Source organism: Arvicola amphibius, chromosome 4 (genome assembly GCF_903992535.2).
Source record: "Arvicola amphibius chromosome 4, mArvAmp1.2, whole genome shotgun sequence".
In the NCBI taxonomy this organism is placed as follows: Eukaryota; Metazoa; Chordata; class Mammalia; order Rodentia; family Cricetidae; genus Arvicola; species Arvicola amphibius.
The window spans coordinates 41215236-41329162 of NC_052050.1; the positions used below are offsets into that span (position 1 = coordinate 41215236).

The 113927-nt window shown below is 40.9% G+C and overlaps 2 protein-coding genes across 2 annotated transcripts; one reads left to right on the forward strand and one right to left on the reverse strand.

The window, feature by feature from the left end:
• Positions 1 to 6282: 6282 nt before the first annotated feature.
• Crlf3 (cytokine receptor like factor 3) lies at positions 6283 to 47185 on the forward strand. The gene is made up of 8 exons (XM_038326772.1): positions 6283 to 6473; positions 25568 to 25775; positions 28979 to 29066; positions 30058 to 30235; positions 31398 to 31620; positions 32629 to 32761; positions 44552 to 44664; positions 45481 to 47185. The coding sequence occupies exons 1-8, from the start codon at positions 6345 to 6347 to the stop codon at positions 45735 to 45737; spliced, it is 1329 nt and encodes a 442-aa protein (XP_038182700.1). The 5' UTR covers positions 6283 to 6344; the 3' UTR covers positions 45738 to 47185.
• An 8983-nt stretch (positions 47186 to 56168) lies between these two features.
• Suz12 (SUZ12 polycomb repressive complex 2 subunit) lies at positions 56169 to 98181 on the reverse strand. The gene is made up of 16 exons (XM_038327960.1): positions 97683 to 98181; positions 95687 to 95733; positions 95541 to 95605; positions 90971 to 91039; positions 80383 to 80432; positions 77527 to 77612; positions 74679 to 74910; positions 73064 to 73157; positions 69332 to 69437; positions 67250 to 67427; positions 65298 to 65389; positions 65006 to 65149; positions 64018 to 64175; positions 61456 to 61654; positions 60931 to 61010; positions 56169 to 58411 (listed from the first exon to the last, which is right to left on the reverse strand). The coding sequence occupies exons 1-16, from the start codon at positions 97960 to 97962 to the stop codon at positions 58066 to 58068; spliced, it is 2226 nt and encodes a 741-aa protein (XP_038183888.1). The 5' UTR covers positions 97963 to 98181; the 3' UTR covers positions 56169 to 58065.
• Between the last annotated feature and the right edge of the window lie 15746 nt (positions 98182 to 113927).

The window sequence follows — 113927 nt, forward strand, 5'->3', positions numbered from 1 at the left end:
CTGCTCTTAAACACTTTTGGGTACGAGTGTGTGCTTCTGCATGGCCAGCCATACGATAGAGCCTTTACAAGTATGCGCTTTCACATTTTCCCTTCCTGGTGGTCAACTTAAAGAGAAACTAGCTGGAAGGCAGAGGCAGATGGAGCTCTGTGAGTTCAAGCCAAGACTGGTCTATAGAGCGGTTCTAGGACAGCCAGGGCTGCACAGAGAGACCTTGTCTCAAAAACCAAACAAAAGAAAACAAACAAAGCAAAAAGAAACTGTAGCTTATTGATGTTTCCTTTTGGTGGTGAGTTGTTTGTTTGTTGTTGTTTTTGAGACAGGGTCTGTGTAGTCCTGGCTGCCCTGGAACTCCACGGATACACCAGGTTGTCCTTGAACTCACAGAGATCCACCTGCCTTTGACTCCTGAGTGCTGTAATTAAAGATGTGTGTCACCATAACCAACTTTTTAAAAGTTTATTGTTACTAGTCTTAAGTATGTGTAGCATGTGTGTCTGTGTGTGGAATGCTAATCTGAGTGAAAGTCTGAGAGGGCCAGAGGCTTCAGATTCCCCTGGAGAAACAAGGGGATCGGGAGGCACCATCTGGGCACTGGGAGCCAAACTCTGCTCCTCTGCCGGAGCAGTACGCACTTTTAACTGCTGAGCCACCTCTGAAGTTCCTCTCTTCGTTGTTTTTCTGCAGTGCTGGGCCTTGCACATCCTAGGCTTGTGCTGTCCTCACGGAACTGTGCCCAGTGCTTAGCCATATTTAAACTTCCAGCCCTCACCTTTTCTCTCAAGTCCCTTTTTAATTCAAAATCCCTTTCTCTTGTTATTTGGTGCCAATATATACCCTGCTTATCCCATTTACTTGGGAAGGCTAATTCCATCGATACCTCTGAATCCTCATAATGTAAGCCCTGCCCCATGGCCAGCTGATGTCTGTACTTACTGCCTCCGGATTCTCTTCCTTTCTTACTTCTAGGAATAAGACAATTCACTCTTTAGGTAACTCTGTAAGGTTAAAAAGAATAGGACTTCGGGCAGTGGTGGCACATGCCTTTAATCCCAGCACTCAAAGCAGAGGCAGGCAGATCTCTGAGTTCGTGGTCAGTCTGGTCTACAAAGCGAGTTCCAGGACAGACACAAGAGAGGCCCTGTCTCGAAAAACCAAAACCAAACCAAATAAACAGTGGGATCTGCCAGATGTGGTGGCACAGGCCCTACAGAAACAGGCCCATCTTTGTGAGTCTGTGACCAGCCTGGTCTACATAGTTCCAGGACAGTCAAGGTTATGAAGAGACAGACACAGAGACAGACACAGAGAACTTGTCTCAAAAACAAACAACAAAAGCAAGGTCCATGAGTGTTTAAAGGTACTTCCTACCGAGACTGATAACCTGTTTTTGATTCCCTGAACCCACATGGTAGAAAGTGAAAAACTGACTTCTGCAAGCTTTCCTGTGATTTCCACACATGGCATACATAGAATAAATAAAAAACTAGATAGATAAACAGATAAATAGGTAAAAATTTAAAAAAGAAAGAAATCCTAAACACAAATGTTTAAATATTCCTGGACTTTACTGAGGTTTTTTTTTTGTTTTGTTTTGTTTTTTTGTTTTTTTTTGCCAAAGTCCTATTCTTTTTATTTTTTTTAAATATTTATTTATTTATTTATTATGTATACAATATTCTGTCAGTGTGTGTGCCCACAGGCCAGAAGAGGGCACCAGACTTCATTACAGATGGTTGTGAGCCACCATATGGTTGCCGGGAATTGAACTCAGGACCTTTGGAAGAGCAGGCAGTGCTCTTAACCACTGAGCCATTTCTCCAGCCCCGCCAAAGTCCTATTCTCTTGATCCTTTTGACTACCTTTCCCCTTCTTTTTACTGTCAAACCTAATGGTCACTATCCTAATTCAAGCCTATCTCATAATTATCATAACTGTATTAATGCCATGTGTTTTTTTCTGATTGATCCTGCTCTTCACCATCTATTGTATATATTTATTTCACTGAATAAACATTTTTGAGGATTTAGTGTATGCCAGGCTCTTCATTGTTGTAAGCCAGATAAGATGGATCCATGCCCCACTTACCATTTATTTTCCAAAAATATTGATTTATAAATGGAAGTGCACGAGCCTCACTCACTGCCTTTGCTGTGTTTGTTTCTGCTAGTGCTAGATATTGACCCTAGAGCCTTGGAGAGGCTAGGTGTGCTGGTTTGAATGAGAACAGCCCCCATAGGCTCATGTATTTCAGTGTTTGGCCTCTAGTTACTGGAACTGTTTGGGAAGGATTAGGAGGTGTGGCCTTGTTAGAGGAAGTATGTCACTGGAGATAGGCTTTGAGATGTCAAAAGTCCCCTCCAGACTCTGTAATTTATGGATCAGATATGAGCTCTCAAATACTGCTCCAGCACCATATCTGCCTGTCTGCCTGCTGCCACATTTCTCTGACAGGACGATCATGAAATAACCCCCCCCCCCCCCCCGAAACAGTAAGCAAGCCCTCAATTAAATGCAGTAAGAATTGCCTTAGTCATGATGTCTTTCACAGCAATAGAACAGCAATTAAGATACTAGGCAAGCCTTCTATCACTGGGCTACATTACTAGCATAACTCTTGGCTGTTTGAAACAGGCTCTTACTGGGTAGTTCAGACTGGCCTGGCCTTCAGCTCTGCAGTCCAGGCTGGCCTCAGCTGCTCCTTCTACTTTGGCATTCTGAATGCTGGAATTACAGGCATGTCAGCATGCCTGGCTAAGGCAATATTCCTTATCCTGAACTTGTAGGCCTTTGGATTTTTTTTTCTTCTTCCCATTTGGACTTTATTTTATTTATTTATTTATTTATCTATTTATTTTTGGTTTTTTCCAGGTATTAAAGACAGGGTTTCACTATGTAGCTTTGGAGCCTGTCCTGGCACTAGCACTGTAGACCAGGCTGGCCCCAAACTCACAGAGATCCGCCTGCCTCTGCCTCAAGTGCTGGGATTAAAGGCATGCACACCACCGCCTGGTTCATTCAGACTTTTTGAGACAGAGTTTCTTTGTGTGGTCCTGGTGGTTGTAGACCTTCCTTGATCTATAGAGACCAGGCTGGTCTATAACTCTAAGACCTACCTGCCTCTGCCTCACAAGTGCTAGGAATAAAGGTGTGCACCACTACTGCCCAGTGGGTCCTTGCTCTTTTTTTTTTCTTTTTGGTTTTTCAAGACAGGGTTTCTCTGTGTAACAGCCCTAACTGTCCTGGAACTGTCTAGCTCTTGTAGACTACGTTAACCTTGAACTCACAGAGATCTGCCTGCCTCTGCCTTCCAAGTATTGGGTTTAAAGGCATGTGCCACCACTGCCTGGCCCTTGCTTTTTTAAAAAAGGTATTTTTATTTTATTTTATGTGAATGAGTGTTTTGCTTGCATGTATATCTGTGTAGTATGTGACCACAGAAGCCAGAAAAGACCATCGGATCTCCAGGACTGGAGTTATACACAGTTGTGAGCTACCTTGTAGGTGCTGAGAATTAAACCTGGGTCCTCTGGAAGATCAGCCAGTGTTCTTAACCACTGAGCCAACTCTCTAGTCTTTCTTGCTCTTTAACATATTTCTTTCTTTTTTTTTTTTTTGATTTTTCGAGACAGGGTTTCTCTGTGGCTTTGGAGCCTGTCCTGGAACTAGCTCTTGTAGACCAGGCTGGCCTCGAACTCACAGAGATCCGCCTGCCTCTGCCTCCCAAGTGCTGGGATTAAAGGCGTGCGCCACCACCGCCCGGCTCTCTTTAACATATTTTTAAAAAACATTTACCATTTATTTTTATTTTATGTGTGTTAAGTAAAAATCATAAGAAAAGGGCAGCTCCGCCGGCACAAGAAATCCAATTAGGTCAAATCAAACCAAATCAAAATGCCCTTCACTTTATTAAGAATGATGCTCTCAGGTGGCTGAGCGCATGGCATGGAGACAGGAAAGCAGGGAGCCCATGCAGACCCAAAAACCATGAGTTTCTCCTCTGGGCGCACACTTAAATACCCTGTGGGAGTGGGCCTGGGGGGTGGTGTCAGGACTTGGAATGCTGGGATTTGGAGTCCAGAGTAATGCAACTCCCAGGCCAGGTGGGAAGGCTGGGATGGATGACAGGGGCTGGGGGCTACGCTCCCAACTTAACAATGTGTATGAATGTTTTGTCTGCCGAGGCAAGAAGATCCTCTGTATCTGGAGTTACAGATGGTTGTGAGGGTTGTGAGCTTCCATGTGTGTTCTGGGAGTCAAATCCCTGTCTCAGGTAGCCTGCAGTCCTGTCTTCCCAGTAACACTCATCTATTTGTTGTTAAAGAGTCTCCATTGTTTCTATCTCTAAGTTGGTTCTTTCCCACTTTGTCCTAGCTGAGATAGCACTGTTCTTTCCTACTTTGGCCTGCTGCTTTCTGCTTTCTTAGTTAATGCTTCAATTCATTAAACAGATAAGAAGTATCTACTAAGAACCAGGCTACTTTATCTTTAGGATAAAACCAGTTCCCTTGGCTGCTTTCCTTGTTTTTCTTTCAAAAGGGTCTCTCTTTTATTTTCTTTACTTTCTTATTTATTTATTTTTTGAAGCAGGATTTCTCTGTGTAGCTCTGTTGTGAAACTTGTGTTTTTGTTTTTTTTTTCTTTTTGAGACAGGGTTCTTCTGTGTATCTCTAACTGTCTTGAAACTTACTCTGTAGACCAGGCTGGCCTTGAACTCACAGAGATTCGCCTGCCTCTGCCTCTCTGGGATTAAAGGCCTGTGCCATCACCACCACGCATGAAACTTGGTTTGTAGACCAGGCTGGCCTCGAACTCAGGGATTTGCCTGCCTCTGCCGCCTTCCAAGTGCTGGGGTTAAATGCCTGCGCCACCATCGACCAGCTACTTTCCTTACTTTCAAGTGTTCTTTTATTTCCTCTTTTCTTCACCTTACCTCCTTTCAAAAGGGTCTCATAGAACTCACCCAGGCTGTCCACAGACTCACTATGTCTGCATCCAGCAAATTATTTTGAGCTCCTGATCCCCCAGGCGCCAGGACTACAGGTGTATGTCCCTGAGTCCAGAACACATGTAGGAAGAGTAGAGGTCTGGCCCAGAACATCTGAGATCTGGCCTCTAATAAGGATTCATTGCATAATTCTGAGACAATCCCAGACAGTAATTAGTCCTGGTAAAGACAATTTACACAGCTGACACCTTGGGTTATGGACTCAACTCCAACCAGTTTTTTTTTTAGATCTATTTATTTATTATTATGTATACAACATTCTGCCTCGATGTATGCCCGCACGCCAGAGGAGGGCACCAGATCTCAGTACAGATGGTTGTGAGCCACCATGTGGTTGCTGGGAATTGAATTTAGGACCTCTGGAAGAGCATCCAGTGCTCTTAACCTCTGAGCCATCTCTCCAGCCCTCCAACCAGTTTTTGTATGGGTTTTCCGACAGATCACTTTTGCCTTTTTAAATAGTTAGAAAGAAAAATATAAAGACCATGTCGTGACACGTGAAAATTACTTCATATCTAAATGTCAGTATTCAAAGGTTTATTTTTACAGCCTTCTTGTCTAGTCTGGCCTCTAGCTCCACATTCCAAGCAATCCTCATTCTCCAGCCTCTCCAGTAGCTGGGACTACAGGAACGTGACGCTCCTCAGGGACAGGTTTTACTGCACATGGTCACACCCACTTATTTAACACATCAGAAGCACACAATTTAGCACAGGCCAAGTGGGTTGTGTATTAGTGGACCTTGAGGAGAATGCGTGTCAACACCCGCCTGGGAGTTCTGCCAAGATCCCTGTACAGCTAGCTGGTTCATTACTTGGGCCTCCCTCTTACCTCCCTCCTTAAAGTATCTAGGTGGTGGCGCCTGGGTCATAGAATCCTCCCAAAAGCCTGACTCGGCTGGCATTTACTAGGGAGGTAGCAGAGCGACGATTGCAGGGCCAGAACTGTAGTTTCGGCTCTGGGAGGGAGAGTAGATTTCCCCGTGTCCCTCCACTTCCTCCTCTGTGCAGGATAGATAACGCAGCGCCTGAGATTAGCAGGGGGAAGCGCTTAGCGACGTATTCACGTGTTTCTACTAATGCCTCCACTTGTTGTTTCCTGAGGAAGCGTCCAAGCCGGCACAGCACAGAGGCCGGGTAGGCGGCGCCACAGGTCCCACTCGCTCTGACCAGGACGCCATTAGAGCGTGTACCCCCCGCCCCCTGTCAATCAAGCGGTGGGGGGGCGGGGCGTGATGGGCAGGGCAGGGCGGGGCGGCGCTTCCGCTGCGCGAGGCCGCGCGGGGCCGCTCGCGGGAGCCCGGCACAGTCGGGAACCCGGCGGGTTACGCTGCCGGATGAGGGAGGCGATGGAGCCGGAGCCAGAGGTGCTGCTGCAAGAAGCCCGCGAGAACGTGGAGGCGGCGCAAAGCTACCGGCGGGAGCTGGGCCAGCGGCTGCAGGGGCTGCGGGAGGCGCAGAGGCAGGTCGGAGGGCCGCTGCGGGCCTTGGAGGGCGCGGGCCATAGGGTGGGCGCGCGCTGCGGGAACGCCCCGAGGCTCTGAGGGGGAAGGCAGTCGCCGACCTGTTGGAGACCGGTCCTGGTGAGGTGGGCGCTGCAGAGTTCTTGAAGGGGAGACAAGTTTGGGGGAGCGCCCCTAAGCCGCCGTGTGGGGCACTTAGTGGAAGTAGGGGTGGCGTCGGAGGTTGAGCCACCGGAGCAAAATCCGAGGGATCCCAGAGAAATGACCGAAAAGAGTCGGGAGGAAGGGAAGGGGGCATAGTGAGGGGAAGCCTGTGGTAGATACTCAGTTTAGAAAACCTCGGGGCATGACCTGGGGGCAGTCAAGGTGGAGACGAAGTAGACACGGAGAGGGAAGGAGTAAGGAGAAACGGAGAGGTTGAGCAGCAATAACAGTAATGCCGAATGAATGGGGTTAATACTTGAATATCTCACATGATCGCAAATGCCTTGAAAAATTATTGAGCGACGGGCTAGAAGTTTAGGTCAAGGATGTTGAAGTGCAGAAGGAGGAACACAAGATGTTTCAGGGAGGGTATACAAAGGTGAAGGGAAGCGGAAAAGCAAATTTAAAGAAAGGACTGACTCCTAAAAGGAGAAGCTAAATATACTAAATATACTTTCAAGTGGTGCGGTTATCTCTCCACCAGTAAAGGGCCAGCAAGATATGGGAAGGCCACATGGCTTCTCTCCACTCTCAAAGGTGTACAGGATTGGATAGAACCCCCTGCCAATGGTGGATAAGACCGATAATCCTCAGGGTACTATTAAGTGCTTAGTTAATGCTTTTTGAGTAAATGGCATTTCATCAAAATCTCTCTAGGCCTGACTTGCTACGAATGCACATCATTACTTTGGTAACCTACATGCTGCCGTGTTGAACCATGGTGACAGTGCTGCTGTGTTAACAGTGCCTTTGAATGTCGTCATCACCAAGAATTCTCCATAAACTTTGGGTTTTATGTATTTTGAATCTGTGTAGAACTGGTGTAGGCCAGGCATTATTTTGGGAGAAAAGTGGGATCAGAATCTGGCTATGACTCGAGATTAAACGTGATTTAGTGGATACTTTCAAGGTCTTCCAGTGCACACATCTGGATTTCCTTTTGAAAGATCTGTGTTATTCCTTCTATTATTTTGAAATGTTCAAAAGTATGACTTTAAAAGTAAGTGTAGCCGGGCGGTGGTGGCGCACGCCTTTAATCCCAGCACTCCGGAGGCAGAGGCAGGCGGATCTCTGTGAGTTCGAGGCCAGCCTGGTCTACAAGAGCTAGTTCCAGGACAGGCTCCAAAGCTACAGAGAAACCCTGTCTCAAAAAACCAAAAAAAAAAAAAAAAAAAGTAAGAGTAAAATACCTCTTTGTACATACTATCGTCTAGTGTGAGGATCTTATCCTGTGTACTTTTATCATACCCACCTCCCACTATACTCCCTTTAGCTTTAATTAATTAATTTTTGGTTTTTTGAGACATGGTTTCTTTGTGTGACCCTGGCTGCCCTGGAACTTGCTCTGTAGATCAGACTGGCCATGAATTCAGAGATTCCCCCCTGCCACTGCCTCCTGTGTGTTAGGATTAAAGGCAAAAACCACTACCCACCTGCTTATTTTATCTTATTTTTTTAAATACAGCTCTTACTAAGTAGCCAAGACTGTCCTGGAACTCATTATGGGATAACAGGAATGTTCCACCACACTTGGCTAAAGAACCCCTTAATAAATGACTTAATGCTGCCTGGTGGTGGTGGTGCACACCTTTGATCCCAGCACTCAGGAGGCAGAGAAAGGCAGATCTTTATGAGTTTGAGAACAGCCTGGTCTACAGAGTGAGTACCAGGGTGGACTCCAAAACCTAAACCCTGTCTCAAAAACCAAAAAAAAAAAAAAGTAAATGACTAATGTTTCGGCCAGTTCAAATATCTTATACATGAGCATGACCGTAGTTTATCTGCCCCAGCAATTAGGCATTAGTGTTGGCACTAGAAGAATGAAGTAAGCACCTGGGCGTAGCACTTATTAATTTTTGTGTGTATATTGAATGTAATTTTAGTGTGATTCCCCACCCTAGATAGTTAAAATGTTCAGTTTCTAAACCTAGGTGTGTGGGTGTGATAGAACACTTGCCTAATAGATTCACGGCACTGAAAAAAAAAATCTAACCCTATGTTCTTTCATTTTATATTTACTTATTATTTATTTATTTTTTGTTGTGTTGGGCATAGGACCCAGGACTTTAGGCATGCTGGAAAACTGCTCTGCCTCTTGAGCAATTGAGTTTTGAATCCAATAATTTAAATACAGAACATACTCCTATAATTAGTGTGGTTTAGTATGGTTTTCGTTTTGTTTTTCTTTTTTTGAAAGGCATTGTCTCATGCTTGACACAGAAAACAATAAGAACACATCCATCACAGTTTGGATTTCTGATGACATTACATTCTGACTACACCAAGTCATAGTGTCAATCTCCTTTGTCAGCTGGGATGTGTTTTGTTCTAGTTGTGAGTTATCCCAGCTATTTCTAACTGTACTTGTTCAGATTTGTAGAATAAAGCTCCTGTCAAGTCTATTTTCTTTCCTTTTTCTTCTTTCTTTCTTTCTTTCTTTCTTTCTTTCTTTCTTTCTTTCTTTCTTTCTTTTTTTCTGGGAGCGGGGGTTGAGACAAGGTTGCTCTGTAGCTTTGGAGCCTGTCCTGGAGCTAGCTCTTGTAGACCAGGCTGGCCTCGAGCTCACAGAGATCCACCTGCCTCTGCCTCCCGAGTGCTGGGATTAAAGCATGTGCCACCACCGCCTGGCTTAAATTTTAAGAAAGTTCTATGTTACAAAATATTATCAAAATGAACAGGTGCCTTTGTTTGTTGGTTAGGATATTTTTAGAGTTCCAGTCATTTTCAGATTGATTACATCAAGTATATGTGTTTTGAGTAAAAATGTTTTGAGAATGATGAGAAGAACTGAGAAGAAGGGATGCTGCACTGGCGATATCTTTACTTGGTTTTGACTTTTTGTTTTGCCTTTTGAGACAGGGTTTCTCTGTGTAGCCCTGGCTGTCCTGGAACTCACTCTGTAGACTAGGCTGGCCTGGAAGGGATGGAGCTGGATGGTAGCAAATGCCTTTTGTCCCAGAACTCTACAGAGCAAGATTCAAGGTAGTCACCAAAGCTACACAGAGAAACTCTATCTCAAAAGGGGGTGGGGGTGGGGAGGATGGAATCCAAGGCTACACCCCAAGCCCAGTGTTTTTTCTTTTTTCTTTGTAATAAAATTCACATCATGTAATTCATTCGGTGGTTTTTAGTGTACTCACAAAGTTATTTAGCTGTAGGAACTGGAGAGATGGCTCAGAGGTTAAGATGGCTGCTCTAGAGGACCTGGGTTCAATTCCCAGCACCCACATGGTAAATAAATACAGTTCTATGCACTCTCCTGGCCTCCCAAATCACCACACACACTCACACATGCATGCATGTGTGGGAAATACCCAAACACATTTAAAAAATAGTTTAAAAGTTAATTAAAAATTGTTTAAATCATGATGTGTTTATTCCAGAATGTTTTCATTATGCTCCAGAAATACTGTGTATTTATCAATTGTCACTTTGAGTAACCTAATAACAACCTAAGCTATTGTCTATTTTTATGGATTTACCTTTTCTGGACCTTTCCTCCTTCCTCCTCAGCTTCCTTCCTTCCAACAAGGTCCCAAGTAGTCTCCACTGGCCTTGAACTCTCTGTGTAGCCAAATATGACCTGGAACTTCTATCCTCCTGTCTGTACCTCCCAAAAACTTAGATTAGAGGTATATACCATCACGCCTAGTTTAAGTGGTAATCCAGAACCTCGTGCATGCTAGCTAGCTACATCCTTAGACCCTATGCTAAGCATGTTGTATAAGCAGAATCATGCAATATGAAGTCCTTCATGACTGCCTTTCTTGGCTTAGAATGTACTTTCAGCCTGACATTGGTGGCATACACCATTATTCCCACCATTTGGGAGGCAGAGGCAGGTGGATCTCTGAGTCTGGTCTACAGAGTTAGTTCCAGAACAGCCAGCGCTACACAGAAAAACTCATATATTGAAAAACCCAAATAAATAAGTAAATAAAAATTTAAAAAATGTATTTTCAGGATTCATTTATGTGGTAGCGTTTTTTAGTACTTAAGTCCTTTCATGGCTGAATAATGTTTGTGATATGAATACATCTTGTGTTATTTATCCATTCACCAGTTGTTAGACAATGGGGTTTATTCTGTGTTTTAATAATTATGAATTGCAAATATCTCTGTACAGTTTTTTATGTGGGCGTGTTTTCATTTTTTTTAAGAACATACCTACCAATTACTAGATCACGTGGTAACTTTTATTTATGATTTAACTGTTTCACAGATTCTTGGCATACATTTTATCTTTCCTTTGGTTTCTTACCATTTAAATTTTTCTCATAACTTTTGTCGATTGTTAAGAAGTGGTGTATATGAAAGTCTGGGGGAAGAAGGATAAAAATCTTTTAAATTATTCTGTCAAAAACATGTAGCAGTTTCTCCTCTGTGGTTAAGTTTAGGCCCTGCCCTCTGTTTTTAGAGAAAAGGAAGTTCTGTGTAGGAATGCAAGGGCTGTCTCTGACTTACTGTTTTGGTTTTTTGTTTTCTTTTTTGAGACACGTTTTCATGTTCCTTGGCTAGCTTTGAACTGAAGATAATCTTTTTTTTTTCTTTTTTTTGGTTTTTCGAGACAGGGTTTCCTTGTAGTTTCTAGAGCCTGTCCTGGAGCTAGCTCTTGTAGACCAGGCTGGTCTCGAACTCACAGAGATCCGCCTGCCTCTGCCTCCTGAGTGCTGGGATTAAAGGTGTGCGCCACCACCGCCCGGCTTTTAGCTGAAGATGATCTTAACTCCTGCCTCCACCTCTGAAGTGCCAGCAATACAGACCTGTCACCCAGCCCATCTTACTGCTTAAGTAAGTTAAAGGCTAGAGATATGTTTGGTTGACAGGAAGGCAGATAATGCTCACAGTAGCCTATTCTGATGCGGAAATCATTAAGAATGGTTTTCTCTACCTCCTGGAATCCTTGGTACTAAGGATTGAACACCAAAGAATTAAATAAATCCCACTCTCTGAAAGTACACCTTTGTTCATTCACCCAGTACATGTTCGTTGTGTACCAGAGGTAACTTCTAAGTCCTGAATACTGAGGTCACCTTCATGAATTTACTTGTCTTTGGTGCTTGATAAGTAGGGTATCACCCCTAAAAATAAACAAGACAAGCCTGAGTTGTTTTGTATTCGTTTTAAGATTTTACATCCACTGTATTTTTCAGCATTTGTGCTATTTCTAGATCAATGTCGTTTCTGCCTCCAAGCAGAGATTGAAGGAAAGGATGCCAGCTATCCACTCAAGCCTAGCAGCAGTAATACCTTGAGGACATTGCTACAGTCTTTGGCCTGACACTTGAATTTTACAGATCCAGAAACTCCATCTGTCAATCACTGATGGGGAGGGGCAGTTACAGCTCACCCTCTAAAATGACTATCTTGCCTTTCCTGTGTCTTTAGTAGGGTGAATTCTGTAGCCTCCAGGAACTAACCAACACAAGTCTTGGCTCCCTCAGAGTATGTGCTGCCTTCCTAATTGAAGTGCTGTTTGGTGGAGGCTCTACCCAGCTCTGACCAGTGGTGACGCCTGAATACTTGCTACTGTAACTGTGGTCCAAGACTCTCAGCAGTGACTTCATCTTGAAAAGAATGCAGAATCTTATCAGACCAGACTCATTGAATCTACTTTAGCAAGATTCCTAGGTGTGATAAGAAAACATTAAAGGGCTAGAGAGATGGTTCAGTGGTTTAGAGTGTATACTGCTCTTGCAGAGGACCTAGGTTCTGTTTCCAGCATCCATGTCAAGTTGCTGAAAACCACTTGTAACTCTAGCGTCAGGGATGCAATGCCCTTGACCTCCACAGTGCCTGCACTCACTCCATAGTCCAGCACTCATATACACATACCTCCTACACATAGCTAATGAAATAAAGAAAATACACTAAAGACTGAGGTGCATGTGCTCAGAGCACCTTACCATTTCAGTAGACCTTCATTGATTTCTAGGGTTTAAACTAAGTGGATTTTCATAAGTTGCCTTGCTTTTTTCCTACAATATAAAAATGTTGTTTGGGCGCTGGGCGGTGGTGGCGCACGCCTTTAATCCCAGCACTCGGGAGGCAGAGGCAGGCGGATCTCTGAGTTCAAGGCCAGCCTGGTCTACAAGAGCTAGTTCTAGGACAGGCTCTAGAAACTACAGGGAAACCCTGTCTCAAAAAACAAAAAAAAAATGTTGTTTGGGGCATGGTGGTGCATTTTGGAAGTCCTAACACTTAGGCTAGAGGAGGATGGAAAGTTCTACCCTAGCCTGAGGGACCTAGTAAGACCCTGTCTCAAAATAGTGTTGAAATATTATACATTTGAATGTTAGATAATTGTACAAAAAATGTAAGGGAATAACTGATGATCTTATTTTATTTTTATTTTTTATTTATTTATTTTTTTTTTTTTGAGACAGGGTGTCTCTCTCTCTCTGGCTCTGGCTGCCCTGGAATTAATTAATGATGTAGGCAAGGCTAGGTTGGCCTAGAGATCCTCACAGAGATCCTCCTGACTCTGCAGCCCCTTCTGGGACTCAGGGCTTGCATCAACATGCCTGGATGAATAATTGATGATCATTTTTGTTTGTTTGTTTCAAGACAGGGTTATCTGTGTAGCTTTGGAGTCTGTCCTAGCATTCTCTTTGTAGACCAGGCTGGCCTCAAACTCCTAGAGATCCACCTGCCTCTGCTGGGATTCAAGGCCTGTGCCACCAGTACCCAGCATATAATTGATAAAGTTGATAATTTTAAGCCAATGACTATCTAGCATGTCTTTTTGTGACAGTATAGCTCTCAGAGTAGCTGAAGTCTTGCTGTCCGTTCTACATCTGCCTTCTGAATAGTTTGTGTTATTGATCATGCCACCACTTGGCTAGCAACTTTTACTATCTATAATGTAGCCAGTGAATAAGTTTATATATACTGTGTTTTTATTTATAATTTATCTGTGTGTATGTTTCTTTTCTTTGAAGTATGGTCCCATTGTATCTCTGATGGCCTAGAATCCACTGGGTAGTCCAGGCTGTCCTCAGACCTTGTTATTCTTCTGCTTCAATCTCAAGAGTGCCGGTATGATAGACAGTGCCACAGGCACCATGCTTGAGTTGCATTCCTGCTGGAAGATCCTCTCAGTAACTGTGTCACAGTATTAGACTAGCTTAGTTTTTGTTTTTTAGATAATTGATTTTAGACTACTTCTTGAAGATTTAATTAGTATCCTTGTTTTGTTTTTTCTTCTTTGTAAGACCAGGTTTTTTTTTTTTTTTATAGATTTTTATTCCCATAGGAGTTGAAAACACAGAACAGACTAAAGATTCATGAAGAAAAACAGGTTATTTCAGAAAACCAAGACAGGAAGTCTTAGCTCCGTGAAGAAAAGAAAGCTATTATTGCTGCTTTTATCTCTCACTTCCCCTTCTGTTGCCATTTTGAAAACAGTAAGGAATCTGTTTAGATGTAATTTGGTGCAGCAGTAACACTGTTATAATACCCTAAGAAAACATTAAATATAGATCTAGGGAAAACTAAGAACAGATAAAGTCATCTAAAAATAACCCATAATTACAATTGTAGACAGCTTTAGTTAGCATTTTGGTATATCTGTCAATGCATATTCTACAGAGGAGAGAAACTGCTCTATACCTAACTATGTGTCTATTATTTTTCTTTTGGTTAGCAGTATAAGCATTTATTAAAAATATTTTCTCAAAAAATAAAAAAAGTTGCCAGGTGTTATGGTGCACCCCTTTAATCCCAGCACTTTAGAGGCAGTCGGATCTCTATGTGTTCTTGGACAGCCAGAGCTGTTATACAGAGAAACACTGCTTCAGAAAACAAAAAAACAACATTTTTTTCCAGGTTTGGGATGTAGCTCTGGAGCAGAGTACTTAACCATCATGTACAAAGTACTTTTACATGCAGAGGTAAAGAGATGACTGATAAATAAATACTTCAGAAGTTTTTGTTGGTAGTAGGATGAAATGTATTGACAAATATGGCAAAATATAAGTAGAAATCTGTAGGCAAAACTAAATAGTTGGAATAATGAGTGGGTGAGCCCATATAACTCACTCTGTAGACCGGGCTGGCATTGAACTCAGAGGTCCAAATGCCTGTCTCTCGAGTGCTGGAATTAAAGGTATGTGCCACTACTGCCCAGCCGATATATACACACACTTCTAAATAAATTTATTTATTTATTTTTGAGGAGTGTGTGTGTCCAGATGACTGAACCATATTCATACAGTATTCTCCAAGGCCAGAAAAGGATGTTGAAGTTATCGGAACTGGAGTTACAAGTAATTGTGAACTGCCTAAAATGGGTGCTAGGAACTGAATCCAGTCCCTTCAGAAGACCAGCGAGTGCTTGTAATATGTTTTTTTTTTGTTTTGTTTTATATATATATATATATATATATATATATATATATATATATGAGTGTTTGCCTGCGTATCTGCATTGTGTGCATGCAGTTCCTGTAGAGGCCAGTAAAAGGCCTCTAATCCTCTAGAACTGGAGTTACCAAGCTTTTATCCACCATGTAGGTGCTAAGAGCAGCATATGTTCTTAACCACTGAACCTCTCTGCAGCCCCCATCATACATATAATTTTGATAGAGAAAAACACTTTTTTTTTTTAAAGACAGGGTTTCTCTGTATCTTTGGAGCCTCTCCTGGAACTAGATCTTGTAGACCAGGCTGATCTCGAACTCATAGAACAGAGATCCATCCGCCTCTGCCTCCCGGGTGCTGGGATTAAAGGCCAGGGCTACAACCACCCAGCAAATTGCACTTATTTTTAAACTGGTAAGATAAGCTAATTTGCTTTCTAGAAAGTCTGTCAAGTATAGGAATAATCTTTCATTATTGAAGGCTGTCAATGATACACTTATTGCAGTTATTTTACTTACTCTTTTTATTCAGGGAATCTACTCAAATTTGACTTTCCTGATCATCTATTTCCTTATCTGTAAACGAAGATAAAAATATATTGCTTATGCTGGGTGGTAGTGGTGCATGCTTTTAATCCCAGCACTTGGGAGGCAGAGGCAGGTGGACCTCTGAGTGTGAGGCCAGTCTGGTCCACAGAGAGTTCCAGGACAACCAGGACTATGTAGAGAGGCCCTGTCTCAAAAAACGAAAAAGAAAAGAAAAGAAAAAAAAGTAAATAAGAAGTACTGTGTCCAGTGAAATAGCTCAGCAAGTAAAGTGCTTGCTGCATATGGCTGAGGACATGAATTTGAATCTGGAACATGTGCAAAGGTGGAAGGAGAGAACCAAATCCAGTTATCCTCTGACCTTCTCATGTATACGACGGTGCATGACACATCCCATCACACATACACAGAATAACAATAAACACAAATTTTAAAGGGGGTATTTAAAATGTTTAGCACAATGCCCAGGACATAGGAAATTCTCAGCTAATTAGTATAATTAGTATTAGCCACAATGATAAAAGCTACTAAATATTATTCAAAATGACGTCATTGCTTCTACTGACAACTTTCTGTATTCTTTCCCAAAATGAAAATTCTTTTTGCTTTGTGAAGTAGGCTGGCTTGAAACTTGTGGTATTTTTGCCTTAGGCTCTGGGATTCTGTAATTGTAAGCGTGTGCCACCATGCCCAGTAGAATGAGGTTGTTTTTTTTGGTTTTTTTTGAGGTCAAGATCATGCCTTATTCATTTTTACAACCCCAGTTCCTGGCACATAATAGACCTCAATAAACATGTGAATGAAAGCCTTTATAAATGTGGGTGTAATTTTGCAGAGCTCCTTCTTAGATTGTGATCTTATTATATTCATTCTCTTCATTAATGCAGTTAATCAAGAGTTAAACATCTGTCTCATCATATGGTTTGGTTATCTCCTGCTGCATAATAAACTGTTAAAAGTTCAGCAGTTTGGAAGCAAAGGTTTTAGTTCTTTGATGTGGCACATTCATAATCCTAGCACAAAGGCTACACGAGGAGGATTTCTAGGAATATGAGGTTGGCCTGGGCTACATAGTAAGACACTTCCAAAAATTTTTTTGCCAGGCAATGGTGGCACATGCCTTTAATCCCAGCACTCGGGAGGCAGAGGCAGGCTTGTCAGCTTGACGTCTAGGTGGGGAGGACAACACTGGGCCTAGAGCTCAATTTCCTGGTGTACTAATTTAGCAAACTACCAAATCATCCCATATACTTTTTATTTTTAAAACTTTTCAAAAAAGACAGTCATGATGGCACATGTCTTTATCCCAGCATTCAGGAGACAGAGGCAGGTGGATCTCTGTGAGTTGGAGGCCAACTCTATATAGAGACTTTCAGGATAACCAGGGCTACGTAGAAAGAGTCTCTGTCTTGAAAAAAATACTTATTTACTACTACTACTACTACTGCTACTACTATTATCTCTGTAACCCTGTCTGCTCTGGAACTCACTCTGGAGATGAGTTCCTCTGTCTCCTGAGTACTGAAATTAAAGGCATGCACTAATGCTGGGCTTCAAAAATAATTTTTTAAAAGAAAGTTTCTTTTTAAAAAGCTTGCATGTTCCCTTCCCCCAACAACATTAGTGAGCAACAAATAGCGGCATAGTGACCCATCCCTACAGGAATGCTACTTTAAAGACCAGTTGGTCTACATAGATCCAGATTAGCCTTGCCAGGGCTACATCTCAGACTCAATCTTTTTTTTTTTTTTTGGTTTTTCAAGACAGGGTTTCTCTGTGGCTTTGGAGCCTGTCCTGGAACTAGCTCTTGTAGACCAGGCTGGTCTCGAACTCACAGAGATCCGCCTGCCTCTGCCTCCCGAGTGCCGGGCAGACTCAATCTTAAAAACAAAGCTGAAGCTCAGTGGTAGAGCAGTTTCCTATTCCTAGCTGTTTGTGGTCATGGTTGTTTGTGTGTGTGTGTGTGTGTGTGTGTGCGTGCATGAGTACATGTACACAAATGCATGTGGAGCCTGGAGTTTAATGTCAGTGTCTTCTTGACTGCTTTCTGCCCTAGTTTATGAGACAGGAGTCTCTCACTGAATCTGGAACTCACTAATCCTGCTAGACTGTCTGCCAGTAAAACCCAGTAATTCTCTCTCCACACTCCCATCCCTACCCAGTGCTGGGATTACAGATGGACACCTCTGTGCCTAACTTTTTCCATCAGTGCTGGGATCCAAACTCATGTCCTCACACTTGTGGCATAACATACTTTATTGATGGAATTATCAGCCAGTAGCCCCTGTATATTCTTTTTAGTTTTTTGTTTGTTTGTTTGTTTGTTTATATTTAACATGATTTCTTTATTGAATCTTTGGGAATTTCACATCATGCATCCCAATTCTGCTCACCTCCCAGTCCCTCCATATCCTCTCTTTTCCCTGTAGTGTCCCAACAACAACAACAACAAAACAAAACCAAAAAAACCAAAACCAAAAACAAAACCAAAAAAAGCAAGCAAACAAAAACAAAACAAAAAAAGAATCAAAACAACAACACAGCAAAACAAAACACCAACAAAAGGTGACTTCCCTCCTGCGTCTTTCCCACCTTTCCAACACCTCTTCACTCCTCCTGGTGGGCTTGGGAGCTGTGACGTGTCACACAGTACACCCTTTTCTCCAATCGTCTTTACTTGCATGTTCATTGCCATGAGTCACTGTTTCTGATTTCTGGTACACCATCATCACTGGGTCTTCACTAAAACTCCTCTTGGATATTCTGAGGTCTCTCCAAATCATGCAGTTATTGTTCCATGGACCAGTCCCTTCATGAGCTCCAACAGGTCCTAGATAGGGTAGATGTTAGGCTTGGCCAGCCTCACGCCCACCTGTGGGTGGTAGTTGAGGTGGTCAATACAAGCCACCAGGACACCCCCCCTCAGGTGAGAGGTGGGGTCATCTCTCCCGAGTGCTTGGGTGGAGGGACAACAGCTCGCCAATGAGGGTAGGGGCCAACTTGGCTCTTTGATTCCATCATGAATGGTTCCCATGGCCCACTGAGGTGACATGGGCCACAGACATCAACATAGACCCCAGCTAGAGCTGGACCATGATCCTAAATATGGCCCTCAGCAGCAACTTGAGCCTGTATGATATCCTGGTTCCAGGTGGAAGCACAGGCCATTCAGATCAGGGTGGCTCTGGTGGTGATATGGCCCCTGAGCACCAAGGCCATAGGCTGGGACCACAGACCCAGATGTGGTCCTTGTCAGGTCTGGATGTCACTGTTGCCCCCGGTGGCAGTGCTGGCCACTCAGATTGGCACAGCCCCACCAGCAGCATGACCCTCAGACATTAACATGGATCTTGGGCATCCATGTAGCCTTTGAGGGTAACAGGAACCTCAAACATCAACACAGGCCTTGGCTGAGTAGGGCCATGGACCCAGACATGGCCCTGAGCTGCAGCTCTGGTCCGGACATCATCATGGCGTTAGTAGTGCAGGCCACTCAGAGGTGATGGCCCCCACTGCAGTATGTCCCTTGACCGCCAATATGGACTCAGGTGGCTGGCCTGACCTTGAGCATTCACACAGCCCTCGGTGGCAACATGGGACACAGACTTCAACATAGACTCTATGTCAGACATGGTCCTCAGTTAGCTAATGGTTTTTAAAGGTAGTTTGATTTTAATTTGACAGAACAATTAAGAAAATTCTTAGATTAAAGCTGGAGGATAAAAGTTTTTCTATAAGTAATAAAAATAGGTGTTTTAGAGATGATAGTTTAGATTCCAGTTACTTTGCTTACATCATATTTTACTTTGTTAACATATCAAATATATGTTGCACCTTTTTATTTTATTTTCTTCAATCTTTTATGACTAGGTCTCTTGTAGCCCAAGATGGCCTAAACTCTTTATCCTCCTATGACAACCTAAGTGCTTGATTATAAATATGCATAGTCAAGTCTGGCTAGGGATGTCTTTTTGTTTGCTTTGTTTTTTAAGACAGGGTTTCTTCTGCCTCTGCCTCCCATGTGCTGGGATTAAAGGTATGCACCACCTCTGCCTGGCCTGCTAGCGATATTTTAATTAAGGTTTTACATACATTTTATGACTTTATTTTTATTTTATGTGCATTGGTGTTTTACTTGTATGTATGTCTGTGTGAGGTGTCGGGTCTCTTAGAACTAGAGTTATAGACAGCTGTGAGCTGCTATGTGGGTGCTGGAAATTGTACCAGAGTCTTCTGAAGGAGCAGCCAGTGCTCTTAACCATTGAGCCATCTTTCTAGCCCCATTTTTTTTTTTTTTTTTTTTTTTTTTTTGGTTTTTCAAGACAGAGTTTCTCTGTGTAACAGCCCTCAAACTGATAGGGATCCACCTGCCTCTGCCTCCTAAGTGCTGGGATTAAAAGCACGTGCCACCAATGCCCGGCTCCAGCCTCACCCCCACCCTTTTTTTTGGGCTTTTTCGTGACAAGGTTTCTCTGTAGCTTTGGTGCCTGTCCTGGAACTAGCTCTTGTAGACCATACTGGCCTCGAACTCACAGAGATCCACCTGTCTCTGCCTCCCAGGTGCAGGGATTAAAGGCGTGCGCCACCACCGCCCGGCATCACCCAGCTTTTATGACCTTTTTATAACTAAACTCGGGAAGAAAGTATGTAATTTGTGTTGTTTGGTATCAGTGGGTAGTGTTTTGTGAGCTCATCATCTTGTTAACTTTCAAAAGTTTCTGTAAGAGGGGAAAAAGTTAACTATAAATTTAACTCAACTTGCCGGGCGGTGGTGGCGCACGCCTTTAATCCCAGCACTCGGGAGGCAGAGGCAGGCGGATCTCTGTGAGTTCGAGGCCAGCCTGGTCTACAAGAGCTAGTTCCAGGACAGGCTCTAGAAACTACAGGGAAACCCTGTCTCGAAAAACCAAAAAAAAAAAAACAAAAAAAAAAAAAAATTTAACTCAACTTTAGTGATACTTTGTCAGTTTTAATGATCTTTTTTTTTAAAATATTTATTTATTATGTATACAATATTGCCTGCATGTATGCCTGCAGGCCAGAAGAGGGTACCAGACCCCATTACAGATGGTTGTGAGCCACCATGTGGTTGCTGGGAATTGAACTCAGGACCTTTGGAAGAGCAGGCAATGCTCTTAACTGCTGAGCCATCTCTCCAGCCCCAGTTTTAATGATCTTACAACCCAGGGGTGGTGATGACAGCACACCTTTAATCTCAACATTGGGGAGGCAGAGGCAGTCAGATCTCTGAGTTCCAGGACAGCCTTGTCTACAGAGCTAGTTCTAGAACAGCCAGGGCTAAATAGAGAGGGCCTGTCTCAAGAAGAAAGAAAGAAAGAAAGAAGGAAGGAAGGAAGGAAGGAAGGAAGGAAGGAAGGAAGAAAAAGTTTTAATGATTTATCACACTCGAGAGGTTTCAGTAGGAATTCGGAATGTGACAGTGAATATAAACTATACATTATGGCTTCCTCCTGAAGACCTTGACTTGCCTGCCATTTATATGTTTTTTTCTTTCTTGACTGGTCTAGAACTTGCCTTGTAGACTAAACTGGCCTTGAATCCACAGAGCTTCTCCTGCTTCTGCCTTCTGAATTCCAAGATAAAGGCATGGCTGGCTATTTATATTCTTCTTTGTTATTGCAAACAGAGATATTGTTGTCCTAGGTCAGTGATTCTCAACCTTCCTAATTCTGTGACCCTTTAATACAGTTCCTCATGTTGTGGTGACCTCCCTCCCAACCATTTTTGTTGCTGCTGTTATGAATTGTAATATAAATATCTGTGTTTTCTGATGGTCTTAGGTGAACCCCTGTGAAAGGGTCAGTCATTTGACCCACAGGTTGAAAATCACCTTCCTAGGTGGCTAGGTAGCTTTTGAAGCTGATGGTTATTAGCTACTGTATGGTTTATGCAGGCACAAGGGATGTGTGGTGTAGGAGCTAAGGGTAGAGTGCTTACTAGCATTCATGAAGCCCTGGGTTGGGCCCACAGCACCACATAATGCCTGATGTATAATCCTAGCACGTGGATGGAGGCAGGAGGATCAGTTCAAGGTCATCCTTGAGTCAACTATATAACAAGTTCAAGGCCATTGTGGGATACATCTAGAATAAAAAAATAGAAAGTGTCTTCAGGCAGTACTAAATTTACTGGTTTTCCTGGAAATCATTTATTTATCAACATTGTTTCACAGTATAGCACTGGCTAGTGTGGAACTCACTTCATAAACCTCTGGTTACAGAAGTGTGCCATCATGCTTGGACCTTCTGTAAGTACAAACCACCTCAGTAGAGAGAACATGGCTCCAGGAGTGAGGTGTGGGAAGTGCAAAGGCTTGCTAAATTGTGTTTTAGAGCTGGCTTTCCCTCTGTGTGAACATACTGGGCCACTGGATACACCTCAAATACAAGGAGATTCTCTTAATCAGCAAAGCCTCTATTTTAAAACTTTTCACAAAGTGAAGTAAATGTACTTGATCACTTACATGGTTAGATTAGTGTAGACTGAGCTTTAAATTGCAAAATATTTTTTGAAGAAGAAAATGATCTATGGTAAAAACTGGTTTGAAATGGCAGGGGTTGATATTCTGTGAACAAAGAACAAATTTATGATGCGTACACAGGTTTAGAGATGGGTTTTCCCTTCCACAGTCCTCACTGCTAATGGTTGCATACTTCCTTTTTTCCCCTAAGGTTCTGAAACAAAAACAAACATAACATGGGCTTGCAATCTCTCAGGGAGCTTTTGAATTCTTTCTAAAGAGGAAATTGACTTTACCTAACCAGTGCACTTCCTGCACATGCTGTATCTGTTAAAGACCCAGGCAGGGCCTTGCTGGCCCAGTGCTCAAATGCAGAGTTTCCTCTTAGAAGGAGGTCTGAAATGTAGCACAGTGCTCTGACGTGATGACTTTATTCTATCTGTATTGCATTTATACATCAACTCTGGTCTTTGAAAAGGTAGGTTCTGGGCCTGGGATATAGCTTAGTTGGGAGAGTACTAGCCAAGAATGCATGAAGCTAGGCATTGGGGCATTGGTGTTGGAGAAGTGGGGGGGGGGGGATCAAGTTCAAGGTCATCTTGAACTTCGTAAGAGTTTTGAGCCAGGAGATCTTGTTCAACAAAAAAAAGAAGTTAGAGTGCAGTATGTAGAGCCTGATACTGTACAGTACTAACAACGCAAAAATAGTAAGGCAGCCAGGCGTGTGACACATGCTTTTGATCTGTGAGTTGAAGCCAGCCTGATCTACAGAGTGAATTCTAGGACAGCCAGGGCTACACAGAGAAACCTTGTCTCAAAAAAAAAACCAAAGGGAAAAAAATTCATAAGACATTCTTTCTGGTTTTTTTGTTTTTTCCATTTGGTTATTTGTTTCTTTTTTTTTTTTTTTTTTTTTGAGATAGGGTTTCTGTATGTAGCTCTTGCTATCCTGGAACTCACTCTTTCACTCTTTAGAACAGGCTACCCTGTAACTCAGAGAGATTTGACAGCCTCTTCCTCAATGCTGTGATTAAAGCTTCTTGAAACTTTTTTGTGGGGAGAAGAGATATATTTATTCTTGGTAGAGAGAGAGAGAAAGTACTTATAGTTAGCATTTAAGTGAAAGAGGGTATGTGAGATAAAGATCTTCTGTCATAACTCCTAGAACAAAGACTTAATCACAGAACCAATACTTGTTTCAATTATTAGCTAGCCAGTCTAGCCAATCATTGAGTTCCATGATCAGTGAGAGATCCTGTTCCCCAAAATAAGATGAACAGTGTTCTGGGAAGACATCTGTGCACGCCCTCATGCACATGTGTGCACAGGAATACACACAGACATAAAAGTAAAGTAAAGCAGGTTTGTACAAATACAGATGACAGCTACAGCAACAACAAAGCTGAGTATGGTGACACATGCTTATCATCAAGAGGCCAAGTGAAACCATTGAATCCAGAAGGAAAGTATTATATGATCTTACTTATGTGGAATCTAGAAAACGTCCAGTTCATAGAAATGTGGAGTAGAATAGTGACTAGCAGGAATAAGGCGGAAGAGTGAGATGGTGGCTCCAAGGCACAGTGCTTTAGTTGTGTTTGATGAACTTATTCTGGAGCCTGAATGTACAGGATAGGAACTGATGTCTGTACTGTAGTGTATTTTGCAAATTACTAATTGAGATCTTCAGTGTTCTTACCACATATAAAAAAAAGTAATCATTGGGCTGGTAAGATGCCTTGTTGGATAAAGGTGCTTGCCCCAGTTGTGACAACCTGAGTTCAGTCCCTGAGGCTGAACTTCCACATGGTGGAAGGAGAGAAATAACTCCCAAAAGTCATCTTCTGACCTCTACTTACAAGTGAAGGCCCAGGTTCTGTGGCCCAGGAACACCTACCCCCCTGCCCACCCCCAGCACACGCACTAAATACATGTATTTGTTTGCTTGCTTTTTGTTTTTTGGTTGCTTATTTATTTATTTTGGGGGCAAGTTTCTCTTTACAGCTCTGTATATTCAGGAACTCACTCTGTAGACCAGGCTGGCCTCAAGCTCACAGAGAGCTGCCTGCCTGCACCATCTGAATGCTAGGATTAAAGGGATGAATCACTACACGGGGCTTCATCTTGCATTTTTCACTATAGATTACATTCTTGTTGGGTAATACTGGAGAATAAAGGCAGTGCAGGTGGCCAACCTAGACAAGGATTTTGAGTTTATGTCATTGCTCAGTTGTTTTCCCCCAATATCTGATGTCTGATTCTCTGTAATGGGAGCGACATTTTTTTAAACCAGGTTAAACTTGTTTCGGTTTTGTTGTTTTGGCTTTCTGAGACAGGGTTCTCTTTGTAGCCCTGACTGTCCAGGAACTCAATCTGTAGACCAGGCTGGCCTCAAACTCACAAAGATCCGACTGCCTCTGCTTCCCAAGTGCTAGGATTATAAGTGTGTGCCACCATGCCCAGTTAAAAATGTGTAATTTAGCCGGGCGGTGGTGGCGCACGCCTTTAATCCCAGCACTCGGGAGGCAGAGGCAGGCGGATCTCTGTGAGTTCGAGACCAGCCTGGTCTACAAGAGCTAGTTCCAGGACAGGCTCCAAAGCCACAGAGAAACCCTGTCTCGAAAAACCAAAAAAAAAAAAAAAAGAAAAAAAAAATGTGTAATTTATTTTTAAAACTTTTCTTTAGCTACATTAAGCTGGTTGTGGTGGCTCACACCTTTAATCCTAGCACTTGGGAGGCAAAAGCAGGTCGATCTGAGTTTGAGATCAGCCTGGTCTGAAGAGTGAGTTCCAGGACAGCCAGAACAACATAGAGTTTTTTGTTGTCCCCTCCCGGCCAAGAAAAAAAAGAAAAGAATAGATAACTATGTCAAGAGATGCATACATTGATACATAACTGAAGTATCAACTGACTGTATATTTATATCAAAACACACTGCGTACCTTAAGTATATAATTTAATTAACAAAAAAATTCTTTGTAAGACAGGGTTTTGCTGTATAATCTGAATAGTCTTCAAATTTATGAGGCTTTAGCCTCAGCCTCCAGAGTGCCGGTTTTACAGGCATGTTCTATCATGCTTGACTACATTAAAATTTTCTACTAAGCTGAGGCTAGAGGATTGTAGGATCATAGCAGGCTCCATGCCTGAAGACCCTATCTTTTCCGACCCCCCCCCCTTTTTTTTAATAAGTGTGATCTGGGCTGATGATGTGTCCTGTAATCCTAACACTTGGGAGATAGGAAAATTTATTTGGGGCCAACCTAGGATTACATAGTAAGGCCGTGTCTTAATTAACTAAAGGGGAGGGAGCACGGTGTTAATTCAGCAGTAGAATGCTTGTCTAGCATGTGTGAGACCCTAGGTTCAGTCCCGACATAGCATACCATCTTTTTTTAATGAGCGGAAGATGGTAGTTGTTTGGTACAATTAGGTAATTATGAATGATGCCTATACTTTAACTTTTTCTAAAGATTCTAAATTTGAGTTTTTGTGTTCTTTTTAGATAAAAGAGAGTGCTTCACAGACAAGAGATGTCCTCAAACATCATTTTAGTGATTTAAAAGGAACTCTTGGAAAGCTGTTGGATGAGCGATTGGTGACCCTTTTGCAAGAGGTGGACACCATTGAACAGGAGACCATCAAACCATTAGATGACTGCCAGAAGCTCATAGAGCATGGAGTTAACACCGCAGATGACCTGGTCCGAGAAGGTGGGAGTCAGGGAACCTGTTAAATCCTTGCAGACCGATTTCTTAGGATACTAGCAGGCTTCTTGCCATCTGAAGGGTACCTGGAATGTTTCTGCCTTGAGACATTTTGTAATACAGGACATAGATATGCTGTGAGGGACCCTAGTCTAAGCATAATCAAAGTATTGATTGGGATCATTTATTAAAAAAAAAGAGTACTTCAGAAGGTTCTATGATTATGGTATTTAAATCCCAATTTTTCGAAGGGGTTATGCATTACATTTTAAAAATTACATTCTTCCTCTCTGTGTGGGGGAGTAGAGGCTCACACATGCCACAACATATGCATAGAGATCAGAGGACCACCAACAAAGTTGGTTCTCAGCTTCTACTATATGTATCCCAGGGATAGAGCTCATATCAGCAGGCTCGGGGGCAGGTACTTTCACCCACTGAGCAGTCCTACTAGCTCATCCATTACATTTTCAATCACTTACTCCGCATGTAATTTCAAATTTATTTTCACAACTTTTTATAAACTTTTGTTTATTTACTGTTTTGTTTTGTATTTTTGAGACAGGGTCTCATATCATTGTCTAGAATGCCATGAATTAATTCTCAGCAGTGCCCCTGACAAAGCAGCATGGGTACTGGGCTTGCTGGGTTAAACCATCATACCTAACTTCATTTTTAGTTGTTTTTGAGGGGGGAGGTGAGGGCAAGTGAGACAGGGTTTCACTGTGTAGCCCTGGCTGTCTTTGAACTTGCTTTGTAGACCAGGTTGGTCTCCAAGTCCCAGAGATCCATCTGCTTCTGCCCCCCAAGTGCTGGGATTAAAAGAGGGCACCACCACCAGTTTCAGTTCTTACACTCCAGGTTTTAGGCAGGTTTCGTTGTTGTTAAGTCACCTGTAAGTCTCAGATCGTTCGTCTCTGTCTTCCTTCTGTGATAGGACTTTCTTCTTCCAGTACAGACATTTTGTTAGGTGTATTAAATAAAACGATCACAGTTCTGTTCTTTGGGTTTTGTATGTAATTCAGTAGGAGTCATGCTGAGTAAGATCTAAATTTTTACTGAAGAACAAAGGAGTCTGTCTGGGGAAGTATAGGACAGCCCTCTGTGGGAGTTCCGCAGAGACTGAAGAAATTCATCAAGCAAAGGATTCTGAGCAGAAGTAACATCAGGAGTGGAGTGAATGTCAAGGATCTGTGTCAAGCTGGACTTACATAATTGGTTTGGCCCAGGCCTCACAATTGCGTAGCTAATTGTAATCCTCAGTGAGACATGTTTATTTTTTACTGGCATAATAGTGCCTTTGAGAAAATTCTTTTTAGCAGAACCACAGAATGTCTTCCCCTTGAGGCTTTGAATTTGGACACAGACCCAGAAGTAGGTCAGCACAGGGCTGGCGTGTGCACACCAATAACAGTGAGGGCTGTGATTTCATTTCTGAAGATAAATCCTTTGAGGCATGTACTTGTTTGTCATAGCACTTAATGCTTGAAGTTTTTTATACTTTTGAAACATTTTTCATTTCAAACTCTTTCCCCCTTCTCCCTACAGAGAAGATAAAAGCTTCTCTCTGTGTAATTTATTAAGTTTAAGCATTTTATTTTTATAAGTATTTGCCTTCATGTATGTGTATGTACACCACATGCATGGTGGTGCCTGTGGAGGTCAGATTCCCTGAAAGTGGAGTTACAGATTGTTGTGAACTGTCATGTGGTGCTGGGGAAAAAAAACCTAGGCTCTCTGTAAGACCAAGTGCTCTTAATCCCCGAGCCATCTCTTCAGTGGTGCCTCATAACCCAGTCTGACTTTGAACTTCCTATCACCCTGCCTCTATCTCCCTAGTGCTAGAGACTTAAGGCAGCATTCAATATGTCCATGTTTTCTTTTAGTAAAGAAGGTCATATTCTCCCAGAAAAGTTGAGTTCATACTGGCAAGATGGCTTGCGGGGTAAAGGTACCTGTGGCCAAGCCTGATGGATGACCTGAGTTTGATCTTGGGACCATGTGGTGGAGGAAGAGAACTAACTCCTGCAGGTTGTCCTTTGACTTCCACAAGTGTGCCATAGTATCGTGGTATACACACACACACACACACACACACACACACGAACAAATAAATAAATAAATAAATAAATAAATGTAGTCATAGTTTAGTTAACAAAAAAAAAGCAACAAAAACCTTGAGTAGTTCCATTTGGATGATGTAACACTATCCTTCATCATTTTAGAGGATGTAGATGTTGGTCATTTTCATGCCCTGTATAAAGCATTTCCTTATTCTGTTGAGTCATTTCTTTTGTTGTTGTTGTTGTTGTTTTGGTTTGGTTTTTTTTGGTTTTTTCAAGACAGGGTTTCCCTATGTAGTCCTGACTATCCAGGAACTCACTCTGGAGACCAGGCTGCCTCTGCCCGGCCTGATTGGTGCTTTAATGTATAGAGTGCTTTCAGGGAGATCTGACTGCATCATTCTACTTTCATTTTGAGACAGGGTCTCGTTATATAGCACAGGCTTGTCTCAGACCTCAGCCTCACACGTGCTAAGATAGTAGTCATGTACCACCTCAGCTGGCATCATTTGACTGTTTAAGATCCTATGTCCTTTTGCTGCTCTTTGGCTAATATTTTGTTCCTGTTAGAACTGATCAAGAGGAGCCAGGAGTGTGAAGGCTCACCCCTGGAATCCCAGCACTCAAGAGTTAGAGGCAGAAATAGCTTGTTATTTTGAGGCCAGCCTGGTCTATATAGCAAGTTTCAAGTCAGCCAAGATCTTATCTTGAAGAAGTCAGAAAAAAAGGGCCGGCTAGGTGTCTCAGTGGGCAAAGGAGCTTGGTACCAAACCTGACAGCCTGAAGTAAGTCCCTGAAACTCGTGTGATGGGAAAAAATAACTGCATCTACATGTGTGCATATCTCCCCAGTAAATTACTGTAAATAACAGAACAGGATGGGGAACCTCACGAATTGATAAGGAGGAATGAGGAGATGTCGCTGGCCTTGTGTTCTGTGTAATTGGTTGTTGAGCTACATCTGCAGTTAGAGAGCAGTCGTACGTCTTTGTTCTCTCTCACCTGCAAAGTCGTTTTGAGAATTTGATTGTGTGTCACTTGGGAATTAACTTGCAGCAAAACAAGAAATCCACAGGAGACATGAGTTGTATTGGTTAAAAATGTGCCTGTTTTTTTACTTACAAAATTTTTTTACCCTCTGCTGTAGGTGAGATCGCCATTCATGGAGGTATAGAAGAACATAATGATAAATTGTGGAATTTTACCAAAAAGGCCTCCCACATTCAGTTGGACAGGTAAAAGAGACAGTCACTTTTGGACTTATTTTTAAGCATTTAAGTATTTTGCCTTCCTCCCAATCTTGACCCTCCCACCCACTTGGTCCCCATTAAAAATTCTGATCACAGGAAATAGAGAATCTGTTTTTTGGGCAGGAGAGATGTCTCAGCCGCTAAAGGCCAGGCTCACAACCTAAACTATAAGAGAATCTGTTTTTCAAGGTTTTACTACTCACTGGCATTACTAGTAGTGTCAAATGACTCTGGTTGAAATCTTTGACATAGTATTATTATAGATCTTTTTCAATTCCAGTAGTTAATGGAATTGTTAAATTCTAAAAAGTCTGGTGCCTGCTTTGAAAGCAGCACTAATAGTGAAATTAGAGAGATATGGAGACGGTTGTCGTGGCCTCTACACAGAAAAAAAATCCATCCTACTTCAGTAAAGGAGATTTTTTTTTTTTTTTTGGTTTTTCGAGACAGGGTTTCCCTGTAGTTTCTAGAGCCTGTCCTGGAGCTAGCTCTTGTAGACCAGGCTGGCCTCGAACTCAGAGATCCGCCTGCCTCTGCCTCCCGAGTGCTGGGATTAAAGGCGTGCGCCACCACCGCCCGGCTAAAGGAGATATTTTGATATAAACTCCACAGTTGTGATTTTATCAATTTGTCTTTTTCGCTGTTATTTTTTGGTTTTTGGTTTGTTTAAGGTGGGGTATCTCTGTGTATGTAGGTCCGGCTGACCTCTGATTTGTGATTCCCCTATCTCAGTCTCCTGAGTGATGGGATTATAGGCACATGCTACTACACAGTTTATGGTTTTTTGTCATTATTATAACAATTGGGGAAGAGACTCTTCATATACTATAAAGATGAAAGCCCTCATGAAGACTCCAGCTTCTTAAGAATTATTTGCTGAGGCCTTGAGGGCTCTTGTAGCATATGACTAAAATAGTCCTTGCGTTTTCATCTCCATGTTAAGCATGTCTTAAACATATGAACTTTGTTTCCTTAGCTTACCAGAAGTGCCTTTGCTAGTTGATGTACCCTGTTTATCTGCTCAGTTGGATGATTCCATTCTCAACATAGTGAAAGACCACATTTTTAAGCATGGAACAGTAGCTTCCCGCCCACCAGTACAGATTGAAGAATTAATAGAGAAACCTGGAGGCATCATAGTGCGATGGTGTAAGGTATGTATCAAGTTACAGAAATGGCCTCATACATTATGTGTTTGTGATTTGGGCTTTTAAGATTTATTTATTTACTTTTTTTTTGAGGCAGGATTTATCTGTAACAACTTTGGCTGTTTTGGAACTTGCTGTGTATACCAGGCTGGCCTCGAACTCAGAGATACACCTGCCACTGCCTCCCAAGTGCTGGGATTAAAGGCATGTACCTCCACTGCCACGCTTTGTTTTGTTTTTCAAGACAGGTCTCTCTATGTAGCCCTGGTTGTCCTGGAACTCATTCTGTAGACCAGGCTGGCTTTGAACTCAGATCCGCATGCCTCTGCCTCCCGAGTGCTGAGATTAAAGGCGTGCACCACCCCTGCTGGTTGGAGCGGGGTGGGGGGATGTTTTATAATTAAAAGCACAGGGAATGTGAACTGAGGTGGTTCTTCCAGTGTCAAATAACGAGCTCAAGTTTTACTTTCTTTTGTGGAGCTGGCAGTCAAACCCACCATACCACCAAGCTGCCCCCAGCTCCTTGAAAGGACTTCTTAAAACATCAGTGTCCCCAGGCATGGTGGCGCACTCCTTTAATCCCAGTACTTGGGAGGCAGAGGCAGGCGGATCTCTAAGTTTGAGGACTCTGGGCACCAGGCACACACGAGTAGATGTAAGTGAAGGCAAAATACCCAAACAACATAAAATAAAATTTAAAAAGATTTAGTTGGACAGTGGTGGTGCATGCCTTTAATACACATAAGTGGAAGGAAGGAGCCAGTTATGGTAACATCATAGCATTTGAGATGACAAGGCAGGAGGATGGTGAGCTCAAGGCCAGTCTGGGCAATATTGCAAGACCTGCTCTCAAAAACAAAGAAACAAGCGAAAAGAAACAGAAGAAAAAGAAAAGGAAAAGCAACTGGATATGGTAATGCAAATTTATAATCCTAGCTCTCAGGAAGCTGAAGCAAGATTACCATGAATTCAAGGCCAGCCTGGTCTACATTTAGTGATACCCTACCTATCTCAGGAAAAACAAAATGGAAATAGTGATAAACATATTGCCTGTGTCCTCCCCTTAGTGTTCCATATTGCCCCTATTCGGCAAAAAATTCAGGATTTTGTTTGGATGTCCCCATTTTTTTCATGGTTCTTACCTAACTTAAAAAATGTTTCTCCACAGGTGGACGATGACTTTACAGCTCAAGATTACAGGCTGCAGTTCCGTAAATGTACTGCAAATCATTTTGAAGACGTGTATGTAGGCTCTGACACTGAATTCATAGTGTTGCACATAGACCCCAATGTTGATTATCAGTTCAGAGTCTGCGCCCGAGGAGACGGCCGGCAGGAGTGGAGTCCTTGGAGTGTTCCCCAGACAGGTCACTCCACACTGGTGCCCCATGGTATGCGCCTAGCTTGTCACACCGGCTCAGTGGGGTGTGGGGACGCTTACTTCCTGTGCTGAGAGTGGTGCACAGGTAACCACTCTCCTAAAGATAATCTTGAACTGAGAGAACGTGGAACCTGCCTTTACTTAGACCACTCCATGTAAATTGTTTTCATCAGCTCTTGTGCTTATAATTTAAAACTGAGCATCACCAAAGCCACACGTTGGAAACAATGCCTAGGATACTGATTTATTTCTTTCCTTCTTTCTTCTTTCTTTCTTTCTTTCTTTCTTTCTTTCTTTCTTTCTTTCTTTCTTTTTCTTTCTCTCTCTCTTTCTCCCTCTCTTCCTCCCTTCTTCCCTTCCTTCCTTTTTTAATTTAAAGATTTTATTTATTTGTACATGTGTATATGTGTTCACATGTTTGCTGGTGCCCACAGGAGTTGTTGGAGTTATAGGCAGTAATCTGACTGAAAAGGGATGTTGGGAACTGAACTTTGGTCCTCTGTGAGTGGTCTTTACCAGAGTCATCTCTCTAGCTGTTTTTGTTATTGTTACTGTTCAAGACAGGGTTTCTCTGTGCAGTAGCACTGGCTGTCCTGGAATTTGCTTTGTAAGCCACACTGACCTCAAATTCATAGACCTTCCTCAGCCTCTCAAGTGCTGGGGTTAAAGGCGTGCGCCACCACCACCTGACTTTGTTTATTCATTTTTAATATGCTACTGTCGGTTGAACTCAGATCCTTATACATGCTAATAAATATATGCTCTATTATTTACAAACTATTAAATTTGAAGAGATAGAAGATGACCATCATTTGATTTTTCAATTAGTACAGGAATTTACCAGAATCGTTTTTGTTATTTGTGGCTCTAACCCCAATAGGCAATATGTTACTAAATCTTTTATTAAACTTAGCCAGGATCCCTCTAAGTAGTTACTTTCATTCAATTCTATTTAATATTTGTATTCACTATACTTTTGAAAAGATTATAAAAATTTTTAATGTCTTTCCTTTTGAAGAGTGGACGACTGGCTTTGAGGGGTACAGTCTGAGCAGTCGGAGGAATATAGCACTCCGAAATGATGCCGAGTCCTCGGGCGTCCTCTACTCCAGTGCTCCCACCTACTTCTGCGGGCAGACCTTAACATTCAGGCAAGTGGACTGAGGACTACCTGTTACGCCGTTAGCTGTGAAATGACATGTGTAGAGTGTGTGTGAGTCTGAGTGAGAGACAGTGTCAGCTTGGTGAGGTTCGTTTTGTTTTGTTGAAACAGATTCTTACTATGTAACCCCAACGTGGCCAGAACTTATAAAGATCAGACTGGACTCAAACTCAGAGAAATCTGTCTGCCTCTGTCTTCCAAGTGCTGGGCTTAAAGAAGTGCACCATCATACTAGGCTTTTGCCATGGCCTAAATTTTTGAATTTTCCCTCTCTTTCAGTTGCCTTGTCTGTATCTGTGGTTATTGTGAAGACTAGTGGATAGTATATATAGAATGCTTGGCATTTGATGTTGTCTCTTTGCTCTTGGTATATAGAAATCCTCATAAAAGGGTTTTTAAAAATCAGAGGCATGGGGCGTGGTGATGAAAACCTGTAACACCAGAACTTAGGAGATGGAGGAATTCAAGGACGGCCTTAAGGGCAGAGCAAGTCCAGCCAGCCTGGGCTTCATAAGATCTTGTCTGTACACCAAAACAAACCAGAGGCCAAGAATTATTTTTCCATTTGTCAGTGAGAGTAAATCTCTGAGAAGCAGCTTACTAGTGTGACTGCTCCATGTATATAACTGTAAAATGCTTCTGAAAGCAAGCCTCTCCTACCACCAGTCAGTTTTCCTTACCTGCTTTTCTCTACAGGAAACATTTCCTTCTTGTTAGCCGAGCAGTGTGTTCTGTGGTCATATTTCTAAATAGTTCTTTGTAGAAAACCAAAGCTCAAATGTCTTGTTTATTCATTTATTTTTGGCAAAGCCCAGTTTTGATTTGAGTGATTGAGTGAGCCTGATTTTTACCATGCTTGCTTCATTGTAGCAAACTCTTCTCTAAGTCTTTTTGGGGTTTTTTTGTTTTTTTGTTTGTTTGTTTTCTTTTTTTTTAAGACAGGGTTTCTCTGTAGCTTTGGAACCTGTCCTGGAACTAGCTCTTGTAGACCAGGCTGGCCTCGAACTCATAGAGATCCTCCTGCCCCTGCCTCCTGAGTGCTGGGATTAAAGGCATGCACCACCACCTCCCGGCTCCTCTAAGACTTGAGTCTCAAGATTATTGAAATTTTTCAAAATTATTGAATATCGGGCTGGAGAGATGGCTCAGTGGTTAAGAGCATTGCCTCGTCTTCCAAACGTCCTGAGCTCAATTCCCAGCAACCACATGGTGGCTCACAACCATCTGTAATGAGGTCTGGTGCCCTCTTCTGGCCTACAGGCATACACACAGACAGAATATTGTATACGTAATATATAAATAAATAAATGAATTCCCAATTCAGTATATTTAAAAAGAATGTTAAAAAATTATTGAATAGCTTTTCTCTTGTATTTTTAAAAAACATTTATTTCCAGGCAGTGGTGGCACATACTTTAATTCTAGGAGGCAGAGGCAGGTGGATCTCTTGGCCAACCTGGTCTACAGAGTGAGTTCCAGGACAGGCGGCTACACAGAGAAAGCCTGCTCAAAACTAAACAAAACAAATTTACTTCCTTTTGTATTGGTGTTTACCTGAGGGTGTGTCTGAGTGAGGGTGCCATATCCTCTGGAACTGGAGTTGCAGATAGTTGCGAGCTGCCATGTGGGTGTTAGGAATTAAACCTGAGTCCTCTAGAAGAGTGGCAGTGCCCTCAACCTCTGAGCCATCTCCCCAGCACCTATTTTTACTTTTTAAAAAATGCTTTTAATTGCATTTGTGTGTTGCCAAATTTGGTGTCTCTTCCTACCACATAAGTCCTGGAGCTGAGATCAGGTCCTCCACTTGGTGGCCAGTGTCTTTACCCATAAGCCGTCTCACCAGCCTCAGATGGTCAGATTTTTGTCTGTTTTGTTTCCTTGTGTAAGGCATGGGGGAACATCTGGAAGTTTTGTCTGAGCCAGTGTTGCTGTGCTCCCCTCCAGCCAAATCATTTGAACTGGCCTCCTCTGTCAGGATATGCTTGTTTGTGCTTTGTCTTGCTTCTAACACCACCTCTCACCCATTAAGTCATAAAGAAAGAATGATTGCATCACCAGAAAAATGCCAAGGGGAGAAAAATGAGTCTGTGTTAGCTTTCCATTTCTACAATAAATACTTGAGATAATCCACTCTCAAAGAGAAGAGGGCTGTCTGGCTCACCTTATGGTAGTTTAGCCCATGACAGGTTAGCTCTATTTCTTTGGGGCCCATGCCAGCAAGTATGGTGGCAGGATTTTCACCCATTCTCAACAGTGCCAGCTGAGTACCAAACCTGTGACACTGTGCCTTTCAGGAGCAGAGAGGTATTCTATCACTAATTATGGCAAACCTGACTCTCAAAACTTGTTTATGCCTCGCGTAGTAAATTTTCTATACTGAAACATACTCCTATGATTATGTCTTTGTGTACAGGAATACTTTTATTAGTAAGATTTCTGAACACTAGGTACTTGTGAAAATCAACAAACCTTTTGAGGCTGGATAGATGGAGGCCAGAGAGTTCAGATAAGAATAATGATAAATAAATAAATTGCAGTTGCTATCTAAATGGTATTTACTTGGTGCCAAGTACTAGTGCATATGGTTTCATGGACGGCTGTGTAGCTGAGAATTACCTTGAGCTTCTGATCCTCTGGCTTCTACCTCCCCAGAGCCCTGGTAAGAGTCATGCACTAATCTGCTGCTTTATTCATGCTGAGGACTGAACCCAGGGCTTTGTGAATGCAAGGAAGGCATCTGCCAGCTGAGCTATACAGCAAGCTTCATTTTAGTTTAAGGCACCTAATGTGGTAAATGTAGTTAGCTGTTTTAGGAGTTAATTATCCCGTGTCTCACAGCTTGTAAGTACCAAAGCTGGAATTGAAGTCCCTGTCTCCGGAGTCTGTCGTTGTGAATTCCTGCCTCAACCTGCTGAGTGTAGAATAGACATGCATTACCACACCCAGAGACATTCTGATCTCAACCATTTCTCATTGCATCTCTTTGTCTTTTTTGTGAGGAAGTCGGTGTGATTGCTACTAATGTGGAGCTCTACAGTCTTGCTGCTGCCTCCTCTTTTGTGTTGGTGGTTGTGCTATAGCTGAACTTCAGACATTGGGTGTGTAAAGCATTTGTTTCCCCCACAGAGCTGCTCTCCCCTCCTTTCCAATTTTAGGACCGCTTTCCTCCCCATATTGCTTAATCCTAATGTTGTCTTATGGTTAAAATTCCCTCTTTGTGGATACAGAGGACTATTTGATTGATAGCTTGCGTATTTGCAATGATACAGATTATTGGTCTGACTCCATTGCTTAACTGGTTTTTCAGTAGGTCTCAATCAAACTTTGTTTCTCCGTGCTCTCCCAGAGAAGCCTCACTGGGCCCCTCTCAACGGAGTGAGTAACTGAAACTGCTCAGTTAGCCAGACTGCATTTTTGTCATTTTCCCCCTTGAATGTGAACTAAGAGGGTTTTTTTCTCCTTGTTCAAAGGCAACAACAGTTAAACCAGGAGGTGAGTGCAAGGGGCAATTGGGTGTACTTGCATGAAGATCTTCTCAAGGACCTACTCTTTAGAAGGGTGCCTTAGCTGTGGCAGTCACTGCTCTGTTGTTTAGCCAGTTCGTCTTTGCTGTGGTTTCTGGAGGGCTTGCAGGTATGGCCAATCTTTTGGCATTGTGACTTGGCATTGTTATCTAGAAAGTGTGTGCTTAAGAACTGAGCAGTGCCGTGGCAAGGGGGAGGAAGGGAGCGCAAAAAATACCTTTAAAGTAAAGTAAGTATATAATTCTTCATTGGGATGAATTCGTGGCTATCCTCAGTTGCATGTGGGCTGTGGGCCACAGATTAGACACGCTTGCTAGCGCGTCTGGAGACAGTGAGAACTTGTTTCTGGCTGAATGCTTAGCTGTTCCTAGAGTCCACTTCCTTGGTGCTGTCAGCGCTTCTGCAGGCCTGTTTTGTTTCCTGATGGACCTTCCTGTTTGCTTTACTTGCTTTTACCTTTTCCTGGCATCGTCATTGATTTACTTTTGAATCATGTATGTCTGTGTGTGCATGTGCCGTGTGAGTGTTGGTGCCCTTGGAAGCCAGTGATGTTGGATCCCCTCGAGCTGGAGTTACAGGCGTTGTGAGCTGCCTCTTATGAGCACTGGGAATTGAACTCAGTCCTCTGCAAGAGCAGCACATGCTCCTAAGCCCTGAGCATCTCTCCAGCCCCTTAATTTTTAAAATTTATTTTATGTAAATTAGTGCTCTATCTGCAAGTACAACTTTATGCCAGAAGAAGGTCTCGGAGTCCACTATAGATGGTTGTGAGCCACCATGTGATTGTTGGGAATTAAACTCAGGACATCTGGAAGAGCATCCAGTGCTCTTAACTGCTGAGACATCTTTCCAGTCGTGTTCCCCTTCACAAATAACTTTTAAATATACCTTTACCTCTTTACCTTCTCTTTTCTTTCTTTTTTAAAATAATTCATTTATTTTATGTGCATTGGCATTTTTGCTTGCGCATATGCCTGTGAGGGTGTTGGGTCCCTTGAATTGGAATTACAGACAGTTGTAAGCTACCATGTATGTGCTGGGAATTGAACCCAGGTCTTCTGGATGAGCGTCAGTGCTCTTAATTGTTGAGCCATCTCTCCAGCCCCATTAGCCTTTCTTTTCTACCATCTGTTCTTTTAGTTTGTTTTTGTTGTTTTTGAGACAGCGTCTTATGTCTCTGAGGCTGGCCTCAAACTCACTATATAGCCAAGAATGACCTTGAACTTTTTTTTAAGTTTTATTTATTTTATGTATATGATGATCTATCTGCATGTATACTTACTTGGCAGAAGAGGGCATCAGATCTCATTACAGATAGTTGTGAGCCACCATGTAGTTGCTGGGAACTGAACTCAGGACCCCTAGAATTATCAGACTTATTATTAACTAGCTCTTACAACCCTAACTCCCTACTACAGAGACCATGAGTATGCCACCACACTCCATATGCTGTGCTGGGGATAGAATTCGGGCGGGTGGCCTTCAGCTGAGTTGTGTGCCCAGATCCATCACCTGTTTTTAAGGCGACTTTCTTTTCTTTTGCTGCTAACAGCCTTCCTTCATCCTGGAAGCCTAGCGGGTACACTGCTCCTCTTCCTTCTTCAAGGAAAGAAACAAAAGTACACAGAGATTGTGTCAAGACTCATATCTTGGTAGCTCCAAACTCTGTGTTCTTAGCACTGTGTTCTCTGTCCTCTTGCCTTCTGTTGCTGTGATAAAACACTGACCAAAACACTTGGGGAGGAAAGGGTTTACTGCATCCTACAGGTCACACTCCGTCGCTGAGGGGAGCCAGGGCAGGAGGTCCGGACAGGAACTGAAGCAGAGAGGGCAGTGGAAAGCTACTGACTGACTTGCTTGCCTGCGTCCTTGCACATCCCCATGCCCACATGCTTAGGGATGGCGCATCTCATGGAGCTTGGGCCCTCCCACATCAATTGCAAATTAAAAAAACCCCAACCATTCATCGCTTGTCTTTTGAGACAGGTTCTCACTATGGCACCCTGGCTTAGAATTTAATATGTGCCCATGCTGGCCTTGAATTTGTCAGCAGTCCCCCCCCTCTGTCTGCAGAACGCTAGTATGGTGGTAGGTACTACCACATCTAGAGGGTAATAGCTTTGGGATGTGGGAATTTGATTCAGTGCTTGCTTGTGGTAGATTCCCCTTTCGTCATACCCCTCAGTAAGGGCCTTACTGTATAGCCTAGGTTGGTCTGGGTGGAACTCAGTGTATATCCCAGGCTGGCTTCAAATTTTCAGCAATCCTGTTCCTACCTACTTGATCTTAGGATAACAGGTGTGTGTGTCACCATACCTTGCTTGTTTTATTTATTATTATTGTGTGTGTGCGTGTGTGTATGGATGTATATACATATTTTTGATTTATGTGTGAGTGTAGTGCACTCGTGCCATGGCATACATGGGAAAGTTAGCTGACAACTTTCTGGAGTGGGTTTCAGCTTCCACAATGTGAGTTCTGTGGATCAAACTCTGTTGTCAGACTTGTAAGGCAAGCACTTTTACCCACTGAACCTTCTAAGACAGTTTTTGATGTAGCGCAGACTGGCCTTAAACTTTCCTTCTAAGTTCTGGGTTTACAAGTATGCACCATCCAAACTGGGCAGTGGTGATACCTTTAATCCCAGCACTCGGGACGCAGAAACTGGAGAATCTCTGACTTTGAGGCCAGCGTGGTCTACAAATCAGGTTCCAGGACAGTCAGGGTTACACAGAGAAACCCTGTGTGTGTCTCTGTGTGTGTGTGTTGGGGGATGGGGATAATGTAACAACCGTGCCTAGATTTTTTTTCTTTTTTCATTACTGGAAATCAAACCCAGGGCCTTACCTATGCAGAGTAAGGCCTCTGCCATTGAGCCACACCCTCCCCTGCTTTCTTTTCATTAATAACATTAATAACATTAAATAACATTAATTTAATAACATTATCTGAATGAATTTAAGCCCAAAGAGATCTTTTTTTCTGTACAGAGCTTATTTCTACCATTATCAGGTCTTATATTCTTAGTGTCTTACATTCAAGAAGTACTCTAGGGCTAGGGATTCACTCAGTGGTACAGTGGTCAGTTAGCATATAGAAGACTCTAAGATCGATCCCCAAAATCAGACAAAATACACAAGATCGCCAGCATAATTCAATATTTCCTAGGAAAGCCAGTGTTAAGCTGCTGCTAAGAAAGGTATTTTTTATATAGAGTTTTTCTCTTGGTAGGTTGTCCTTGCTCCATTGGATGGTCCTACACCCGGGTATGCCGGTGGCACTAATTGGACTCCGGGATATTTTTTTTTTTTTTTAAATATTTATTTATTTATTATGTATACAATATTCTGTCTGTGTGTATGCCTGCAGGCCAGAAGAGGGCACCAGACCCCATTACAGATGGCTGTGAGCCACCATGTGGTTGCTGGGAATTGAACTCAGGACCTCTGGAAGAGCAGGCAATGCTCTTAACCTCTGAGCCATCTCTCCAGCCCCCGGGATATTTTTTAAAAAAGAAAACTATGAAGTTAAGAGAGGGCCATGTTGTGAGGAGCTAGAGCAGGAGGGAAAATGGTTGTGATTAAACGTATTTTATTCTTGAACGAAATTCTCAAAGAATAAACAAAAAATACTATTTTTAAAAATGGGTGTTTGAGTCATGCACAGCACACATGGTAATCCCTCCCAGCACCAGAGAAGCAGGGGCAACAGAATCATGAGTTTAAGGTAACTTAGGTTACATAGGCAAGACCTTATCTCAACACACAACAGAAATGAAGTTAATTTGTTTTTAACTAGGGTTTTTGAATCTTGTCTGTTCCTCCATATCTCTGTGAAGAGGCATTACATAGTCCTTGGGAGAGCTCAACTGGGCTGGGTTTGTTTTGTAACAGCAATGTCCCTAGAGGTACAACAATCCACTGAAGAGGGCTCTTATTACAGACAGACTGGGGAATGTCACCCAGAGGAATTCTCCCCACCCACTATTTTTTTTACTGCAGTTTTATTTATTTTCAAATTGTAATTAAGAAAGTTCTATAATTTTCTTCATACAATATTCAGTTTTCAAGAAAATTATTTTTTAAATATTTTTTATTATTTTATTATTAAACATTTTCACCTCCTCCCCACCTCCCATTTCCCTCCCTCTCCCCCATATATGTGGGGAAGATAAGATCACTCACTCCCTGACTTCTTTTTTGTTTTATTTTTGTTTTTTAGACTAGGTTTCTCTGTGTGGTCCCTGGATTTCCTAGGACTTACTCTGTAGAGAAGGTTGGCCTCAAGCTCAGATCTGCCTGCCTTTGCCTCCTGACTGCTGGGGGTTAAAGGCATGTACCACTTTCTCTGTTTCTTTCTTTTCTTTTTTTCTTTTCTGTTTATTTCAATACAGGGTTTCTCTGTAGCTTTGGAACCTGTCCTGAAATTGCTCTTATAGACCAGTCTGGCCTCGAACTCACAGAGATGCGCCTGCCTCTGCCTTCTGAGTGCTGGGATTAAAAAGCAGCCACCACCGCCCGGCTTTTCTGTTTCTTTCTTTCTTTTTTTTTTTTTTTTTTTAATTTTATTTAACCTTATTTCATGCGCATTGGTATAACAATGTCAGATTCTCTGGAACTGGAGTTACAGACAGCTGCGAGCTGCCATGTAGGTGCTGGGAATTGAACCCGGGTCCTCTGGAGGAGCAGTCAGTGCTCTTATCCACAGCCGCTTTTCTGTTTCTTAATAGCACTTTTCAAAATGTAAAGCGAATTCTCTTGATCAACTGCATAATTTTTTTAACATGAACCACATTAAATTATTTTGCTACTCTCGGAATTTACAGCACTGGGTATTATAGAGAATTAAGGGTTTAAAAAAAAGAAAAGGCCTGGACTTTAATCCCAGCCCTTGGGAGGCAGAGGCAGGCAGATATCAGGGAGTTCAGACCAGCCTGGTCTACAAGAGCTAGTTCCAGGACAGGATCCAAAGCTACAAAGAGACCCTGTCTCAAAAAACCAAAAAAAAAAAAAATGTGTTATATAAACATGAGGACCTGAGTCTCCAGAATGCAAATAAAAAGCCAGGGAGATTGCTCCTGTAACCCCAAACTGGGTGCCAGAGACAGTCAAAACCCTGAAGTTCATTTACCAGCCAGCCTCGCCAAATTAATGAATTTCAGGTTCAGTGAGAAACCTTGTCTCAGAAAATAAAGGCGTGGCCTAGAGAATTGGCTCAGCAGTTAAGATCATTTACTACTCTCAGAGAGGACAGGAGTTCAGTTCCCAGCTCCAGGGCAGTCCCATGCTTTTGGTCTCTGTGGGCACACACATAAATTAAAAATTGAACCAGCGGGCTGGAGAGACGGCTCAGCAGTTAAGAGCACTAACTTCTCTTCCAGAGTTTGAGTTCAATTTCCGGCAACCACATGGTGGCTCACAGCTATCTATAATGAGATCTGGTGCCCCCTTCTGGCGTGCGGACACACATGTAAGGAATGCTTTATGCATAATAAATAAATAAATCTTTTAAAAAATTGAACTAACAGTTGGGTGGTGGTGGTGGTGCACATTTTTAATTCCAGCATTTGGGAGGCAGAGGCAGATGGACCTCTGAGTTCCAGGACGGCCAGGACTACACAGAGAAACTCTGTTGAGGGGAGGGGGGTGGTGGGGATTGAGCTAGCAGCTGTGCAGATAGGTCTGTGGATAAAACTGCTTGCCAAAGAAGCCTAAGAACCTGAAGTTAAATCCCCAGAATACACGTGAAAACCATATGTGTAGTCTTAGGGTTGCTACTGCTGTGACAAAACACCATGACCTAAAGCAGCTTGGGGAAGACAGGGTCATTTAACAGTTCACCATCAAAAGCACTCAGGGCAGGAACTCCCGCAGGGCAGGAACTGGTGCAGAGACCATGGGTGGGTGCTACTTACTGGCTTGCTTGCTGCCCAGCTTTCTTACTGAATTGAGGACTACCAGCTCCAGGGATAGCACTATCCACAATGGGCCCCATCAGTCACTAATTAAGGAAATGCCCTACAGGCAGATATTATGGAGACATTTTCTCAATTGAGACGCTCTCAGATAACTTGTGTCAAATTGACATAAAACAGCCAGCATATTCAGTGTCCCTGTGAGGAGATGGGAGAGGGAAACATTAGAATCTCTGAAAGCTTGTAGGTCAGCTAGGCTGCTATACACAGCAACAACAACAGAAACCACACACACACACACAAAGAAGCCAGTCTTTTTTTTTTGGTTTTTCGAGACAGGGTTTCTCTGCAGCTTTTTTAGAGCTTGACCTGGAACTAGCTCTTGTAGACCAGGCTGGCCTCGAACTCACAGAGATTCGCCTGCCTCTGCCTCCCGAGTGCTGGGATTAAAGGCGTGTGCCACCACCGCCCGGCTTCAAAGAAGCCAGTCTTAAGAAGAGAAGGCAAGGGCCAGTGCCCAGAGTTACCCTCTGAAGTCTACGTGCACTGTGACACAGTGGTACACACATGCCTGTGTTTTCCCGCACAAATGCACATGTCACTATATTGCATGTTTTGACAGTTAAAACACTGGTAAGTAGGGGCTAGAGAGATGGCTCATTGGTTAAAAGCACCGCGTGCTTTTCTGGAGAAGCCAAATAAGTGCCTATCATTCATATGGCCATGCATAGTCACCTGTAACTGCATTTCCAGGGGATCTGATGCTCTGCACTAGCTCCCGTGGCACCATTCATGCATATGGTACACAGACATATATGCAGAGTAAACACTTATAAAATAATAAACAAACTTCTTAGGGGTCGGAGAGATGGCTCAGTGGTTAAGAGCATTGTTTGCTCTTCCAAAGGTCCTGAGTTCAATTCCCGACAACCACATGGTGGCTCACAACCATCTGTAATGGGGTCTGGTGCCCCCTTCTGGCCTGCAGTTGTACACACAGACAGAATATTGTATACATAATAAATAAATATTTAAAAAGGAAGAAGAAAATAATAAACTTTTAAAAATTGTTTTCAGGACCTACACATAGAGAAGTAAGAGTATAGAGCAGTCTGGGCTCCTTGTGCGATCTTAGCACATCGTCATCCGCCATGCCGTCTGCGCCACGGTGGCTACTTTGTTCATTGCTGGTCTGACACCTGCCAGGAAAGCTGAAAGAATTTGTTTTTTGTTTTTTGTTTGTTTGTTTTTGTTTGTTTCGAGACAGGGTTTCTCTGTAGCTTTTTTTTTTTTTTTTTTTTTGTTTTGTTTTGTTTTTCGAGACAGGGTTTCTCTGTGGCTTTGGAGCCTGTCCTGGAACTAGCTCTTGTAGACCAGGCTGGTCTCGAACTCACAGAGATCCGCCTGCCTCTGCCTCCCGAGTGCTGGGATTAAAGGCGTGCGCCACCACCACCCGGCTCTCTGTAGCTTTGAAGCCTGTCCTGGAGCTAGCTCTTGTAGACCAGGCTGGCCTCGAACTCACAAAGATCCACCTGCCTCTGCCTCCCAAGTGCTGGGATTAAAGGCGTGCGCCACCACTGCCCAGCTTGTTGTTTTTTTTTTTAACTTAAAATTTTCATTTTATGTGTATGAATGTTTTTGTCCGTGTACCATGTGCATGCAGTGCCTACAGAGGCCAAGAGAGGGCACTGGATCCACTGGGAGAACTGGAGGTAGAAAAGTTTGTGAGTGCTGAGAAGTGAAGTTGGGTCCTTTGGAAGAGCAGCCAGCACGCCTAACTGCTGAGCCATCTCTCCAGTTAAGGAAGTAACTGTTAGGACTCATGCTTTGTTTTGTTTTTAATGAGCATTGTTGGTGTTTTGCCTGCGTGTGTGTGTGTGTGTGTGTGTGTGAGGGTGTCAGGTCCTCTGGAATTGAAGTTACAGACAGCTGTGAGCTACCATGTGGATCCTAAACCTGGAGCAGTCAGTGCTCTTAACCGCTGAGCATTCTCTCCAGCCCTTGTTTTGGTTTTTTTGAAACAGGGTTTCTTTGTGAGGCCTTGGCTGTCCTGAAACTAGCTTTTAAGATTCATTCATTCATTCATTCATTCATTTTGATTTATTTTTTGTTTATGCGTGTGGATGTAAGTTACGTGTGTGCAAGTGCCTTGGAGACTAGAACGAATTAGATCCCTTGAAACTGGACTTACTGGTGGTTTAAGTTACCTGATATAGGTGCTGGGTACTGAACTCCCATCCCTGCAGGAGCAGCAAGTACTCCTAACCACTGAACTATCTTGCCAGTCCCATGTTCATTTAAAAAGGGGAGTGATGAAATGACCTTTCTACTTCAATTACAGAGTTGAAACTGTGGGGCAGCCGGACAGAAGAGACAGTATAGGAGTGTGCGCAGAAAAGCAGAACGGCTATGACTCTCTGCAGCGGGATCAAGCTGTGTGCATAAGCACAAATGGTAAGACACCTATGACTGCACCCTTAAAAAAGACTGGTAGCTGTGACTGACCTGAATGAAAGTCACCTCCCCACGGACTGACTTACCTGTACAGGACGGCACCCTCAAGCCCACAAAGGAGGGGAACAACCAACAGTCTTGCCCAGCTAGGACAAAAACAAAACAAACCCGCAAACAAACCTCACACAAGCTAGTTAGGGCTGGTTGGTTGTTTCAGCAGATAAAGCCCTTGCCATGCAAATCCAACAACCTGAGTTTAATCCTGGAACCCACATTTACATAAACATCGTATGTATATAATAAGTATTTAGCCCTCACTGCATAGTATTTATGCTTTCAAAATCACTCCCCAGATGCAGGCATGGTGGCACACACCTATAATCCCAGTACTTAGGAATTTGATACCAATCTGGGATTTTTTTCCCCCTCCATCTCTGAGGGAAGAAAATGAATAAATGACTCCTAAGCTAACATTAATCTTTTGTGGCACAAGATCAAACATTAGATAGACCAAGATTCTTGTTTATTGCATATGAAATTGCTGTTGAGAGCTGAGCTCTGTGGTATTTCTTTCGATGCAGTTCTCATGGGAAACTCATAGACTATCCTGGAAAATTCCAACCCCATACCAGAATTCTGAAATGTCATTAAAGCTTGGGTTTTTGCTCTGGCTGTGGGAATGCGGGTTATTCTCTATTTAAATTAATAATATCCGGTTTTCTGGAGTTTCTTTTTCTGAAGTAGGGATCAGTAATCTAGAAGCTGTTTTGATTCTCTCAGTCATTGCTCTTGGGTGAATGTCTCCTAACATTTTAGGTGCAGTTTTTGTCAATGGAAAAGAAATGACTAATCAGTTGCCTGCGGTTACCTCTGGATCCACTGTCACATTTGACATCGAAGCTGTGACTCTAGGAACTGCCAACAACAGTGAAGGAGGCAGTGTCAAGCTCCGAGTAACCATCAGCTCCAGTAACAGGGAGGTGGTGTTTGATTGGCTGCTTGACCAGTCCTGCGGCTCTCTTTACTTTGGATGTTCGTTTTTCTATCCCGGATGGAAAGTGCTGGTGTTTTAGCATGGGAGGGCTTAGCTTTGGTTTGAGGGTTTGCTGTTTCTGTCCTCAGCCTAGTTGTATCTGACTTTAAAAAGGTGAATTTATCTCTTGGACCACCAGAAGTGGAAAGTGTTGCTGGATTTGCATTGTAATATTTCAGTAAGAGACCTGGTGTGGTGACATACACCTTTAATCCCAGCACTTGGGAGACAGAAGCAGGTGAATCTCATTTGGTCTACAGAACAAGTTCCAGGACAGCCAGGACTGTTACACAGAGAAACTATACTTTGAACTCCCCCCCCACCCCAAACAAAAGTAGTATTTCAGTAAGAAGTGAGCTAAATGGCATGGACAAAATCATAGTTCAGTTTTGTTTTTAGCTTAAATATCAAACTAGCTTTAAAGGTCTGCATTCTTAGCTGGTCGGTGGTGGCGCACGCCTTTAATCCCAGCACTCGGGAGGCAGAGGCAGGCGGATCTCTGAGTTCGAGGCCAGCCTGGTCTACAAGAGCTAGTTCCAGGACAGGCTCTAGAAACTACAGGGAAACCCTGTCTCGAAAAACCAAAAAAAAAAAAAAAGTCTGCATTCTTTTCCACTGTTCTTAAAGTCGGTCGATAGAACAGAAATATGTCACACCATTAAATCTTCATCAAGATCAGAGGCTGTGAGAAAACAGCAGGAAAGACAGCTAGAGCCCGAGACTCTATAATCCTTGTCCAGTCTTACGTCGTTTCCCCTCCCACCCCCTTAGGGCACTAACTGTTCCTCTGTTCAGTGTCTCTTGGTCTGTGAAGTTAGTGGATTCTGCATTTTTACAGCACCTGAGCAAGTGTCTGCCGTAGCCAGTGTTAGCATCCTCTGTCTTTCCTGGCAGCATAAGACAAGATACAGGACGGAGGGGCTGTATTCCTCACAGTGAAGCCACTTACGGAAGTACACAGCAGTGTTAGTCGGGTCACATGTGCACAGCATGCACCCATGTGCACCCTGCCACAGCCATGCACATGGGACCATGCAGAGTGTCACAGTCCAGTGTAATATCGGGTTGAGAAATGGTCTTTTAATGGACCGAAGAATATCGGGTAAATACTTGACCTATTTTTTTAAACTTAAATTTGTGTAAAATATTTATTTGACTGACAATATGTAAAAAATTGTGGTCTTGTTATACCAGCGTACAGATAAGTTTTAATGTGAATTTTTTTCTTTTTGTTTTTACCAGTAGTAAAAAAGTGGAAAAGCAAGTGTGATATTTTTGTAAGATAATTTATTTGGGGCTTTATGTTCCCTTTCGACAATCATGGCCTTTCCTCCTTCCCTTGTTTTGTGTGTGTGCCTTTTCTCATGTTAACCATGGCCTTTCCTTCTTCCCTGTTTTGTGTAAGTGCCTTTTCTCATGTTAATAAGTTCTCAAGTATAGGTGCCTTTATCCAGCCTTTTCGAAACAAAATAAAAAATCAGAAATTAACAGTGTGTATTTTGTATTTTTGTGTGTGTGACTATAATGAATCCTTTTTTCATGATTTACTTATTTTTATTACATATACAATGTTCTGTCTGCATGTATGCTCCAGGCCAGAAGAGGGCACCAGATCTCATTACAGATGGTTGTGAGCCACCATGTGGTTGCTGGGAACTGAACTCGGGACCTCTGGAAGAGCAGGCTGTGCTCTATCTTTTACATGGCTGCTTATCCATGCTTATGCTCTGCGCCTCGTCTCACACCTAGCATAGTGCCCTGTATGGGACAAGTGCACAATAAATGTGGATTGAGTGGATGGAGATGAGTCATTTTCTCCAGACATCTTCATCTCCAGAATTCCTTCCACTCCTTTAATATATGTTAATGTGTGTGGGTTTGGGTTTTGTTTCTAAGACACAATGTCTCTATGTAGCCCTGGTTAGCCTGGAACTCAATATGTACCAGGCTGGCCTTGAATATAGAGATCTTCCAGGCAGGAGTCAGTGCCCTCTACCTTGTGGGTCCAGGGATCTAACTCAGAGCATCAGCCTTGGTGCCAGATGCTCACTTTATCTGTGAGCCATCAAGACAGTACCCCCGCCCCCATATAACGGATTACCATAAAAGACACCGATCAAATAGGGTGCTCATCCTAGAGAGACATTGAACTGTAGAATGAGCCAATGACTCATTTTATAGTGGGGAATCTATAACCAGCAGATGTTTAGACAGAAAGGGCTGATGACAGATGGGAATGCAGGGCTTAGAAGAGGTTTTCTAGTTTGCTTTTCTGTTGGTACGGTAATTATCATGATCAAAAGCAAGTTGGGGAGGGAAAGGTTTATTTTGCTTGTAGCTTTCGGTCATCTAGGAACGGCAAGGCAAGAACCCAAAGCAGGAGCTTGAGGAAGAGACTACAGAGGAACGCTGCTCGCAGGCTTGCTTCCCCTGGACTCAGTTATCTTTATTTGTTTCAGTTTTTGTTTCTTCGGACAGGGATTCTCTGTGTAGCTTTGGCTGTCTGTCCTAGAACTCACTCTGTAGACCAGGCTGGCCTTGAACTCAGACCTGCCTGCCTCTACCTCCCCAAGTGCTGGGATCAAAGTATGCACCACCGCTGCCTGGCCAGCCATCTTTCTGATACAGCCCAGAATAACCCCAAGGATAGCAGGCTCACAGTGAGCTCAGCTCTCCTACACCACTCACTAATCAAGAAAACGCTGATAGCCATGCCCACAGGCCAGTATCATGGAGTCTGTTCCTCAATTGCGGTTTCCTCTTCCCAGGCACGGCTAGGTCTGTGTAAATGGATGGACACTGTGATGAAAGAGACTCAAGCCGGCCATGAAACATTCCTGATGGCTTCAAGCTGGAGGATCATAGACCCAGACTGTTGTCACTGGAGAGAAACGGGACATTTACATTTTACTTGCACTTTTTAAGGAGGGCATTGGCAAAATGCAGCTGGTTTGAAACAACAGGAGAATCTCCTAGTTAGAAGCCATCCTGTTCCTTGTAGGAAAATCTGATAGGTTCTCTGGGTTTCCTGTCTTCTCTGTAGTTCTGTATGAACCAGAAGATTTCAGGTGAGTGCCCCCTTGTCTCTTCTTTCTTCTTCTTTCTTCTTCTCCTCCTCCTCTTCCTCCTCCTCCTCTTTTTTTTTTTTTTTTTAACAGTTCTAGCTGTCTTGGAACTCACTCCATGGACCAGGCTGGCCTCGAACTCAGAGATCCGCCTTCCTCTGCCTCCACTGCCTGGCTTCATTCCCTTCATTCTTCACCCATGCAGCTGTATTGTGCTTACGAGTGTGTCTTTACAGATCTCGATATTTTTATTCATACATTCAAATTTCCTAAATGGATTCCAGGGAGTTTGCAGAGATGACTTGTAGTTTTTCAGAATCTCACTTAGAAAGAGTAGCTAGCCAAGTAGGATAGCGTCCCCCTGTAATCCCAGCCCTCAGTAAGTAGATGAAGGCAGAATAACCAGAAGTTCTAGGTTATTAAGCTAATATTCTTGGGAATATTATAAGTAAAAAGCAAGCCTGGGAGACAGCTCTTTATATGTGGAGAAAGAAATGAGGGAGATCCTTTAGCAGGTAAAGGTACTTGCCACTAAGCTTGGCGCCCCAGCTGTCTTCTGACCTCCACATGTGCACATACACACAAATAAAGGTGCTAGGGTAGTGAGTGACTGGTTAGAACACAGATTGCCCTGGGCAGTGGCAGCGCACACCTTTAATCCCAGTTCTAGGGAGGCCGAGACAGGCAGAGCTCAGAGGTGAGTTCGAGGCCAGCCTGGTCTACAGAGTGAGGTCCAGGACAGCCAGGGTTGTTAGATGTCTCAGCTGACTACCAACTAACTCCAGCTCCAGGAGTTCCAGCGCCCTCTTCTGACCTCTGTGGGTGCCTGCATTCACAAGCCTGTACCAACATAAACACATGATTAGAAACAAGAGCCACCTGCCCTCAGGTTGAGTGGCTTGCTAGGACACAGAACTCAGAAAAGTCGCTGTTGTGTTGGGGACGTGGCCTGGTGAACATAAGTGCTTTGCAAGTGATGACCTCATTTCAAATCTCCAGAACCCGTGTAAAAGCCAAATGTACTTCAAGCACCTGTTACCCAGGGCCGGCTTACCTGCTATACCCAGCAACCTGAGTGTGTCCTCCGACCTCCACATCCACTCAGGCTTGTTTGAGCACACGTGCTTTCATCCTGTACACACAGCAAAGTTATTAAAGTCATGGTTGCCATGAATACAGCAATCAAATACAAAAGAAAATAATATTGAGTGTTCGTGTTTTAAAGAAGCCCACCCACATCAGGCTTTGGTTTGTGTCTGAGCGCCTCTCTTTGTCTTGACGCTTTTGCTTACAGTTTCTATGAAAATATCTTTGAGGCTGGAGAGCTGGCTTAGCAGTCAGATCAGGCTCACTGACTGATCTAGAGGAGCTGGGTTTTGGATTGGAGTGCAAGTCTAGCCCCATGCGTCTTCGTTGACATTTCTAGGTTGTCACTCACTGCTTGTAGATTACCAGTCCTGCTTCTGAGTTGGGCTGTTACTCGGCAGTAGAAACCTGTGGTATATGAAAGGGCTGCATGTAAGCCTCACTGTCTTTAATATTCTTACAGACCTGTTGAGCACGCTTCAGTGTTTGGTTTTAGAGATAGCCCAGCAGTTAAGAGCACTTGCTGCTTTTCCAGAGGATCTAGGTTCAATTCCCAGCACCTACATAGTGGCTCACAACCATCTGTAACTCTAAGTCCAGGGGACACAATACCCTCTTCTGAACTCTGTGACCACTGCACACATGTGGTCTACACACATGCATATAGGTATATGTTTGTAAACTCAAACATACAATTTTTTTTCAAGACAGAGTTTCTCTGTGTGACAGCTCTGGCTGTCCTGGAGCTAGCTCTGAAGACCAGGCTGGCCTTAAACTCACAGAGATCACCTGCCTCTGCCTCCCAAATACTGGGAATAAAGGCATGCGTCACCACTACCTGCTGAACTGTTTCTTGAAGTAAACACCCCCTGCAGTTTGAAGGGATGAAGCCCAGTTTTATTGAGGCTCTTGTGCCCTAACTAAATGCTAATGTGTGAGATCAGAAGCTACTGAGAGGCTTCCCTGCTTCTTCCAGCTTTGGGGAATTCCTTAGCTATGGCCATGTGACCCCAATCATTGCTTGTGTCTGTACATGGTTGGTGCTCACATTTATTTACTGTGTGTGTGTGTGTGTTCGTGCGTGTGTGTGCCTGTCTGCACATCTGTATGCCCTAGCATCTGTGTGAAGGCTTGAGGAAGTGGGTTCTGGGGATAGAACTCAAGTCACCAGGCTTAGCAGCAACCGCTTTTACCCACATAGCAATCCCAACAGCCCCTTCTGTCTCATGGATTTAGGAACCTGTCAAAACCCCAAGTTGGAACAACATCTGTCATGGTCCAGCCTCGATGGGTTCATATGTTCAGGGTAGAGGCATGTTGAAGTAGAGGATGTTTAGGCAGAGTAAGCAGTGACAGGAGGGCACTCCAGTGACCACTGAGTGTGCCTGCGCTTGTTTCTTATGATCTTTCAATAAATATCCCAATTCAAAAAAGGAGAGGAAAGCAAGACTTTTTTTTTTAATCATACAAGGAACAAACAAAGTGATTACCCAAAACACCAAATAACCACACCCTAGGTCAAGATATCTTTGTTAGTAGCCACACCTTAAGTCAGAACTCTGGTCAAGAACTTGAAGGACCAAGACTAGGCCTAAGCTCTTTGATCTTAAGTCAAGGTGGAGTTGACCCACTTCAGTGGGCCCCTGGAGGAGAACTGCCCAGATGAACCAGAACGCCTGCATCTCAAACACCCTTTTACTCTTCTTTTTTTCTTCTCCTTGTTTGTATTTCAAAACCATTTCCCAAAGTTTCGCCACTATTTGTTTTTGAACCTGTAGATGTCTTCTTTGATGTGGGCTTCCCCTCTGTAGGCTGTGAATATATTTTATTATCAGTGGTTAATAAAGAAGCTGCTTAGGCCTATGGCAGGGCAGGATAGAGCTAGGCAGGAAAACTAAACTGAATGCAGGGAGAAAGAAGGCAGGGTCAGGGAGACACCGTGTAGCCGCCAAAGTAAGGAGAGAGATGCCAGAAACTTACTGGTAAACCACAGCCTTGTGGTGATACACAGATTAATAGAAATGGGTTAATTTAAAATATAAGAGCTAGCTAGGAATATGTCTGAGCTGGGACCTACCATGGTAAAATATAAAATTCTCATGGTAAAATATAAAATAATAGAAATAGGTTAATTTAAGAGGTAAGAGCTAGCTAGAAATATGCTTGAGCCATTGGCCAAACTTGTTGTAATTAATATAGTTTCTGTGTGAATATTTAGGTCAAGGCATCTGGGAAACTAATGTGTAGTCTCTGATTACACTTTACACTTTTCTTCATCCTCCTTCCTCTTCTTTCTTTTTTTCCTTCTTCCTCCTCTTCCTTTCTCCCCCGGCTCCTCCTGCCCCACAAAATAAAGTTTAAGGTTTCTCTCTGTAGCAGAGCCCTGGCTGTCCTGGAACTCTCTTTGTAGACCAGTGTGGCTTCACAGAGATCCACCTGCCTCTGCTTCCTGAGTGCTGGGATTAAAGATATGTACCACCTGGCCCAATCAGCTTTCTTGAAAAGGAATAAAAAGGCATTTTAAATGTGATCTGTGTGTACGAATAAGTATGTGACTTGTAGTGCTCACAGAGGCCAGAAGGCATCAGATCTGGAGCAGAGTTACATGTAGTTCCGAGCCAGCTGTGGTCTAGGAACCAAACTCCAGCCCTCTGCAAGAGGAGCAAGTGTTTGTAACTGCTGAGCCATCCATCCCACCACTGATTTGAATGTAAAACTTAACAATAATGTGGAGACAAAATGAAAATACAGATCTCAAGAGGTTTTGCTATGTGGTATGTGGTAAAATGACCTGACAGAGACTTTTGTGGCGTCCCCTGGTGGGTAACTAAGGAACAGTGCCTAGTGAGGGACAGACAATATGCCATAGTAATAGTGGAGTTTATTTGAGATAAAGGGGATGGGTAGGGAAGAAGAGAGACTGGGAGAGAGGGAGGGAGACAGAAGGCTGCCTTCTCAGAGAAAATGTCATAAAGGACAGGAGAGGGAGTGGGCAGAGCTTGTCTCTTAAACGGACCTTTGCACCCATGTACAAACTAGGACCCTGGGCTGGCCAGGGTACTGCCTGGGTACATCTTGCCAGATGACAGGGCAGGACAGCATAATGCCTGAATCCTAACAGTATGGAATAGATAAGCATTCCTATTAAATGTGAATGGTTAGGTCCAAGAAAAAGAAGTTTCCTGTTAATGACAGCAGGTGAAGAACTGTGGTTGTCAGCTACACACTCATTTCAGATCTGTCTTCCAACAAACACCAATGTGAGTTAATCAGTGCCAGAACATATTCTTTGCTCTGCTCAAATCCAGGGCTGCATCTCGTTTCCAACACTCTTTCCCTGTGCTTGTTTTATGTAATGCTCTTCCACAATGAAAATCACCCACTTGCCTGAATACTTGCCAGGCAAGCACTGGGCTCCCACGGGCTTGTTTCCAGGGAAATCTTTCTCCACTAGGGAAAGGTAGGGTATCCTGACTGTAAATTTCTTTCTTTTCTGGTTTTGTCTGTTTGTTTGGAGATAGCCCTGGATGTCCTGGAACTAGCTCGTAGACCAGGCTAGCCTCAAACCCAGAGATCTACCTGCCTCTGCCTCCTTGCATGTTTTATTTTCCTCTCTCTTATTGGAAGTCCTTATTGTGAATTTTTGTTATCATTGTAAGCTGGTATATTGCCAGTTGAGCAACTCACCTGCTGCCTTTCTAGATGTGTTGTGATACCTGTGTGAAGCATGGAATGTCAGTGCTCTGAGACGGTGCTCTTAGGGAAATTGTTCTCACCCTGGCTCACTTTACAGTCATCTGGAGAGCTCTTAAAGCTAGCAGGAATTCTCTTTAATTGGTGTCCTGGGGATGTACCAACTCTTTCCAAACTTTTTCCCTTTTGAAAAACTAGATGATTCTATTTTGAGGGTTAATTAGGAGTAACTTGTTCTAAAGCAAATACATTTCCATAGGGAATCTTTGTTGTAAATCTTTTTACTTTAAAGAAATGTTTTATTATGTAACCATCCTTTTTTTGTAGTGTTCTTTTATAGAATAATCTGTAGATAGTAGGTCTTGTTACTTTTGTATAACAAAGACTAAAATAGTATATATTTAAAATTATATACTTAGGGTCATCATGGCTCATCAGGTAAACGTACTTGCTGCCAATCATGTTGGGCTGAGTTGGATTTTGTTTTTGCTCTGCCTCCCGAGTGCTGGAATTAAAAGGCATGCGCCACCACTGCCCGGCTCTTTTATGGTTTTTCAAGACAGGGTTTCTCTGTGAAATAGTTCTCCCTATCCTGGAAGTCGTACTGTAGACCAGGCTGGCTGTGAACTCAGAGATCTACCGTAGCAGAGCCTCTTACATGTTGTCTTCTGACTTTTACATGTGCAGTGTGGCACACAATAAAATAAGGCTACTTTAAATTGCATGTTTTTGCTGGTTGGTGAGATTGAAAGTTATAGGACATACCTATCTTGGTGTACTGATATGTTATAAAAGTTTATTTTTATTGTTTCTTGATAATCTTGTCATGTAGCCTACCTAGGCTGGCCTTGAATTTACTATACAGCCTCTGATCATTTTGAAATTCCTATCTACCTGCCTCACCTGCTAAATGCTGGGATTAAAAGCTTGTACTACCCTGTTATGTTACTGAGCACAGAGCCCAAAGCATCATGCATGCTAGGCCAGGATAGGCAAACCCTTTACACACTGAACTTCACCCTTAACTGAAATGACTTCATTTCTTCATTGTTTGCATCTGAAGTAGTCTTGTTTAAGACTGACAGCTTCTTGAACTCCACGGGCTAGGATATCTTTGGGTGAGGCTGGTAATCAATATATCTTGTAGTATTAATATACTTTACAGATCAAATAGCCACAGCTTCCTCAGCCAAAGGTGGCAGGGAGAGGGTAGGTGGGGTATTACTGGAGAAGATGAATTTTGAATGCACCCAAGCCTTCTCTGCAGGGTTCATTAGTGGCAAGAAAACAAAACATATCTTTCCCTAAAGGTTGTATGTATTATCCCACCTGAGTATGTAAGGTAGTTCTCTACTCTTATTTAAAAGTTTTATGTGTATAGGTGATTTGCTTGTATATATGTCAGTATATCACATGTACATGTCAGGTGCCTGAGGATGCCAGAGAGGATGTTGGGTCTGTAGACTTAACAGATGGCTGTGAGCCACTGAGCAGATGCTAGGAATGGAACCCAGAACTTCTGGAAAAACAGCCAGTGCTCTCACTGAGCCATCTCTACAGCTCAACTACTTAAAGAGATGTTTACGTGCTTACATGCCTCAGTGCACTTAAGTGCCAGAGGAGGTCATTGGCTCCTCCACAGCTGGAGTTAAAAGTTGATGTGGGTGCCAGGAACAGAATTTAAGTCTTCTGGAAGAACAGGAAGTAGTCTTAACTGCTGGGCTGTCTCTCCAGGCCCTTACTGACCTTGAGTACAGACTTAAGTAAGATGCCAGAGTCTGGATGATACATTTCAACGAAGCCATTCCTAAGCTAAAAACATCTCAAAAGAAAAACATTTACCACAGCCAACCAGTATTAGGAAGGGTGCCCTACAAACTGGCACTTACCACCATGAACAAGTGGCTGCATGGTGGGTTGGTGCCATCTGTGACTAGCCCAGGAAAAGAAAAGAGCCCCAAATCACTCTCATCTACATTATTCAGCCTATCAATTTCACACCATTATGAAATGGAGCCACTGTAAACCAATCATCATTTGATATATTTACTTGAATCCCTACTCTCTAAACTTTTTGAAGACACATTTTTTTAAAAAAATTAGAAATACTGAAAAAGTTGCCAGGCATAGTACTGCATACCTTTGATCCCAGCACTCTGGGTCTATAGGTTTATAGAGCTAGTTCCAAGACAGCCAGGGGTACACAAGAAACCCTGTCTTGAAAAACCAATAAATAAAAATAAAACAAAAAAACCAAAACACACACACACACACACACACACAAAATCTACAACTAAAGGTATCGGTGTGATTTACTCGTTTTGCTTTGAATTACATACTTAGGAAATTATCTGGGGCCAATAATCTTTCATGAATTCAAGCATAGAATTTATCTCAATAGAGAAACTAGAGCAGAGCCACTGCTAGGATGGCAAGGCTCCAGTTCAGCACCACACACAGCATATACACCTGGGAATGCTGACAGCCTTTTTTTTTTTTTTTTTTTGACCCCTTGACTCCCTATTAGATCTTTCGTCAAACTAGTGTACTTTTCTGTATCCTTCCCTAAGCCATCTAAGCAAAACTCTAAATGTACATATGGAAACCATGAATGAAGAAAAATAGAATACAGCTTTATATTATTGAACTTTATGTACAAAATCATTTGATTTCAAATAAACATTTAATGTAAAAACAAACGTTTCTTTTTAAACTGAATTTTTTTACATCTATTGTACCATTCAAATGTTTTATCATCATCTTACATGATTTCTTCAAAATCTGTTTTCAAGGGTACATATAGAAAAGCTTTTTTTTTTTATAAATAGAAACAAAGGGATTTTTCAGCTTTTATTATAAGATGACATAAAAAGTTTACTCAACAGAAGTAATTTCATTACTATTCAGGGGAGGGAAATCACCAATTTTTTTTGTGCAAACAATGCTAGCCTTCTTTTAAGCATTAAGAGCATAACTGCTTAAGAAATGACATAAGCAATAATTCTACATCTACATCTTCCCTAAAATAATCTATTTTTTTTTTTTTTACATATGTGCACAGCTTTAGCAAATTAAAGCCCAAGAGAAATGCTCAGAACCCACACCCAGTGGCCAACCGAGAGCTCAGTGAAGTCAGGAGGAGAGCTTCCCAGCCAGGGCACCAGCAGCCAACACTGCAGCTCCCTCTTCCCTATATTTTAAACACAAAAACCAGAAACTAAAAACTTAATACTGGATGACAAATCACATCCACACTATTTAAATAGCGTCACAGTTAAACACATCGTAAAGACCAGCCAAATCAGTATTTACATTTATAAATCTCTGAAGACACCATGAGAAAGCTTGTGTCCCTTCACCAAATAAAATAGGGAACTGCATCTGATGGTGGTGGAATGAAATTACAACATTAAAAATACCAGTATTTACAGCAGCATTGATCCTTTATAAATAAAATATGAAAATGCAATATCTTTAAAGGATAATAAAAATTGAGGTGATGTTATTCAACCACAGTGCTTGGAGTTGGAATAAAAACCTATTGGTGCTTATTAATACGCCAGTAGTGAAACCGCTTTCTGTTGGAGAAAATCCAACCATAAAAATGTGTGTAAAACACACAACACAGGGAAAATTGCTCAAAACAATTCAAGTCAGCTTATCTGCATTGGATATTCTAATCATAAAGTACATCACCAGGAAACAATGTGTAACATCTGGTTCATTCTCAGGGAAAACCCTCTCCCCCACCCCCAAAGTGGCATCTTATAAAGTCTCCAACTGTTTTCTTGCTTTAATCCTAATGCAAAGATGTGCACAGGAGAATTTTCCATGGGATTACCTAGTAAGAGAAAACTAAAACGTGTTCAAGTAAAAAAACATGTATTGGGTAAGCAAGCACTAAAATTATCCACTTGAAAAACAAATGGTAACTTCGTACTGCACACTGCACCTGGAGGGCTAGCGTCATCTCCAACAGGCAGGTGAATGGATGCTACTTTAAAACTGAACAAGAACTGGGGCAGAACTTGCATTTTTCTAATCCAAATGTAGAACTGATGTCAGAATTCAGGGTCAACGTTTGGGCAAAAGTGGTAATGTAACAATTTCACAAACCCCTCCATTTCTAGGGGGGATGACAGGGCAACTTTCCCTCCCCAGAAAACATCTCATAATTACAAAGCAGAAAAACAGCCAGTCACAAATCCAAAAAGTATTATAATTTAGACGTAAAATTTCTGGATTAACTCAATATATTTCATAAGATGACTGTTGTTGCAGTTAAAAACAATTCCTTGAAATACTGCTTCTCAGGCCTAAACCAAATGGTGCTGACATCACTAAAGCTGATAAGCACGAGAAGGGAAGCAGACCCACAGAACCTCCGTGCTGGAATCACTGACTTCATCTAACACTGCCTGTTCCAAATCCATGATTAAAAACCAAACAACCTAAAATCACAACTCTTCCTAGAGGCTGAATTCCCCAGAAGCAATTTCAGTGTCCACAACACGGGGTCGGAGCTCAGAGTTTTTGTTTCTTGTTCTGTTTTTGAACCCCTGAGACACCATCTGATTCCAAAGCTTTCTCTTTTGAGTTAGTTTCATTGAATCCATTTGCTGTCCCATTTTGTTCCTCAGTTATTTCTTCATTTGCAGGGGTTGCAGATTCTCCTTTTTCTAGTTTTTGCTGCATTTCCCGGAGCTTGGTAACAGCTTTATCTATTGACATTATGCTAATAAGATTAAAGTCATGCATGCTGACTAGATGAAGCATGAAGTTTCGACATAAATTCTTCTTAATTATTTTCTGTCCATAATTTTCTACAAACAGCATACAGGCATGATTCATTTGATTGTCAGCAATAAATCTATTCAAGAAAAACAAAGCATTAATAGTGATACAAATCCTTTGTGAAAACAGAGATAAGCAATGTTTAACATGACAAACACACCCAAACTTAGCAAAATGACTTAACACAAAGTCACCAGCAAGACATGACATTTCAACTACAATTGAGCAAGACATGACAATTCGACCACAATTAAGCCAGGTAGTTTAGAATTTAAAGAAACATGATCTAAGCAGGCATAGGAATTAACCAGGAGCCTCAGTAGCTATAATCCTTACAGATTTAGATCAGAGAATTGGAACATAATTGAGAGGAATCTGACTAAACCATGACTTCAGTGATGTGAGGATGATCCTTGTGCATCAGGCAAGCCGTCTACTTGAGACCACAGCCTATATCTCCCAGTCTAAAACTGCATCTTGAAATAGGTGTATCAGGAAAAAGAAAAACACATTTAATCCAATTACTATCTTTTAAAATGTATATGGATGTTTTGTCTGTATGTGCACCTGTGTACCCCATATGTGCCAGGAATTACAGACAGCTGTGAGCCACCATGTGGGTGATAGGAATGGAACGTGGATGCTCTCCTCTTAGCCACTGAGTCTTTCTCCAGTCCCTTATCATTTAAAAAAAAAAATGATTTCTAGTTCCATATGTGGGTCGGACATCTTTGTGGAGTGGGTTCTTTCCTTTCACACTTCTATTTGTTCAAGGGTTTCATCTCAGGTTAGCGGTCTTTTTAAAAATTAATTAATTAAGTACACAATATTCTGTCTGTGTGTATGCCTGAAGGCCAGAAGAGGGCGCCAGACCTCATTACAGATGGTTGTGAGCCACCATATGGTTGCTGGGAATTGAACTCAGGACCTTTGGAAGAGCAGGCAATGCTCTTAACCACTGAGCTATCTCTCCAGCCCCCAGGTTAGCGTTCTTGTGGGGCAAGCACCCCACAACATCTAAGTTTCATAATTTTAAAGTACACATTATTTTTGTATTAACTGGCAATAAAAAAAAAAGGAATCAAGGAAGGTAGAAGATGTCCATAGTTTTAGCTATTCGGGATGCTGAGTCAAGGGGATGGGATGAGGGGCTGAAGTGATGGCTAAGTGGTTGAGAGCATCTGTTGCTCCTACAAAGGACCTGAGTTTGTTCCCAGCAACCATGTAAAGTGGATCACAACCTACCACCACAGGTGACTCCTTCCCCAAGGATCTGATCTTTTGGCCTTCAAAGGTAAACACCCCCTACCCCAAACATGCACAAGCATACACATCCATAAATCCTACCACCAAAAAAAGGGAAAGAAAAAAGTAAGAAAATGGGCTGAACTCACAAGTTTAAGATCACTCTTAAAAAATACTAAGACGCTTTGTGTGTGTGTGTAAAATGTAAAAAAGTCGAGCAAGGTGATATACACCCATGATCCCAGAATATAGAAGGAAAATGAGTTCAGGTCCAGCTTCTGGTATGTGAGACCCAATCTCAAACAACCAAACAAAATAATGACACACTGTTACGTTTTTGGAATTATTATGCCCGTACAGAAAGTCACAGAATGTTAGTGTTTGACTCAACTAGTAGTAACTGATGGAAAATGCACATATATAAATACTTGAGAATATCAAGGCCATTAATGCAGCCCATTCTCAAAGCATCATTAGTTAATTCATTAATTTATACACTTAATACACTTCTGGATGAGGGTAATATTAGAACACATATCAAAAGTAAGTTTAAGATTATGACAGGTGATTCACCTATCATTACCACACTCCCTGCAATCTTCACAGGGCACAACATAAAAAATGATCCTTGACGGTGTGGTCTTGCATGCCTAATTTAATCTCAGCAGTTGGAAAACTGAGGCAGGCAACTCTTTGTGAGTTTAAGGATAGCCTGATCTACAAAGTGAGTTCCAGGAGAGCCAGGGGTATCTTCTGTCTACTCAGAAAAGGGGTACAGATGGCTCAGTGGAAAAGCACTTGTGTCACGTTCTTTGAATCAACAATCAAAGGAGACAACTGATGCCAAAGGATCTTCACACACGAACAGGGCATCTTGTGTGTGTCAACACCCACATAGTAGTAGTAGTAGTAATAATAATAAAAAAGATGAGCCACACACAATATTGCAAGCCTATAATCTTACCACGAAGGCTGGAGTATAATGATTAAAGGTCATCTTAGCTTTATAGGGAGTTCAAAGTTAGCCTAAGCTTCATGAGGCACTGCCTCAAAACAAATGGGAGGAGGGTACTGAAGAGATATCTCAGTTGTTAAAGAGCAGTACCTGTTCTTGTAGAGGACCTGGGTTCGATTCCCAGCACCCACAATGCAGTTTACAAACATCTAATTCCGGTTCCAAGGGTCAGACTCCCTCTTTTGTCCCCTGGAGGCACAGGCACACAGAAGGCACACAGACACACAAACACAGGCAAAACATTCATACACATAAAATATTAACTAAAAAAAAACTGCATAGACTCAGAATGAGAGCAGCAAAAAGAACGAAGTAATGGAACAGAAACACTCTACCCATGCTTCATGACATGGAGATTCCACAGTTTCATTACTTCTTTCTCTCCTTCATTCACATCAGAAAATTCTTCAATTTGCTGAAAGAAAAAGAAAAATATCTATTACATATGTATAACATAAGTAATATTTCTAAGAAAAACAGGCTGTCACGTTTTGTAATTGAAAAGTAGCAAAGAAACAGTATTTCTTTTTTCTTTCTAGGCAGGGTTTCTCTGTGTAGCCCTGGTTGTTCTCGAACTCACAGAGATCCACCTGTCTCTGCCTCCCAGGCGCTGGGACTAAAGGCGTGCACCACCACCCGGCCCTGGCAGCATTCTTAACACCAAGTTTTACTTAAACAGTTATCTTAGAAAGGAAATCCTAAGTTACAACATAGCAATAAAAAGAAAAAAAGAAATCAAAGTCCTCAATACAAACTCACAGAGGGAAAATAATACTTTCCATACTTAAATAACTTTTTAAATGACACAGCACAAAACTTGCATGAGCACTGCTGAGGAGAAAGGAAATAGTGGTAATTACAGTAATGGTTTTTTCTCTCAGCCACTCTGGATCTTTTTCATCTTCACTATCTACTTCCATTTCTTGTGGCCGGAGAGGTAAGCAGGTATCACTGTGGAAATAGAGGCGATTGTGGCCACTGCTGTATGTTCTTTGTTGTTCTACTTCTCCATCTTCAGATTCAAGAAACTCCGACATGCTTGCTTTTGTTCGTTTTGGCCTAATGAAAAGAGATCAATGCTGACACAAGACAACTTCTATACCTTATACAATACCTTATACAATATTGAACATGAGCCAAGATCTGTTAGATTATTTTGTAAAACAAAAATCATAGTAATACTTGAGGCAGCAACCCCTTAATACTGCTTTCTTTTCTTTTAAAACTATTTTTATTTTATATGCATTAATATTTTTGTCCTCATGTATATCTGTGTGACAGTGTTGGCTTCCCTGGAACTGGTGTCACAGAGAGTTGAGAGCTGCCATGTAGGTGTCTAGAATCAAACCTGGGTTCTCTGGAAGAGCAGCCAATTCTCTTAACCACTGAGTCATCTCTCCAGCCCTGTTTTCTTTCAATATATAATAAAAAGTGGACACAAGACAATTTCCCCCCAAGAATTAGAGATCAAAGCCTGAACTATAGTGCATCAATGTTTCAAGGACAAAAGTGTCTTTCTGGGTGTGAAAAATAAACTTAAAAAATAGAAAAAAGTTAAAAATGTATATACACAAGGATCAGATAGTGGCAGCTCACACCTTTAATCCCAGCACCTGGGAAGCAGAGACAGGTAGATCTCTGTGAGAACTTCGAGGTGCAGCATTATCTGGACAGTGCATTACAGGACAGCTAGGACTACATAGAGAAACCCCATCACAAAAAAACAAAACCTAACACCCCACCAAAAAAAAAAAAAAAAAAAAAAACTCAAAAAATAAACAAAACAAAACAAAAACCAAAAAAACACCCAAATAACAAAACAGCCACAACAAAAAAAAGGAAACATTTGAGGTGAGATGCCGTAATGGTTCAGTGGTTAAATGTGCTTGCAGAAGCTGGGTGATGATGGAGCAAGCCTTTAATCCCAGCACTTGGGAGACAGAGGCAGGCAGATCTCTGTGAGTTCGAGGCCAGCCTGATCTACAAGAGCTAGTTCCAGGACAGGCTCCAAAGCTACAGAGAAATCCTGTCTTGAAAAACAAAAACAAAAACAAAACAACAACAGAAAATGTGTGCCCGCAGAAGATCCAAGATCAGTTGCCAACATCCACATGAGGTAGATCACAAGAGCCTATTTCCAGTTTCAGGGGATTTGACACCATCTTCTGCCTTCTTGGGTACCCACATGCAAATGGTATTTACTTACACATAAATTCCAGTGTATTATATAGCAAAACTGTCACAAAAATTACTAATTTTATATATCAGATCTGTTTAGTATAATTATATTATTTTGGTTGTGAGCTTAGTCTGTGATGGCTGAGTCACCCCTCTAGCCCAGTATTTGTTTTATTATAAATATACTAACACATGTATATTTATTTACAAAGTGCAAAACCAGAAAAATAGTTGCAGATACACATCTAAGTAAAAATTCTGCTTTTTTAGGTTTCTTTTTCTTTTCTCATTTTCAAGTTTCTTAAGGCAGGGTTTTTCTGTGCAACTGCCTTGGTTGTTCTGGAATTCACTTTGTAGATCAGGCTGGCCTTGAACTCACTGAGATCCACCTGCCTCTGCTTCCCAAGTGCTAACATTAAAGGCATGTGCCACGAGCTCCTGCTTGTTTTTTAGGTTTTAGGAAGATAAAACTTAGTAGTACAATCTCCTTCAAACTCACTCCTATTGTGTGTTTATAAAGTTCAATGAAAGGATTCATAATGTCAGCTCTCTTGGGATAGCATCAGATGGCACCTTGGGTGACACAGATAGAATTATTTGCATTTCATATTACCGAAGTAGAGTATATTCCTTCTCTGCAGATTCTTTGTATGTATATACACAGACCTGGGTCCTCTACAAGAGCAAGTGATTTTAACCATCGAGCCATTTCTCTAGCCCCAATGTAAAGAATTTGCTAAGTCCACAAATCAATGAAGGAGTAGCAACATTAGTAAATTATTGCCTGCAGGCCATCCTTAACCCTGGCGCCTGGGAGGCAGAGGTAAGTGGATCTCTGTGAGTTCGAGGCCAACCTGATCTACAGAGTGAGTTCCAGGATAACCAGGGATACACAGAGAAACCCTGTCTTGAAAGAACAACAACAAAAACACCACCAACAACAAAAAAATCTATCTAGATAGGATTGATTAAATGCAAAAATACTTGAAGAAAGGGCTACAACAATAGTGTTTTCTCTTGCATTCACACAGCCCTGGGCTTAATCCTCAGTAGCACACCAACAATACAACTTGGAAGGTTCAAAGTAAAAGAGGAAAAACCCAATAAAACAGGGTCTAGGGAGATCAACAAAAGTAGGGTATATTCTGCCAAGCCTGACTGACTAAATATAATCCCTCGGACCCACATGGTGGGAGCATAGAATCAACTTCTACAAATTGACACACACTCATGCACATGCTTACCTGCACACAAGAATGTGTGTTATAGGTGTTCTCTTTACTGGTCCATTACGACTAAAAGCAAATCCAGGTTGGCGATGAATATCCTGAGGATTTCCTGCATAGGAACCATCATAACACTCATTGATAGAGACATCTATCCTAGCACCTTTTGGATGATACTGTAACAAATAAAAAACAAAAACAGGATGTTTAGGAAAGAAAATATTAATAAGCCTATACCCTACAAACATTCTTCTTAATGTTTTGAAAACTAAGGTAAGAGAAACATCAGCATGATAGAAAAGCACACCAGAAGACTAAAAAAAAAAAAAAAAAAAAAAAAAAAAAAAAAAAAAAAAAAAAAAAAAACAAAAAAAGGGCTGGAAAGATGGCTCAGCGGTTAAGAGCATTGCTTGCTCTTCCAAAGGTCCTGAGTTCAATTCCTGGCAACCACATGGTGGCTCACAACCATCTGTAATCAGGCATGCACGTAGACAGAATATTGTATACATAATAAACAAACAAAGCCATCTATAAGAGTTAAAAAAACAAACAAAACAAACAAAAAAAACAGGAAGGAAGGAAAGAAGGAAGGAAGGAAGGAAGGAAGGAAGGAAGGAAGGAAGGAGAACAGGCATGGTGATGCCACCTCTAATCTCCATTCCTAGGAAGCAGAGACAGGAAGACAGGGGAACCTAGCTACAAATAAGACTTGGTTTTAAAAAACAAAACCCCACAAAAAGCAAATTAAAATTTATTGATCTTATTTATTGGTTTGGTGACTTTGTACAAAGTATCTCTTTCTCAAGAAGGAAATTTCCCTTAATGATATTCAATGAATATATGGCATATAAAAATATTTATTATTATTCAACATAAATACAATAAACTCAATCACGCACTGTAATCTGGACAGAACTCCTACTATTTACCTGCAAAGTGCAATTTTTCTACAGTTATTCTATGCATGATGTGTACTATTGGTAAGCAAGCAAGAAAAACTACTTACTACGTAATTGAAGATAAATCTGCTATGGCAGAGTTTCAGATGCTTGAGTAAACTGTACAGCTTACGGCAGTTGAGAGTGCACCAAGGGCAGTGCAGGTCATCTCTGGCTTCCGTCTGTTGTCTTGTATTATTGTTATAAAGGAACTAAAAACAAAAAAAAGTGTCAAGCTTACAACTTGCACATTTCTAAGCACTGTTTCATTATCTTCTCTAAAATGTTTAATGCAAAAAATATTCAAATACAAAATTCTATTTCACAATTACGTAAAATGAACCAGCCAGTTGTGCTTACCTGATAAAATATTCTTAATTTCTGGCGATTTTCATTCGAAATATCCTTTTCTTTCCTTGTTTGCAGCTCTGCAGTCAGTGTCTCTTTAACAGCTGAAAATATAAACCTGTTTATTTGATGGAAAGACTCATCTATAAAGTATCTTGCCAAAATTATTAAATAAAGATTTATAACTGTGGTATTTGGTATTTCTGCTCTTCCTTCAACAAAGGAAGATACACTAGGAAAACATTATTTAATATTTGATTAGTAATCAGGGATGAGTTTATATCGAGATTCTTAAAAAACGCACAAAACAGTCAAAGAACTTCCTCAATATATTTTTATTTTTCTTTCTTTTTTTTTGTTTTTTTGAGAAAGAATTTCTCTGTAGCTTTGGAGTGTTCTCTTGGAACTCCCTCTGTAGACCAGGCTGGCCTTGAACTCAGAGATCTGCCTGCCTTTGCCTCCTAAATACTGGTAATAAAGGCATATGCCACCACTGCCTGGCTTTGCTTTTATTTTTTCAAGACAAGTTTCTCCATATAACAGAGCCCTAGCTATCCTGGAACTAACTCTGTAGATGAGGCTGGCCTTTTAACTTAGAAATTCTGCCTGCTTCTGCCAAGTGATGGGATTAAAGACACAAGCCACCAAACCTGGACTATCCTCTGATATCTTAAACCATAATAAAAATAATACCAAAGAAACTCTATGTAGTTACCACAAAGTTTTGAAATACTTCAAAGTCACGGGTGTTTTTGTTTTGTTTTGGGTGGTGCTGTGGTTGAACTCAGGCCCTCACACATTCTTTCACCTGCTGCCATGACAGTGTTTGGAGGGATTATTTGTGCACATTAGCAAGCAGTCATCCTCTAAGAGCTAGCTTATCAGAAAGTGAAAACTGATTGTTTTATATTCACTTCAAACCCCAAAATAACCCTTAAAGTTGATTTTAGTGTATTTTTTCAGACTTAATGGAAAATTACTTAATTTAGTGTGTTGTGCGACAAAACTAAAGACCCACAAATACAATTCCGTCATCAAGCTTTGTTTGAGGCTCCCTGTGGGTTTTTGCCCATTTCACTAGCTTAAAGAGTATTTTGAAAAGTGCCTAAACCACAAATTACTCAGGAAATATTTCCCACAGCACAGATCATTTCTTTATTATCTTTGTGTACAGTGAGTTTAACACTCAGGTACATGTGTGGAAGCCAGAGAACAACTTTCAGGAGTAATTTTCTTCTTTTCACATCACATGGGATTTGAGAATTAGTTCAGGTTGACAAGGCTTGCACAGCAAGCAGACGGGGCTCTATGAATACTTGTAAGGCCTCAACCTGCCTGTGCTCCCCCAAGCACTGCAATTAAAGACATTTACAACAAGTCACTTTTGTCTCTCATCCTTTCCAGTCACCTGCACATGATCATGCAGAGTCAAAGAAAAGTCTAATGCTCTACCATCAAAGGCAGTGTTTTTATTAGACAGATCTAAAAGAAGTCAGGACTGAACATAGCAGAGCTCTGCTTGTACATGTTCTTTAGTGGCAGTATGAGAGATTGAAGCCAGGGCCATGTGTATGCCAGGCAAATAATCTACGCAACCCAACTCTTTTACATTCTAATAATGCATTGAAAAGCATATTTCCTATATGAGACAAATTAGTGGAAAATTTTATTTTAAACTGACACAAGGATATTTACAGACCCATCTGAAGGTGTTATATATGGTAAGCATACTACACATATACTAAATATATATATTAAAGAAAAAGTGAGATTCCCAGAAATATCCACCACAAATGGTTCTAGAAAAGGGATTAATTAGTCCTTTAACCCAGAACTTTACACTTTGTATAAGCAAATTCTAATTGATCACAGTTAACAATAGACTACTTAATAAATCAAACAGCATTTCCTGATTAATTACATGTAACAAAAATATAATATTTTGATAGCAATGATGTTTTTACCAATAGTTTGAGCAGGTTTAACAGAACCAGGCTTATTTTCCTGATGGAGGCTCTCTGAATTTCTAGTGGCAAGAGGCTTGGCAACAGGAGCTGTAGACTTATCGTTGCTTTCTCCTGTCCAACGAAGAGTGAATTGCAATGTAGGTCCCTGAGAAAATGTTTCAAATGGAGGCAGCCGCTGAACCAAGAAACAAACAGAAGCAATGAGAAGAGTTATGACAACATCAACACTGGAGGAATAAAAAATATTCATTGTAATATGTCAACATGATCACTGCTCGGCCTTTTGGCTAAGATCAAGTGTAATATGTCAATGTAAATTTATTTAAAACCAATACAACTTTTTAAATTAAATAACGGGCACAGGTTCACGCTTCAGTGCAGTGCCAAATAAAGCCAAAGACACCCTGGTGATGGAGTCCAGTGCCCAACATTGGTGCTGGGAATTGCAATTAGATTCTCTGGAAGAACAGTACATGATCTTAACCTCTGGACCATCTCTCTAGCCAAATACATTTACTTTTAAAGTCCAAAAGCTAGTAAGCACAGCCAAATAATATATAGAGTACTCAAGTCATCACTAGAGAAAGGGAAAGCTCAAGCAGTATGCAATGGCAGCTATTTACAACAAATGTTGAATTATTATGTGGAAACAATGACACATAACAGCCAGATTTCAGATTTTTCAGCTGTACGGTGGTGGTGCACACCTATAAACCCAGTGCCAGGGAGGTAGAGGCAGGCGGAGTTTGAGGACAGGCTAGTCTACAAAGCAGTGCTAGGACAGCCAGATCTGTTACACAGAAACTCTGTCTGCCTCCAAAGTGCTGGAATAAAGACATGTGCCACCACCGCCAGGCTATGTTTTTTCTTTTTTGATAATACTGTGGTGTTATGTAACTCATGCTGACCTAGAACTTTTCATCCTTCACTACTCAGATTCCTAAGCACTGGAACTATAGGCTAAATTTCTTAAGAGGCAGAAACCAATTTTGAAGAACATCTTCCCTTGCTGGGCAATAGTGGCACATGCCTTTAATCCCAGCACTCAGGGGACAGATGCAGGCAGATCTCTGAGTTCAAGACCAGCCTGGTCTACAGAGTGAGTTTCAGAAAACTGCATCCAAAAAAAAAAAAAAAAAAAAAAAAAAAAAAAAAAAAAAAAACCAAACAAACAAATAAAAAACTTAAATGTTATATTGGCTGTGATTTATCTAATTTTTACAGATTTCTCAATAAACTTATTACTAGTTATTACATGTTACTTGCTGTCACTATGAATGTAACATATAAAATAGTGCATATAATACTCATTGAGCAAATATTGAACGCCAGACACATGCATATTTATTATCCTATTAAATCTTTCCATTGTAGCCCTCATTTTACAGAAGAAACAAGACATATAAGTTTACTTATCAAATGTCACAAATTTAACATCAGAGATAGGACTCAAATAGCCAGGATTTTTTTTCTTGCTTTTTGAAACAGGATTTCTCTCTATTAAAACAGTCCTGGTTGTCCTAGAACTCACTTTGTAGACCAGGCTGGCCTTGAACTCACAGAAATCGCCTGCCTTTGCCTCCCCAGTGCTGGGATTAAAGGTATGTGCCACCACTGGCCAATAGCTAGCTAGGTTCTTAAGCACAATGCCCTCCATTACATTTTCTGACTGGGCCATTTTACTTGTATTTTTTCTAAGTATTTAGATCAAAGGACTCTTAGGGCAAGCAACACGGCTTGGTGGGTAAAGGCACTTCACACCAAACCTGATGACGGTGTTTAGGTAAGTAAATGTAAAATGTGGAGGTGCAATGTCTTTAATCCATCATTTGGTGGGAGGCAGGGAAATCTTTGTGCCTTTGAGACCAACATGGTTTGTTTGTTTATAGAGTTCCAAGAAAGTCAGAGCTGTATAGTTAATACCCTATCTCACAAATAAGTAAAATAATTGCTTAATGTAAAAACAAGAAACAGAGACTCCTTATTTCTAATATAATTTGCATTTGGGTAAGAAAACATCAATCAAAATAAGAGTTGACAACTAAAGTGTGTTTAATCTTCTAAGTCATTCATTCATACCTTCCCATCAAGAATAGTTTCCCATGTTGCTCTTTTCTTGTTTATTGGACATTCTTCCATTTCCTGCATGGCTACTTCATATTCCCCATCTAAAAGCTGTAAACGCCTGTTAGAGAAACACATATACTTTATAAAGTAAACAGTGTATTATTTTAAGGACAAAGTCTACACTCCATATTTACATTAAAAAGCATTAAATTTGTATACTACCTTACATACACAGCAGGAGTTTAAATTATTTACATTCCAGCTCTGAGAAAAACAATATTAATAAAAAGCAATTATAATTATAGAGAATTGTATTACTGTAGCTAGACATAACTTTAAAAATATGAACTATAATATTCCTAAAGTCTCAAAACCTAGTTAATTTCATATATTAAGTATAAATGGGCCATGTAAGTTTTATACTTTTGAAATCAGCACAACAGCAGTGTGAAAATTCTTCCTTAGGGAATTATTACAAAATATGCTCGTTGGTGTCTGAACTGGAACCTTCACATTTGCTCAGGAAACTAAGGATTCAACAAACCTGTGAACTACGGGTACCCACGGAAACCTGGCACATAAAGGAGCTCAGTAAATATTTCATGAATGAAGGAATCAATCAGTCAAGAAAATTATACGCCATAGTTCTAACATGTGTGGATAAAACATAGTTCTAATATATGTTGTATGATTTATATATTACTTCCATTCTTTTTGTTAAGCTTTTTACTTACTTATTAAGTATACAGTGTTCTGCCTGCAGGTATGCTTGCATGCCAGAAGAGGGCACCATGTCATTACCAGATGGTTGTGAACTGCTAGATGGTTGCTGTGAATTGAACTCAGGACCTCTAGAAGAGCAACCAGGGCTCTTAACCTTTGAGCCATCTTTTCAACCCTATTACTTCCATTCTTAAACACTGGCATTCACTACTATTCTAAAAACTTTCCTTTACCATGGTAACAACTGATTTCACATAGGAAGAACATGGCTTCTCTTTAGTCATTTTAGTCCAATTAGACAATGAAAGGTAAGATGTACCGAGAACTTCACTTTCCTGAGGCTGCAGCCCTTCAGAGCTGCACAATAGTTTTATAACATAGAAATAAGAACTCTGAACATATGATTTCAAAGTAACTTCCCCATCTGTCACATTTTTGGAGACTGGCCTTAATTATCTTAGGTGAAATAAGCCTATTGTTTAGGCTCTGCAGTAGTTGGGATTATAGGCATGAGACACCACTTCTGTCTATCATAGACAGTCTCACTCTGGTTAGGTGGCCTTTGTTCTCTGAAAGCCTTCGGTTTTTCTTTTGTGCTCAGTATTTCAAACTTCCTCTACATGTCTTTTACATTTGGGTTCATCTTTCAAAGACTTCAATGTAGGATTAGAAGAAAAAAAATTAATATATCTAGTCTCAAGACTGTGGTTCAGGGGCTGGAGAGATGGCTCAGTGGTTAAGGGCACTGGCTGCTCTTCCAAAGGTCCTGAGTTCAATTCCCGGCAACCACATGGTGGCTCACAACCATCTGTAATGAGGTCTGGTGCCCTCTTCTGGCCTGCAGGAATACACGCAGACAGAATATTGCATACATAATAAATAAATAAATAAATAAATAAATAAATAAATAAATATTTTTTTTGAGAAAGGCTGTGGTTCATAAATATAATTCTTTACTAAAAGCAATATCAGGACTTCTGAAAGAAAAGACAATCTCAAAGTGTTAGGAAAAAGATTTTTTTTTTTTTCTGGTTTTTCGAGACAGGGTTTCTCTGTAGCTTTGGAGCCTGTCCTGGAACTAGCTCTTGTAGACCAGGCTGGTCTCGAACTCACAGAGATCCGCCTGCCTCTGCCTCCCGAGTGCTGGGATTAAAGGCGTGCGCCACCACCGCCCGGCTCTCAGGAAAAAGAGATTTTATGTCTTGAATAAGGAAAACTTAAAAATATAAAAAAAGAGATACTGGAATCTGCTTGAAAGGGCTCCTTTTAAACAAATTTATAATCTGAGCATTAAAATGAGTAACAACATGAACAGATAAAAATGAACTCACTAAAAATATAATCTAACGTAATTCACATTGGTTAAAAAACAAAACACCTAAAAATGAGGGAAGTAATCCTATTCACAGAAAAGTGCCAATGAATATCATGGAGAAATGACGGGAAAGGGGTGGGAAGCATTCACAAGGCTTTGTTCAACACCCAATATCACTTGAAACAAAAATAACAAAAAGAGCTGAACATAATGATACTTGGCAGCTTGTATTCCCAGCATTCTAAATACTGAGGCAGGAGGATCAAGAGTTTGAAAGTAGCCTGGGCCAAATAAATAGTAAGACCATCCCAAACAAAATTAAAGACATTACTAGGTCAATGGGAAGCCACTGTCAGACATGCTGTGTGTAGGGAAGTGGTTATCAGGAAATGCCTTTGTTATTTGGAGATACATTTTCAAGCATAACAAGGTAGAGATGAAGTATATATTCAACCGGTTCAGCACAAAAATTAAACACACAGAAAACAAATGAGGTAAAATACTACAAATAATGGTAAAGGGTATGTGGATGTTACACAAATATTTCTTGAACTTATGTCTATACATATTTAAATTTTCAAAATTAAACCATGAGGAAAAATTCATCTAGTTTCCTAGCATTTTTAATTAAAACAAAACCAGAGGTTTATTTCATATAAAGAATATATTAGGGCTGGAGAGATGGCTCAGTGGTTAAGAGCACTGCCTGCTCTTCCAAAGGTCCTGAGTTCAATTCCCAGCAACCACATAGAGGTTCACAACCATCTGTAATGAGATCTGGTGCCCTCTTCTGGCCTGCAGGCATGCATGCAGACAGATCACTGTATACTTAATAAATAAATCTTAAAAAAATAATATATTAGCATATATATGAAGTACAAAGAAGAAAAAAGAAAATACAATGTGCCCCTAGTGGCACAGAATACAATCTCAGGATCAGCAAAGACTAGTACAGGTACATTATACATGAGACTCCACTGCTTTCCAGTGTATTTACTTTTGTGCTTTCTCCTCTCTTAGGCTCCATATTAGGGAATCAAACCTCAGATCATGTGCATGTGAAGTTAGCACATGCTATAGCTGAGCTACAGCCAGCCCTCTAGCTGTTTACAACTGGAAACTTTGATATACTATCTTGAGTTTTATTGCTAAGCACCAGCAATCAGCCTAGTATAAGAAATCATGATATCTCAGGCACCATTCTCCAACATTTTTTTTTTAAGATTTAGATGTAAGCTACAAAAAGACAGTGATTTTGTGCCTCCTCACCGGTTAGAAGTGTTTGTCAAAAAGCAGACACTCAAGTCAGGTGATGGCGGCACATACCTTTAATCTCAGCACTCAGGAGGCAAAGACAGGTGGATCTCTGTGAGTTAGAGGTCAGCCTGCTCTACAGAGGGAGTTCCAGGACAGGCTCCACAGCTACAGAGAAACCCTGTCTCGGGGGGGGGGGGGAACCCAACCCAAACCAAACCAAACAAAAAAGAGCAGGCACTCAGAAAACACTTGTTGAATCAACAATTTGAACTGAGTCACTCATAGTTCCTTAGCTCTGCTTACTGCTCTCTATATGCTAGAGAAAAACTCAGTTATTTGCAAATTTGTTTTTCCATTTATTAGAACAAACATAAGCAATACCAGTTATTCTCCTTCAGAATAAAAACATTTGCAGAATACGGGAAGCCTTATTTGACCGTCAATATTACCTGTTTTTGTCAAACACTGTCATCTGTGCAACAAATGTCTTTTCCCCATCGTCCCGATTTCGTTTTCTTCTGGCTGGAACTTCTTCACTGACATCTGAATTAAATAAATTTTTTTGTAAATCAATTACTTAAAAAAAAGTGTACCATCTGCAATATATGGTCCCTTTTAATGTTGTAAGGTAAAATGTGCTACTTTATCCAAATGAGATACAAATTACATGTTTCAATATTCACACTCATTTGTTTCAACTTTGGATTTTTAACATGTATTATGTCCATCTTTATTTTTCTACAAGATGAGCTTAAAATACAGCACAGGCTGGTTTGGAAATGGCTATGCATTGGCTGGCTTTCAACTCAATTGGTCTGAGTGCTGGGACAATAGGTCTGTATAACTCAGCTGGGTCTGCCCTTATTTCCTGACAACACTGACCATCAGAATTCATCCTTGCAAATGCTAACTTGTTTGGAATGATTCATGCTAGGTAGGCTCCTCATTACTTCACACAGAGTTCCATTATAAGAATCTAAAAAGAGATTTGTTTTTATTTTATGAGTGGTTTTGCTTCATTTATGTTTGTGTACCATTTGCACATAGTGCCCATGAAGGCCAGAACAGAGTGTCAGATCCTTTAGAACTGGAGTTATAGACAGCAGTTAACTGCCACGTGGGTGATGAGAACCAAATGTGGATCCTCTGAAGAGCAGCAAGTCTCTTTTAAGAGTGTTTAAAAGGAGCTCTCCACCTCCTTATAATAACTTTTAAACAGTACTCCACATATACCTCTGTTATACTACTGTTCATTTCAATGCAATTATTTATTCCATATCTCTCTCCCTAAACTGGGTTGTAAGGCTTCAGATAATGTTTATCTTTGTATTGACTGTAGGCAGCTATACAACAACTGTATGATTATCTCAAAGATGAATTCAGATCTGCTGGAAGAAAGGAATGGGTACAGGATCAATGCAATATATATTATACTGCTCATGTTCAAGATAGTACAATGGCATGCACCTGTAGTTCCAGCACTCTGAAAGCTAAGCTAGAAGGATGGGTCGAGTCTGAAGACTAGTTGAGGCAATGGTGAGACCATGTATCAATAGAAAATGGAAAAAAGCAAGAAAGTAAGAAGAGAGAAAAAGATAAGGAGAGGGAAAGAGGCAAGGAAGAAAGGAAAAGTGGCAGGGAAGGAAAGAAGGAGGGGAAGAGAAAAATGCTGGAGGAAGACAAAAAAAAGGAAAGCTCAGGTTTAACCTAAGTAGTGAGCGGACAGACACCTAGCATGAGGAAGGCTCTAGGGCAATCTCTAGCATAGCAAAATAACAATAGAACAGTCTCTCCAACTTTGGAAAGAAACAGGGTTTTATGGTTTGTTTTTGTACAGTGCAGCCAGGCAAGCCTCAAACTCATGTTGTAGTGACTCAGCTTTCTGAGCACTTGGATTACAGGCACAAACTACCACACCTAGCAGAAAGTGAAGGTTATTTCAAGAAAAACAAAACAACACTTTATACACAATTCTATATATTATGAAGAAATACTAGTGCAAATATTTTCACTAACTACTTTGATATCCAATAAAATCTAATGAAATTACAGAAATAAAATTACCAATATTTTCATTGGTTTCTCCATTAATCATTCCATTAAATTCTCTTCTTCCTGGACGAGTTACTCTAAATAGTAGTGAGTAAGACTTCACCATATGGCTGTTACTAGGTTCAAATTCATTACTGGAAACTGCCAGGGATGGTAAATTTCCTGGTTTTATTTGGTTGAGGTCAGGATTCAAAGGCACCTGCTTTTTACCAGTAGGAATTTGCCTTATTGGACAACTTACATCCTGCAAAGTAGAGATTCATAATTACATTTATACATGAGCAATGATAAATTACAGTAAAACTTCTAATCAGTTATAGGAAACATGATATAAGTCATGATTTACCAAAAAGCATGTTAAATAATCATACTGCTGAAAACTGTGAAACAAAAACAAAAATGGAACAATTAGATTCCCAATAGTAAAGCAATTGAAGATTACTACAATATAGTGAAGAGAGAGAAAAGAGCATATCCAGTATCTAGCTTCCCTTGTATGCACAAAGCCATGAATGCGCACTCTATGAACAGGCATGGTGGTACAGGGGAGGATCACACAAAGCCATGAGTGCGCTATGAATAGGTATGGTGGGTATGGGGGAAGGTCACATAAAGCCATGAGTTCGCGCTCTAAGAACAGGAATAGTGGTACGGGGGCAGGATCACAAGGTCAAGCTCTACTTTAAGGCTTCCTCAAAATAAATACCTAAAATATGAACAAAATAACTGGAAATATGAGGAGAAAAATAAAACAGAATTAAAGTGCTTGTGATAAAGTCAGTAGCAAAGCACGCATGAGTCCCTGGTAGACAGACAGAGACAGGTGGAACTCTGAGTTCAAGGCCAGCCTGGTCTACAAAACTGAATTCCATAACCAGGGCTATGAAATCCTTTGACTTAAAAAAAAAATGAAAACAAAAAGCCCAAAATAAACAAAAAATCTGGGTGGTGGTGGTATACACCTTTGATCCCAGCACTCTGGAATTGGAGGGCAGCGACTAGAGTTCTAGGACAGCCTAGGTTACACAGAGAAACCCTGTCTCAAAGAAAAAACGGGGGGAAGGGGCAGGGAGGCACCAGAAGAAGGGGAAGATACCTATAAACCCCATTGTTACCAAACACTAAACCCACATCTGTTTCATATATACTTTAAAAGGAACAGCAATTATCTGAGAAATACTCACTCCATAACTAATTATACTGAGAGAACAGTAGAAAAAAAACCTGCATTTCATGTGGCAACTACAGAGCAGGACAACCCAGGAGTTGGCTTCAAAGCTATGATGCTCTTGACTTAATCTCCACAACCAACTTAGTAACATCTTTAAAAGAAATAAAATGGGCTGGAGATGGCTCAGCAGAAAAGAACATTGGCAGCTCTTCCAGAAGACCCACATCTGATTCCCAGCACCTATATGACAGCTCACAAGTTCTAGGGACACCTCTTTAGGCATCAGGCATCCACATGGTGGGTGCATAGATAATGCACTCAGGCAAAATAGCCATAAATAATAACCATAATAAATCTGTACTTATAGACTATTCTACACGAGAAATCTTATAGACTATTCTACACGAGAAATCTAAGCCTCATTCATACCCTAAGCCTCCCATTTCACAAACGACTAAAATAAATAGTTTGGTATGTTTGTCCCTTGAAGATGTTTACAATTACTAATTTTTCTGAAACACAAAACAAGAAACACTGTCATAACTACCATTTTTCCTCATAAATAATCTATTTTAAAATTTTACTTATCATAAATTTGATGGGAGTATGAGTAACTAGTAGTATATCCTAACTTTACATATACTTTCTAATGCTACATAAGTGTCTCTTATCATCCAGTTATGAGTGGCATATTCCTATTATGACTCTGGTAGTTTTTAAGTCCCTCATCACTTTAAAACCATATGGAAAAATATCACCAGCAAGAGCTCTATATAGTTCAGTTCCTGTTTAAGGTGTAATGATACATAGGTACACTCTAAAAAACAGTAACAAAAAAATCCTTTCTTGTGCTTACTGGACATACCTATATCCTCTTTGGAAAGAAATACCTATTTCTATTCTGTAGTCATTAATAATTTTTGCCTTTAATACAAGACAGACTTAGGACTTAAGTCTATAAGAAGTACATACTGTTGGTTTTGGTGGATTGTTCAGGAAATGTATGTTGCCATTATGACAGTTATTTCTATGATAAAATGATTTAATCTTCTAAATACAAACTGAAGGAATGTATTAAGTCAATGGCTGATAATGCTGACAGTAAATTTTTTCCCCATCATTGTGCTATAAAAGAAAAAAATCTTTTAGGGCTGGAGAAATTGCTCAGACATTAAGGCTGGGCTTACAACCAAAAATATAAGAAATATCTTTTGGAGAAAAAAAACTTATTTAAAACTGTAAGGACTACATCCGTATGAATGTACTAGTAGCTAAAGAACAACCTCTGAGATTAGTAAAAGCAGATGAATCTGCCCTAAGACACCACAACTTCTTCCTGTGATTCCTACTGGACAATGTTTTGTACAGATGCTCAGATCAGGGGAAAAATTAGGAAGGGTGGCAATAGGTTATAATAATAGTAAAAGTAAGTTAGCCACCAATTTAGATGACTCCCTGTCCCTCTCAGAGATACCATCTCACTATGTAGCTATGGTAGGCCTGGAACTCACTAAGCAAACCTGGTTTGCCCCAGCCTCCGAATTGCTGGGACTAAATGTGTGTTACCATGCCAGCCTCAACATAGTCCTCATTTCTGAGGTTTAAAAACTGGCTCACAATTATAGTAGCTATGCAGAAACATGTTCAATAAGATTATTCTATTTAATCTACTAGCATTGTATACATTACCTTTCTTTTTTTGTGGCAAACTTTCACAAGCAGGACTTCCAGGGTAACAGAATTTTGTTCATTTTCTGAGTTTTGTGATGGTTTATCTAAATAGAAAAACCAATGTCTTAAAAATCTTTTTAATGTATACATGAGGAAAAAAAGAAAAATATTTTCCTAAGTTAAGGAATCTCAAAAGACTTCCTATAATGAAAACATATCACAAGCTCTATTTTTCTTTTTCCTTCCCAGTTTAGTTCCAGACTTGCAGCACTCTTTTTAAAAATAAACCTTTCATAAGACACATATATGTATCTATCTGCCTATAGAGTAAGATTTTTCTCCCAATTTGAGTAAGATGACTCAGTTGTTTTAATTCACACTTAATCTATTTACTTCTCATTGAAAATTTAACATGTATAATGCAGAAAGTGTTTTTCAAAAGTGACAAAAGCAGGCAAAGCTTCTTGCCAAGAAGCTTTAGTAAAATAGTTCTAGAGGATTACACAAAAAAAGTTCAATGTTCCTTCTTCTCCCAAAATTATTACTAGAAAATTTATTTAGTGGACATGGTGGTACACATCTTTATTCCCAACACCTGTGAGATAGAGGCAAGTGGATCTCTATAAGTGAGGCCATCGTGGTATGTACAAGACCTCGTCTCAGAGAGAGAGACAGAGCAAGAGAGAAGAGCACGAGCAAGCAGGCAAAGGTCTAGGTCTAAGTGGCAATAGCAAAACTAGCTGTTCATTACTACTTGAGGATGCTTTGGCTTTAAAACTTAAAAAAATTGTAGTTTTAAGTAACAGGTCTATACTTTCTGATTAAATAACAAAAACGTTGGCAAGCCAAGGCTTCAAAGGAACTATTACTAATATTTAAAATTATGAAGTTATTAATAGTTCAAACCTAAATATTTAAATACTAAACTTCAATAATATATGGAACTATTACTAGATCATTAATATATATATACATACATATACACACATATTATACACACACACACACTGCAAACAATTTTTCCCCTTCTTGGATTTTTAGGCAACTTTCTTTCCTACATAAAATCAATCTTCTTCGACTATGGGCACCGCTCAGAGGTAGACTGCTTCCCTAGCATGCCAAAGGCTATGGGTTTGGTATCTTGCACTCAAACTAAAATAAAACCAGTAAGAAAAAGCACTAAAATGTAACAAATTCACTTCAATTTTTATATGCAGTATAGAGAGAAGATGGCTGAATTAGACACTCTGAAAAATATAATCACAATAAAAATATTTTAAGATGGCAAAATAACCCAGTGTCTAAAACAGAAAGATTGTCAAAACAATGCTTACCATGAGAATGGAGCCCTAACAATCAAGTAATTTCTGCTATTTTAGCCATTTTGTCTGTCTGAAAAAGGCCAGTTGACCTGGATCTTGCAAAACTATCAATCCTTTGGTCTAGGCCTCCCAGAGGCAGGAGTTAAGGACACAGGAACATACCACTATATCCAGCAGTATTAGGAACTTCGAAGCTGGTTCTCTATTCTGGTTTAAGTATCTTTTTCAAAAACAAAAAATTCTTAATTCTTAAACTTCCATTCCTTTTATTTTGAGACAGGGTTCCATGTAGCTCCAGCTGGCCTGGAACTCTTAGAGATGTACCTGCCTCTGTCTCTGCCTCCTGAGTGCTGCAATCAAAAGTTGTATGCCACTACACTTGACAAGGAAAAAAAATTTTTTTAACCAGCTGGTTGCCAAAAAAATACCATTTTAGTATTAATATATGTATGTCTTAAACAAGTCCCTGGAAACTGGAAATGAATCCCTATAAAAGTTAAATCATGGAGTTCTAAATATGAGTTTTTCTAAAATATGAGTTTATATATGAGTACTACAGAAAACAAATTTACGTGATTAAAAACAGGAATTGTAGATTATAAATTATTTAAGAGAAATAGGCAATCACAGCACCACTCTACTCCTCAGTCCCTTAAACTTTGTTCCTTAACTAAACTATTCCAAAGAAAAACTTAGCCTTTTTTATCTGGTAAAAATTTTATTACACTGATTAAGATGATATATTAAGATGAACAAGCTGACAGGCAGTATCTATTCTTTTCACAATCATGACTTACTTGGAATGTGTGTGTCTGTGTATAAGCAGGTGTGAATACAGAGGTAGAGGACAACTTATGAGAGTCTGTTCTCTCTACCACGTGAGTTCTGGAGATCAAACTCAGGTCATTAGGCTTGGTCACGTGTTTATCTGCTAAGCCATCTCAATGATTCCATATTCATTATTTTAGTTACTGACTGTAGTCCTGGCAGGCCTGAAACTAACTATGTAGATAGACAGGTTGGCTTTGAACTCACAGAGATCTCCGTCTCTGCCTCCTACATGCATGTACCACCATGCCTGGCCCTTACCACTCTTCAACCTTATCCCATTTTAAAACAAGTTTCGCAACATGCTTTTAGTGTTCACTGAAACAATCATAAAATAACATTTTCTTGGCACTGACTGACACTCTGATAATGTCTCATTAGTATTAGTGGTTATTTCAGTTGTTTATTGTTCTACCTGACAACATCAACACAAAACATCTATGTAACTGGCTCATACCAAGATCTTTGGCTTCTTGAACTTCTGGGATAACCATTAAAAATTTTTTTATCATTATATTTTAAATTTAAAATTGAAAAGTATCATCAGAAGGCCATGGGTACAGTTCAGTGGTAACACAGTGCTTTGTTTTAGAAGGACATTGAGTGTAATACCCAGCACATAGAAAAAATAAAAAGAAATTCAAACAAATGAAATTACCAAAACAAAACAAATCTATGAACACAAGGAACTCAGAATGAACAACTTTTCTACTACAATACTTACCATTTTTGTAGAAGAAACCGGTAAATGTAAGTTGCAAATGAGCAGACAAGCTGAATAAAAAAAAATTATCACTTTAATAATCTGTAATAAATGTCGTATAGACCTTAAAATACTCTGAGAGCAAAGACAGTTTATGAATGTTTGATTTTCTCACCCTTAACCACTGAGGCTCAGAACTCAATGTGCTTCTCCTAACTGTAACAAAACAATGCCTACTTCCATTACAACATACACAGAGACATACAGTGGTTAGCACAGTCTCTGTAATCTGTGCTCAGCCGAGAAAGGTATTAGCTATCCAGATCACAGACAACCTAAACGACATAGTGAGACCCTTTCCCAAAACAAAATCAAAACCACCACTACCAACTCCCCTCACACACAACTGACAAAAGTATAAGTAAAAACACCAAAGGAATAAGGCCAAAAGAGCAGACTACCAATGGTATCCCATTACCACAGTGTTTTATTATCTTTGTTATAAAGGGGAAGGTTTCCTATCTTTCAATGTTAAAAGGAAAAATCTGAAAATAAAATCTAAATCAATGAGTATTTAATACTTTCCCCTTGGTGCTAGCTAGGACGTCCCTTGTGAAGCAAGTGTGCTACCTCTGAGTGACCTCCTCAACCTTCAAACACATTAAAGCAATGAAAATTCATGCTTCCTAACAGATGGTGTGGAGCCATTACTTTATTCTATAATTAAGAGTAAAACACACAATTACAAAGTTACTATAAATGTATATTTACTTTTTTAAAAAATATAATTTACTTTTATATGCATTGGTATGAATGTGTCAGATTCCCTGGAACTGGAGTTACAGACAGTTGTGAGCTTCCATATGGGTGCTAGGAACTGAATCAGGGTCCTCTGGAAGAGCAGCAGGTGCTCCATCCATCTTTCTGGCCCCACATAACTTACTTTTTTAATATGATATTTTCATGTAAGAGTTAGAAGCTCTATAATAAGAAAAGGAAGCAAGCCAGGAGGTGGTGGCACACAACTTTAATCCCAGCAATCAGGAGGCAGAGAATGATGAATCTCTGAGTTCGAGGCCAGTCTAGTCTTAAGAGTAAATTTCAGGACAGCCAAGGCTACACAAAAAAAACCTATCTCAGGAAAAAACAAAAATAAAAACCAAACAAACAAAAGTATAAAAAAATAGCTAATAGAAATAGAAAAATTATTACTAGAAACACCAACAGGCTTCTGTAATATATTTAAACAGGAAAACAGAACAAACACATGTTGCAGCTTCTGAGGTGACACAGAACCAGGACTACAGAGGACTAAAGAGAAAAGATGGCACACAAGAACAAGGTATTTTTACAGAAGAGCTAAAGTAAACAGAGCAACAAAGCTCAGTAATGAAAGGCTATAAACGACGGCTAGGAGTCCTGAGATTAGGAAAACATACTCTGAAAGGTGACTAGGATGACATTTCCAGAACAGCTAATGAAGACTACAACCTAATGAACAAACATAATGAAGACATTATTGAGACATGTTGAAAAATAGGATGCAGGGCCTGCTTGTATAGGTTCTCTCCTATACGTTGTTTCTAAAACCATGAGACAAAATAAACATCTTCTCCTTATCTCATGTATTTGGTCACAGCTATGCAGAAGCTATATAATCTAGTACATGTGTAGTTTCTTAAAATGGTGGTGACACTCTGGGTATGTGTATAGAAATGGGAATTACAGAGAGAGTGTGGTAGGCCACAAAGCATTACATGAAGTAATGAATAGAAATGAAAACATAGCAAAGAGACTGACCCAGAAAGTCTTCCTAAAACTTTTTTTTTTTTTTTTTTGAGAAATCAGAGGCAAGTAAGATTTTTGCTTTTTTTTTTTCCTTCGGTTTTTGAGACAAGGTTTCCCTGTGTAACAGCCCAACCTGTTCTGGAACCAGCTCTGTAGACTGAGTGCTCTGTAGACCAAAGGCATGCACAAATTCTTAAGGGACTAACATTCTGAAAAAGGATTCACATAGGAACCTCAAATCTGAATACTGGATTCCACAAAGGAAACCAAGGTCGATTTTTGTCATTTTTCAAGACAGGTTTTCTCTGTGTAATAGCCGTGGCTGTCGTGGAACTCGTTTTGTAGACCCAGCTGGTTTCAAACTCACCGAGATTCACCTGCCTCTGCCTCACCAGTGCTGGGACTAAAGGCATCGGCCACTACACCGGGCTGGAAAGCAAGTTATTATGCTAAAAAGACTGTGATCACTACTTTAAATTTGTATGTATTGCTGACAGCATATGTATAAAGCCTTTTGAAATACTAATTATATTATTTAAAAATAGGAAAAATTAGTCAGGCAGTGGTGGCACACATTAATCCTACTCAGGAGGCAGAGGCAGGTGGATCACAGTGAGTTCAAGATTAACCTGGTTTACAGAGTTCCAGGACAGTGACACAGAGAAACAAAACAAAACAAAAAACAAAACAATAGGTACATATGCTAGCATCTACATTGTGCAAGGGAAGCTACTTCTCTCTTATACATTCATTTACTTATTCTATTTGTGTGTGGGTACACACATGATTGATATGTCAAGGTCAGAGAACAATTTTTGGGAATCACTTCTTTCAACCATGCTGGTTCTGGAGAACAAACTCAAGTTATTAGGCTTTGAAGTAAGCGCCATTAGCAACTGAGTCATGTCACTGGCTTAATTTTCCTTATGCATTTTATCATATCAAGCTAAAAATTTGACGATTACACACTATTGAATCCATTATTCTACACCCAAGGTCTCAAAATAAAGTATTTGAGACATACAGATGGGAAGACTTTGAATGGGAGATGGTATATATGTCTATTACACAGAAACAAATCTTTGAAAACTGTAAAGGGGCTTGGTACCATACATCTATAATCCCCGTACTCAGGAAAGAAAGCAAGAAGGATCATCTTAAAAGTCAACCTCAGCTACATTGAGAGGTCAAAGCCAGCCAGAACCACAAGAAATCTTATCTCAAAGAACATAAGACAGACTCAAACAGCTTAAAAAGCAAAGACATTAGAGAAAAATATACACTAAACCGAAGAAGCCTAAACATTATCTACAAAATAGAAGGGCAGAGAAAAGCTATTAATGTAATAGTACTGCTTAAAATAGTTTCATTACTTGTGTAGTTCAGTGACAGAGCACCTGTCTAGCAAGTACAAGGTCCTAGGCTCCATCTCCAGAACTACAAAGATACATATGTACAAAGAATAATTTAATAGTATTCCTAGAATTAACACCACAACTTTATTGGGTTTTCAATTTGTTTTTTCAAGACTGTATCTTACTATGTAGCTGTCTATCCTGGAATTTACTATGCAAACCAGGTTGGCCTTGAACTTACAGAGATCCACCTGAGAGCTAGGATTAAAAGTGTGCAACACTAGGCCCAGAAATACATCTTTTTTTAAAAGATTTATTTATTTATTATGTATACAACATTCCTTCCATGTACACCTGCACACCAGAAGGGGGACCAGATCTCATTACAAATGGCTGTGAGGCACCATGTGGTTGCTGGGAATTGAACTCAGGACCTCTGGAAGAGCAGTCAGTGCTCTTAACTGCTGAGCCATCTTGCCAGCCCCAAGATCACATCTTTATATAGTCTCTAAGAACCTGAAGTGACTGGTCATAGGCATCTTTTTCAGGCTTCTCATATCACTCTTCCTGCTCTCTCTACTCAGACACCTCATTTTTCCAGAACCACTTCTTTATCACTTTACTTCTACATTTATTTTTCAAATTTAACTTATTTCTTCAGATAAGATTTCCATGGCCATTACTTTCCCATATTCAACTGCTTCTCAGCTGGGCGGTGGTGGCGCCCGCCTTTAATCCCAGCACTCGGGAGGCAGAGGCAGGCGGATCTCTGTGAGTTCGAGGACAGTCTGGTCTTTATGAACTAGTACCAAGACAGGCTCCAAAAGTTACAGAAAAACCCTGTCTCAGAAAACAAAACAACAAGAAAAAAGAACTGCTTCTCCTGCTGTATACACTCATTGATTATCTGTATTTTTTTTAGCACCACCACCATCATCATTATTATAAATGTCTTTTCCTCCCAAAAGGCAGATGTATTTCGCACACCATTACATTCCTAAGGTTTAAATATATAGTACTTGGGACATAGCACACTAAGGAAATGACAAACTCCTCTGGCTCAAAATACAGATACAGACCTTGTTATTGTAGAAAAAGATGCTTACCAAAAGGGATGTTTATAAAAGGAAGATAAGTAACTTTAAAGCTTACGTTTTACAAAAACAGTGAGAAAAGGTCCTTTAGGACTAAGGATATCTCTGAAAAGTTAGAGAGCTTGCTTAGCAAGCACAAGGCCCTAGGTTAACTTCCCAGCAATGCTAACAACAAAATAACTACAAAAACCAACTAATGAAAGTTCTACTTCAGCAAGGCATGGTATCATATGCCAATAATCCCAGCATCTGGGAAGCTAAGGCAGGCTGGAGGATAGCAAATTGAAGGCCAACCTGGGAAACAGCAAGACCTCTCAAATAATTTAAATAAATAAATTAAAAAATCCTAGTTCAGGTAACTTTTCTGGAGATCTATCCAGCAACTACTATTAAACCAAGAATGGAACAGGGTAACGGGAAGACAGAAGACATTTACTTCTCACATGGCCCTAGGGGACGCCTTTAAAATAAACCTCAACTTTTAAATTTTTATATGATATGATTGTCCATGGATATAGTTTTAAGTGAAGAATTCTGACTAGAGAATCTTAAAACCAGTAGAATTGCTACTGTCCAGAATCTAGGTTGGACAATTAGAGATTAGCATGAGACTTATTTATTCTAGTAAGCCATTATGCTTACTCAAAACCCACAAATTCAAACTAGAATACCAAAACCAGCAATCTTAATTAAGACAAGCCATTTTGTCTAAATGCCTAAAATTCTACAAAGGTTTAAAAAAAAAAAGTGTTTAAAGTATACACAATCATACCAAAAAAGCAAGGAGACAATTCAGAAAAACCTGGGAAGCAGATCTGAAGTATGCTGCTTTTGAAGATGCTACTTTTCTTTTTAAAAAAATATTTATTTATTATGTATACAGTATTCTGTCTGTGTGTATGTCTGCGGGCCAGAAGAGGGCACTAGACCTCACTACAGACGGTTGTGAGCCACCATGTGGTTGCCAGGAATTGAACCCAGGACCTTTGGAAGAGCAGGCAATGCTCTTAACTGCTGAGCCATCTCTCCAGACCCCAAGACGCTACTTTTCCAAACAATAATTTGTATAAATGATAGTTTTATCACTGTACTTTAAGATCAAAAGAACTTGCTGGGGGGTGGTGGCGTGTGCCTTAATCCCAGCACTTGGGAGGCAGAGGCAGGAGGATCTCTGTGAGTTCAAAATCAGCCTGGTCTATAAGAGCTAGTCTTACACCAAAAAACCACCACACCAAAAAAAAAAAAAAAACAAAACAAAACAAAAAAAAACCCACAAAATAACCCACAACCCCCCCCCACACACACACAAAAAAAAAACCACAAAAAAGCAAAACAACTCTCATTATTGTGACAAACATTTTAGAAAAGCAAGGGCATGGTGACACCCAGCACTCAGGAGACAGGAGGCAAGTGAGTTTAAGGACAGTCTAGTCTACAGAGCGGGCCCTAGACAGTCAGGACTAAACAAAAATCATCTTGAAAAAACCAAGGAGAAAAAGAAAAAAAAGAAAGGAAGGAAGGAAGTTAAATCTATGACATGACTCATGATCTTTTTTCTTCCATAATTTCTCCTAACAAGTTTCTATAATTAATATGTAAGACAACTGTAGAACTAAAGTATATAAAAATCATGGAATAGCAACTTGTTTTACAGATATGAAAGTCAGTATTTTGGTTCTGTTTTTACTTGCTATAAGTCTTAAAACTAAAATGGGTGGTGGTGACACACTCCTTTAATACCAGCACTCGGGAAGCAGAGTTCGAGGACAGCCTGATCTTCCAGGACAGCCAGTGCTGTTATACAAAGAAACCCTGTCTCAAAAACAAACTAACAAAATATCAAAACTAATTTAGGCATTTATAGTAGATTTTGTATTGCAGTACTCTTGATATTCTTGTGAACCTAGAATTCCCTTTAGTTCTGGGAAATGAAATACTCTAGGCATGATAATGGTCTAGTCTAATCCTAGGAAGTGTGTGATGAAAGAACATGAGCTCCTGCAGAAGACACTTAGACTACTAGTGTTGAAGAGACATGGCTGTGATCAAACTCAATGAGGTTCTCATGTCTGTGATAATGCACAGAAGATAAATAGAAGAGAGATGCTCTTGTATATGACTTAAGATTTTAACTTTAATTAACACCAAGGAATAACAAAGGCTTACATTATTCTAAGAACGAACTTGACAACAGATTATATAGTTTCATAGTACCTGCATTACATACTGGTTTCTAGGATATTTTTCATAACCCCGTGTAATGAACTGACTACAATAAGACTACAGTTAATCTGAGAAGGAAAACGCACTGAAATAACACTACTTTGGAGTTTGAGGAGAAACTTGAAAAACTTTCTCAAATTATCTTAGTACCTTAGGGAACAACGCTGAGACAATATTGTACAAACCTGGGAGGTTTAAATGACAAATCTGCTGTACCCAACTAGATCCTTTTTTTAAAAAAAGATTTATTTATTAAGTATACAACATTCTGCCACCATGTATGCCCACACACCAGAAGAGGGCGCCAGATCTCATTACAGATGGTTGTGAGCCATCATGTGGTTGCTGGGAATTGAACTCAGAACCTCTGGAAGAGCAGCCAGTGCTCTTAACCACTAAGCCATCTCTCCAGCCCACCCAACTAGATCTTAAAGATCTAAAATTTGTCTTTCAAATTTGTGGGCAAGAGGCTGGAGAGATGGCTTGACAAACATGCAGGCATGAGGACCACCTGGGTCCAGATCTGTAGCACCCTCATACAAAGTCAGGCATACACTTTAATTTTAGTACTGGGGTTCAGAGTAATGTCTTGAAGCTCACTAGGCAGCTAGGGTTCATAATTTTGAGTATACATGATATTAGTGTGTATAGATGTATGTACGACCTGATCTAAGAACTTCCAAAAAAATTTTATATAGCCAGGCAAGCATGGTGGCATATGCCTTTAATCCAAGCTCACAGGAAGCAGAGGCAAGTGAACCACTATGAGTTCAAAAACAGCCTGATCTACATGGTGTACTCTAGGTCACTCAGGGTTACATAGTAAGACCACCTCAAAACACAAGATTCATACAGCTATAGTAGTTTAAACCACTGAAGAATTGATGTCAAAGGGAAAATAGAGAATAAAAACATGAAAATATAAAATAAGAATTTTATATAATCTACTGATGTTTCTATGAATTCCAGTTCAAACCACTGGGTAAAAGGAAGAAAATTACTAGAGGGCAGCGGATCAGAAAGAACTGACCACCAGTTCATGTACCTTCCTTACAATACATATTCTCAGAGAAATGCTGTGATACTTACTAAAGTCACTGTCACAGTGAGGAAGTAGCAGGGTTTATCAGTGATGAAACTAAATTCTGCTGAGGAAGATAAAGGGATCAAATTTTCTTTCTTTCTTCCTTTTCAAGATAGGTTTTCTCTGTGTAGCCCTGGATGTCCTGGAACTCACTCTGTAGACCAAGCTGGCCTTGAACTCAGAAATCTGACCACCTCTTACTGGGATTAAAGACATGTGCCACCATTGCCCAGTGGGATGAAATTTTTTATTGGCCCAAGGTTATGACTAGAGGGCAAATTATGAAGGGAATCAGAAGAAAAAAGTCAGGTCAGCAGATCAGGTTCTAACTAGACTATGAGGCACTACCACAAGCAGGAGATGTAGGCATGTGGTTAGCACTACCACCACACAGTGCTACTAAAAATCCCCCAGGGACCCCCAGAGTTCTCTCAAGGGCCAAATAAGCATCTGAAATAAAAATCTAAGAAAAAACTAAAATGTACAGGCACTGAGAAAACTCTCAGTTCTATCTTGTTCTAGAACTTATAAATTTATTCATTTTTTAAAGATTTATTTCTTTATTATGTATACAGCCTTCCTTCCATGTATGCCTGCAAGCAGAAGAGGGCACCAGATCTCATTATAGATGGTTGTGAGCCACCATGTGGTTGCTGGGAATTGAACTCAGGACCTCTGGAAGAGCAGCCAGTGCTCTTAACCTCTAAGCCATCTCTCCAGCCCCCTAGAACTTATAAATTTAAACTGGCCTAGACATAAATGGAAATACAAACTACACTTCAATCACACAAGATTACCAGATATAAAGATGCAGTTTCATAATTCAAGTAACAAATCCCAATAAACACAAGCAACTACAAAAAAAGGGTGGGGGGAATTAAGACCATTATTTAAAAATCACTAAATGAAAGATGCAAACTAAGAATGAGTATTTGCTAGTTGTTTGTCAACTGGACATAGCCAGTCACCTTAAAAGAGGGAACCCCCTCTAGGTGTGTTGGCACACACCGTTAGTCCCATCACTCAGAATTCTGGAGACAGAGGCAGACAGGGCTGAGTTCGAGACCAGTCTGGTCTACAGAATGAGTTCCAAGACAGCTAGGGCTACACAGAGAAACCCTGTCTTGAAAAACCAAATAAGTAAATGAAGGGAGGAAAGGAAGGAGAGAAGGAGGGAGGGAGGAAGGGAGAGAGGGTAGGTGGGCCTAAATCTATAAATGTCCCCCACCAGATTTACCTATAGGGCATTTTCTTGATTGATGTGGGAGGGCCTAGCTCATGGTACCATCCCTGGGCTAGTGCTCCTGAGTGAAAGCAGGCTGAGCAAGCCTTGAGGAGAAAAACCAGTCAATAGCACTCATCCACAGCTTCTGCTTCATTTCCTGCTTCCAGGTTCCTTCCCTTCTTGATTTCCTACTCTGATTTTCTTCAATGAAGGACTATAATGTGGAACTAAGCTAAAATGAACCCTTTCCTTCCCAAGATACTTTGGGTCATGGTATTTTATCACAGCACTGGAAATCCTAACTAAGACACTATCCTATCTTGATTGGAAAAGATATTAAATGGCACATGCCTAAGGCTAAGACAGGAAGGTCCTGAGTTTGGGGCCAGACTGAAATTATAAAGCAAGACCCTTTCTCCACAACAAAAACTTTGAGAAAAATACACTGCCACAGTTTTTTTCTATCAAGTTTTTTTTTGAAGGAACAGAATATACAGCTAACTAGACCACTTGCCTAACGTTCACAAAAACCTGTATTCAACTCCAACACAGCTGAGGGTCTGGTGGATGGAGAGTTATTCACAATTTCCAGTTTCTACATTCTCTCAAAAAGTAGTTAAGCACGCCTTTAATCCCAGCACTCGGGAGGCAGAGGCAGGCGGATCTCTGTGAGTTCGAGACCAGCCTGGTCTACAAGAGCTAGTTCCAGGACAGGCTCCAAAGCTACAGAGAAACCCTGTCTCAAAAAAAAAAAAAAAAAAAAAAAAAAAAAAAAAAAAAGTAGTTTAAACTAGTCAATAAATAAACAGCACCTTAATTCCTGGAATATTCAAAAGGAACATGAGCTTTTTTCTTTCCTTCGTTTTTTTGTTTGTTTGTTTTTAGAGACAGGGTTTCTGTTTGTAACAGCCCTGACTATTCTGGATCTCATTTAGTAGACCAGGCTGTTCTGGAGCTCATAGAGATCTGCCTGCCTGTTTTTCCTGACTTGTGGATTAAAGGCATTATGAATATTTTGTACTAAGCAAAGTAAGAATAAAAAAAGGGGACCCTCTCTCATATTTAAGGGTAATTACTTAGAGCAGCAGTTCTCAACCTGTGGGTTTTGACCCTTTCACAGGGATCACCTAAGACAATTGGAAAACACAGATATTTACATTAAGATTCATAGCTGGGTCAGACAGACAGTCATGGTACACGCCTTTGATCCCAGCACTGGGAAACAGAGACAGACGGATCTCTTCAGTTTGAGGCCAGCATAGTCTACAGAGTGAGTTCCAGGACAGCCAGGACTACAAAAAGAAACCCTGCTCTCCCCCACTCCAAAAAAAAATAAAAAATCTTAGTAGTAGCAAAATCGCAAATAATTTTATGGATGAGGGTCACCACAGCCTGAGGAACTGCACTTAAAGGTTCCCAAAGCATTAGAAAGGTTGAGAAGCACTGACCTAGAGGCAATACAGTACTGTGAAGTAACTAGCACGAAGTACCTATACCGTAAATTCTAGTTGCCACTTCTCCTCAGGTGAGGTAGTAGGATTAAGACCAAGTGCCTAAATTAAAGAATTTGATTTAAAAACATCAGGAAATGTTAAGAGATATATGATGATTTATGTGCTAAAAAACTGTTTCCAACATTAGAGATGGTTTTGAGGAGTCTCTGCCAGAGATGAAACATAAATTAATTCCTGACTCATAAATGTACCTGGGACAACTGATTCTCAGGTTTTGCTTTTTTTTTTTTTAAACAATCTTGTGGTTATCGCTAGGGAAAGAGTCACTTTAACTGTCCCTCTTTCCTCAAGTATATCATTTAATGTAAACTGACAGATTATCTTACCTATGAGATTCTTGCTCTCCTTTCATTTTCTCTACTTTTGATAACATATCATCAACTTTAAAAGTTTTCCTGGAAGAAACAGATAAACATAATAATCACTTCGCAACTGGGAAAAATACAAAATTATACTATAATAAGCAAAGTAGAAATTCAATTTTGATTATTTCAAAATAAACTATAAGGCTAGTTCATAACACACTCTTGGACAATTTCTTATAATACAGTAGACACCTATTCAAGTTCAATTATAACTGTTATTTTTCATGAAACCTCCTGTAATTATCTCTAAGTCATGAGTAATTCTCCTTACCCATGGCATCATAGTTTTGGAACATACATCCATCTATTTATCCATCCATCTATCTATCTACCTTCCTTCCTTCCTTCCCTTTTCGTTTTTTGCTTTTAAAGGCAGGACTTCTTTCTGTAGCCCTAGCTATCCTGGAACTCAAGAATTTGTAGACCAGGTTAGCCTTAAACTCAAGAGATCTGTCTGTCTCTGCCTTCTAGTGCTAGGACTAAAGGTGTATGCCACTACAGCCTGCTGGAACACCCATTATCTATTAAACAACCCAACAAATATATACCAGCACCATGGTTATTTTTTGTATATCTTTTTTTTGAAGTAGTGTCTCATTCTGTAGCCCAAACTAGACTTGAACTCAGGACAACACTCCTACCTCAGCTGCTCAAATCCTGGGATTACAGTAAGAGCCATTATACCAGACTATAAACTGTAACTGACAGTCATAAACATCCTCAAAGGTTAAAGGCAAATTTTCAGCTAAATGATATGCCACACCAAAAAGGTTAAATAGCAACAACAAAAACCAGTAACAGTAAAATTAGGGTACATACCATTCAATCATAAAATTATGCATTCCCCTTTGACACTTTTGATTCTTGATAGAGGGTCTTTGTTATACAGCTTTAGATGGCCTAGCACGCATTATGAAAACTCAAGCTGGCCTCAAACACAAGCCTCAGTGTCTTGAGGGTTACAGACATACCCACTACATCTGGCTTAACCTGCTTTTAAAAAAAAAATTCCCTGCCACACACAGAAAATAAAAACTTAAACAAAATCTTCCAATGCAATGAAAATTGAATGGATTAAAAAATATGCCTCATCTTAGTTCTCAATGTGAGCTATGTCCTAGAGACAGAGAAGTGAAAATGTAGTTTCATGCAATTTGTTAATCAGAAAACAAATGTTTCTCTTTTATAGATAGGTATTTTCGAAATTAGGATGTGAAAAACTTAATGTAACCCAGCAATGGTGGCGCGTGCCTTTAATCCCAGCACTGGGGAGGCAGAAGCAGGAGGACTTCTGTGAGTTCAAGGTCAGCCTGGTCTTCAGAGCAAGTCCTAGGAAAGCAAGGGTTGTTTAACAAAGAAACCCTTTCTTGAAAAACCAAAAGAATTTTATGTATCTGAGAGCTCCATTTGTATGTATGCCTGCATGACAAAGGATAAGACAGCAGAGGCCGTTAGATCCCATTATAAATGGTTAAAAAGCTATTATGTGATTTGGGGAACTGAACTCAGGTCTGGAAGAGCAATCAGTAGTCCTAACTACTGAACCATTTGTCCAGCCCCTCAGTAACAGTTTAATACTTGTGTGTAAATAATAGAATTTACATAAGTATGAAGGCTTAGTCTTTAAAAACAGCCCCCTGCCTCCCCCCCCACAGGCTCTTGACAAGTAGCCTAAAACTTGAGATCTTCCCTTCTGTGCCCTTCAATACCTGGTATTACAAACATGTGCCACTGTGATGGGTCAAATATTAAACTGCGTTAATAAAAACTTCCTATAAGAAAGTGCTAATAAGAATACATTACAGTAAAATATTGACAGAATGGTATTGTCTATATTTTAAGTGAATAAAATCATTCTCCATTAATACTTTTTTAAAAAATCTCTTTATCTTTAGAATAACAAAAAAAATCAATTTTAAAGTTTTATCATACAGCCTAGTAGTAATTTAGAAAAAACAGTATTTTCAATCTACAAATAAAAGAGGAAAACTGAAGGATTCTTTTAGGCTAATTACAAAGAACTTCAGTAGAAATATTAAAGAAGGGTTTTAATTACTGGAACATTTAAGAATATTAATTTTTTTGTGACAAAGAAAAAATTTAAATTTTGTCTAAAGAGGGCTGGATAGATGGCTCAGAGGTTAAGAGCTGCTCTTCCAGAGGTCCTGAGTTCAATTCCCAGCAACCACATGGTGGCTCACAACCATCTGTACTGAGATCTGGCGCCCTCCTCTGGTGTACGGGCATACATGGAGGCAGAAAGTTGTATACATAATAAATAAATCTTAAAAAAAAATTTGTCTAAAGAAAGAAAGGTAAGACTCAAAACCCAAGCATTTCTTCCAATATTGAGAAACCAAGAAAACTGAACAGTAGCAACAGTTTGAAATAGGTAAGGTCATAAGGATGATCCAGCCTTCTGTAGGGAAAAAGGAAGACACCACAGAAAAACAGCACCTCTCCAACCACAAGTACTTCTTTAGAAAAGTAACACCATACCACACCTGAGATTGACAAATGAAATAATGCTGTCACCAATAAACAGAATGATTAAAATTACATGAACCTGGGGGAAGAGGGAGACTCACAACACACTGGTAGGGTTCAAAAAACCTTAAAAGATATATAATGGACTAAATAACCAGAAAAACCAAAATTTTGCTTTGTTTTTGAGTCAGAGTATCATTATGTACTGTCCTAGAACTTGCTAAGTAGATCAGGCTTGCCTTGAACTCAGAGACCCACTTGCCTCTGCCATTCCAGTGTTTAGATTAAAGGCATATGCCACCATGCCATGCCCACTTTTTATACTATGTCTACTAGCATATAATGTATCTTAAGAGACAGTCTAATAAGCAAACGTTATGAAAATGATATGTATTCAATCTACTTATAAATTAATCCAAATTTAGCTTTTAAAAATTATCACTTTTAGGCAGGAGAGATTGCTCAGTGGTTAAGAGCACTAACTCTTCCAGAGTTCCTGAGTTAATTCCCAGCAACCACATGGTGGCTCACAGCCATTTATAATGAGATCTGGTGCTCTCTTCTGGTGTGCGGGCATACATGGAAGGAATGCTATCTACATAATAAATCTTAAACTATCTTTTAAAATCAAAATCAGGTCATATCCTGGAATAACTAACTGTATTAAAAAGCTTTAACTAAAAAAAGTTAAATCCACAAAGTTCTACAGAATGAATCAAAAGTAACTGAACTACAGACCACAGCCAAATCTGGCTTACTGTTTTTATATAAGCCCACAAGCCAAGAATGGTCTTTGAAGATAAAAATGAATAGCTGATCTGATGATAGAAACAGACTGTGAATCCTTATTAAGGAAATTATTCTTTCTTCTCCAAAAAGGATTCTACGTTTCTTTTCTTTCTTTTCTTTTTTTTTTTTTTGGTTTTTTGAAACAGGGTTTCCCTAAAGCCTGTCCTGAACTAGCTCTTATAGACCAGGCTGGTCTCGAACTCAAAGATCCGCCTGCCTCTACCTCCCGAGTGCTGGGATTAAAGGCATGCGCCGCTACCACCCAGCTGATTCTATGTTTCTAATAGGCTTGTATTACAAAACCGTGTACATTGTGTCCTTATCAATTTCATTAATAAAACATTTATAACACTTTTTTCTTTATATTAAGCACCTAGATAATATTTTTTAATTTCTCTCTCTCTCTCTCTCTTTCTCTCCCTCCCTCCCTCCTTCCTTCTTTCGAGACCAGCTTAGTTTTTAACATATTCAAGTAGCTTAATTGTTTTATAAAGTCAGGACTATTAAAATAGATAGGCATAGTGGCTCACATCTATAATGTTAGTACCGGGACAGAAGCTGAGACAGAACAGTCATAAGTTTGGGGCCAGTCTAGCTTATGTAGTGAGTTTTCAGGCCTGCCATTTGTACCTAGCAAGACCTTGACTTAACATACAAACAGACTATATTGTTGATACCAAAAGTTTAATGGAAGGTCTTTCTTTTCAACTGAAAGTTGTACGTTTTGATATGCTCAGTAAGTAAATCTTGAACTTAAATCATGGAACTTGACTTCCATCATTACCTTTGATTAACTACTAGATCACACAGGGATAGTTCATACAATAAAAATAAGTCCTATACAACACATCCAGACTCTGCTCTAAAGAGCAGAGGATCAAAACACCTTTTTAGAGACTCTTCTAGTAACTTCAAGAGTATCAAAGTTAGGTAAGTTACCCCAGCCCTTTAGAAATCATTAAGTCCTAGCAACCAAACTTGAAAAGAACAGCAAAGAGTAAAATTGAGTCAGTAAAATCACTTCATTAGATAATTTCTATTGAAGAGAAAAACTAGAGATAAACTAGAATTATAAGAATGATACTTTAATAAAATTATTACAAATTCAACTAGTTGCTTTTTCAATTTTCATAATATGTAACTAGAACTTTAAAGACAAAACTTTGAAGAACTCTCTCCTGAGAATCTCTCATCTACTCTAAGACAAAGTTTCCTAGTGGTTTGACCGGCTTGAAAGAAGATTCATAAAATGTACCTTTTGATGCTTGTTCTGGAGTTCCGATGAGACATGTAAGTAAGAGTTCTGTGCAAAAATATTGGCTATAAAAAAATTAAAATATTAAAATTACAGATGAAGTTATAAGAATCGAATAATATTAGTAAATTTAGTTGACTACTTACTGCTATAAGATTGCGTGTTCGAAGAAATCTATAGATCTGTGTTGGTTCTGGGAAACAGGAAACAAAATTCAAACAATCTTTTTAATGAACTTGTCAGTAAACCATCACCTCAGCCCATGCAACCCACACTCTAACCAGCACACAACAATTCTCCTTTGTAAAAATGGTGTACTATGTGTTTACATCCAGAAAATTAGTAAACACCAAAGGTCATTCAGTCTATGGCAGGCATATATTCATAAAATCCTCTTCCCTCCCCCTGCCACGCTCTCTTAGATACAAGCAACAATTTCAAGCTAACCAATCCCAAGGTAGTGTCATTACTGTGCTTCTGCAAAAAGCAGTAAACTCATTTGATGACTTACTACCCCTTTCCCTCCCAAAAGTACCTAGAGATAACTCTATTCCACAAAAACTTACTAAAGCCAAATAACTGGCAATTACAAAAACTTGTAGTAACTAGCCAAAATTAAACTCTTCCCAAACATTCTAATAGAGATATGCTCAAAATTAATATTATAAGATTCACTACATTGTAAACTCATAATTAATAGGTTCCCAGAACAATCTTTTTAATGCTTAACATTTTATTTTTATAAAAGACTTAGGTTAAAGTTGAAAATATATCTTCATACCCCCATTCCAGTGTTATTAGTAAGCTACCAGAATCACATTTCTCTGAGTATTAATCTAATTATGAATACCTAAATTAGTAATTATATTAAGAACTTAAACATCCAGAAACTGAAATCAACATTAGAAGGAAAAAAAAAGCCCTAACCCTTAATGACAATTTCTCGCAGGTGGGCTCATCTGCAAACAAGTAGTTAAAGCCTACTAGAGGATTTATCTTCTCATAACATTTAGAAAGTTTTAAATTTCCACTTAATCTCCAGTTTAGCTTTAGTTTCAAGTTAAACGGAGATGGGATATTTTAGAAGAGGTAGAAACGAACGTGTTTATTTTTATGACTGTCCTTCAGTTCCATTTTCACGTAAAAGCTTCTCAGATTTTTATAAAAGCATATTAAGCAAAAGAATAATCTCTAAAGCAGGTTCAATATGTCAATAAAAATAAAAATTATTTTTATTAAATTCCAATTAGAATTTCGTGAAGCGCTCATGAGAATGAATAAGAGTATTAAACAATGTAAAACGTCTTTTCCAAGCACAGCTGATACCATGCCCATAGCATATGCCACGGTAATATTGTAAATAAAGACATTCGACGGTAAAGCTGAGTTTATTCAAGTTGCCGTAAAATTCTTGGCCAGAAGACTGCCCAAATTACAGCATCTACAGAAAAGCGAAGCAAAACAATCAGGATAAGATATCTATTAAGTACCAATTTTATTCGTAGTCATAATGTTGTTTATAAATTCTATTGTTTGTTTCCAGACACTGTGTTCCCTTTCCCAAGTAAGTCATAGTTTCGTCCTCCACGCATCTTTTGTAACAAAAAATTGAGATAAGAAAACGTTCTGGAATTAAGATACAGTTCCGAGGTCGTCCCCGGAGAAGACGCCTGCCTATTCTGTCTCAGTCTACGTATCCATAAAATGGGCGGATAGGTCAGAAAGGCTAAGGCTTCAAATGGTGCCGTGTTAACACGCAGCCCAAGTGAGTGCGAAGGCATTTCAGCCCACTGACAATTTCCTCGGCTTCCCTGCACTCCCGCCCGCACATCTTTGCCCCCCGAAACCTACAGCTGGAGCCCCGGTACTTGTAAAGTAGGGAAGGCATAAAAGAAAACACGAACTCGTCTCGGGATCCGGCCGCGTTCCGTTCAACCGTCACGTCCACACCTACGAGGCTGCTCGGGACGTGGGGGCCCCGGGGCGAACCTTCCGGGAGTCACGGACCGCGGGAGCCGGGACGTCCCCCCGATTCCTCCCTCCACTCCCAAACCAAGTGCACTCCGCGAAAGCCCGGCGGAGCGCCCCGTGTCCCGAGCGCGGAGCAGCGGCATTCGCCCTCCCGGAGCCTCTCACACTCACTCTCAAAGGCCTGGAGGAAAAGCTCGTGGTCAGCCTGGACGTGCTCCATCTTCGGCTTCTTCACCGGTAACACCGCGGTCCCCGCAGCCGCCGCCGCGGAGGAGGAGGAGGAGGAGGCCGAGTAACCGCCGCCGCCTCCACAGCCCCCGCCGCCGGATTTGCCGCCCGAAGCCGTCGCCGCCGCCACCGCCGCCGCCGAACCCCCGAAGCCGCCTCCCCCGGACCCCGCGCTGGGCCCCGAGCCGCCCCCTCCCCCACCGCCGTGCTTCTGAGGCGCCATCGCGGTTCCTGCCTCCTCCCCCCCGCCAGCTACCCGCCGGGCGGCTCCGGAGAGTGAGCGCCTGCTACACCAACTGCTCGCCCCAGCAGGCTCTGGCGGACCGAGGGGGGAAGGAGGAGAGAGGGGAGGAGAGGGGAAGGGAAGGGAGGAGGAGAGGAGGGAAGGAGGGAGGAAAAAAAAAAGTGTCTCCTGCGAGCCCCGCTCCGCTTCGGAGGCCGCTCACCCTACCCTGGCCCCGCTCCGCCCACTTCCCCGCCCGGCGCTCTGATTGGCCGACGGGAGCGCGCGCCGCCCGGCCGCCCAGCCCGTTGGTCCGCAGATCGCCCCGTCAGTCACGCGGAGGCGCTTCTCGCGGAGGCGCGGCTTGGTTGGCCCGTGCGCGCCGCCGACCGCGGGCCCGGCCGCCTCTTTGAACTGAATTCGCGGGAAAATTAGGGGTCGGAGCGGCCTTCCTGCTGGTCCCGGTGCATTGTGGGCAGAGGGGGACCAGAGAGCGGATTAGAGAGCCGTTTCTCGCCTCGGGGGCGTCGTCCGTCGCCGTCCCCAGGGGGTCGAGGACCCCTGAAGAGAGGCGGGTGTCGGAGAAACGGAGGGCGAGGGGGCCTTTGAGAGGAGCGGGCGTCCTCCGCGGATCCCGAGGCCGTGTGGTCTTAGGAAGTGGCCTGCCCCGGGGTGGAGGTGTGCTCACAGGCTCTTCTCCGCGGAGGCGGGAGGAGGGAACCGGGTCCCCTGTCCCCACGCCACCACGTGCCCCGAACCACCCACGGCCGAAATCCACGCGAGCAGCCTCAGGCTCATCTCGGCGGCCGTTGTCGGACGAGAATAGGCGCTCTCCGCCAAAGGGAGCGGTCTGTTTTGTGGCGGACGTGTCTCAAAAGAAATAAGGAGACCTGTAGTTTTAGGTGCTGTGCGGCGTCAGAATCCTTCCCGATTAAGGTTAAGATTGTGTCCCTCAACGTGATGCAGGCAGCGTAGATACTAATTTTCTTCTCCAGGAAGAATGGGTAATTCGAAGTAGGGACACTTCTGGAGACCGACTATTCATTGTGCTGTCAAAAGCTTGTCAGGGAGTCCGTGTTTTGAGCGGCTTGCTTGAAAAGACGACGATGCACAGGCCCGACTAAGTCTTTTCGTACAAATTGGCTTACAGTTGAGCTAATACACTGAAAGATTGGAATTTCAAATTGGACAAAATTAGCAACCAATATTTTTATACGAAAAATATTTTATGTGTATGAGTGTGCCTTCATATAAGTGTATAGCACGGTTGTGTGCTGTCCTTGCAGACCAAAAGAGGATGTTGGATTCCCTGGAACTGGAGTCACAGATGGTTGTGAACCTCCAGGTGGGTGCTGAAGAATCGAACCCTAGGTCTTCTAGAAGAGCAAGCAGCCAGTGCTCTTAAGTGCAGCCATAAGTCAGCCCCAGCCTATATTTTATACTCAGACAAAACTTCAGAATGCTCTCAGATCTTTATACTAGTCTATGTATTTAAAAATATTTTTCCTTGCAAAGTAGGTACAAGATTTTTTTTCTTTAGATTTCTAAGTGCATCTCTGATTAATGCCATCCCACTGAGATTTCTGACGTTTTAGCTGTCCATCTCTCACTTTGTAGTGTTGGGAAATTCTGTCGGAGTCTGGATAATTAAATCACTCTAAGCAAATTCCAAAATACCGAGTGCTAATTTAATTAGGCATACATATAACTGTCGAAATGCTCCCTCTTCAGCATTTGTCAGGGTTCTGTTGTTGGACAGGAAAGAATGGGGGGACAGACAGTCAAATAACCAAGTGAAAGATTATCATGAATCTTTGATGAAAAGAGAAATGGACCTGAGGGATTTGGGGTATTCTTTTTTTTTTTTTTTTTTTTTTTTTAAATATTTATTTATTATGTATACAATATTCACCAGACCCCATTACAGATGATTGTGAGCCACCATGTGGTTGCTGGGAATTGAACTCAAGACCTTTGGAAGAGCAGTCAATGCTCTTAACCGCTGAGCCATCTGTCCAGCCCCTGGGGTATTCTTAAAGGAAGTGGCAGCACGAGACAGTGATGTGATGTTACACATCTGAGCTAACCAACGTTGACCATGAAAAAGTCAGTCATGGCGATATTGAGAGAGGCACTGTTGCCAGATTCTCACTTTTATATTCCTTGTCTAAAGTGTATGTAGAATGCTAAAAAACTTGGAACTAACTGAGGGGTCATTTTAGTTACATCATCTCAATCAGAAGGGTAAAGCATTTGCAGACTGTCTCTAGGCTAGTCTTGACTGTGGCTGCCTTCTTGTTACTTGGGATGTAAGTGCATTTGATATTTGTGATTGCCAACTCACAGCCAACGATGTGGATGTCTGATCCCCCTTCCAAACAATGAATTTGGGTTGCTTTCTAAATGTTTTGTTGGTTTTTCCTTTGTGCCATATCTGTGATTGAATGTAAACTACTAAAAGTCAAAGGTCATGCTCCATTTCCTTCACATTTCCCAGCACGTGACCAGATACATCTGTAAGGCAAGGATAGTAAGCGTTTTCGCACTTGCAGTGGTCAATACACTTTTATGGATACTAACATTTTTATAATGGTCCTGTGACCCTGGCATTATTTCATTTTCCAGCTGACAAAGCAGGCTGAGGGAGGTGAAGCGACTTGTTTGCTTAGTGGCTTTCTAATTTATAACTTCAGTACCATTTCTCTATGCACCGTTTTTTCTTTCTTTTCCTTTTGGTTTTTTAAGACCCGATTTCTCTGTAGTTTGGAGCCTGTCCTGGAACTCGAGCTTGTAAATCAGGCTGGCCTCGAACTTACAGAGATCCTCCTATCTCTTCCTCCTCAGTGTTGGGATTAATAAGACCTTTTAACATTTTTATGCCATGGATTTTTAGTAGTCTAGTGAAGACATAAAGGCACATAAAAGTACATACGTAGAAAACAAATTATAAAATATTAATCCCAAAACAGCAAAATGATTAAATTGTAATGACTTAAATGTTTCTTTATGAATACAGGCCTATGACTGATAGAAGATTTAGTCATAGGACAGTCTAACTATTAAAACAAAATAGTGATAAGGTTGAGTTGCATTTTGAAATACTGAGAGAACTATATAAAGCAATACAGAAATAGCTGTCATTAGCCAGACAGTGGTGGTGCACGCCTTTAATCCCAGCACTTAGAAGGCAGAGGCAGGTGGATCCGCAGAGCGAGTACCAGGACTGCCAAGGCTAAACAGAGGAGTCCTGTCTCTGGAGGGAAAAAACCAAAAAAACTGAAAGAGCGAGCTGTTATTTCTCTTGTTAACAAAGCCACAGAAATGGCTAACACTACTATGATTTATCCCCCCATATTAATAATTGAAGGAAATACTAAATTTCACTTAGATATAAGGTAAATAGAGACCTTTCTCCCCATTCATAGTCACAAACTGAATCACAAACTGGATGGAAGCTAGCTAGGTCCACGCTAGAGCATGTTCTTCACAAGCCCAGGCCCCTGAGTTGAAGCTTCAGCATTGAAACAAAGCAAACACCTATGAGGCACAGCAGTAAGCCTTTTATTGCTTTGAGACAGGCTCTTACTCTGTAGCTCAGGCTGGCCCACAATGCATAGCAGTCTTGTCTCAACATCCTATGTTTTAGAGTTACAGAGCCACTATGTTCAACTAGCAAATCTTTTTTATTCTGTTCGTAAATAAACCCTTGGATAGGGCTGGTGTCAATCACAGGGTCTGGCATATATAAAGGCCAACTCAGTGAATGTCACTAAGGACAGTCACCGGTGCACAATTGTAAATTATATTTGAGTGCTTCCTATGTACCAGGCAAAATAGTAAGTTTTTAATATTCTTGCTCACTCAATATTCTGATTAGCCACCTAAGATAATATTATCTCCACTTCACTAATAAGGAAAAAATAGTGAAACTTGTACATAGTCAGTATTGGAGCAGAGATTTTTAAATTACATTTATGTATTTATATGGGTTTGTGGGCAGTGTCAGAGACAACTTGCAGGGTTAGGGCTTTGTTCTGTCTTCTAGTACGTGGCTCCTGAGAATCTAACTCAGGTGGTCAGGTTTGTCAATAGGCACCTGTACCTGCTGAGGTATCAACATCCCTGGGGCTGAGATGCTAATCCAGACAATCTATCCCCAGCAGCCTCACTTGTGAGCATCATATGACAAAATTTCAGGGTCTTAAAGAGAGAAGATACTGTGTCTGTCGTTATTAAGCCCAGAAAGGTAGTAAACATTACCCCTGATACCAAGTCAGTCATAAGTATCTGTGCATTTTCTAAGCTTATCCAAGATCTCAAACCTGGTTTTGTTTGGTTGGCTGATTGGTTTTGTCATGCTTTGAATAAACTAGCTGTGTTTTATGTTAATTCTGAGAGAAATATAATCCAACATTAAAATAACAGAAATAAAAATGCCTCAAGAGGGCCGGGCGGCGGTGGCGCACGCCTTTAATCCCAGCACTCGGGAGGCAGAGGCAGGCGGATCTCTGTGAGTTCGAGACCAGCCTGGTCTACAAGAGCTAGTTCCAGGACAGGCTCCAAAGCTACAGAGAAACCCTGTCTCGAAAAACCAAAAAAAAAAAAAAATGCCTCAAGATAAAAATAGCATCAACCTGCCTAATAGGTGGTGATGTGAAGGAGCAGTTTCACTGATCTTATTTGAAGCTTAAGACCAAATGTTAAATCGTTTTTGTTTCCTTTGTCTGGAAAAGAAAAACATAAGAACCATGGGATATTTGCTGTGTACTATTAGGTTTTCATAATAAACCACTGATGTGTGTTTGTGTGTGTGTCTAGAGTTAACTGGAAATAATGATGGTAGCAAGCCATAGTTAGAACCCCAGGGACAAGAAGGAACTTGACACTAATAACCAGAGGGAAAACAAACCACCTGAGCCAAATTGGAACTATCTACCCTTAGATTCTGAGAACCCTGTGCCTGGAAACCACTATTATGCTCATTTTTAAAAACTGGCACAAGTTGTTTTATGTTTAATTTTAAAAGTAAGGTAGATTGATATTTGTTGAACATCCTATCCATATAACAATCATTAACAGTAATGAGGGTGGTGGAGGCACATGCCTTTAATCCCAGCACTCCAGAGGCAGAGGCAGGTGAATCTCTGGGTTTGAAACTAGCCTGGTCTACAGAACAAGTTCCAGGGCAGCTGGGGCTACACAGAAACCCTATCTTAAATAAAAGAAAAAAATTACACTTGAAACACCATACAAACATACACACACACACACACACACACACGTAAACGTCATATTAAGTAATCCACCTAGCAGCTTATAAAGGGAAGAACTGGGCCTAGTTACAGAGCCAGGAGCAGGGAACAGTGTTTCTGTATGCCTGCATTCAGGAGGCCAGGCACAGGAGTTGAAGGCCAACCTTGCCTACTTAAGGCTCTCTCTAAAAAGAAACAAAGAAAAAAGTAAAGATAAAAGCAAACAACCCAGTTCCAAGGGAGTTTAACATCCCACATGTTTTCCTGAATCACACAGATCCAGGCCAGGCTGTCATCTGGGAAGCCCCACAGTTTCAGGAAGGTTCTCAGGGAGAAAGGTAAACTACACTGTGGAGAGGTCTGTAGCCCAGCTGGTCTTCAGTAAAAACTGCTCCGTTTTTTTATCTCTTCATGCTTCTCCTTGCTAAGTTCCTCTCTTCCACCTCTACATTACACTTGTCTTTTAGAATCTGCTAGTGAGAATCACTAACAGCCTGAATTGTGCTTTCTGGAATATACCTCAAAATTCAAGAGCTCTAGAAACAAACCCAACGGTGATTATTTTCTTTCACTTACTGACTCATCTCTCTAGTCTATTGGGTTTTTGTTTGTTTTGGTTTTTATTATTATTTGTTGGGTTTTGTTGTTGTTCTTTTGTTGATTTTGTTTTTGAGACAGGATCTTGTGTACCCCAGACTGATCTTGAACTCAAACTATAGCTGGAATCAAAACTGAACTTTTGATTCTCTTGTCTTTCCTCCTCCCTTCCTGTACACTACCCCGCATCCAGTACTGGGATTATGGGATTGATCTGATATACCATGTGGAGCTGAAGACGGAACCCAGGGTTTTGTGCATGCCAAGCAAACACTCCACCAATCATGTTGTATCCCTAGACCTCAATGTTATTTTATTCCTAAGCTGGAGATGTGAAATGTGACATTTTGTCGTGGCACTGGCAGCTGCAGCATTCCATTCTGTAACATATTACATGATCACAATGGGAAACAAATGACATTTTTCTGTGCACTGTGTTGCTGAACTAATATAGCAATATTAAAGGCAAGCAAGCCAGGTTTTATTGAAAAGTAACTCCCTGCTCTCTGAAGCAGGGTTGCAGGTGAACACGTTTTTATTTTCAACTTACAATGGACTCGTGGGGATATAACCATACTATAAGCAAAAGAGTATCTGTATATACCTGTCTAGAAAAAAATTTAGTCTTGTTAGAATTACCTCTACATTTTGCTGTTCTTACTCTGTAGGTCTGGCTGGCCTGGAACTCACAGAGATCTGCTTCCCTCTGCCTTCTGAGTGCTCGGGTTAAAGGACTGCACCATGCCTTGCTTTTATTTTAAAATAAATGTTTGCTTCAATTTTCATGGGAGAGGAACACTGTGTATTAGTCCATTTTGATTGCTGTAACAGAGAATACTACAGACTGAACAATTTGTAAACAGTAGAAGGTCATTTGGCTGACAATTCATAAAGTTGTTTGAGAATTTCAAGATCCAGGATGCATCTAGTGAGGGTCTCTATGCTGCAATGCTGTTGTGTAATAAAACTTTTCCCGAGGAGATGCAGCACATGTCAGCTCACACTAGATAGGAACCCATGACAGATCAAAGTACAGACACCACCGAAGTCCAACTTGACGGACCAATGAGTTTGATTGGGGTTTCTTTAAAGTGTGTGGGTGAAGGGTTACTTAGAGGACCAAAAATGACTCAAAGACAGCTGCATCACCAAAGCCCACCCCAGCATCAGTAACAGCTCACAGTGCTGAGAACCTGGAGCACACTTCACAGCCTGCTGGCAGCTCAACAGTTTGGAGAGTGTCCTTCTCAGGTGCCTCATTGCTCTAAATCTTTTCCAGGCAGCTCTTGTCTGAGAATCTTCTCTGCAGCTGTTTCACTCCCTCTGAGAGGAATTCTCAGCTTTTCTTGCTTACTTTGATAGGGAGAGGATGGAGTGAATCTGGCCAGTTTCAGGAAATTCTGGAAGCTATTTGAGTTCTTTACCTTTCTGCTTTAGGAACTTCCTGGCAAGATGGACTATTTCAATCTTGGAGGAAACTGTTACACAAGAATTGTCTTACAAGTTTAAAACAAAAATAAAAATCCCACAGAAACCAAACCCAAACTAAAAAGCCTGTTAGGACAAGAAAGCATTGAACTTGGTTTTCTAACAAACCCACTGTCAAACATAAACCCACTTCTGCAATGTCACTGCACCCAGCCATGAGGATCCTGTTCTCATGTTTGAGGTTTTTGAGACCTCCAGGGCTAGCAGGGTGGTGAGCCATGGGAGACAAGAGGCAGGAAGGCACAACACAACTCAGCGCCCTGTGTTTGTTCAACTTTGTTCTGACTCTACATGGTTTGCTTTAGACACAGCACGATGTGGTACAAAACTATTCTGGTGATAATTAGCTCAATCCCATGAGCACAGCAAACATAGACTCCATTAGGAGCAAAGTAAGGGTCTGGGGGAGGGCTCAGGGCCTCAGAGTCTCTGACCACACATATAGAGCAAGGGTCAGCAGGGTAGGACACATCCTCTCCAGCCTTCTGGGCAGATAACAGATAATACATTCCTTCTCCGGGAAGGACAGCCCAGTTTGCTTAACATTCCAGGTGCCTTAGTGCTTATCTGTGATCAAAAGACCTTTGTGCCTTCTACACTCATGGTTTAGTCACCTCAACGCTGAGGCTCCGAGTAAAACATGGACATTAAAGCCACAACACTAGATCATTGTCCCTCATAAATCATGTCTAGCTGGGCAGTGGTGGCGCACACGTTTAATCCCAGCACAAGGGAGGCAGAGGCAGGTAGAGCTCTGTGAGTTAGAGACTAGCTTGGTCTACAAAATGAGTTCCAGGACAGGTTCCAAAGCTACACAGAGAAACCCTGTCTCTGAAAACAAAAAAACAAGACAAAACAAAAACCAAATAAATAAAACATCTTCATTCACCTTATTCTATTTGGGATTTTTATTTCTGCTTGCACACTCGCCAGTAAAATGACTTCTTTGAAAAGTATTACAATTATTTATAGTTGAATTTTTTTTTTTGGCTTGGTGTCACATGCTTGTAGGCTTAGCTATTTGGTACACCGAGGCAAGAGGACCACTTGAATTCAAGAGTCTAAAGCCAACCTGGAGAACATAGCAACACACACCCCCCACATACCCCACACCCCAGAGAGGAGGAGGGAGAATAAATTCATACTCATGATCTCCTGTCCTTTAAACTGTAGAAAGAATCCCCCAACCCTCTAGTGATTGGAAACTTGTCTGGAAGCCTTTTTGTTTGTTTGTTTTTAGAGATAGGGTTTATCTTTGTAGCCCTGGCTACAAAGACCTGGAACTCATTCTGTAGACCAGGCTGGTCTCGAACTCACAGAGATCTGCCTTTCTCTGTGCTGGAGTGCTGGGATTAAAGGTGTGCGTCATTACCATCGGACTTTCTACAAGCCTTTTAAAGGCATTGCCTCTCCTTGTTCCCTGCAGCTATTACCATTCTAAGTTAACTTTCTTTATGGAAAATACTAATAACTTATTAACAGGGCTAGTTTAAGAAAACTGCTAGCCGGGAGGTGGTAGCGCATGCCTTTAATCCCAGCACTTGGGAGGCAGAGGCAGGCAGATATCTGTGAGTTTGAGGCCAACCTGATCTACAAAAGCTAGTTCCAGGACAGGCTCCAAAGCTACAGAGAAAACTTGTCTCGAAAAACCAAAAAAAAAAAAAAAAAAAAAAAAAAAGAAAAAAGAAAGAAAGAAAACTGCTGTCAGTGGTGGTGCACATCTTTAATCCCAGCACTAGGGAGGTAAAGGCAGGAGGATCTCTGTGAGTTGGAGGCCAGCCTGGTCTACAAAGTGAGTTCCAGGACATCTAGGATGGTTACACAGAGCAACCCTGTCTTGAAAAACCAAAAAGAAAGAAAAAGTGCTACCAGGCTGGAAGTTGTGGTATAAACCTTTAATTACATAATTTCAGCATTTGGGAGGGAGAGACATATGAATCTCTGTGAATTCAAGGCTGTTCTGGTCTACATACAGGACAGCCAGGGCTATGTAGAGAGACCCTGTCTGAAAAATAAGAATAAGAAGAGGAAGAAGGGGAGGAGGAGCAGCAGCAGCCGCAAGCAAGCCGCTGCCTTCACAGCTGAACTGAGTAAGGAGGTATCCCAAAGAAAGCACCGAATGATTTAGCATCTGCTTTTGCAAGAGCAACACAGGGTTACGTGCTGCTACTGTATTATTTTATATGCTGTGTGCCCAGAAAAAAAGTCCTTGAGATTATAAAGCATTCAACAATAGCATTCAGAATTCTGTAACCATTTTTAGTTAGGGAGGCACTGTAAATAGAATAAATGGTTGCTGGGTAGTGTTTTGATGTCAGGATAAATTTCTGTACTTCTAGAAGTTCAGACTCAAAGTAACAGAGACACAGGACATTTTTGTCTGGTTGAAAAGAGCTCTTTTATTCTATGAAAACACCCAAGCTGTCTACAAGTTTGCGTTAGCCCCTTGCCTCGCTTAGTTCTTGAAAACTGGGATGGCAGGCATATATTACCAAGAGCTTTCTATTTCTGTTTTAAAAATTGCTTTTTCTTAAATTCTACTTTGCAAAAAAAATCTTTGAATTAATTGTACTATGTATCAAGACTTTAATTTCTCCTCAATTCAATATGGTTTTAAGGAATACAACTTCTCTATATCTCTAAGTTTTATTTGTTTTAAATATATATATATATATATACATGTAAATGTGTGTATGTGTCTGAGGGTTGTATGCACATTAATCCTGGTTACTGCAGAGATCAGATGTGTTGCGTCTCCTCTAGGATGGAGGTACAGGTGCTGTAAGCTGCCTGATTTGGATGCTGGGAATGGAGCTCAGGTTCTCTGAAAAAACAGCATGTGGTTTTAACCACGGAGACGTTTCTCCAACCTCATGTTTGCTTGTTTGTTTTGTTTTTGAGACAGGTTCTCACATGGCTAGGCTGATTTTGAACTTGCTATGTAGCTAAAGATGACTGGGAACTTCTGATTTTCCTGCCTCCACCTCCCAACTAATTATATCTCCCAAGGGCATACACCAACATAGCTAGCTAGCTTTTTCAGGGCTCTGAGGTATCTTATGTTTCCATATTTCTGTGCATTGTGTAGTGTTCAAATCAGGGACAGTATATTATTGTTATCTATAGCCATCTTTTAAAAAAACTGCAAATTGTATTGCTTTAATTTTTGTTTATTTTTTGAGACAGGCTTTCTCTGTAGCTTTAGCTGTCTTGGAACTCACTCTGTAGACTAGGCTGGTCTCAAAGTCACAGATCTCCTTCTGCCTCTGCCCCCTGAGCTCTGGGATTAAAGGCATGTGCCACCACTGCCAGATTAATTTTTTTAATTTATTATTTTATGATGTGTGAGTATTTTGCCTGGTGCCCACCGAGTCCAGAAATGGTTTTTAGATTCCTTGGAACTGGAGTTAAAGACAGTTGTGAGCTGCTGTGTGGGTGATAAAAATCAAACCTAAGTCCTCTGGAAGAGCAGCCAGAGCTCTTAACTGCAGAGCCATCTCTCCAGCCCCTTATCCATTTTGTGTGTGTGTGGTGTGTGTGTAGGTATATGGAGGCCAGAGTAACCTCAGGTATCTTCCTCAATGGTTCTCCACTTTATTCTTTTAGTAAATTGTGGTGTGTGTGTGTGTGTGTGTGTGTGTGCCTGACACAGCATTCATGTGAAGGTCAAAGGACAAATACTCAGGAGTTGGTTTTCTCCTTCCTTCTGCCATGTGGGTTCTAGTGATTGAATTCAGGTCATCAGGCCTGGCAGGAAGTGTCTTTACCCACTGAGCCATTTCACTAGACCATATTTTTTGTTGTGCATTTATTTAGTGTGGAGGGTTGGGGGTAGGTGTGTGCACCACATTTGCATGTGTGGAGGTTAGAGGATAATTTTTGGGAATCAGTTCTCTCCCTCTACTGGTCTCAGGTCATCAGACTTGACAGCTAGAGCCATCTTGTTGGCCCTTGGCAATTCTTTGATAAAATGCTTACTCATTACTTGAAAAAAAAATGCACTTATGACATAGAGTTCACTGATTTGGTTAGACTGACTGGTTAACAAGTCCCAGGTATCCTCCTAGCTTCACCTCCCTAGAGCCGGCATTACGTGTGTGTGTGTGTGTGTGTGTGTGTGTGTGCGCGCGCGCGCGTGCGCATGCCTCTGTGTCTGATTTTTAAGTGGGTGCTGGAGATCAAGAGCAGGTCTCCTGCTTGCACAGGAAGTACTTTACTGAGCCACTGCCCTACCCTAGCTAGCCCTGCTGTTGCTCCTCTGCCTCCTCCTCTTCTTCCCCATTTTTCTTCACAGACTTACATTAGTCTTACATTAGTACTACAAGATCTGCCAGCCTCATCTTGTGTATTCTCTACTGTAGACCTAGAGAAGCCTTTTCTCTTCTTCCTCTTCCTCTTCCTCTTCTTCTTTTTCTTCTTCTTCTTCTTTTTATGATAGGGTTTCTCCATGTAGCTTTGGTTGTCCTGGAACTTGCTCTGTGGACCAGTCTTTCCTCCAAGTCACAGAGATCCGCCTGCCTCTGCCTCCTACTTGCTGGGATTAAAGGTGTGCACCATCATCACCAAGCACGAGAAGCCATTTTTCTTTTTTCTTTTTGTTTTGTTTTTTGTTTTTTGTTTTTTTTGTTTTTTCAAGACAGGGTTTCTCTGTAGCTTTTTGGAGCCTGTCCTGGAACTAGCTCTTATAGACCAGGCTGACCTGGAACTCACAGAAATCTACCTCCTCTGCCTCTGGATTAAAGGCATGTGCCACCACCGCCCAGTGGAGAAGCCATTTTCCTAAGAAGTCTTTGTTCCTTCTGTTGGAGAATAGAGTTAATAAGAGAAACATGAGTGCTAGGTGTGCTCATTGTGTATATGCATGTGTGTGTATGTGTGTGGGTATCTCCATATATGCATATACATTTGCAATTATTTCTGTATCTACCCGTATTCAGGGATGTATGAACTTATACCGATAGCTCCGACTTTAATTCACTGGCATTTTTGGACGTGATAATGTATTACTACTGTGTTTCCATCATCAAAATGTATGATCTTGTGCCTTCATTCTTACCATTGTCCAGGGACTAAGAAACACATTGGCTACTTTAAAAACATCCAAGCAGATTCTAGAAATACTACCTTTTTGCAAATTCAGCAACTAGAACTTTATTTTCCTCAAAATATTTGAGCAGCCAGCTCTGGGCACAAAAAATTTTCAGGGCTGGAGAGATGGCTTAGCAGGTAAAACCTCGGGTTGCTCTTTCAAAGGACCTGGGTTTTGTTTCCAGCACCCACAGAGAGGCTCACAGCCATCTATAAGTCCAGTTCCAGGAATCCAATGCCTTTTACTGGCTTTGGCCAGCACCACTGCACATACACGGTGCATATGCATACTACAGGCAACACTCATACACATAAAATAAAAATAAGTAAATCTAAAAAAAAAACTGAATTCTTTCTTTTTCCCTCCTATTTATTTACCTATTTATTTATTATCAGCTGGATCCTAACATACTTTCTGATAACCAAATTCAGTTGTTTGGCCTCAATCCCTACTTTTCCTTTGCCTGAGAAGCATTCTAAAAGGATTTACCTTCAGGACTGTGCCCCAACTGACTTTCTTGTATTGTTTATCATGCTACTTCTGGTCATGTTGGTACGTAGAGAGATTTTTGAAACTTTGAAAACCACGATACTTGCTCATCCTGCTGGTTCTATGGGCCTCCAGTGTCTCTTTTTGTTTCTTTGTGTTAGACAGGATCTCAGTGTGTTAGCCTGAAACTAGCTGTGTAGACCAGGTGGGTCCTGAATTTACAGAGATCTGTTTGCCTCTCTTCTCCAAGTGTTGGGGATAAAGGGCTACACCACCAAGCATTTTTAAACTTTTATTTTATTATTACTCTGTGCGTACGTGTGCTTGTGAAGGAAGCAGGGACACGCACACGCTGCGGCATGCATGTGGAGGTCAGAGGACAATTTTGTGGAGGCTTTTCTCTCCTTTTACCTTACATGGGTTCCAGGGACCAAGATGAGGTCATCAGGAATGTGTGTCAAGCCTGGTTTCCTGCTGAACCTGTTTTCTAAGGAATGGCTTTCTTTTTAAATCTCCTTTTCCTCAGTACTTACTCTATCATTAGGCCCCAGCAAGTGCTGTTAGTTCAGTTACTCATTCATTTACCAAATGCCACCACATTTTAGCGAGGAAGACTCTCTTTTTTCCCTAGGACCTTGAAAAATCTGAGAGGAGAGAGATGATCACCAAATGCTGGAGAAGTTTTCATGGCACCCTTTGCAGCAAGTGTTGGTGAAAGAAAGAAACCATGGGGCTAGCAAAGGAACAGAAGGCCTGCCTATTAGTGGTGCCTCCTGCCTAATGGAAGACTTCACCCTCTAGGCGGGAGATTTCCTCCTGATAGATCAGTCCGCATCATAAAAGATGTGTTCAGTTCACTATGAGCACTATAAAACTCTACCATGAATTCTATTTTTTTAGGATTCTAGTCATGTTGGTTATGCCATTAACTAAAGCAGAGTTCCCTTTCCCCCTCCTTAACCGGCAAGTTTTTGTATCTTAGAAGACTTTGCCTTTTGGTTAAGTGTTTGACAAGCAAAAGAAAGAGCAGAGTCACAGAAAGAAGGAGTCCACGATAAAAAAAAATAGAATTAGGGAACTTGTTACATCCTGTGCTTGGTCGGTGTTTTGAGATGATCAAAACGTTTTCTAGAGAGAGAAGTATGATACATAATAAAGAGCTGGGAAGGCACTGATCCATGAAGACCTTCTTTAGAGCCCAGTTACTGGCTCTTGCTTCAAAAACATTTAGAGAACTGGGGATGTAGCTTACTTGCCTAGCAAGCATAGGGTCTTGGGAGCTGGGGATGTAACTTACTTGCCTAGCAAGCGTAGGGTCTTGGTTTCATTGCACACCGTTGTATAAAGAGAGCGTGGTGGTTGCTATGTAATCCCAGCATCTCAACTATGTGTGGAGCTCAAGACCAGTCTGGCGTCCATTTCAAAAGGAAAACTTTTTTCTTTTTCTTATGATTTATTTATTTTTATTTTATGTGCATTGGTGTTTTGCCTGCATGTATGTCTGTGTGAGGGTCTCAGATGCCCTGGACTGGAGTTACAGACAGGTATATACAAGTAACAGGAATCTGAAAAAGAAAGAACAGAGGATAGTGAGTGGTGTGTGTGCGTGTGCTTGTGTGTGTGTGTGTGTAAAGAGACTGTGATGGGTAGTTTTAGTTTTAATTGTCAGGTTAACTCAATGGAGAATCACTTGGGTAGAGAGTCTCAGAGAGGGATTGGCTAGATCAGGTTGGCCTGTGGGCAGCTGTGTGGGAGAGGATCTTGATTATGTGTGAGGATCCAGGCCACCGGGAGCAGTACTGTTCCTGGCAAGGGATTCGTGGGCTGTGTGAGGTTAGAGAGGGTGTTGAACACAAGCAAGCAAGTATACAACCCTTTCTCTCTACTTGACTATGGATGCCATGTGACTAGCTATTTTCTTTCTTTTTTCTATTGTTTTTATTGAGCTATTTATTTTTCTCTACACTCCCCTCCCTTCCTCTCCCCTACCCTTTTACCCTCTCCCATGTTCCCCATACTCCCAATTTACTCAGGAGAGCTTCTCTTTTTTGTATCTAGCTATTTTCAAGTTCCTGGTACCTTGACTTCCCCACAATAATGGACTGTCTGTAACCTGGAATTGTGATCAAAAGAAGATCCTTTCTCCGCTAAATTGCTTTTTGTCAGGGTGTTTTATCAAAGCAAGAGAAACGAAGCTAGAACAGAACGTAATGAACCATGGAAAGGGGGACAGAGTAACACAAGAAAGTTTCCAGAACTAAACTCACAAGCTTCTGAACCCAGCCTGACTGTCTGACTCAGTAAATGAAGAAATGCACATCAAAGATAGAGCCTTCCAGAATTAACAACGAAAACAGCTCGGTACAAATGTATTTCTACATGTAGACTGACAAAAGGATTTCATGAAACTGTTCAGCCGTTAAACCAGAAGGTAGGATCCAATTCAGTTTTAAAGTAATGTAATTTCCAACTTAGGCTTTAGAAGACAAATTTTCATGTTAATCAAGTGAGGTAATCAAATAAAGATATTTTGAGACAACTGAGATCTTTAAAAAATTTTTATCATCTTACTCTTTTTCAGAAAGTTACTGGAGGATGCGCTCTGTCAAAATGTAAGAGAAAAAATAAATACAGATTTTAGAACACAAGGAACTCACACAAGAAGTCAAATCCCAGCATAACACTTAAGAGAAATCCCAGAATAGTATGCAACTGGCTTCCTATTCAACAGTTAAGATTGTATTAGGAAGACTTTTCCAAGAAACAGCCGAAAATGTGTATAGCTTGATCAGGCCGAGTGAATATTTACAGTTCCGACAGAGCGTTGGAGGGGAAATTAATGCTGGGCACATAGAAAGCTTAATAAACCAAAAAGTGTGACAATAACTGATTCCGGGGAAAAAAAAATGAAAGGCTGATAAAAGGAAATACAGCTGCTTTGTGCTACATACTCTGTGAATAGTAGTATTGAACCCATAAAAATGTAAATTAAAATTTTATTTAGCCCACAAGCGAATTGACGTTTGGAGAGGATGCGGGGAAGATAAATG

Coding starts and splice junctions, on each gene's coding strand:
- Crlf3 (XM_038326772.1), top strand. CDS start 6,345: ATGAGGGAGGCGATGGAGCCGGAGCCAGAGGTGCTGCTGCAAGAAGCC. Junction 31,621..32,628: donor CTCCACACTGGTGCCCCATG/GTATGCGCCTAG, acceptor TTCCTTTTGAAG/AGTGGACGACTGGCTTTGAG. Junction 44,665..45,480: donor TGTGTGCATAAGCACAAATG/GTAAGACACCTA, acceptor CTAACATTTTAG/GTGCAGTTTTTGTCAATGGA.
- Suz12 (XM_038327960.1), bottom strand. CDS start 97,962: ATGGCGCCTCAGAAGCACGGCGGTGGGGGAGGGGGCGGCTCGGGGCCC. Junction 69,438..73,063: donor ACAGTGTTTGACAAAAACAG/GTAATATTGACG, acceptor TTTCTCTAACAG/GCGTTTACAGCTTTTAGATG. Junction 61,655..64,017: donor ACACACATTCTTGTGTGCAG/GTAAGCATGTGC, acceptor TCTTTTCATTAG/GCCAAAACGAACAAAAGCAA.